This window comes from Musca domestica, unplaced genomic scaffold, assembly GCF_030504385.1.
Source record: "Musca domestica strain aabys unplaced genomic scaffold, Musca_domestica.polishedcontigs.V.1.1 227, whole genome shotgun sequence".
NCBI lineage: Eukaryota > Metazoa > Arthropoda > Insecta > Diptera > Muscidae > Musca > Musca domestica.
Window position 1 is genome coordinate 1,006 of NW_026712267.1, and position 144,179 is coordinate 145,184.

The window sequence follows — 144,179 nt, forward strand, 5'->3', positions numbered from 1 at the left end:
CAACAGACAGACGGACAGACACACAGACAGACAGACGGACATGGCTAAATCGTCTTAGAATTTTACGCTGATCAAGAATATATATACTTTGTTGGGTCTGACATGAGTATTTCGAGGAGTTACAAACGGAATGACAAAATTAATATACCCTCCATAGTATGGTGGAGGGTATAAAAATAACAATTTAACAATTATTAAAAGCTACCCGATTCTGAATATATTGATATTTGAAAAAATATTCTTCAATACTCCACGATCGATTTAAAAAACGTCATAATCCTCAAATATATATTCTGAAGAACATCACGATTCCTACTTTTAGTCCTCGTTTCTGATGTTCGTCCTTGAAAAAATAGGTTTAGAAAATCCCCGTTTGTGATGCTATTCTTTCGAAAAATAGTCTTCAAGAATCCACGTGCAAAAATTGGGTTTAAAAAATTTACGTTTCTGAAGTTAATCTTTCAAAAATTAGTCATTATGTCTTTGTGCATTTGTTTGTAACATGGAGAAGGAAGCGGGTTGGGCCCATAGTTACTTTTGAGGATCTCCATAGAATCACTTTCTGAGTTGATTTATGCATGTCAGTCCGTCTGTCCGTCCGTCCGCCTGTCCATGTATTCTTCTGAACAAAATGCAGGCCGCTTTCATTATCCGATTGAGATGAAATTTTCCAAACAACATTTGTTTGGCCCATATTGGTTCCATAAATCTCAAAAAAATGTCTCTAAAACTCTAAGATTATGGCTCTATTAATCCTCAAATATTGAAATTGGAGATAATCGGTAAAAAATTAGATATAGCTCTCATATATATCTTCGCGGGATTTGCCTTTTATTGTGCACCAAACGTGTAATATCAGCCCGAATAGTATGGAATTTTGCACATACAACCAAATTAGACCTGAAAAAAGTATGCCAAATTCGATCGAAATCGGTTCAGATATAGTTATTGCTCCCATATATATTGTCCATCCGATTTGTTATTTTTGCCCTCCGCAGCCGTAATATGCACTCTGTAACAACAATATTTGGGGAAATATATAAAATACAGCTCAGAAATATCTTTGCTACATTTTATCGAGTTCAGTTCAGCTTTGGATATAGCTCCCATATATAACTTCGTCCGATTTACCTTTCATTGTACACCAAACGTCTAATATTTGCCCAAATTTGGCGGAATTTGCGACCGAGTTGAGTCTAGAAGCTAGTATGCCAAATTTGGTGAAGATCGGTTTAGATATAGCTATAGCTCCCATATATATTGTTCATCCGATTTGTTGGACAAATCGTGACGTGACAACGATATTCAGGGAAATATATTAAATACAGCTCAGAAATATCTTTGCCAATTTTTATCGAGATCGGTTCGGATTTGGATATAGCTCCCATATATATATCTTTATCCGATTTTAATTAACTGTGCACTAAATGGGCAATACAAGTCCGAATTTAAAAAATTGAAATGCTTCGGCATATTTAGTCCTTTGAGCTTTGAATTATGATTATAATCATAGCGTGTATCCCATAAAATCTTTTAATTGTTATGTGGAGCTCTACTAAATTAGCAAAGTGGTGTAGGGTATCATAAAGTCGGCCCCACCCGACTTTTGGTCTTTCTTTACTGGTCAAAAATCTACGTTAAAAAATTAGGTTTAAAAAATCTACGTTTCTAAAGTTAATCTTCAAAAATTCACGTTGAAAAAATTGTTTTAAAAAATCTACGCTTCTAATGTTGATCCTTCAAAGATTAGGCTTAAAAATCCTCGTTCCTGATGCCGATCCTTGAAAAAATTAGGTTTAAAAAGTTAAAATTATGTATAAAAAATATACGTTTTTGATATTCATCCTTGAAAAATTGGATTTAAAAAATTCTAGTTTCTAATGTTATCCTTCAAAAAATCCACGTTTCTGATGTTGATCCTTAAAAAATTAGGATTAAACAAGTAAAAAAGCAGCTAAGCTCGGCCAGGACGAATTTTTAATACCCTCCACCCTTTGGAAAGAACTTAAAAATTTTCAAAAAATTCCGAAAAATATCGCTTAAATGAAAACCGTTATGTGGGGGTTATACGAAGATGTAGACTTGCATAAGTCATTTTTTGTCATAGGCTATAGTGCCTATTAAGATCTTCAAATACGAAATTTGAATTTCGGTGCATAAAGTCGCTAAAATCATCAAAATACCGAATAAAGGGAGGTAACGTTATTTGGGGACGAAAACGTGGACCGACATGACCTATTTTCGAAATTAACTTGCCTTTTGAAAAAAACACATGTATGAAAATTTCCTTCCATCTCAATTCGTTCAAAGGATAGTAAGACAGCAGACAGACATCGCTAAATCGACATTGAATTTTGCGCTGATCAAGAATATTTACACTTTGTTGGGTCTGTCATGAGTATTTTTAGTGTTTATTATACCTTTCATAGTATGGTGGAGGGATAAAACATCTAAAATTATTTTACAAAAATCCACGATTCGGACTCCGATCTCTCTGATCCAGAAAAATATATTTATAGAAAATACTCTCGATTGGGAAAATACATTCCTTAAAAAATTATGGTCCTTTGGTCTTCAAAAAAACTTAAAAATGTCAATATCCGTTCCGCTCAGGTTTGAGCTAAAATGCTTGCCAACACCATTTGGCAACTGATCCCAGATAAAGAAAATACACAGATATGAAAAAAAAGTTTAGAAATATTAAAAAACAGGAAGAGGAGTCCTTACTTGGCCTTCATTTTAGACGACCTCAAGCAGATAGCCTTCCTTAAAGGCCAGCGACCGCAGAGAGTCACCTTCTCTCCAAGAATCTGCAACAAGGAGTCGCCTTCTCTACAGGAAATGTGCAGTAGGGTGCCGCTATCTGTCTAGGAAACCAGGTACAGAAAGTCGGCTTCTCTTTGGGCCTGTTTCAGTAGAGAGCCAACGTCCCTCTTGAACTTGTTTAGACAAATTCAATTTAACAGCCTTCCTTATAGGCCAGCTTCCACAGATAGTTGCTTTCTCTCCAGGAAATCTGCAACTAGGAGTCGCCTTCTTTCCAGAAAGTTTGCAACAAGGAGTCGTCTTCTCTTCGTCCTATAGTGTCGCCTTCTCTCTAGGCGATTTGAAGTATAGAGCACAATCCTCCTATGCGAGTTGAACTATAGAGTCGTTTTACCTCTAGGCGAGCCAAAAGAAGGAAGTGTGCCTTTGTTATAGACGAGCTGAGGCACGGAGTACAGAAGAGAACTGAAAAAAGTCGGAGGCATTTGCACCCCTGTCTGAGCTATCTTAGAATAAAAGTTTTGAAGGTTTGATGGCATGCCTACTTGACCTTAACCCTTTGTCTATTGGCAGAAGAAGTAGATGATTTCAGACCTCAGAAAAACTCGCTCACTCAATTTTTCGATGACGCTCGTGAATTTTTAATGAATATTGCTTTATCGAAGATTTTGCCATTCTAGTTAGGCTTGGATGAAGCGGTACATTATATACTTTATGGCTCTACTAGTTTCAGAAAAAAAATTAAATTTATATAAAAATCTCTATCATAATTCTTCGAATTATTTCAGAAACTCAAATAATGGAATGCGTTACGACTTTGAAATAAATTTGCCACGGCTTCAGGGAGAAGGCAACTATGACATTAATGGCCAAATTTTAACATTGCCTTTGAGAGGAAATGGACCCTTTACCGGCAATTTCAGTGAGTAGTTCAAAATCTTTCCTCAAATTCATTTAATATTCTTTTTTCTCAAAAATTCAGCTAATTTCTATGCCTTTGTGAAAATCCTTTTCGACGTCAAGGAAGTCAATGGCGAAGAATATCTGCAGATCAATAATTTAGAAGTGAAAATTCGTACCGGCAAGGGACGCATACGCCTGGAAAATCTCTTCAACGGTGACAAGGCATTGGGTGATGTGGTCAACGATACGATCAATCAAAACTTCGAAGTCTTTACAAATGAGCTGATTGGACCCATTGAACGGGCCTTGGAGAAGAAATTCTTGGCTATATCACGTAAAATTATAGAAAATTTCACCTACAATGAATTGTTCCCTGTGTAAAGCAAGAAGAAAAGCAAATTTTTGAAATCAACAAAATTTGTAGAAGTATTTTTTTTTTGGAAACTATTATGAAAAAAAAATTATTGAAGGATTTTTTTTGGTCGTAAATTTGGTCATTGTGATGATAGCTTTATTATTTCCTTATGTTTATTTTGTATATTCCTTTTCAATGTGTTTGGAAATTCCACAATATGCTCCTGATTACATTCGTCTTTAAGTTAGTAAACAATAAAAAAAATACCTAATATTTTTTTTATAAAATGTAAATAAATAATGAAAACGATTATATGCAAAAAAATGTATTTTTATTTATTTGGATTGAATTTTTTTTTTCAAAAATCTATAATTAAAAAAAATATTTAAAAATCCACGATTGGAAAAAATATTATTTGAAAATTCACGGTTGAAAAAAATATTATTTGAAAATCCACGATAGAAAAGATATTATTTAAAATTAAATAAAACGAGTTATATATATTTTGACATGTTTCATTATTATTCAAAATTTTGACCCTCCATAGGAGAGCTACCGATGGAGTAGTACAATATTCTCCATTTCACTTATGACCTGCTATAATCATTGGAGGTGACAGCTTTGGATAATGTGTATATACTTTTTGAAAATGCTCTTTTTTGGGAATCCACCAGAAAGAGTGGGTCAACATACCGCATATACATGATTTTTGAAGAAAATCCGAAGGTACCAGCGGGAGTGGCCCATACATTTCATATTCAGATCAGATCTCTTGTTGGTAAAGATATTGTAATATAGAAGATTTGAAGAAAATTCAAAAATTTGACCCTTTTGTGGGTGAGGTAACAGACTGAGAGGAGTGATATATTATATATTCATACTAGATCCTGTGTAGTTTTAGGTTGGGGGAGATATCGGAAGGAAAAGTTCGTTCCATCCGTACCTTATACCTCATCTTGTTTTGGTAGACATATTGGGATGTGCGAAATTTGAAGAGAATAGGATTCTTATTTCACATTTTGTAATAGTTTTTTTATGCAAAATGTTGACCCGTTATGCGGGAGGTATCAGAAGGTGTGAGTTGGTATATTCCATATTCACACCCTATCTTGTAATGGTTAAAATATTGGGATGTGCGAAATTTAAAATTTATGGTCGTTTTAGATACTCCAAATGTTGAACCTTTGTGGGGAATGTATACAAAGGAATGGTCCGATATATCCCATCTTCACATCAGATCTTGCTTTGGAAAAAAAATTTGGGAGGTGCGAAGTTTAAAAATCGGATGCTTATTTCGCATTTTATGAGCGTTTTAGTTATTCCAAATGTAGACCCTTTGGGGGGAGGTACCAGAAGGAGTGGTCCGCTATACAGGGTGAGATGAAAAAACTGCAACCAATTTCAGATTGCTGTCATTTCTAAGCCACTCGTCCGACAGCTGTTAAAATTATTCCAGCGACAGCTCATTATATTGTTTAGAAGCGTACAAAAGCATTTTGGTAAGAATTTTCCAGAAAAAAAATTATTCGTGATGGAATTCAAGCGGGATGGTGTGATTTCTTCATATTTGGCTGGAAAACCACAAGTGGCTATCCTTAGAGCACTTCAGGATTTAAATGTGAATAAATCTTTTGTGTCTCGTACCATCGCTCATTACCGTGATACTTGTAGCGTAGCCCAACGTCAAGGAAGTGGACGGAAGAGAACAGCAACATCAGCAGAAATGCTTCGAAAAGTAAAGAAACGACTTGATCGAAACCCGCGTCGCAGTGGCCGAAAAATGGCTTGTGAGGTGAACGTATCCCAATATTCCAATCGGTAGATATTGAAGAGTGAACTTACACCGCAACAGAAAGAAAATAGACTCAAAAGCGCTAAAGAGTTGCTTTGCTTGGCCGAAAGTGGTGAACTGCCGAATTTGGTTTTCTCCGATGAGAAAACATTCGTTGTCCAGCAATTTGTAAACGAACAAAATGATCGTGTTTACTTGCCAAAGAGGTCAGCTGAAAATGTCCACCTTCGGTTGGTCACTAGAACTCAAGCACGGGCCATGATGATGGTATGGGCCGCCATAACAGCCGATGGTCGCTCTCCGCTCGTATTAATCGACCGTGGCATCAGAAAAAATGCCGAATATTATAGCGAAAATATTCTGGAAGGTGTATTAAAACCTTTTGTCCGCAGACCTTGGACATTCCAACAGGACTCAGCACTGCCATTTATGGGCGCTTTAGATATTCCAACTTTGGACCCTTTGTGGTGGAGGTACTAGAAGGGGTAGTCCGATCTTGTCTATTCTCACATTTTCTATCCTAGAAATCAAAAGTAAACTCAATATAAGATTTCGGGATTCCAGCTATATCCCTTCATCCAAACCCAATTTAGTACCAATTAGTACTTTTCGAATAATTATGGTACACATTTTCAAAACCATCTCCATTTGTTAACCACGGACACTAACAGTGACATCTATATCAAATGTCAGCTTCATTCTATCACCCAATACCAAATGTAGTCCCATTTAGTACTATTGTGCAATTATATACGCATTTCCAAACTCACCTTCTCAAACCCACCATCTCAAACTCAGACATCAACAGCGACATCTATATCATATAAAGGGATTTCAGCTCTATTCCTTCACCAAATTTAGTACTACTTAGTTCTTTTGCATATCTCAATTCCAGATACCAACAGAGACCTGAATACAAAACTTGAGAATTCCAGCCCTATCTCTTCACTCAATACTAAATTTACAACCATTTAGTAATTTTGGTAAAATTATAGTACACTTTTCCGAACCCACTTCCAAGTCTCAATTCCAGATACCAACAGAGACCACAATATCAAATTTCAGGATTCCAGCTCTTTTCCTTCACCCTATTTAGTACACATTTCACAAAACTACCTCCATATCTTATCCCCAAACACCAACAGAGACTCAATATCAAATTCGAGACTCTAGCCTTAGATTATTTTTTCTTGACCCAATGACAAATTTAGTTCCAATCAGTACTTTTCGTAAAATTATAGTACACATTTCTGAAACCTCCTCGGTATGTCCAGGCTACACACGAACAGCGACTCTTAAACCAAATTTCAGATTTCAAGCACTATATGTTAAATCAATAACAAATTTAGTTCACTTTAGTACATTTTGAACAATAATAATACGCATTTCCAAGAAATTTCAAATTTCAGGATTTTCCCTTCTTTGGTCTTTGATTTCCCCAATACCAAATTTAGTACCATTTTAGTACGCATATCCAAAATCACCTCGAGATCACACCACAAACACCAACAGTGATCATAATATCAAATTTCAGGACTCTAGCTCTATCCAATACCAAATCAGTACTAATTAGTACTTTTCGTAAGACGCATTTCCAAACCGCCGCTAAATCTCAAACACATATACCATCAGTAATCTAATTATCAAATTTCAGAATTTTATTTCTAACCCTTCACCCAATATCAGATATAGTACCACTTAGTACTTTTAGTACAACTGTTCGCAAAATACCAAATTGTACCAAATATAGTTCTGTTTAGTACTTTTATGCACTTGTAGTACATATTACCTAAGCCCCCTCATTATGACAAACCTACCACCAACAGAGAACCCAATATAAAATTTCAAATTTTCAGCTACATTCGTTAACCCCAAATCAACTTGTTCTAAATTTAGTGCCATTTGGTACAGTTTGCACACGTAGTACCTTCATATATTAAACTTACTTTTCAACTTTGATTCTCGTACCAAAATTCAAGTTTTAGCTCTAATCGTTCACATAATACCAAATGGTACCATTCAAGAGGTTTAGTACCATTTTAGAAATTTTTCGTAACCTTTTGAGTTCGAGTTTTTTAAAAACCTTTTGGTAAATATATCCTGCACTCCATCTTTGATTCTCATTCCAGATTTCTAAATTCCAGCTCATTCCGTTTGTACAATACAAAGTATTGAAGTTTTAATGCATTTTAGTAGTTTTCCTTTTCGTTCTTATTTCCAAAGTCTAAGGCTAGCACGCCTACGCATGACCTTCGCGCAATATTTCAAGATTTTTAGCTTCAACCGTTTCATATAGGCGTTGATTATCCGTCGTTTAATATTTAGATTAGATTATTAGTCTGGCAACTATGATAGTAATGAAATTCCCCAAAATTATTGCATACTTTGAGGCACTCAACAAATAACAATGAAATCAAAAAGAAAACACCAACTCTTCTCTTTTGTTCAACGAATAAAAATTTTAAATTTTATTTGATTTCCTTGCTTAAATCTATAAGTAAACTTTCCAATATTTATAATAATAATATTATATACTATAATTTATCAGCGTGATGTTAGTTTCGTTCTTTTACTTTGATTAGCTGCAAAATGTTTCTTTGGTAAATGTTACTGCTAGTTAAAAAATAGGCTTTGAGTAAAACAAACATTTTATGCATCGCAATAAAACAAAATATAATTTTTGCCTTTTTTTCATATAAACTTTTCAATATCATTGTTATCATAATTTTTTCTACATGAAATTTGTTTTGAACCAAAATCATCTATGTACATCATAAGTATAATGTAAGTTTATGTGTTAACAATTACTATAAATACTATATTCAATATATGTATATTTTAGATACACACTGTTGTCAATAAAAAAAATGCGTTTAAAATGGTTGTGTAGATTTCTTGATATAATTAGAATGGAGGTCAGAAAGGATCAGAAAGGAAACGACGTCTCAATGAGAAATCTCATTGATCTTATTGCGCAATTCTCTTTACGTTCTTCAGAATAAAAATGGGACTATCTAAATTTTGCCATTATGTTTGTAACCCGTTTTACTATTTGTCTGAGGCCCACAAAGTACATAAAATGCTAAGTTAATTTTATGGTCTCAATTTAAAATTATTTTTACAAAAATTATTTTCATTCTAAAATTTTGCAAATTTTTATGTGGAAACAACTTAGATTTAACATTGTTCTGTGTTGAATTAATATTGAATCCATTTTGAATTAATACTAAATTATTTTTTACTTAACATAATTTTTTTTTTTTTTTTTTTTTGAATCAATGTGAACATGTCATTAATTTAAGGTTTTTCATTTTATAATTTAAAAAGAAAAAAAACATTAAGTTCAGCCATGCCGAACTTTCAATACCCTCCACCTTAGGGTAAAAGAAATATTTTTATGTAAAAGTAAGACCGTTTGCATAATGCAGTTAAATTTATCAAAAACGCATAAAGTGAGTCAGGCCGTTGTATGGGACCATACCAAAACGGGAACCTCTAAAAATACCAAATTTGAAACAATTATGTGGGTAAATGTGACGAGGATTATCAAAATACCGAATATCGGAGGATATAGTTACATGTGCACTTTAGGAAAACGTGGAGCTAAATATTCAATGTTTTGCCACCGGGCTAGAACCCATTATGAACGTCGCTTACTTACCGTCAAAAATTTTTAATCCAATTAATCATAAGCAATTGCAAAATTGCTGTTATTGATAACACTATGCTTAACAACAAATAATTATAAGGAACACCAACTAGATTATAAAACTGGAGCTAACAAGTAAAAAAGCAGCTAAGTTAAGCAGAGCCGAACTTTTCATACAATCCAAAATTTTGAAGGATCTTGAAGAATTTGAAAAAAATTCTTCGAAAAATACAACTTAAATCTAAACCGTAATATGGGGGCTATACGATATCATGGACCTATATAGACAGATCCCTTCCATGGGGTAAAGTAATCAGAATTCCTCCTGGATTTTCCATTAAAAATTTTGGCTAAAATCATCAAAACACCGAATGGCATAAATCATCAAAATATCGAATATCGGGAGGTACCGTTATATGGGGACTATACCGAAACGTGGGCCTATACATGCAATGATTCGCCACACGAACTGGGACTCATTATGATCTACAAATACCTATTTTTGGACAAATCAGTGAAAAGATGTGGCAATAACCATCAAAATACCGAATATCGGGAGGTATCGTTATATTGGGGCTATACCCAATCGTGGACCCATACATGCTTTGTTTCGCCACCGGAGCCGGAACCTATTATGACCAACAAATACCAATTTTTAGACAAATCAGTGAAAAAAAATATGATAAAAATAATCAAAATACCGAATATCGGGAGGTACCGTTATATGGGGACTATACCAAAACGTGGACCGATCTATCTCATTTTCAATACCAACCATCCTAGACACAATACAAATTGCTCTGCTAAATTTTGGCGCTCTACGTCAAATTATGTGGTCTGTATCGTGATTTCAACAGACAGACAGACGGACATCGTTAAATCGACTTAGAATTTTATGCTGATTATGAATATATATACTTTATGGGGTCTACGACGAATATTTAAGGATGTTATAAACAGAATGACAAAGTTAATATACCCTTCTTTCCCTGACCGTTCAATAATTTAAATTTCTTTGTCTTTGCTTTGAAAACATTGGTATGAACAAGTGGACTCTTCATAAGAAATTCACGATTTTCTCATGGATCAGTTTACATGGATCACGATTACAGACCCGGAAATATTTAAAAAAAATATCCTCGATTGGGGACCCGGTAGTGTTAAAAAATGTAAACGATTTGACCCCTGATTTATTCTTTAAAATCCACGATTTGAAAATAGGAACTATTAATAATGCTCTAATTAAAACCCTGAAATAGTTAAAAATCTAGGATTTGAACAGGCTACATTGTTTCGAAATCTTAAGGAAGCGAAAATCGTGGAAAAAATTATCTATTTTGAAAAAATCCTCTGCCTTGCACTGGAAATTTCAGAATATTGCTTGATGAACTTAATTTATCAAATGTATCCCATTCAATAAGTAACGCTACACTTTTTGAGAACATAGAACCTTCTACCAGCCACACGCGGACTTCAGTATTAGAACGAAGAATCGTAAAGCCATAACTTTTTAACCTTTCACTTTATATTATTATACACTCCACCTTGGAAAGGTGGAAAGCCGAAAGCATGTTTCTTACATATAGGGATCACAAGATCCCAATTTACAGCAAATTCTATCCGAAAATATGGCTTAAATAACCATAACATCTTAAATCTGGCGGCAAACTTTTATGCGTTCTATATAAACCATTTTTTAAAAACAAAAGTTTTACGGACCTAAAATATATCTCTGCAAAATTTGATTAATCTACTTAATTTCGTTCGGAAGCTAGAGTGATTTCCACAGAATCTAGATGCTGATCCTTATATATAGTATGTGGGATTAAAATACTAATTTCGAGGAGTTACGAAGGGAATGTCTTAATTTCTACAAGCTCCATAGTATGGTGGAGGATTTTTATACCCTATATGTTGCGGTAACTCTTCAAATCAGTCACTGTTGCTTCGTTTAACGTGACTGGGTTCTATCATCCTAAAGGTGTCATTGAAAATTCCAATTATGTTATTTTTCAAAAAATTAATAAATAAATCAAATGTTGTATGTATTTAAATTTTATGCATTTGTTGTTTTATTTCGAATTATAAAGTTTTCTTAACAGATTTTACATCAGATGTATGATTAGAACTTTTTTTGAGAATATTACAAAACTTGCAAAATAAATTGAAGTAAGTATTTAAAAAAAAAAATAGTGACTATGAGAGTGATGATCCCCAAAGAGACAAAAATGGTATGAGTTCTTAGATTAAAACAAAGGAGACAATTTTTTGCCTAAACTAAATGAATCATACTGAATTAAGTTTTTTCTTTTGTTGGTATTGCATTTTTAAGTGAAGTTGTTAAGCCTATGTTAACACAGTGCGATAAATTAAATTAAAAACGAAAATTAAAAAAAATAGAAAATAATATTGCAGGAAAAATACAAAATGGTAAGATACGAGTGAATACAAATTGGTAAATTGACAAGATTTGAAATCAGAAGTTAAAGTTCATACTACACGCAAAAATGCACTTTATAAAAGCACTAATAAATATATACCAAAAACAGAACAATTTGACATGACAAAATGTGAAAATTTGCTACAAAAAAACTATGTAAAAAAATTTCGACGTTTGCTTAAAACATAACTAATATAATTTCATTTCATTCGCTTAAATACATAACTACATTTCGTTTACTTCATATAAAACAAATTCTCGTTTTCTTATTATTTTTCATACTTTCTAAAAAATAGTGACTTTTTTCTTTTGCAAGATTTAAAAATGGAGATTTGAGTTTTCAAAGGGAAATATTTTAACAATAAAGTTTTAAGTTATCTCAAAAATACATGTGTACGTACATTTTGTAGTTTTTTGTATTTTTGTTTAATACACATAGCTCTATTATACATGTCATGATAATGAAAATATATTTTACTTTTAGACATTAAACAACATGCCTTTGATTAAACTATGTTTGTTATAAAACAAAACAGAAAACGAAATTCGTTTAACTTTAAATAATTTTTCTTTTGCTCCCCCTTTAGATTTTTTTTTTTTCAAATTTCTAACAAAATTTTAAAAAATTACATAAAATAGCCACTACTAAATTTGTATATAAAGGTAAAATATAACATTTCATTTCAAGGGGAGAAGGCGGAGCATGGTCTCGTGGGCTTGAGGGAGCGTGGTAGCAGAAAAAGGCTGCTGCTGGTAGTTTCGCACACAGACAGCATATCCAATTGTGTTTTCAATTTATTTTGTGCTACATTTTACGTTGTTAGAGAGAGATTTTCTTTTTATGCTTTTTTTGGTTATTTGCCACATTCGCTGTATATTCATTATATAAATATTTGTGAATGAGTACGTGTGTGTGTTCTTTTTTTGGTTGTGGTGTCCTTTATACAAAAGCATTTAGCATTTAGTCTAAAGCTATGCCTTGTATCCAAGCGCTTAAATCACTACCATCAGATTCTAGGGTAATCTCATCGGGCTCCTCATTGCCAACCAGATATTGAGCTGCAGTACGTCCACTCAAATAGGCACCATGTACAGTTGAATAGAAATTGGAATGGGTGTGTTCGCCGGCAAAGAGAACAACAGGCTGAAATAAAAACAGAGAGACAATTGTTAATTCAAGAACATAAAATGTTGAGATAATTAAAAACTGGCAGAAAATATATCTGAAAATGGGTTGAGGTATTGTCGATAGATTTCTAAACTTCCTCCGGCTTTTGGGGTGGACAAAGCTGACTAATTTCGGACACGTAAGGGGAGTAGCTGATGGTGGAAGACCCAAAAGATATATTGCGTAGATGCAAATTAAATGAGCAGGCGTCTCAGCTGGTGTCTAAGTTCAAACGCCTAAATGGAGTGTATATCGGTTTTGGCGTCAAAAAACATTAGCCTTAGTTCCTTACCTTCTAGCTTCTAGGCTGAATTCCGTCAGAAATGCCAAAATGTAGGCTATTTGAGCTGATATTAGTAATTTGGTGCACACTGAACTTGAAATCGGATAAAGATATATATTGGAGCTATATCCAAATCTGAACTGATCTTGATAAAATTTTAAACACTTAATCCAGAGCTTTATTTGATATCTGGTACCAAAGATCATTGTTGTGGAGTACATATTACCCATGTGAGGGACTTAAAACCCCAAATCGGATAAAACATATGTGTGGGAGCTATAGTTTTATCTGAACCGATTTCCAGCAAAATTGATGTACTTGCTTGCCAAAATGCAAGTCATTTGGTTGGTATTAGCCATTTGGCGCACAAAAAACCTGAAATCGGATAAAGATGTATATGGGAGCTATATCCAAATATGAACCGATCTTAAAATTTGAAACACTTATTTTAGAGCTGTATCTGATATATGGTACCAAAGATCATTGTAGTGGAGTGCATATTACGCATGTGTGCGACTAAAACCCCAAATCGGATGAAACGTATATTTGGGAGCTATAGCTATATCTGAACCGATTTTCACTAAATTTGATGTATTTGCTTCTACACTGAATTTGGAAATTTTCATGTCAATCGGATAATAATGCGACCTGCATTTTGTTCAGAAATATACATGGAAGTTGTATAGAATTGCCGACTTGTTTCGCAAGTTATGACAGATATAAGTTTTGGAAGTTGTGACCCTTTGTGGTTGAAGTACCACAATGGGTTGGCAGATATCTATCATCTTCACAACAGATTTTGCGTTAGCAATATCTGAAATTTGAATTTTTCAAAATTTTGAACCCTTTGTGGGGAAATATCAGAAAGAGTGTGTGAAATTTATACAGAACCGGATGCTTATTTCGGATTTAATAATTGTTTTGGTTATTCAATACTTTGACCCATTGTGGGGGAGGTATCAGAAGGAGTGGGCCAATCTCTACCATCTTTATAGCAGATCTTTTGTTGAAGGAAATATTGGGATGCTCCAAGTCTGAATGAAGTCGGATGTTGATTTCGCGTTTTAGAAGCTTCATGGATATTTAAATATGTGACCTTTAGAAGGAGTGAACCGATATATCTCATCTTCACCGCGGATTTTGTTTTAGTTGAAATAATGGGATGTGTGAAATGTGAAGAGAACGGGATGCTTATTTCGGATTTAATACCATATTTAAAAAAGATCTTATGTTAATAGAAATATTGAGCTGTGCCAAGTATGAATGGAATCGGATTTTAATTTCGCTTTCCATGAGCTTCATGGATATTCAAAGGTTTGACCCTTTGTGAGGGGAGATACCAGAAGGAGTGGATCGGTCTCTACCATCTTCACACCAGACCTTGGGTGTATAAAAATATTGTGATGTGTGTAATTTGAAGACAATTGGACTCTTACATCACATTTTATAAGAGACAAAATTATTCGAAATGTTTACCCTTTGTAGGGGAGGTACTTAATGGAGTGGACCGACATTGTCCATATTCACACTTGACCTAGCACAGATAGAAATATTAGGATTTGCAAAGTTGGAGCAAAATCGGATTATGTTTCTCTTTCTGTACAGTAATTTTTTTTTTTTTTTTTTTTTTTTTTTTTTGAAATTTTCGACCTTTAATGGGTTGTTTACTAGGAGGAGTGGATCGATATTGCCCATCTCCGAACTCGATCTAAGTTTGACAATAATATTACGATGCACCAAGTTTGAATCAAATCGGAGACATCGCTAGATCGACTCCAAATGTCCTGTAACGAATTTGGTCCAAAGATACCTAAAAAATACCTACTTATACCTAAAACCGTTATTTCGATGAAGAACGTTTTGGCATACCCTCTCTAGCCATATGGCTGAGGGTATAATTAAAGATGAACAAAAAATTTTGGAATAATTAAGAACTTGATATCGATATCGATTAATATAGAATCTGTCAGGACGAGGAAGAAATTGAGACAGTCGAACATTTGCCACTGTCCGAATCTCATTAATGTGAGACACATGCTCGTGGGAGAATAGTTAACATACGATCTGTCTTCATTATCTTACACAAAACCGAAAAACGTAGTCTACCTCTTCAATTCTATTTTTTTTTTTTCTTTTTCCTAATCTCTTTTCACTTTTTTCATTTCTCTTGGAGTCATTTTTCTCGCTAATCCAGCCATCAACAATTCATATAAACTCAACGATTAAAAAATTGCTTCAGCGACAAATCTGAATTATTTGAAATCATTAAATGTATACAAATTCTACATTTTTTACTTTCGGTGAAACAAAACCCCCAAATAAGAAAATTAGACATGACATATGTCAAACTAAAAATAAGCCTAGCGATCTATTAAAAGCACTTCAAAACAAATACCCTACATAAATTTATCTATACCCCAATTTCTTTGAATTTCCTTCACCCCCACCCTAATTCAGAGACATTTACAAAACATGCCGCCAGACTGTCTGGCCATTTGTTTTGGAAACACATTATGTCAAATGTTCTTTTCAGATCTCTAGGGATCTTCATCTTACAACTGTGTCTATTGAAAAATTTTGTATACTGAATGGTAATAAAACAACAGAGAAATATATCAGCGCACATGAGATTTAAAATGACGAGCAAACCAATTGTGAACATAAAATTGATCAATTAAGTTTTTAAGAAATTTCTAAAATAATTTTAGCATTTTTCCAGTATTTCGTTTGCAATTAAATATTGAAAAACTTTCCTAACGTGGATCTGCATCTGTTGCATAAGACTCACATACACAAATGCTTAAGAAGCACTGTGAAAACTAACAATGTAACTGCGGACCGGACCTGGCTTATTCTTGTAAGAATAATGAAGGAGAAACACGAAACAACTACATATGTCTAATACAATTTCCATACATTTTAGAGTATTTGTATTTATATATTTGTTTAGGCAAGACTCTGAAGGACAACTGATGTGGACAAGATTAAGAAAAAATGGGGAATTTAATAGGGGACATTATACAGAAATATTCACCCTTTTTCTTATTTTAAATCTTATATATTTACACCTTTTTATTCTTACTTCATGTCGGTGATACCTTTAAAAATGTATTTCTAACATTTTGCAATACTTGTCTTACCTTAAAGGCATGAGGAGATGTGTAGAGTGGTTGGGCCAAGTTCTCTATATCCTCTTGTAATGCACCCACTGGTATTGAGGTATATGATCCCATTGTAAATGTTTGAGATTTCCAACTTGTGCTGAAATTTTAAAGAAAACATGGTATAAATACAATTAACATAAATAAAACAAGTAAGCAAAGGCTACAGTCGAGCGGGGCCGACCGTTGAATACCCTACAACACTATAATAAACGATACAGATTATAAGCGAGATACTCGAAAGAATTCCACAAGATATTGTGACAAATAATAAAAGAAAACCATCAGGTTTCGTTCTCTAATTTTCGAATAATAGCAACTTAAACTAATTTGCTCATTTCCAATTTATTGGTAGATGTTGCACGTAAATGGTCTTCCTAGATCTGGAACCAATATTTCCCAAAGACCTATAATCTCTCAAAAGTGGCAAAAGATTAACATTTATTATTGGTTTTTGACTGAAACGCATCTATGTGAGATACAGACATTTGACTAAATTCTTCGACGAAATCAGCGTTAACGAAATAGTCAGAAGTGCGTCTTTCTTGTATTTGTGAATTCTCCAAAAAGTCGCTGGAATGGACATTTTCGTATTTAGTCTACAAAAGTTGGCAAACTATTTCACACATTGAATATTTTTGGATGGCCATCCGAAACTGCTTGGCTTTTGCAATGTGCGGTAACCCCCATTCAAATGTGCGTGAGGATCGGGCGATAATTACGACCTGCTGACAATTTGGCAGTTTTTTGGTCCATTTCAACCCCTAAATATAAGGCGATCATCTCCAAAAAGAGTAGGCTTCTATTCTGACCCTCATCTTATCCCCATACAAAATTTCGTAAAGATCGGGCCATAAATGAGATCTGTATATGATATCCTGATATCCTAACTACTTAGTTTTGTTAGCTATAGAAATATTACCAAATGTTTAATTCAAAATGAAAATATGCCAAAAAAATATGACAAAATTGAAAAAAAAATATGAGAAAATTTTACAAAATCAATATTTTCATCTTTAGAGAGATACTTTTATGCGATTTTTTAGACTTTTTTTCTTTCCTGCCAAGAGGCCATTCTGAATTAATGAGAACTGTTGAAATCAGTTCAGCCGTTCTCGACATATAAGAGATTTTTCAAGCATATCTTCTTTGATAAACATATATATCGCACATATTTTCTATATATCCGTTTTGTTGGATGTTAACATCAATGTAAAGATCAGAAGTTACCTTGTCATGGCTTTGTGATTTCGCCGGGATTTAAAATATTCGCGGTTTAATGAAAAATTTTGAATTTTTTCAACAAAAAAGATATGGTCTATTTTACCCCGATGGGTAGGCTTCTTGCCAGCCCTAAACTCTAGCTACATGCGAAATTCCGCGTCGATTGGTCTATAATTGCGACCTGTAGAGCAAGTGCAAAATCAGGATTTTTTTCAGTTTTTGGTCCATTTCAACCCCTAAATATTATGCGATCATCTCCAAAAGAAATAGGTGTTATAACCCAAACCAAAATGCCTTTCCAATGACTTGGCAATATATTCATATTACAATTATCGTATTCATATTACAATTATCGTACCATCTGTCATTTAGAGAAAAAGCCACACCCTTCTTGCAAATCACACAATCGATCGTATTTCAAATCATACGATCGAATCAAAAGACCAATAAATAATCATACGATGTATCTAGAATTAAAATAAACAATTATGTATATTGCACTCATTCACAAATAAAGATTTAGTTCTATTCCAGCAGCAAACTTTAATTGACGTGTTATTTTTTAACGCGAGTTTCGCCAAAGGGAGGAAACTCACTTTAGTTTTTAAAAAATATAATACTATTAAGAATGATTATAATTGGCGCAGTCGGTAGGATTACCATGATCGTTTGGTAGTCCGTGAAACGAAATCCTACGTAAAAGGATAAGTCCTCCGGAAAGGGACAATAAACTTAGTGATTAAAGAAACATTTTAGTGAATAGTAAAAAAGAAACAAGTTAACAAAATTACGTTAAACAAGAAAACTAGGAAAAGTTAAAAGTGGACATCACATCCTAATAAGAGAGAAATAAATTTTTAAGATTAACAAATTGTTACAAATTTAAAAAAGCAAATAATTACAATATAAGAAATAATTACGAAACTTAAAAAGTGAAAGTGGTAAAACATTAAAAGACTTACAAATAGCCAAAAAATAGCAACGAAGTGAAATTTGGAACATTAATAAGATTATAAAAAAATTGAAACAAAATGAATAACGCAAATCAACCAGCCCTTAACCCAGCGCAAAACAACATACAATTACGTACGCTAGACATCAATCCCCTTACATATATTGAAAAATTAAGGGAATTTGATGGGAAGAAGGAAGACCTCACAACATTCATAACAAATGTAGATGACATAATTCCTACATTAATGTTATACAACGAACAAGCTCAAAGAATGTGTATGAACATCGTAAAATCAAAACTAACTGGAAACGCCAGAAGAGCAATGGAGGTTCATCCCCATTTGACCCTTTGGACTGACATAAAAGCGATGCTAAATACCAACTTTGGTGGCTTTGCCACTGTGGACCAATTATATCAGGAACTGAGAGCAGCGCAGTATAAAGGAGATACTATGGATTTCTACAACCACATCCAACACAAACTAGCAATTCTTAACCAAAAATGTGGTCAGGAGAATCGATTGGATGAAGTCGATAGGAATATCCAAACTGGTCTGAAGACTTTAATAACACGTCTTCCAATCCATATGAGGACTGTATTATGCGCATTAAAACCACAAAGTATGGAGGAAGCTTTGCATGAATTGAGCTCTGCGGGATTCCTGAACAACGAAAAGAAGAAGGACAAACCACAACCAAGTCCCCAACAACAACATTGGCAACCAAAAATAATGCAGCCACATTACCAACAACAGCAACATTGGCAACCAACGATAATGCAGCCACATTACCAACAACAACAACAACATTGGCAACCAAAAATAATGCAGCCACATTACCAACAACAGCAACATTGGCAACCAAGGATAATGCAGCCACATTACCAACAACAACAACATTGGCAGCCGAGAATTGTACAACCAAATTTCCAGCAACATGGATCGCAACAACCTTACTACAAGCCTCAGCAACCACAAATCAGACAACAGCCTCCAACATCATATCAACAAAGCATGAATCAATGGATGTTGATGCATCTCAACAATCAAAAAGGCAGACACACCACCAGGAGCAGAAATCATGTAAGAATTTAGAAGGTATTAACAATAAAATAGAGATAAGCGAAATGTATCAAGATGATTTGTATCAAGACAGTGTATATCAGGATAATAAAGAAGATCAATACAGTTCTGAATATGAGTATGGTACTAATGAAAATTTTGAAGCCAAAGCGGAAAATTTTCGGTTAGTTCCTTACAAGGAGCCACCGGACTTCCCTATATCATACTCAAAGGAAGATCAAGGAAAACAAGATTATTAATTGACACGGGTTCCACAGAAAATCTAATATGTAAAGATCATTGTCCTCCACAGTATATAAAAAATTCTCACACTCCAATATACATTAAAACTGCAGCAGGTGTCATTACGGTTGACCGCAATGCCCATTTTCCAAAAAATTCTATTAAGATTCCCCTTAATTCAGGTACAACATTTAGGGTGTATACCTTTCACAAATTCTTCGATGGAATATTAGGCAACCAAACATTACAAGAAAATTGTTCTGTAATTGATTATAGGAAAAAAGAAGTAAGTATTAACGGTCAAAAGTTCAGGATATATTTTGAAGGAGATTCTGAAGATGACGAATTTTCACTACAAACATTGCCAGAACTCCATCATATTAACATACTAGGAATTACTGAGCAGCTAAGGACAGACCACCTAAATACAGAAGAAAAATCAGAGCTCCAAAGATTAATAACTAAATATGAAAATGCCTTTTACCATCCGGGAGATGATCTGACCTTTACCAATGAGATAAAGCACAAGATAGAAACAGGAGATCATGGCCCTGTATATACGAAATCATATAGGTATCCAGCAATACATACTGAAGAGGTAGATCGACAAATGAATGAAATGCTAGAACAAGGTATAATAAAGCATAGTTCATCTCCATATAATTCTCCTATCTGGGTAGTACCCAAGAAGGAAGATAAAGTAGGAAACAAGGAATGGAGAATTGTTATAGACTATAGAAAATTGAATGCTATCACTGAAGATGATAGATATCCAATACCAGTAATTGACGACATACTAGATAAACTAGGTCGAGCTAACTATTTCACAACATTGGACTTAACAAAGGGATTTTATCAGATTGAGGTAGATCCAAAAGATAGGGAAAAAACAGCATTCTCTACAACAAATGGACATTATGAATTTATAAGAATGCCATTCGGTCTAAAGAATGCTCCGGCAACTTTTCAGCGAATGATGAACAACGTGCTCAGAGAGCATATAAACAGGATATGTGTGGTATACATGGATGATATTTTAGTATTTTCGACTTCATTACAGGAGCATATGGAAAACTTGGGAAAAGTTTTGAAAACATTAGAAGTTGCAAATCTAAAAGTATCCTTAAATAAATCAGACTTCTTGAAAAAAGAGACTGAATTTTTAGGACATGTAGTGACTAATAATGGGATAAAACCAAACCCGAATAAAATAAGATGTATTAAGGAGTTCCCCATACCAAAAGATGTTAAGGAAATACAAAGTTTTCTGGGATTAACGGGTTATTACAGAAAGTTTATCCCAAGTTATGCAAAAATTGCAAAACCCTTGACCATGAGACTTAAAAAAGATGCAATAATTAATACTGAAGATGCTGACTATGTACAAGCATTTAAGAAGTTACAACATATTCTGATGTCCGATATGGTACTTCAATACCCGGATTTTGAAAAGAGTTTTACTCTGCCTACCGATGCTAGTAATTATGCATTAGGAGCCGTCCTGTCACAAAGCAATGGACCAATAGCGTTTGCTTCACGCACTTTAAACCGTCATGAGATTAATTATTCCACAGTTGAAAAAGAATTACTTGCAATTGTTTGGGCAGTTAAGCAATTCAGACATTATCTTTACGGTAGGAAATTCGAACTAAGAACCGATCATAAACCCCTTATATGGCTGGCAAATCTTAAGGACCCTAATTCCAAACTAATCCGTTGGAAAATAAGGTTAAATGAATACGAATTTGACATCAAACATGTAGAAGGAAAGGATAATAAAGTAGCTGATGCTCTCTCAAGAATTAGAGAAGTTAATGCAATCACAGCTAAAAGAAAACATAAATGTGAGATATGTAATAAAATGTTTAGTAAGAAGAATCTGCTTAGGAAACATTTGGATGAACATTTAAAGAAAAGACCACCTTCACCTACTTCTACAATACACAGTGCTGACGAAGATGGCCATAATTTCTTTAAGATATCAGAGAAACCTCTTCAGCACTACAAGAACCAAATAAAAATTGACAATTCCAAGGACAATAAGACGACACATGAACGGATATTTGATAGGAATAGGAAAATATACGCTTATGAAACATTCGACGACGAATTAATATCACGAATATTGAATGAAGCCATGGAAAATAATCTTTCAGCATTGTATTGTGAGGATACGGAAATTTTATTGAAATTACAGGAAAAATATAAAACCACAAAAGATAATCCTTTAAATACAAAACAATTTGAAATCATATTAACAACTAAATTTCTGCAAGATGTTAGATACGAAGAACTCCTAGAAATCATAAATAGACACCACCGATTTGAAAACAATCATCCAGGAATAGATAAAACATATATTGAATTAAAAAGGAAATACTATTATCCGAATATGAAAAAGGAAATTGTTAAAATTATAAATAACTGCGTTATATGTAATTTCAAAATAGAAAGAAACCCCGTCAAATTACCATTCGAGAAAACGGAAACACCACATGGACCTTATGTTCATTACCACTTGGATATTTGGTATCTTAATAACCAAATATTTTATTTGACCATGATTGACAAATTTACAAAATATGCAGCAATGGAAGAATTATCTGACAAAACACCATTACAGGCTATAAAAGCTGTAAATAAATTGTTCCTCATCATGAAGAAACCCCAAAAGATTACTATGGATAATGACCCGACGTTTTCTAATCCAGTATTTACGGGACACCTTGAAGATAATGATATTCAGTATCACTTTACAACACCTCATAGACATACTGGTAATTCGGACATTGAACGTTTTCATAGCAGTTTAAATGAGAATATTAGAATATTAAAAATTAGGGAGGAAAATAATGATGTAGCACACAACTATGATTTACCTTTGCAGGCATTACAGGCATACAACAATAGTTTACATCTTTCTACGAAACAGAAACCCATTGACCTTCATTTTTATAACTCAGATATTCATATGGAAAAAGTTTATAATGAAATTGAAACAGCAAAGGAAAAGATGTTAAAATACAGAAATAAAGAAAGAAAGGATGAAGATATTAATCCTAAATTTGGAAGAACAGCAATCCCTCATAAGACCGAGACTAAAATAAAACAGTTGACTACACGGAAAATTAATGACAAAAAATATAAATTAGATAACCGAAATACAATACTTCATAAAGACCAGTTCATTAAAAGGAAATGTCTTTCCAGGTCTCTGGAAGTCCTTGCTGGCGATTTTCTTGATGATATCCCCAGTGGTAGCGCAGAAGCTCGAGGTAGTCGATTTGAATAAAGGCAACGGATATGCAATGATACAACTTAATGACAAAATGTTAATAGATGACTATATTAAAATTCTTCACATATTTAACACCACAAAATATATGGATTTTTTGAATGAATTGGGAGAGGAAGTTTCGCATATTAATGATTCATTTTTATCGCATGAAATCGAGCACATACATTTACGACTTAAAAGTATTATTCCCCATCAAGCTAGAAATAGAAGAGGTTTAATTAATCTTTTTGGTACAGGATTAAAATATCTATATGGTACAATGGATAATAATGATAGAGAAGAGATTGAAAGACAACTGCAAAATTTGGAGAAGAATGAACATAATATAATAACGCAAACTAATAATCAAATACACATAAATACACAATTTGACAATCAATTAGCTAACTTAACAAAATTATATAATGACCAAACAAAACTGTTGATTAAGAGCATGTCAAACGTTAAATCAATTAAAGATAACACAGCAAAAGCTGATAAAGTTTACCGACTTAAATACCAAATTGATCATATGGGCAAATTATTAGATAAAGTAAGAGACCTAATCTTGGCTTCCAAATTAAATATTCTCACTCGAGATATCCTGAGTGATGAAGAAATTAGAATATATAATATAACCATAGATAAAATGAAAGAAATTAAGATGAATTTAGCCCTTTACAAAAATAATATAGTATTTGTCTTAAAAGTACCCCAATATAATCCTAAAATATTCCAAGAAGTATATATTCAACCAATACCTAATAAAGAAAAAATGCAAATTAATATTGTAGAAAAATTGTATATCACAAAAGATAATAAAATTTATTATGATGTTAATGAAACACCAAATCTAAGGGAAGTTGAGGATGATTGTATATCCAATCTGTTTAATTATAAGCTCATGAAATGTCATTATATACAAAATACTAAACCAAAAGTTGTCGAAATTGGCTTAAATATTATAATTGCTATAAATACTAATCAAATTGTTAATCATACATGTAACAAATACCCATTAAAATTATCTGGAAATCACATGCTGATCATAGAAAATTGCAAAGTAAAATTGGACAAATGGTACAATAAAGTAATGTTTCAAAACATGTTAATAATTCCAAATCCCTACAGAGACATACATATGATAAATGATTCATATGATTCTTTAGAGGAAATACAGTATCATCATATTAAAAATACCGAATTCATATCAGAAATAAAATTTGAACAGAAAGTAACTAATTACACAGTAATAGTCTTGACAGCTGTAATTATACTTATTATAGCATTGTATCTGTATGTAAAATATAGATCAAGCACAGTAAAAGTAAAAGTAACTATGCCCTTCCCCTCAGCTCCTTTGGAACACGGGAAAGAGTCTTCGTCCGGGGGTGTTATAACCCAAACCAAAATGCCTTTCCAATGACTTGGCAATATATTCATATTACAATTATCGTATTCATATTACAATTATCGTACCATCTGTCATTTAGAGAAAAAGCCACACCCTTCTTGCAAATCACACAATCGATCGTATTTCAAATCATACGATCGAATCAAAAGACCAATAAATAATCATACGATGTATCTAGAATTAAAATAAACAATTATGTATATTGCACTCATTCACAAATAAAGATTTAGTTCTATTCCAGCAGCAAACTTTAATTGACGTGTTATTTTTTAACGCGAGTTTCGCCAAAGGGAGGAAACTCACTTTAGTTTTTAAAAAATATAATACTATTAAGAATGATTATAATTTAGGGTTCTATTCTGACCCTAGCCCCACCTCCATTTTAAATTTCGTGAAGATCGGACCATAATTGCGACCTGTAGAGTGATTACAAATTAACATGGACAGACGAACAGACGGACGGACGGACATACATAGCTAGATCGACTCAGCTCGGCGAGCTAGGAAGATCCATATATACTTTCCTATATGGGAAATCAATATTTCGTGGTGTTACATAATTTTTGGCCCAATCAAACTTATAATACCCCCAACACATAGTGTTGTAGGGTATAAAAACTAAAAGTAATAAAAGGAAAAAAATCGACTGCAATGTAAACAATTACGACTTAATGAATACTACCGATTTTTTGACTAAAATTTAGGCACTTATTTCTCAGCTGTATCTGATATCTTGTACCAAAGATCATTGTTGTAGAGTGCATTCTACGCATGTGAGGGACTTAAAAACCCAAATCGGGTGAAACATATATATGGGAGCTGTAGCTATACCTGAACCTATTTTCAACAAAATTGATGTACTTGCTTCTAGACTGAATTCATTCGGATGTGCAAACATTCAGGTCATTTAGACTGATATTAGCCATTTGGTGCACAATTAACCCAAAATCGACTGAAGATATACACTGGTGGCCAAAACTAAAGCAACTGAACTTACGAGGAGAATGAATACCCTGTAACTTCTTTCAAATTTAAGAAAATGCGAAAGTTTTTCTTGTTTTAAATTAGGCACTTTATTCACTTTAAAAAAATATTAAAATATAAAACCAAAATTAGTTTTTATATAAAAAATAATGTATGGTAAAGTCAATTAAACCGATTTTGGCGTGGACAAAACAAAAGCAACTCTATTGTACATTCATATGATCGCGGCAATTTCAGATGTTTTTACTGTTATATTTATAGCTTTTCGCTTCCTTCAACAATTTCGCTTGTCATAAATCATTTTTGAGAAGTTTTCTACAACAGCACGTGTTTGTTTCCGTTTTTTAAATACTGCTCAAAAATAGTTTAAAAATGGCTAGAAGCAAATACAGTACTTGAATAAAACAGCAAATTATCAGTGACTATGAAGACAAGACATGATTTCCGAGAAATATTTCATAAATATTTCTGCGATTTCTTGTATACTAAGTCAGTTTTTTTGAAACTGGATCAGTAGTAACAGTCTATAACGGATGAAGGCCGTGTAAAACTTCAGCACGTATTGATCAACAAATTGTGAGAGAAATAAAAAACAACAATTTAAGAGTTCAACTGGATTGGTGAGAGAGAGATCATTGGATTTGAGCTCATGATCCGTGCGTAGACGAGTGGTGGCAGCTGGTCTGTATGTCCGTAAGCCATCAAAAAAAGCCATTTATATCTGAAAAAATCGGAAAGCCAGGATGGCTTTCGGAAACGATAATATTAATCGGAATCCAGCACAATGGAAAAACATTTTATTCTGGGATGAGTCTACGTTTAATATTAAAGGCTCAGACATGAATAATTTTACGAGCCGCAGTGTGGCAAGGGTACAGTAAAATGAGGGAGGGACAAAAATTGTGTGGAATTTTTTTTCTTTCTGTGAACTTGGGCCTGTCCATGAAATAAAGGAAGTTATGGATCGGTTTGTTTACAAAGATGTGTTAAAAATCACGATGTTCCCTTCCGCTGAGGAAAGTAGTTGGCTTTTTTGGGCGTTTCAGCATGACAACGATCCCAAACATGCATCAAAACTTGCCAAAGATTGCTTGCGGTGGTCAAAAATCGGTGTTTTGTCATGGCCGGCACAATCATCTGACCTAAACCCCATAGAAAACCTTTGGAGTACCGTAGCAAGGAAGATCAAGCGAGATTCGGAAAGAAATAAACACAACATTTTGTAAAGAATTCAGGGTGCTTGGAAAAGCATACCCAAGGATCAAATTGAGCGTGTTATAGATTCAATGCCTGGTAGGGGTGCAGCTGCTATCAAAAATAATGGATGCTATCGACTACTAGCCAAAATTTAATTATTTCAAAATAAAAAATCAAGAAGTTCCTTTAGTTTTGACCAAGCAAAAATTGGGTAATTTTAGTTTTCCATATATTATTTTTCATTCAAAACTATTTTTGTGTTTTTATTTTTAGTCTTTTAAAAGTGAATTAAGTACCTCTTTTAAAACTGGAAAAATAATTACGATTTGTTCATTTTTGTAGAAGTTACAGGGCATTTATTGTCTTTGCTATTTTAGTTGCTTTAGTTTTGGCCACCAGTGTATATGGAACCGATTCTCACCAATTTTAATAGGGTTCGTCCATAAAAAAATATTGTTTGAAAAATTGCATCTCAATCGGAGAATAAATGCGACCTGCGTTTTGTTCACAAAAATACATGGACAGACGGACGGACGGACAGACGGACTGACATGCATAAATCGACTCAGAAAGTGATCCTATGAAGATCCTCAAAAGTAACAATGGATCTCGCTTCCTTCTCCTTGTTACAAACAAATGCACAAAAACATAACACCCTTACCACTATGTGGTGTAGGCAATAAATATACGCAGCAGAGGTATTTTGGAGTTGGATAGTTTGCATAAATTTTGGAACACGATACTTAGTTCGTATGCAAAGAAAGTGCCTTTTGGAAGTCAACTTAACGGGACCCTGTTTAATGAACCGAAACCTTAACAGGAAAATTCTAATCGACAAATTTTGAAATAGATGCTTTCTATATGTTCCACATTTTCCCAATAAATAAAGCTCTATTTTTGGAACTCTCAACCAGAATAACAATTAAAAAAACGCAATATTTGCTTAGATTTGGGAATAGCGCAATTTATTAACTGGTAGGTCTCTTCGCAAAAAGTGGTAACGAACGATTATAAGAATTTTAAGTTTTTTTGCACATTTTCAAAGCTAAAAGGTTGAAAATTGATATTTTTAAACCAAAATGGAAAAGCACGTTGGTAGTTCGAGATCTTAACCGGACAAACATCTATCATTGCGACCATCAAATTCATTTTCAAAACAAATTGTTCTTAATCCAATTACTTTTCCCATTGTTACTTGACTTCCATAATTTACTTACCACACACATCTCTTCGGTTTCGGCACATATGGATCCTGCAGGAAATTTCTCAATATCTCTGTACATTTTTCCGCCACAACATCCGATGACAGGGTTTCCATAAATTCAGCCTCTAAACCCGATACCCATGCCAAAAGCAGGGTATCGGAAATTTTCGCAAATGAATAGATTTTCTTATACCAATGTTTACTTAAATATTCGTGAGTAGCACGTTCTTCATCGGAGGCATGTTCTTCGTATTTATCATCATCCCAGAGTAACATAATTTCCGATATATCGGCACTTAAAAACGGTCGATCATATTCCAAATAGATTTTATCTACCGTACCGAACATCAAATGTTCAATGGACTCCTGTTTGTAGTGTGGTAATTCGGGATCGAATAGATTTTTATGGCATGACTTAAGGACGCCCAACGGTATGGTACATATCACATGTTCAGCATAAAAGACACGACCATCCTCACACGTTACACGCACGGGAAAGTCACTGTTCACGCCAGTATCTGATTCAACAGATCCACAACGTGAATTTTTATCACCAGTTGAGGGAGTATTTTCTCTACTGCCGGCGGCAGAGGAGGCACCAGACGTCGTCGCCGGTGCACCGCCAGCTGGGGGAAATTCTGTTACTGTTTTTTCGGAATCATCCGAATCATTTTCCTCATTCTCATCGACTGTGTCCAGGCCGGTAAGGGTCTTTTTTCGTTTCCAGTGGATTTTCTTGACGGGGCATTTGGTTATGATAGCCTCTTTGGGTATTTGTGCGGTAAGGGGTCTTAAAATTGAACTATAGCCGGCAGGCAATACTATGTTGCCACCTTGTAATTCTGTATAACTACCTGTAAGTATAAAGAACAAGTATTTTAATATATCCCAACGTAAATTTGACATCATTTCAAACTCACCTAATTCTAAGAGATCTACTTCGTTCATATCAGTGCAGCCGGTTATACAAGTTTCACGCTTTAGCAAACAATTGAAAATCAATTGTTTTAAGCGCTTCTCTTTGGGATCTTCGACAGAACTCAAATAGATTTGTATCTCGAAATTGATGTGTTCTCCGACACTGTTTATGTCCGGCGGTGGACTATACTGACAGAGGAAATACTCATCGCAGCGGCGTAAAAAACATACATACGCCTCGTAGATTTCCTGCAGTATATTGAAAGGAACCTGCTGACCATCTTCGGTGGTGGCCACCACCTTGTGCGGTTTGGGTATATTAACCACACTGACTAGACCATGTTGTACCGCTATTTCGAATATGGGATTGCCCAAGACGCCGTGTATCCAATTGGCGCCAAGCTCAACCTGTAAGAAAAACAAAAAAAAAAGACGCAAGTGAGTGATGTGAGCATAAATTTGCAATGAGACAGAGGAAGAGAGAGAGACAAAGGTAAAGAGAATGAATTGCTGTTTTTGCTCAGATTTGACATTGACAAGGCCTACGCATAATGTTTTCGAGAGTGTCAACATTTCCGTAAACAATTGCTTATTTATAGTTGTGTTAATTTACAACAACGATCAAATAGATAACCAGGTTATTAAACTACAACAATTACTTAAGAAATTTATATCGGTTTATTTACAATAACTTGTATATTTTCAGACTTAAGTGGCTCTAACACGCCGTGGTACTGGGAGTTATGTGTTCGTGAACTAATTTTTAATGTGCAATATGGGACAAGGCATATTCCAGTTTGTTTTTGTAGCGACGTGACGTATGTTGTTAACCAGGATCTGTTTCCTACTTCAAGTTTAAAAATACAACTACTTCAAATAGAATTTGATACAGAGGAACAATTCCGAGGAACGCTAATATGCCGAGATAGCTGCCGTTTTCAAATACGAAACTCGTAGTGCTTTGATTTATGGCATCGTTGGATGCCTTAGATCTGTCTGATAAATTTTTAATGTGGGTTCCTCACTATCTTCCTGCATTGCCTGGGTGGTGGAGTGGTACACAATATATAATGGTTTTTATGATAACACCCTGGAAAAGGAAGATGGCCCACTGCTGTCATGAGGAGTCATTCAATTTAGGTTAGTCTACACTATGTAGCATTCGTATTTGCTCTCACCATTTCTACCGCATATATGTATAATCAGAAACCGACATGCTACATATAGCGGTGACTTGAAATTATGTACTTTCGAATGCAGCCCCTAAAGTTGGGGGTAAATTGTGGTCGGAATTTTCTCCACCTTTTGGTTTAATTTATTTTGCAGATTTTCATCACACTCTCCAATGGAATAGGCTGACATTTTATACCCTCCATCATAGAATGGAGGGTATATTAAGTTTGTCATTCCGTTTGTAACACCTTGAAATATACATTTTAGACCCTAACAAGTGTACATATATTCCAAACGAAGTAAAGTTGATTGATAAAATTTTACTCAGATCTGTGTTAGGACATTTGGCATTGAAATGGTCTATATAGGCCCACGTTTTAGTATAGCTCCCATATAATTGTACCGACAAATTTAAGACTCTTTGGGTATTTAAGCCACAATTTTTAACCCGAATTTGCAGTAAATTGCTAGCATGCGTTCCCATTACGTAAGAAACATCCTTGCATAGAATTGTCAATATAGCTCTATGTTTCGGTATAGTCCCCACATAACAGTACCACCAGGTATTCGGTATTTTGATGATTTGTGTCACACTTTTCACTGGAAATGTTCCAAATTTGGAATTTGAAGCTTCTAATGGTTACTACATCCTGTGACGGAAAATTGTTCATACACGTCTTGGTACAGCCCCCATATAAAGGTACCTCCCGATATTTGGTATTTTCATGATTTTAACGACATTATTCACAAGTTCCTAATGGGTACTGGAGCCTATGACAGAAAACGCAAGTCCAGAACATCGTATAACCCCCATATAACGGTACACCGCTATATTCGATATTTTTATGATTTTAGCGACATTATCCACCGGAATTGTTCCAAATGTTGTATCATAAGTCGTAATGGGTACTACAGTCTGTGAGAGAAAAAGATCGATGCAGGTAAACGCCTTCGTATAGCCCAACTATAACGGTACTTATCAGCGGGTTTTACGGTATTTAAATGGTTTTAGCGAAAAGTTTTACCTAAATTGTTTCAAAATTTCGTATTTGCAGTTCGCAGATCCACACGTCTGTAACTCCCGGTATATTTATACCCTCCACCTTAAAAAAGGAGACTTTATTAACATTGTCTTTCCGTTTGTGACATCCCTGAATATTCGTCGTAGACCCCATAAAGTATATATATTCATGATCAGGATAAAAATCTAATTCGATTTAACGATGTGCGTTGTCTGTCTGTTGAAATCACGATACAGCCCATATTATTTAACGCAGAGCTTCAAAAGTTGGCAGAACGATTTGTATTGTGTCATACCATGGTTGGTATGGAAATGGATGGAAAATGAGATATGTCGGTCCACGTTCTGGTATAGCCGCTATATAATGGTATCTCCCTATATTCGGTATTTTGATGGTTTTCGCAAATTTTTTTTCACGGGTTTTGTCTAAAAATTTGCATTTAAAGGTCATAATGGGTTCTAGATCCGGTGACGAAACATTGTATGTATAGGTACACGTTTTTGTGTACCTATACATACAATGTTTTCGGTACCTCCCGATATTCGGTATTTTGATGATTTTTGCCACATTTTTCCACGAATTTGTCTGAAAATTGGTATTTGTAATTCATAATGGGTTCTAGCTCCGGTGGCGGTAAATAGTAAGTATATGTCCCCATTTTCGTATAGCCCCCACATAATGGTACCTCCCGATATGGTACCTCCCTATATTGAGTATTTTGATGATTTTCGCCACATTTTTCCACGAATTTGTCAAAAATTGGTATTTGTAGTTCATAATGGGTTCTAGCTTCGGTGGCAAAACATTTACTATTTAGGTCCACGTTTTCCTATAGCACGCATATAATAATAGCCACCGATATTCGGCATTTTAAAAATCCTAGTCACATTTACCCACGAAATTTTTTCAATGATATTTAAGAAGATTTGGTAGATGACAATCCTTAAAGTATAAAATTGCCTACAGAGGTTGCCGTTTTGGTATGGCCCCCATATAACGGCCTCGCCTATTTTATGTTTTTTTTTTTTTTTTTTTTTAAAGTTTAATAGCATTATCCAAACGGGTCTTACTGGTATTTTGTAGTTTAAAGGGGAACACGTTTGAATTCAGATACTTTTCTATAAAAATGTTTTCTTTACCCAATGGTGGAGAGTATTAAAAGTTCGGAACGGCCGAATTTTATGTTTCTTTATTAGTTATGATTTTAGTAGTTTCAACGAGTTTTTTTTTTGAAAATTTGCAAATGTTTTTCCAAATTTTGGAGGGTATTCAAAGTTCGGCCCGGCCAGAGTTACGTCTTTTTTAATTGTTTTTGTTGTAATTTCCTTGAAACCTAGATACTGCATTGTTTTTTTTAGAATCCGAAGTTGTCGTTTCATTAGAAAACTCGGGTTTGGTCCGACGGATCCTTCCGAAAACAAGTTTCACAAGTAAAGAAGATTTATCTGTCATTGCATATTTGAGATTTGTTGGTGTAAAAGTTCTCTGTAATTCTTTTTACAGGTCATGCTAGAGTCTTATATTGGACTACTGGCTAGTTGGCTTGCGATTTCGTGTGGTGACATAACAGTCTTCCCTGTGGTGACAAATGGTTTAAGCTTAGTGCCTTAAAAAATTACAGGGTGAGATAAAATAAAAATGCAACAAAGTCAAACGCCATAATTTTTTCTTTTTTTTTAATGTTATTATCGGCGTGCCTTCCGTGTTATTAATTTGTATAGTTATTGTTGACTTTTGATCAATATATTTTCTTCTGGTTTTTCGTTTGGCTCAAGGTCAGAATTTAAAAAAAAACAGACGAATTTGTTTTTTTATATATTAATTTATTTGTCCGATATTTCGACTATCTTCGATAGTCATCATCAGGGATTTGAATTGGATTTTAACTCTTCTGTTTTTAAGTTCTCTGATGCAGCTTTTCCATCCTTTCCTTTTTACTTGAATTTTTTTTTTTAATTTTATTGAATGAAAGAAAAAAATGTCGGAAATAGCATCAAACTTTATAATAAGTTTAGATTTGTTCGAATTGGTCACCTTTGGCACGAATTATGGCCTTCAAACGGCCAATGAAACTATCACACGCTGACCGAATGTGGATCTGCTGTATTTTGGCCCATTCCCGGCGATGTGCTTGCTTGTGGTGATCGACACTTTGGTATTTTTTAGTGCCAACCTTGCTTTCCAAAATTCTCCAGACACAATAGTCCAACGGATTGGTATCCGGAGATTTTGGTGGCCATTGAGCGCTGGAAATGGAGCGAGTAATCTCATTTTGTAACCATTGTTGGGTGGTGCGTGCTGAGTCCTGTTGCAATGTCCAAGGTCTGAGGCCAAAATTTTTGTGTGTCTTCCAGAATATTTTCGCGATAATATTCGGCATTTATTCTGATGCCACGGTCGATTAATTCGAGCGGAGAGCGACCATCGGCTGTTATGGCGGTCCACACCATCACCATGGCCGGTGCTTGAGTTCTGGTGGCCAACCGAATGTGCACATCTTCAACTGACCTATTTGGCAAGTAAACTTGATTATTTTGTTTGTTTACAAACGAATGATTTTTCATCGGAGAAAACCAAATTGGGCAGTTCACCAAGCGAAGCAACTCTTTAGCTCTTTTGAGTGTATTTTCTTTCTGTTGCGGTTTAAGTTCTTGCACTTTTTTCAATTTCAATGGCTTTACCCCGAGCCCATTTTTCAATATTTGCCGAACGGAATATTACGATATGTTCAGCTCACGCGGGTTTCGATCGCTTATTTACTTTACTTTTCGAACCATTTCTACCGATGTTGCTGTTTTCTTCCGTCCACTTCCTTGACGTCGGGCTACACTACCAGGATCGGGCTAACGAGCGATGGTACGAGACACAAAAAATTTATTCACATTTAAATGCTGGAGTGCTCTAACGATAGTTATTTGTGGTTTTCCAGCGAAATATAAAGAACTCTATCACGCTTGAATTCGAATAACTTTTTTTCTGGAAATCTCTCAACAAAATGTTTTTGTACGCTTGTAACCAATATAATGAGCTATCACTGAAATAATTTTAACAGCTGTCGGACGAGTGGCTTAGAAATGACAGCAGTCTGAAGATGGTTGCAGTTTTTTCATCTCACCCTGTAAAATGTAGACTCTTTAATCACTCCCACGATGGACTCTCTAAAGCCAGCCAATAAAATCTAAGAAGAACTAGTTTTGATCTATAAACGCGGATTCGGATTTTATATTTATTTTATTTATGAATTTTCTCGAACACTCTTAGAAATTGCATTTCTATATCAAAAGTAAATTTCTATGCCAAGTTTCATAAACAATCACGATCTTAAAAACCGCTCTTCCGTAGATGTCTGCCTCGCTCTGCGATCTTGAAAACATGTCGTTTGCATTAAGGAATTTGTTTGCATTTACATAAAACTTGATGGATAAATAATCACTGTCATGATCACATTTCGGAACAAGGGAATGAAATTTTAGATGACGTTAGACATCAGTGATGGCAGAAAAAACACAGCCATCGACAACGACACCACCTCCCACATGCAGTGGAGCGTACATTGCATGAGTGGGCATAATGAAGTCACCTTTAATGGAGACAGCGCGATGCACCACATTACATTGAATTCGGAATCGCTCCAGTGATTCTAAACGAGTCAAGTTTTATTTTTTTTTAATTTTGTTGCTATTGCTGCGCCCCACATTACAACACCAGGTTGGCTATGAAATAAGCAGCTACTGCTGGTTTGGTGTTCCATTACAGAGTATGCGAAGCGCTGGGTGGAATGCATGCAGTTTTCATTCTTTGTTTATATGTTAATAATGCAGCGCACAATGTAGGTTGGCGAATTTCAATTTTTTTTTGCTTTGCTGTCCTCTTTTTGCAAGAATAGTTAGTTTTTCAACTTGTCCGTGTTGTCTGCTGATCGATAAACAAAACAAAAAAATAACTGCTTATTTGTTGTTCTATAAAATTGAAATTATATAGAAAAAAACTTGTGCGATCTATATTTGGTGTCAGCAGTCGGTTGGTTGGTTGGCTACTTGTTCTCGTTTATCTTTGCTGATTTGAAAATTGCGTGATGTTGTATTAAGCTTTGTTTATTATTTTGTTAGTCGCAGCAATTAATTTGCATTCAGTTATTGTTTTTTGTTTGCTTTTTTAATTCTTACCGCGACTGCATAATTAATTGCAAAATAATCGCAGAATATTATTGCCACTTAGGTAATACCACCAACCCTGATTATTTTGAGATTGTTTGGAGAAAATATTGAGACTTTTTGAAATGTGACATTGTTTAGCTTTCTAGATAAAAAAAATTGTCAGCTGCATGAGCCCATTCAAAATTGAGGAAAAAACTTTACCTTTTGTATTACCTGTAGGCTGAAAATAATGAATTATTCCTCAAAGCAAAAGACTATGTTTTTTTCATTTCGTCGGACTGTGAACCGAAGGTTGTGACTTCAAGACTCGGCATTGGCAAATGAAAAAATACGATGAATTATTGATGCAGGTGTAAGAGTTGAAAAAAGCCTTGGGCTTGGCGCCCAAGCAAAAAATTTCATTAACTAATAATGGGTTTATTAACTACATCAGTAATTGCTTACACAACAGCATCCAAATCCCCCACTTTCAAATGAACATGTAATTGGAAGTATGTACTTTCCAAACTGCCACCGAGAGCCAAGTTTAGCTGGGGATCTTCTGATTTGTAGTCGGACACGCAACATTAATTGTTGTTCAAAGGCGTTCCATTAAAGAGTACGCGTCAGAAAACTCTTAGTATTTTCTCATTTTGTTTTCTGACGCGAAGATTCGAACCAGCAAACTTAGGTTTTGTAGTCAAACGTGCTCTACTTATTCCGCCGTTAATCAATGCTTATCTTCTTTTGCCATGTAAATTTTATAGGTATAACGCACACATTTTTTAGCTTACTGGTAATGCAGAGGATATCGTGTTATGTGTGTGGTCGGAAGAATGTAAGAGCATTACCAGCAAATGAAAAAACAATGATTCCGCTAAAATTAAATATTGATCCTGACCAGAGTTCGATTTTACTTGAGAGTGAATAATGCTCACGAGTGGTAGTATTCCGAGAGTACGAATTTTAAAAGAAGAGAAAATTCACTTTTTTTGCAAATAAAACAAGTGAAAAAGCAGGAAGTTCAGCCGGGCCAAGCATTGAATAACCTACACCATTTGGAACAAATTTGCAAATTTTCAAAAAAAAAAAAAAATAACGATGAAAAATACTGCGATAATCGTAACAAGTAAAAAAGCAGCTAAGCTAAAAAAATTATAACCCCAAAAATTTAAAAAAAAAATGTCGAAAAATACCGCTGAAATTAAACCTCATAAGTGGTCCTGCACAAGTTATTCTTTGTGGTAGGCCGATACCGAGGTTTAAATACGAAATTTGAAACAATTCCATCGAATTTGAAATGAATTTCGGTGAATAATGTAGCTAAAATCATCAAAATACCGAATAAAGGCAGACACTGTTATATGAGGCCTATACCAAGACGTGGACTTGCATAGAGAATTTTCCGTCATAGGTTGTAGTACCCATTACAAACTTCAAATACAAAAATTTAAAACAATTCCTATTAATAAAGTCGCTAAAATCCTCAAAATACCGAATGTAGGCAGGTACCATTAAAAGGTGCTATACCAAGGCGTGGACCTGCATAGACAATGTTCTGCCATGGGTTGTCGTTAAAATAATCAAAATACCGAATATAGATAGGTACCGTTATATGGGGGCTATACGAACACATGGACCTGTATAGACAATCTTCTGTTGTAGGCTGTAGTACCCATTACGAAGTTCAAATAAGAAATTTGAAGCATTTTAGGTGAATAATGTGGTTATCGTTATATGGGAGCTATACGAAGACGTGGACCTGTATCGATAATTTTCTATAATATGCTGCAGTACCCATTACGTACTTTAAATACTAAATTTGGATCACACTACCGAATAACTGAAAGTACCGTTATATGGGGGCTATACGAAGACGTGGGCCTGAATAGACAATTTTCTGTCATAGGCTGTAGTACGAACTTCAAATAAGAAATTTGAAGCACTTTCGGTGAATGATGTGGTTCAAATTATGAAAATACCGAAAGTCCTGCAGACCAAACACACACCTAAGTAAAATTTTATTAACCTACTTCAATTCGTTCGGAAGCTGCAGTGATTTCCACATACGAACGGACATCGCTTATCGGATTTCACGCTGATCAGGAATTTACAGGGTGAAATGAAAAAACTGCAACCAACTTCAGACTGCTGTCATTTCTAAGCCACTCATCCGACAGCTGTTAAAATTATTCCAGTGACAGCTCATCAAATTGTTTATAAGCGTACAAAAGTATTTTGGTGAGAATTTTACAGAAAAAAACTTATTCGTGATGGAATTTAAGCGTGATAGTGTGATTTCTTTATATTTGGCTGGAAAACCACAAGTGGCTATTGTTAGAGCACTCAAGCATTTAAATGTGAATAAATATCTTGTGTCTCGTACCATTGCTCGTTACCGTGATACTGGTAGCGTAGCCCGACGACAAGGAAGTGGACGGAAGAAAACAGCAACATCAGCAGAAATGGTTCGAAAAGTAAAGAAGCGACTTGATCGAACCCCGCGTCGCAGTGGCCGATTAATGGCTCGTGAGCTGAACATATCGCAATATTCCATTCGGCAAATATTGAAAAATGAGCTCGGGTTAAAACCATTGAAATTCCAAAAATTGCAAGAACTTACACCGCGACAGCAGAGAAAGAAAATAGACTCAAAAGAGCTAAAGAGTTGCTATGCTTGGCCGAAAGTGGTGAACTCCCGAATTTGGTTTTCTCCGATGAGAAAACATTCGTTGTCCAGCTGTTTGTAAACAAACAAAATGATCGAGTATACTTGCCAAAGAGGTCAGCTGAAAATGTGCAGCTTCGGTTGGCCACCAGAACTCAAGCGCCGGCCATGGTGATGGTGTGGGCCGCCATAACAGATAGGGACCATTGGCTCCGCTCGTATTAATCGATAGAATTAATGTCGAATATTATCGCGAAAATATTCTGGATATATTTTAAAGCCTTGGACACGCAAACATTTTGGCCGCAGACCTTGGACATTCCAACAGGACTCAACACCATGGCACTCAGCACGCGCCACACAATAATGGTTACCAAATGAGGTTCCTTGCTTCATTTCCAGCTCTCACTGGCCACCAAAATCTCCGGATACCAATCCGTTGGACTATTGTGTCTGGAGTATTTTGGAAAGCAAGGTTGACACGAAAAAACACCAAAATGTCGATCACCTCAAGCAAGCGCTTCGCCGGGAATGGGCCAAAATACCGCAGAGCAACATTCGGGCAACGTGTGACGTTTGAAGGCCATAATTCGTGCCAAAGGTGCCAATTCTAAAATTTGATGCTATTTCCGACATTTTTTGCATTCATTCAATAAAATTAAAAAACAAAAAGATAAAAAGCAGTTAAAATGCCCTCCACCATTTGGAACAAATTTAAAAATTTTCAAAAAATAAAATCCTTAAACAATTCGGTTAAAATTTTAAAAATACCGAATATAGCCGTTATATTGGGATCTATACGACGTGAACCTACATAGGCATTGTTTGTCATAAGGCATTACTATATTCAAATTCGAAACTTAAAAAAAAAACGGTGAATAATGTAGCTAAAATCATCAAAATATCGCATATAGGGAGGTACCGTTATATCGGAGCTGTGCGAAGACCTGGACCAGCATAGACAATTTTCTGTCACAGGCTGTAGTATCCATTGCGAACTTCAAATACATCTCAAACAATTTCGGTGGGTTTTGTACCTAAAATAGTCAAAATACCGAATATAGGGAGGTAATGATATATGAGGCCTATACGAAGACCTGGACCTGCATAGACAATTTTCTGTCACAGACTGTACTTCCCATTACGAACTTCAAATACCGAATTTAAAACAATTCCGGTGAATAATGTCGCTAAAATCATCAAAATACCGAAAATAAGGAGGTACCGTTATATGGGGGCTATATGAAGACGTGGACCTGCACAGAAAATTTTCTGTCTTAAGTTATAGTATCCATTTCGAACTTCAAATACCAAATTTGAAACAATTCCGGTGAATAATGTCGCTAACATCATCAAAATACTGAATATCGGGAGGTACTGTTATATGGGGGCTATATGAAAACGTGGACCTACATGGCCCATTTACGAACTTAACCTACCTACTGAAAAAAATAAACATGTGTGCAAAATTTTAGCCTTCTATCTCAATTCGTTCGAAAGATAGCGTGATTACAACAGACAGACAGACGGACATCGACGGACATAAATCGACTTAGAATTGTACGCTGATCAAGAATATATACTTCGTGGGGTTTAAAATTATTATTTCGAGGTGTTACATGCGGAATGGCAAACTTAATATACTCTCCATACCATGGTAGAGGGTATAAAACATTCACTTTAAAAATCAATTAATTATTGTAATTTTAAGTTTTTTTTTTCATCCAAAGTAAAAGTGGTAATAAGGGGAATAAGCTCTTTTCAATATTTGAGTCACTCTTGATGTGGGTCCACGAAAATGTAAGCTCTGATGTTTTTAATTGCAACTTTTTTGTAACACGAAGGGGAACCCTTTTATATAATAATGTAAAATAATTTCATTGAAATAACACATTAAAGATTCTCCATCCCTACCTAACATGCTATCTCTGTGTAATTACTACTTTTTCTCTAAAAAGATCTCAGTTTTTAGGCCAACGATAAGAGGTGATTTTTTAGATAATCTCTAACTTTTGGGCCAGCCACAATTCTGCACGAAATAAAAATATGTTACATTTTCTTCCTTTGTAATTATTGTGTTTTTGTTTCAAGATCATGATAAGGGGGTTTCCCATACAAGCCGACAGGTAATCTTTTTGCCATCTTTCTTTCTCTCTCTCTCTCTCTTGGGTAAAATTTTTCACAAAACAAATTTGAAATAATTACAGCGATGTTTGCTGGCTGGTTAGGTTAGGCCAACCTGGATTACACATCCATCTTCTGTCTGTCTGTCCCTCTATTCTCTGGCAGATGTCAGGGAATAATGAACGACGACATCGTCAAGAAAATGTAAAAAAAAACGAAAACCGTTTCTTTGACATAGAAATGAAATGAATTAAAAAAGAGCAGAGGAACTACATTAGCAACAACAATAACGAGCATTCTAATGACTTTAATTATTTGTTAATTTTCGAAATGGGTAAAGAGGTGGAGTGCGGGTGCGACGATGGTAGTAACGTTTTATTGTCTGCTGGAGCCAATTAGCAAAATAAATGGGTGAAATCAGTTCTAAAAACAACAAAAACTACATTATATTATTATTGTTGTTATTTACAATTTTGTTTTAAATAAAAAATTGCAATTTGCCTCATTTATTTATTTATTTTTTTTTTTTTTTTAATTTTTCTATCACAGACAAATGTCTTGAAGAGATATCTGACATAAACGAGTGGTAAATGACATTTAAAAAGAAATACTAACAAATAAACAAGTAAAAAAGCTGTAAGTTCGGCCGAGCCGAACTTTGAATACCATTAATCACTTGGAACGAATTTGACAATTTTCAAAAAAATAAAATCCTTTCAAAATTCTGTTAAAATCTTAAAAATATCAAATGTAGCCGTTATATTAGGATCTAATCGACGACGTGGATCTGCATAGGCAATTTTTGTCATAAGCCATTAAAATATTCAAATGCGAAACTTGAAAAAAAAATCGGTGAATAATGTAGCTAAAATCATCAATATAGGGAGGTACTTTTATATGGGGGCTATAACAAAATGTGGAGCTGCACAGACAATTTTCTGCCTTAGGCTACAGTATCCATTTCGAACTTCAAATACCAAATTTCAAACATTTCCGATGAATAATGTCCCTAAAATCATCAAAATACCGAATATAGTAAGGTACCGTTATATGGGGCTATAGGAAGACGTGGATCTGCATACACAATTTTCTGTCATAGGCTGTAGTATTCATTACCGTACTATATGGGGCTATAGGAAGACGTGGATCTGCATAGTATCCATCTGCTGTAGTATCCATTACGAACGTCAACTACCAAATTTGAAACAATTTCGGTAATTAATGTCGCTAAAATCATCAAAATACCGAATATCGGGAGGTACCGTTGTATTGTGGACCTACACACACAATTTTCTGTTTTAGGCTGCAGTATACATTACGAACTTCAAATACAAAATTTAAAATAATTCCGGTGAATAATGTCGCTAAATCCATCAAAATACCGAATATCGGAAGATACCGTTATATGGGGGGCTATACGAAGACGTGGACCTGCACAGACAATCTCCTGTCATAGGCTGTAGTATCCATTACGATCGTCAACTACCAAATTTGAAACAATTCCCGTGAATAATATCGCTAATATTACCAAAATACCGAATATCGGGAGGTACCGTTATATGGGGGCTATACGAAGACGTGGACCTGCACAGACAATCTCCTGTCATAGGCTGTAGTATCCATTACGAACGTCAACTACCAAATTTGAAACAATTCCGGTGAATAATGTCGCTAAAACCATCAAAATACAGAATATCGGAAGGTACCGTTATATGGGGGCTATATGAAAACGTGAACCTACACACACAATTTTCTGTCTTAGGCTGTAGTATCCATTTCGAACTTCAAATACCAAATTTGAAACAATTGCGATTAATAATGTCGCTAAAATCATCAAAATAACGAAAATATGGAGGTACCGTTATATGGGTCGTATAGCCCCCATGGACCTACATGAACCATTTTTAATACCAAAAGTCCATGGACCTACATGAACCATTTTTAATACCAAAAGTCCTGCAGTCATAGTATATATTTGAGTAAAATTTAATCAATCTACTTAATTTCGTTTGGAAGCTAGAGTGATTTCCAGAGACGGACGGGCATCAATCGACATAGAATTTTATGTTGATCAAGAATATATATACTTTGTGGGGTCTAAAATGTATATTTTGAGGTGTTACAGGCGGAATGACAAACTTACGGGCCGAACTTTTAATACCCTCCAACATTGGGTAAAGAAAACATTTGTAAGTAAAAATATCTGAATTCAAACGTGTTCTACTTTAAATTACAAATACCAATAAGACAACTTTTCAAAAAAAAAAAAAAAAAAAAAACATAAAGTAGGTGAGGCCGTTATATGGGTGCCATACTAAAACAGGAACCTCTATAGACAATTTTATACTTCAAGGATTGTCATCTACCAAATCCTTTTAAATATCAAACAATGTGAGTAGGATTATCACAATACCGAGTATCGGTGGGATCATTATATGTGCACCATAAGAAAGGTGGTCCTAGGTCCTATACATACAACGTTTCGCAACCGGAGCTAGAATCCATTATGACCAGCAAATATCAATTTTTGGACACATCCGTAGAAAAATATGGCAAAAATCATCAAAATACACATTACGAAGGACTATATGGCGCTATACAAAAACGTGGACCTATGTACACAATGTTTCGCCACCGTAGCTAGAACCCATTATGACCCATAAATACCAATTTTTAGATAAATCCGCGAAAAAATGTAGCAAAAATCATCAAAATACCGAATATCGGGAGGTACCGTTATATGGGGGCTATACCAAAACGTTGACCAAAACGTTTCGCCACTCGAGCTAGAACCCATTTTGACCTAGAAATACCAATTTTTAGACAAATTCGTAAAAAAACGTGACCTAAATCATCAAAATACCGAGTACCGGCAGGTACCGTAATATGGCGGCTATACCACAACGTGGACCGATATATCTCGTTTTCAATACCAACCATCCTAGACAAAATACAAATTCTTGTGCCAATTTTTGAAGCTCTGATGATTTCATGATTTCAACAGACAAACAGACGAACATTCTTAAATCGACTTAGAATTTTATGCTGATCGTGAATATATATGAAATAACAAACGGAATAACAAAGTTAATATACCCTCCTTTTCAATGTGGAGAGTATAAACAGCCAATATAAGCGAAATAAGCATCTGATTCCATTAAAAAATGCATACATCTAAATATTTTTCATAACAAAAGATCTGGTGTAAAGATAGGATGTATCGCATGTATCCCCCACAAAGGGAATTTAAATTTTGAATAAGGAAAGTGCTCATAAAATGCGAAATAAACTTCTGATTCCTTCTTAACTTCGCATATTCCAATTATTTATACTAACACAAGATCATCCTCGGAACTTCCCCCATAAAGGGTCATCAACTTAAATAATTATAACGCAAGGCTGAAGATATACATCTGTCAGCAAAAACCGACTGATACTTTTTAAATTATTTTTGCAGCATGTTTATCCAATTTTTTTTTAAAAAATTGCCAAAGCGGATCCACATTTCAGTATTGTCCCCATAGATCAGAAACTCCAGATATTTGTTACTTGGATGTTTTTAAAGCGTTACCTTCCAAATGCTGGAGGGTATTCAATGTTCGGCTCGGTCAAATTTAACTGCTTTTTACTTCTTCTTTTTTCGGATTTTATGCCCAAATTTAGGGTTATATTTTTTCTCGTGATGAAAAAACTTCACCTTTACTTGTTACTTCTACAATTGGTTAAGATTTTATCAGAAAAAAATATTCATGGTAATTTTTTGGTTCTTTGCTTTAGCAAGTTTTTCCTTTAAGTTGCCTTTATTTACTAACTTTTATTTGTTTTTATTTTGTCTGCTTTATTTCTCTCAACGATGTATTACTCATCCAAACACGTTGGTGTTTTCCAACTTTTTTGATTGTCTGCTATGGACTATGATGGGTGAAGGAAAAGCCATAACAATACTAACAATTTTTGATTTGGCCTTGAAATGAGCCGTACAAAATGAAACTTCATTGCCAATCCTTACGAGCTTTATTACTTGACCTTTGGTAATAAATGCCAGATAATAATGTCTGATTACTTGTTGTTTTGTTTTTCCCAAAAAGAAAAATGGATAAAAGATTTTTATTTGCCAAAAAGAATGGAAAAAAGGGTGGACCTATATCCCATCTTCACAGCAGATCTTGTGTTAATAAAAAAAAACGAAAAAAACAACGATGTGTGAAATATGAAGTGAATCGAATGCTTTTTCAGATTTTTTAATCATTTTGGTAATTCAAAACTTTGGCTCTTTGTGGGCGAGGTACCAGAAGGAATGGTCTGTTCTCTTACATCTTTATAACAGACCTTGTGTTGATGGAAATATTGAGATGTACCAAGTCTGAATCGAATCGGATTTTAATTTGGAGTTTTATGAGCTACGCGATATTCAAAATTTTGACCGTTTGTCGGGGAGGTACTAGAAGGTACCATCTTCATACCAGACCTTGGGTTAATAAAAGTACTGTGATGTGTGTAATTCGAAGACTATCGGACTCTTAAATCACATTTTAGAAGAGTTATAATCATTCAAAATTTTGACCATTTGTGGGGGAGGTACTTGATGGAGTGGACGACCGATATTGTACATTTTCACACCTGACCTAGCACTGATGGAAATATTACGATTTGCAAAGTTGGAGCAAAATTTTTTGAAAATTTCGACATTTTGTGGGGGCGTTGCCACAAGGAGTGGATCGTTATTGCCCATCTCCGAACTCTATCTAAGTTTGATAATAATATTACGATGAACCAAGTGTGCATCAAATCGGGTACTCCCCTCGAGAGTTATCGTGCGCATCAGCCAACCAGGCTGACAGACGGACGGACATCGCTGGATCGACTCCAAATGTCCTGAAATGGATTTGGTCCAAAGGGACATAGGGTCTAAAGCCGTTATTTCGATGAGGTACGTTTTGGCCGTATAAAATGATATATACCCTCTATAGCTATATGGCTGAGGAGATAAAAACCACGTTAACTTTGATAGAAGATAAAGGTCCTTTTCAAAAATGCCATTAAATGCAGGGTGAGATCAAAAAACTGCAACCACTTTCAGGCTGCTGTCATTTCTAAGCCACTCGTCCGACAGCTGCAAATTTATTCCAGGGACAGTCCATTATATTGTTTGCAAGCGTACAAAAGCATTTTGGTGAGAATTTTCCAGAAAAAAATTATTCGTGATGGAATTTAATCGAGATAGTGTGATTTCTTTATATTTGGCTGGAAATCCACAAGTGGCTATCGTTAGAGCACTCCAGCATTTAAATGTGAATAAATCTCTTGTGTCTCCTACCATCGCTCGTTACCGTGATACTGGTAGTGTAGCCCGACGTCAAGGAAGTGGACGGAAGAAAACAGAAACATCAGCAAAAATGGTGCGAAAAGTAAAGAAGCGACTTGATCGAAACCCGCGTCGCAGTTGCCGAAAAATGGCTCGTGAGCTGAACATATCGCAATATTCCATTCGGCAAATATTGAAAAATGAGCTTGGGGTAAAGCCATTGAAATTCCAAAAAGTGCAAGAACTTACAACGCAACAGAAAGAAAATAAACTCAAAAGAGCTAAAGAATTGCTTCGCTTGACCGAAAGTGGTGAACTGCCGAATTTGGCTTTATCCAATGAGAAAACATTCGTTGTCCAGCAGTTTGTAAACAAACAAAATGATCGCGATTACTTGTCAAAGAGGTCAGCTGAAAATGTGCATTTTCGGTTGGCCACCAGAACTCAAGCGCCGGACAGGGTGATGGTGTGGGCCGCCATAACAGCCGATGGTCGCTCACCGCTCGTATTAATCGAACCTGGCATCAGAATGAATGCCGAATATTATCGCGAAAATATGCTGGAGGGTGTATTAAAGCCTTGGGCACCCAAACATTTTGGCCGCAGACCTTGGACATTCCAACAGGAAACAGCTCTATCGCACTCAGCACGCGCCACCCAAAAAATGGTTACAAAATGAGGTTTCTCGCTTCATTTCCAGCATTCAATGGCCACCAAAATACCAAAATGTCGATCACCTTAAGTAAGCGCTTCGCCTGGAATGGGCCAAAATACCGCAGAGCAACATTCGGAAAGTGTGTAACTGTTTCATTGGCCGTTTGAAGGCCATAATTCGTGCCAAAGGTGACCAATTCGAACAAATCTAAACTTATTCCGCAATTTTATGCTATTTCCGACATTTTTTGCTTTCAATCAATAAAATTAAAAAAATTAAAAAATTATGGCGTTTGGCTTTGTTGCACCTTTTTTATCTCACCCTGTATACCCTCTGCAGCCATATGACTAAAGTGTCGAACACCTCAAGCAAGCGCTTCGCCGGGAATTGGCCAAAATACCGCAGAGCAACATTGGGGCATTGTGTGACTTTTGCATTGGCCGTTTAAAGATGACCAATTCGAATAAATCTAAACATATTCTAAAATTTGATGATATTTCCAATATTTTTTGCTTTCATTCAATAACATTTAAAGAAAATTTAAAAATGTATCTCACCCTGTATATCCTCTGCAGCCATATGGCTGAGGGTATAAAAATCCGGTAATCTTTGATATAATATAACGATCCTTTTCAAAAACGTCATTAAATATATGACTTGTTTAATTTTCCAAAATAGGGCATGCTTCTGAAGTCATTTAAAGAAAAAAGCAACACCATTTACAAATTGTACCGGAATCCCATTAAAGAGAAACTGAGAAACTTTGTCTGACCACCACAAACCGGATAGGTTAACATTCAATTTTCCCAGTCTTTTCTTTATTATTTCACATTTATTTTTTAGAAGTTTAAATCTTTTTTCAAAAATTTTGGAGGTCATTTTCCAGTTGATTAAATATCTTCTTCGAAATATTGCTACACATTTGTAATTTTCGTTCAATTTAATTTTCATTATTTTTCTAACCTACATTAAGCTTGTTTTCAAAATCACATTCAATTTATGACACCCAAACGAGAAAAAAAAATGAAAAATAAGAAAAAAACCTGTCTATTGTTTATTACCCGTACACATTTCAAACACGATACATCATTACTCGAAACTCCCAACAATTGTTTGGTGTTTTTTCGAAACCAAATGCAAGTAAATCCCAACAGATTTCAAAATGAACGAACTTTTTGAAAAAAAAAACTTTGTTTTTTTTCTCTGCCATTTCGTTATCAACGGAAAGCCACATTCCGCGTGCGGTTGGGCACATTCATTTCTTCATTAACCACAAATTAAAATGCACTTAGCCTCAGACCAAAAAGCCAAGAAACTAAAAAAAGAGCACACCAAAGACAACATAAATTAAACACGGCGGCCTATGCCAGTTTCTCCTCCACCTCTAAATGTGACACAACAAATTTTTTTAAACTTATTTTTTATTGCTGTTATTTTCTATTAAAAAGTCCATATTTTTTGAAGCATTGAGACGACGACGACGGTGACAGAAAAGAAGAAAAACAAAAGCGTTAATGAGAAAAGCAAATGTTTTCGTTTCGTTTGCAATGACATTACAAGTTAAATGTCTTAAAAGGTGTTATATTTGGATGGGTAAAGCCTTTTTTACATCGCCGTGGTGTGGTCAAAAAAAGAAAACAAACATTACATAGAAATCATAATCGAACCATATCATAGCAACAGCAACTAATTGATTATGGTTGGCTATAACTTGTCAAGCATGAAAATGTAAACATTAACATCGGTGTTGAACAAAAGCGTTTATAGCCAACTTATGGAAAAATTTCGATATTTAAAATGCTTCAAATCGATTTGAACAATTGTTATTGGAAAAGTATTCTAGCCATCCAGTGTCATTAATGAACAAGAACTTCAATATGGGTTAAACAATTACAAAAGTCACAATAATATGTAGGTCAATCTTGGCATTTAAGTTTTATAGGGCTCGAATACAGGGAATCCAGTAGCCCACTTAACATTCCCTTGAAGCAAAAAATATTGAAATAGGGATTAGGATTAATTAACAATTAAGAAGTAAACAAGTAAAAAAAGCCGTAAGTTCAACCGAGCCGAACTTTGAATACCCTCTACCATTTGGAACGAATTTGAAAATTTTCAAAAAAAAATAAATAAATAACATCAGCTAAAAATTATGTTACAAGCTCAAAAATACCGATTATAGCCGTAATATTAGGGTTTATACGACGACGTGGACCTGTATCATAAAAATCATGAAAATGCCGAATATAGGGAACGTGGACCTGCACATACAATTTTCTTTCTTATGCTGTATCCATTACGTACTCCAAATACAAAATTTGAAACAATTCCGGTGAAAAATGTCGCTAAAATCGTCAAAATACCGAATATCAGGAGGTACCGTTATATGAGGCCTATACGAAGACGTGGACCAGCACAAACAATTTTCTGTCATAGGCTGTGTTATCCATTACGAACTTCAAATTCCAGGTTTCAAACAATTCCGTTTAATAAAACCGCTAAAATCATCAAAACACCGAATTTTGGGAGGTGCCGTTATGTGGAGGCTATACGAAGGCGTGGACCTGCACAGACAATTTTCTGTCTTAGGCTGTAGTATCCATTACGAACTTCAAAAACCAAATTTGAAACAATTCCGGTGAATAATGTTGCTAAAATCATCAAAATACCGAATATAGGGAGTTACCATTATATGGGAGCTATACTAAGGCGTGGATCTGCACGGACAATTTTCTGTAATAGGCTGCAGTATCCATTACGAACTTCAAATACCAAATTTCTAAAAATTTCGGTTAAAAATGTCGCTAATATAATTAAAATATCGAATATCGGGAGGTGCCGTTATGTGGGTGCTCTATGAAGACGTGAACCTACGCAGACAAATTTGTCTTAGGCTGTAGTATCCATTACGAACTTCAACTACCAAATTTGAAACAATTCCGGTGAATAATGTCGCCAAGATCATCAAGATACCGAATATTTGGAGGCGCCATTATATGTGGGCTATACGAAGACGTGGACCTGCACAAACAATTTTCTGTCTTAGGCTGAACTAAAAAATAAAAAATTTGAAACAATTACGGTGAATAATATCGCTAAAAGCATCAAAATACCGAATATCGGGAGGCACCGTTATATGGGGGCTATACCAAAACGTGGACCTACATTACCCATTTTCAATACCAAAAGTCCTGCAAACATAATATACATTTGAGTAAAATTTTATCAAACTACTTCATTTCGTTTCAGTTCCAGTTCCACAGGACAGACGGATAGACAGACTGACATAGAATTTTTTGCTGATAAAGAATATATACTTTGTGCTGTCTAAAATGTATATTTCGAAGTGTTACAAACGAAATAACAAACCTAATATACCCTTCATACTATGGTGGAGGGTGAAAAAATATTAAGTTAGGCTAGACCGAAATTTCAATACCCTCCGCCATTTACTAAAAATACCACTTTTAAATAAAAGTATCGAGTCTCACACACCAAATTTGAAACAATTCCGAAAAAATGTTGCTAGGATCATCAAAACACCGAATATCGGTTTTACCTGGTGTAGGGTCCATTACCAACTCTAAATAGCAAATTCAAAACAATTACTTGATAAAGTTTGGCCTAAATCATCAAAATATTGAATAGTGAAAGATACCCGAAATTTTATTTTCAATAATTAAATTGTTAGTCAATTTTTTAGTGGACCGATATCTGTCATCTTTACACCAGATCTTTCTTCAGTACCACTGGAATATGTGAAATTTAAAGAGAATCGGATGCTTAATTCGCACTTTATGATCGTCTTGTTATACAAAACGTTGTCCACATTGTGGGGAAAGTACCAGGAGGAGAGGGCCGTAATATTAGGAGAATTGGATGCTTATTTCACATTTTATAAGCGTTTGACCCAAAGTGGGGGAGATACCAGAAGGAGTGGTCAGATATATTCCATCTTCACATCAGATCTTGTGTTGATAGAATTTTGTAATGTGCCAAGTTTGAAAGGAATCATTTCACGTTTTATGGGCTTCGTGGTAATTAACAATTTTGCCCCGCTGTGAAGGTGGTACCAGAAAGAGTGGTCCGATAAATTCCATCTTCGTACCAGATCTTCTGTTTATAGAAATATTGGGATGCGCCAAATTTGAGGGCAATTGGATTGTTATATAACATCTTATGAAAGTTTTAATTATTCAAAATTTTGACCTTTTGTGGGGGAGATAATTGATAGAGTTGACCAATATTGTCAATCTTCGAACTCGATATAAGTTTAATATTGATATTACGATCTACCAAGTTTGGATCAAATCGAATACTCCCTTCGAAGTTATCGTGCGCACCTGCCAGACAGACGGACACCCCTAGCCCCAAATGTCCTGAAACGGATTTGCTCCAAAAAAAACCTAGGGTCTAAAAAGACATTTATATCTTATTATTTATATAATTATTCTTAAATAATTTGAAAACTTTCTGCAACTATTGGATGTGTTACAAATGGAAGGGTGTAATAATGGATCAGTAGGTGGATTTGTAAGTACTTTATTTATTTTTTTATACTGACATTATTTTTTAGGAAACCTATTATTTGGTAATGTAAGTTTTTGCTAGACATCTTCCGGGCTTCCAAATGTAAGATTGGCGCCCCTCAAGTCAGGAATTTCGAGAACTTATCTCAGTTATTAAAACCATAACGTCGATTATATTTTTCCAGAGAATGATTTTTTTTTATTCTACCTATTCCCTCTTTTCTTTTCTTTCTACCTATTTTGAGAACTTATCTCACTTATTAAAACCATAACGTCGATTATCTTTTCCCAGATAATGAATTTTTTTATTCTACCTATTCCCTCTTTTCAGAGGTCCTGGAAATCAATGACACGTGTTAGGATTCTCTAAAAATTATTTGAATTCCCAATATCTCTTTTACTCGTCTGCTGCAAAATCTCTATAGACTTGTGTCATTAAATAACAAGCTTAAAAATTTTTAAAGCAATTAAAAAAACAATAAAAATTTTTAGCTTTTTTTAACTTGAGTAAATTAAATTTTCTCTTCGACGACGACAATACAAACATGGGACATATAACAGACAAAACCAGTCTAATCCATCAAGCAAAGTAGGGTGTTAACATCATCATCATCAGCAGCAGCAGCTGACAAAATACGCAACAAATTTGCAAATACCATTTCATTCGAGAAAGAAAGGTGGCCGCCACAACAAAGTAAAATAAATAACCTACCACAAGGACGTTTACAAAATTAAAAACAAAAAAAAAAAAAATAAATCGCACAAACACATGATTCTCCGCTTCTCATTGCAAAGCATAAAGACGCTCGTATAGTCATGGGCAATGTTCGGTGTAGAATACATGCGAAAAATAATATACGCATTGACGACGACCATATGATGGTCAGATGCAAGGAAGGAAATCAAGCCCCCAATAACATGGCAACAGAAAAGAAAATGAGAAAACATGCATTTCGATTGAGAACATGGGCGTCGGAGGTGATTCTTGTTCAGCGATTGTGGGCAAGTTATTTTTCTTGGTAAAGGGGTCCAACTCAAATGATTTCGAATTCCTGAGAAACCCCTTTCTTGGGGAAAACCCAAACACGCCCCTGATCTAGAATGAAAAAAGGGAAACGATAACAAAACAGCAACAAAAGAAATTAGCAAGCGGATTAACTCACCATACGGAAGCTAAAGATTACAAGGTAAACGTTTATGCTGCTGGCAACCAAGAAACACGTCATACAGCTGGTTGGCTGTCTGGCTGGCTACACTGACTCAATGCAACACATGATTCTTGATGAACGTAGAAGCTCTCCGCCTGTTGCTGCAGCTTATCATTGCTTTTTGTTATTGCTGTTGACGTTTTTTTTTTTCATTTGGTCGCAGTGGTCAGTTGTTGTGTAAAGCAAAACAAAACAAAAAACCCTCAAAAAGACATGGCTTTTGCATGATTATGAATTTTTGTGGTTCGTTAGGGAACGGCTGCTGTCCCCAATATTGGTCTGGTTCGGTTTTTGGTGAAAGTGATGACTCTGTGTGTCTTCTATACGACAGCCGTATAAAAATAGCCATTCGGGATGGCTAATGCACACCAACATGCAGGGAATGTTTCAGGGAATGTTTCAAAAAAGGCATTGGCCAGAAAGAGGATATCGTGGCTATATGAGGAAATGACAAATTGTGATGGCCGGTCGATCTGTTGGACGACTTGGTTGTAATTTTGCATTTTTATTAATAGAAAATGTGGAGCACAGAAGAAGTATTTGAGGTATTCAAGTATTTGAGCAACATGAAATAATTCCATAATTGAGAGATTCATCCACTTGAAGTTAATTTCGATAAAACATTTCTCTTTTCAATTTTTTGCACTGAACGAGAAAAAAAAAACAAGTAAAAAAGCTGTAAATTCGGTCGGGCCGAACTTTGAATACCCTCCACTATTTGGAACGAATTTTGCAATTCTCGAAAACAATAAAATCCATTAAAAATTTGTTAAAATCTTAAAAATATCGAATGTAGCTGTAATTTTAGGTTCTATACGATGACATGGACCTGCATAAGTAAATTTTGTGATAAGCCATTACAATATTCAAATGAGAAACTTAAAAAAAAATCGGTGAATAATATAGCTAAAATCGTCAAAATACCGAATGCAGGGAGGTAACGTTATATGGGAGCTATACGAAGACGTGGACCTGCACAGACAATTTTCTGTTATAGGCTGTAGTATTCAATACGAACTTTAAATACCAAATTTGAAACAATTCCGGTGAATAATGTCGCTAAAATCAACAAAGTATCTAATATCGGGAGGTACCGTTATATGGGGGCTATATGAAGACGTGAACATGCACAGACAATCTCCTGTCATAGGCTGTAGTATCCATTTCAAAATTCAAATACCAATTTTGAAACAATTCCGATGAATATTGTCGCTCAAATCATCAAAATACCAAATATCGGGATGTACCGCTATGTGGGGGCTATACGAAGACGCGCACCCACAAAGACAATTTTCTGTCTTAGGCTGTAGTATCCATTTCGAATTTCAAATACCAAATTTGAAACAATTCCGATGAATATTGTCGCTCAAATCATCAAAATACCGAATTTTGGGAGGTACCGTTGTATGGGGGGCTATACGAAGACGTGGACCTGCACAGACAATTTTCTGTCTTAGGATGTAGTATTCATTGCGAACTTCAAATGCTAAATATGAAACAATTCCGGTAATTAATGTCACTCAAATCATAAAAAAACCGAATATCGGGAGGTACCGTCATATTGGGGCTATACGAAGACGTGGACCTGTACAGACAATTTTCTGTGTTAGGCTGTAGTATCCATTTCGAAATTCAAATACCAATTTTGAAAAAAATCCGAAAAAATACTGTCGCTAAGATAATCAAAATACCGAATATCGGAGGTACCGTTATATGGGGGCTATACGAAGACGTGGACCTACATGGCCCATTTTCAATACCAAAAGTGCTGCAGACATAATGTACATATGAGTAAAATTTTATCAACGTACTTCATTTCGTTCGGAAGCTAGAGTGATTTCCACAGACGGACATCGCTAAATCGACATAGCATTTAATGCTGATCAAGAATATATATACGTTGTGGGGTCTAAAATGTATATTTCGAGGTGCTACAAACGGAATGACAAATTTAATATACCCTCCATACTATGCTGGAGGGTATAAACAAACTGCAATAAATATTTTCCATTTCAGCATCTACAAGCGTATCACAACCAACGTTACCATTTAGAGGTGTTGTTAACAAGAGTGTGATTAATCTAATCTAATTAAATTACCAACTATGTAAAACATGATTGATCGTGTTTCACTTTTACCCCGTTTTTTTCTGTTTTTCGTATCGATGAATTCGATATCTCTCGCGCATAATAGCATCTACCCATAATTATTACAATTATGAAACATTTACTGGCATTTGGTGTTGCTGATACTCAAGAAACTTGGCAGAAAGAAATTTAATATATCAGAATGAGAAGAAAAAGAAACAAAAAAGAAAGAAATAATTGAAATGAAAAGCCCTCAACACACAGGGAGAAGAATGCATGGATGGAAATATACTTTGTGATATGCAAGTGGGTAACATTTGTAATCTTTTGGCAAAAAGTGAATAGAAGCAGTAACAAATTAAAAGTTATTTATATCGAGCTGAGATATATATGTAATACAATGGGAAACATTGACTTTTTCATGGTTTATAACAAAGACTGCAATCTGTCCTGTGCTCTATATTATGAATGCCCTGTTTGGTGAAAGGTGCTTGATAATAAATATAGAAATTTGAAACAAATACAGCCCAGGCGGATTTCAATGCGATATTAATTCAATGTTGGGCCTCTTGAGTTGTAGCTAGGCTAATTGGGAGCAGTGGGTCATTCCAGTTGTACCGATTCAAACGCTAACGACTATATCCGACAGTTGTACAGAATAGATGAAACCTACCGATATCTTCGCCACAATATGGCCTTTTAAGTTTATTTTAGCGATATGGTAGGCGTGGAAATACAAATCGTTGTACGCTTAAAGCACTTTTTTCCTACTCTAATGTATCTGATAGCTACCGGACCTATTTCTTCAATTTCAGGCCTCTATAAGTGTAACAAGACATCCTGAGAGTAGTGAGTCACCGAGTACCGAGTCAAAAGCTAGCTGGTATTGCACAGGTCCTCAATCTTTACGCAACCAAGATTTATCTTTCAGAGAGAATTAAATAGACCTCCGGTCAACACTTTTTCTTCAGATAACTCGAAAATGGATAAGGGTGACAGATCCAACAGTAGTACAAAGTGGATGAAAACTACTGAGACCTTCGCTACAATTAATTAAACTTTATATCAGCGGTATGTTCGGCGTGGAAATACAAATCGTTGTACGTTTAAATCCCAAATTTTCTGCTCTAAAAGATCTTCTAGCTACAGGACTTGTAAGGCTTAATGAAGGTAGTTAGCCATACCGGTTATTTCAAGTCAAAAGTAGCGACTATATTGCACAAGGTCTTAACCTTAACTAAAGTTAAATTTATCTTTCAGAGTAAATTAAATAGACCTCCGGTCAACACTTTCCGTTCAGATGACTCGATAATAGGTAAAGGTAACGGATCCAACAGTTGTAAAAGTATATAAGACTCACGGAGATTTTCTCTATAATTAGGCCTTTAAGGTAAATTTCGGCGGTGGGGTAGGCGTGGAACTACATATTCTGATGTGATAAATTCACATAAATTCTGATCTGATATCGCCAAAAGGCCCACTTGGAAGCATACATAACTTAAGTGCATTCTGCTGGGTGCCTGTGCATTACAATAGCTGATACGCGGTTCTGTGTACCCGACGTTGTGGCATTTCATTTGAAAACTCGTCAATGTTGTCAAGTCGGATCTGATAAACCTAGCATTAAGCAACAAAGTTTCACAAAAAAAAATAATTTGCAATTTAAAACTTTTGAGTCTTATTATTAATAAGAAATTATTATTTCTCTCAGATACGTACAGACATTGCATCTCATGTCATACAATTACACTTCAGGGTCGTCCCCCACTGACAAAAAATTAACTTTTTCATTCAAAAAACAAAAAAAATATTGGCAATTTCCCAGTGGACCTGGAAAACCTGCGTACATCCCTGATTCCTATAGAATCATTGTATTTAATTATACCCTTCTCCATTTCTCGCCTCACGCCTTATGTCTTAATTCAGGACACAAAATAATGAAACCCAGAAATAAAAGCCTCAATGTAATTGCTGGCACCTCCAGAGGCTATTAGTCGTTCCGTCTTTAATTTTTCTGTTCCAATCTGCACTCAGCAGCTCGTTATAACAAGACTTCGTCCCTACTCTCTCTCATTCTCTCTCTCTTTTGCACCAATCGTCACAACTGGGCGCTATGTATTCATGTATATTCAGTCCTGCCAGAATGCCGCCCTTAGAACCGCAACGGGGTGCCTCCTCATGACACCTGTCGATCACCTACATGAGGAGGCGAAGGTCTTACCGGTGCGACAGCATAACAAAATGCTGTCAATGCAATACCTGCTTGGTTGTTATAGACAAAGCCACCCGAATCACCATTTTGTGGATAGGCAACCTCCGCCCAGGCACGACCTTCATGATCTAGAGAGAGAGGTGCAGAGGTATAAGAGAGACCCTCTAGATCAACAGGCCTATCAAGCGGGACTGAATAGTATTCACTCTAATGCGGTCTCAGAAGCCATGGAAGGATATAGAGTGAATACTGTGCTAGGAGACCCTCCCATCCCCCTCCCGTCGCAGCTGAAGAACGAAAGCTGCCCCGACAAACCCGAGTAGTGTTGGCTCAATTACGATCCGGATGGTGCAGCCGCCTAAATTCCTACTGGGCTCGGATTAACAGCGAACATCTGTCCGGCTTGTGGCACAAGCCCATATGACACGCTGCACTTATTTCGCTGTCCAGCCAAGCCTACTCACCTAACTCCAATCTCGTTATGGACACAACCCATACAGGTTGCATCCTTTTTAACTTAGAGGAAGAACCAGATTGAATGGAGTCAGGAAATTGAAACCGAACAGATGTATGAGCTGCTACAACAGCAACAACTGGGCGCTATCGATTAAATATTGATTTTTCCAGAAGGCAGTCAAACACTTCCTACAAATCGGAGCCAATTTTTCTGCTATATGCGACTTTTCATAACTAATATAATTGCTACAGAGTGAATATTATGCCATTGGGAAAGCTATATCTATATCTGAATCGATTTAGTCCAGACTTAGTGGAGCTATATTCAAAGCTGAGACGACCTCGAAAAAATTTAGCAAAGTTGCTTCTAGGCTGTCTTTGATATCTGCTTCCGACAAGTAAGCATTTTTGGGTCGTCGTGAAGCAGTGATGTGAAGAACCCCTGTTCTTCGAAAATGCTGACATTTTGTGTGGGAGGTACCAGAAGGACAGGACCGATATTGCCCTTCTGCGAACTCGATCTAAGTTTGACGATAATATTACGATGTACTAAGTTTAGATCAAATCGGATACTCCCTTCGAAAGTTATTGTGCGCACCAAACAACCAGACAGACGGACGGACTTCGCTAGATCGACTGCAAATATCCTGAAACGGATTTGGTCCAAAGAGACCTAGGGTCTAAAACCGTTATTTTGATAAGATAAGACCTAAGTCGTCAAAATACCGAAAATCGGGAGGTATTGTTATATGTGGACTATACGTAACCATGGACCGAGACAACTCATTAACGAACTTAACCTGGCTACTAACAAAATACACATATGTGTGCAAAATGTTAGCCTTCTATCTCAATCCGTTCGATAGATAGCGTTATTACGGTCAGACCGAAATCGCTAAATCATCTTAGAATTTTATGCTGATCGAGGGGATATGTGAGAGGCAGAGCTTCAATATTGTCCATGATCGCCCCTTAACGAACTTTGACATAAATATTAAAACAGGCAAGTTTGGACTGTTTCGGGCAATCGCTTCGTTTTGTATCAGATATACTATATACTTTTGTGGAGGAGGTACAAAAAATAATGTATCGATATTGTACATGTCCCAGCTGGCTCTAAGTTTGGTAACAAATATCAAGACGCACAAACAGAAAGACATAAGTAGATCGATTCCAAATGTTTTAAAATAGATTTCGTCTAAGGAGATCTATAATTTAAAAACGCATTTTGGACGTATGATATGTGTGATATATACCATCCACAATTATTCCCACAATTGTTATCAAATTCGCAGATTTTGTTAAATCAATATTTTGCCTGTCATTATTTTCAGTGGGTGGGATATATTGGAGTCTATTTGCTTAATTTAGAGTATTTAACTATTACTTGTTCAAGTATGTGGGCATATCGATAATAAATGTTGAATAATTTGTCGCAAGGCCTTATATATTTCCTGCAAAATGCTGATAATGATGTCATGGCCTCGTGTTGTATTTAGTGCACTGGAATTTATCCCGATAGGCATTGTTTTGCAAAAAAAAAAAAAACTCAAATATTTTATGACCTATACCTATTAGTATAGATGTTAGAGATTGCTTAATAATATATCTTTGTTGTTAAAAGAAATTTGCATTTGAAATACTTTCACATTCTTAGCGGCAGACACCTGCCTGCAAATCTCTTCTGCATTCCTAAAATGTTTCAATGACCACAATGAAAAAACAAAATCTCCCTATGTCACCCATATAGATAATTGCAATGTTATCTTAACCCCACATATAAACTAATATATGTTGCTAGGTTTATAGTACGTGATAATGGTCTTGTATTGCAACCAAAAAAAAAAAATAAATAAATTTGTTATACCCCAGAGATTAGAAATTCTCCAGCTATTTATTGTTTTGATTTCTTTTCTTCCATATTTATCCAAATATTGTCTTTCTGCTTGCGTACGTTCTTTTGTCCACCCATCATCCTCCTCCAAGCAACATCCTTGCTTGTTTTTTTGGATGGAGATAACCCCCAAAAGAAGACGAAGAAAATGCAAAAAAAGGAATAAAAACAAACATTCTTTTTGTCTTACATAAGTTTGGAATATGTTATGACTTACCTTTTGTTGGGCCAATGGTATGGAAACAATGCGACCACCAATACGTCCACGGGCTTCCAAAATACAAAAACTGTCACAGCCATTTTGCAATAGATGATTGGCAGCCGACAGACCAGCCATGCCAGCTCCAATTATGATTACCTTAAAATTGGTTGGCTGGGAACTGGCAGCCGCAGCTGCTGCTTCCATGGCAGCAGCATGCTCCTCTGTTGGAGAAGGAGCTGGTGTATGGGGAGTTGTCTCACCCATGGCTGCTGGTTAATGGATGGTGGTCCTAAGGACGACTACGTCTTCAAAACCTAAGAATTCCTCCGTTTTCCTTCGCAATGAAAATGAGACACACACGCACGCACACACACACACACGAAATGTTATTAAATAATCAATAATACACTTCTTCTCCAGAAGGGGAGTATATTCCACAGATTTTCTTCTTCAACACATCTATGATTCTTTTTTGCACAATATTTTCCAAAAGAAAAACAACAACAAATTTTTTTCAACAATATTTGGCTGGCTTATTACTTTTTTTTGGTTTAATTTTCACTTTTTTAAAGCCAGTGGACTGCAGGCTGGCTGCTTGGTTTTTCTTCTTTTAATTTTTCTTCTTCTCGAGTATTCACTTCACTACCATGGGCTACGGCTGATATTTCTTCTCTACTCTGTGTGCAAATGGAAAACGAAAAGCAGATCCACAACTAATGTCAAAATATTTTTGTTGGCTGCCTTCGTGTGTTCTCTATGGCGTGTTTTTGCTGCTGGCAAGTGGCTGGCTATGGACGGACGCACAACAAACATTGGAACATGCACGTACTGCGCAATCTCCGGAGCAAAGCGTGTGTGCTCCCCTCCCTTCCCTTTTCAAGAGGTTTTTGTGATTCTTGACTGTTTTGTTTTGCTTTACTCAATCGTGTTTAAAACACAAATCACGTAACATTACTCCAGAATTCCCATGTCCATAAGAAACCAAGCCGAAAAGGAACACTCAATTGGAACCCACAACCGGCAAATTTTGGTAATTCTCCCGTTCTAATTACACAACAACAAATTGCATACTGCACTCTGTCTACTGTTCTCTTTTTTCAAACATTCATCTCTCCGTATTTTATTATTTTTAATATATATTTCGTTTATATGTTTATGTAATTAAATAATTTATTTTATATATACGCAAAATGTGTTAATTTATTGCATCAACCAGATGCCGCCGACGAACAAACCCGACCCTTTTGACAACTTGCGAAATGAATAACAAAAACACAAGTGATGGCAAGCAAATGTCAAATTCCACAATGGCATTGCCTCATCACACAAGGTATTGCCAATTGGAATTTATAAAAATGTCATTTAAGTTAGTTAGTAAAGTAAGACACGTAATGCAATGTTGATAACAATAGCTCCCTTCCGGAAAAGCCAACAATCTTTTGCTTTCAATGCTTTTTAACAATAAAACGAGTGAAAGATGTGTAACTTAATACTTAGTACAACTTTGAGAAGTCTTGGAACTGGAAACTAGTAAAAATGTAAAAAATTGATGAAAATCCTTCAATATGAAAAAAAAACTTTTACATTCTTGTAGTTCTGGAAGAGAGCAAATATTTGCAAAACTAATTTAAAGGTGAGGGTACATAAGCAGCTTGGCATCATGGCTAGGCATATTTATGTCTAATAGTAAAAGGAAAGTAATTTGGAAAAAAATGTAAACATATGATCGCATGAATTTACCTTCTTAATTCTACCATGGAACAGACCAACTGTTATTGAGATTTAATTTAAAATGTAATTGAAGTCAATTTGAGAATTTCTTTTGTAATTCGTAATATTTAAAATGTAATTCGAAATGGAAATTGTAATTATTTATGTTTTAATTGTAATGCGAATAATTGCATTTGTAATTCGAGTTGTTCCATTTGGAATTGGAAACAAAACAAAATCGCAAACATTCTTGCATTGGCTTCATAATTGCGTTTTCGAATTACAAAAATGATTCGATTTGCATGTGAAATAATTCGATTTTCGAAAGGGGTAATTCAAAGAAGAAATAGAAAAAATCGAATTATAAATGAAATTTAAGAATTACAAATTGAATTCTCTACTTTTAACTGAAATTTTACAAATTACATATGAAATTCTCGAACTACAAATGAAATGCCACGAATTCCAGTGATAATATTTCGAACTATATCTGAAAAAGGTGTAGTCCCAGTTCTTTTACCATTTCGGCTGCCATCTTGATTGTAAGAATCTCCGCCTTAAAACTCTGCAATTTTTTGAACCTTATGTGAGTGCTTAATCATTGTGTTTGGTCATGGTAAAATTAAGAAAGTATAGTCATTTCAAATAAGCACACCCATCTCTGCATTTTCTGTAACTTACCTTTTCAAATTTCACCGCATAGAAAAAAGGTTCCCATCTCTGAATTGTGTGTATACAATGGTTTTGTTAATATAAATTTTGACAATAAGATTTTGTCGAAAGAATAATTTTGAAAAAAAAATTGTAATCATATGATCGCATGACTTTACCTTAATGATTCTATCATGGTTCTGGGCATAATACCATCACTGGTACCTTCGTTCCAGCATGGAGCCGTCTGTATATATTTGTACGAGGTTACCTTCTTAATTCTACCATATTGTTTTTTTTTCAAGAACAATATTACCATGGTACAATGAAGACAAGGTAGGCTAACTTTGAAAAAATTGCAAGTATAGAGGTCTACCTGTTTGGCTTGTAATGTCAGAATTACTATCAAAACAATAAAAAAGCAAACGACTTGTTGCATTGATTTTGAATAAATAATTTCAAACCGCGAAAAATGAATGAAAGGTCAAAATTTCTGTTCAAAATCATGTTCTATATATCTCTTATGGTTTATTTCGCGACAAAAACTGTAGATTTTGTCGATGCATACGTTTCAATAAGCATTTTGAAAACACCCAAATTTGAATATTTTCTGAACAATTTTTTATTATTGAAAAAATTACGCACGCATAAACAAATGATGTTGACATATTAAGCCAGAAAAATAAAAAAATTAAAATCATATGGTAGTTCTGCCCTACCTTGAATTCATTGTACCATGAATATTACAATGTCTGAAATTCTATATGCCGACTTTTTAATATTAACAAAATGCTTTTTAATTTTTTTCGAAATCACAAAGAGAAAATCCGCTATCGTAGTAAAAAATTGTAAATAAATTTTTACAATCAAATATAAATGTTTGAAAATGTACAAAAGGTTTCCTGGCTTTTAATTGGTTGGCTCATGATAGAATTAAGAAGGTAAAGTCATGTGTGCTTTCAATTTTTTAAAATTCGTAATATGCACTCCACAAGAATGATATTTGGTATCAGATACATCCCAGAAATACCTCTGCCAAATTTTATCAACATCGGTTCAGGTTTAGATATTGCTCCCATATATATCTTCAATGGATTTCGGGTTATTTGTGCACCAAATGGCCAATATCAGTTCAAATAATATGAATTTTGGCACATACAACCGAATTCAGACTAGAATAAAGTACATCAAATTTGGTGAAAATCGGTTCACATATAGCTTTAGCTCCCATATATATGTTTCATCCGATTTGGTGTTTGAGTCCCTCACATGCGTAATATGCATTCGACAACAATGATATTTGGACCCAGATATCTTATAGATCTCGGAAATACCTTTGCAATTTTATGAAAATCGGTTCAGATTTGGATATAGCTCCCATATATATCCTTAATCCGATTTCAGGTTTATTGTGGCTAATATCAGCCCAAATGGAGTGATTTTCTTGAGGTACGTTTCCAGTATGCGGAACTCGGCTGCGATATATATATTTTTATTAAAAATCTTCAGAAAAAATCTTCTCCAAGTGATATCACGTACTCTATAGCAATGTTATTTGGTATAAAAGATAAAAATGTCTACGTCAAATTTATGAAAATCGGTTCAGAATTGGATATGCCTCCCCAATATTAGTACCGTCTGAAAACAAATTATAGCTGCTTCAAAGCCAAGTGTTAATAGGTGGTATCATGGTACAATAAGGAGGTAGAACAGCTTCGTAAAACTACAGAAATACAGCCCTGAGGATATGCACGCTCCCTGTCAAATTTGCATGCCACAAATTGTTTTAATTTTTTCAATATTTTTTCTCATTTTTAAAATCAGCTAAACAGTGGGAAGAACGAATGAAATGCCTGGATTTACTTTCAAAAATATGATCTAGACATTTCTATCTTTCAATTCAATGGCAAAACTGACGAATAGCTTTAATGCGCGTCTCGCAATTTACGCATCTTCCAATCAATGATTTTGAAAATTTTCTGTTTTTATATGTCTAAACAATAAATACATACACAAAATTTGCAGAAGTCGGGCACACTAAGAAAAAATTGTAGTCAGCTGGTAGCTCTACATTACCTTTTTATTGTACCATGGGTGGTATGATCCATGGTACAATAAGAAAGTAGCATGGTAGAAGAATATATGTAGACGCATCGACACAGCTGCTGGGACAATGAACTGTCAAACCAATTTTGGGATTGAAAATGTTGAATGAAAAATTATTTAAATTTGTAAAAATTGTTGAAAAACACGTATTATACTAACCTCCGAATGACGTCGTATAAGAAAACAAATAAAAATTTATATATATTTGAAAAGCCATTTAAAAATTTATGACATATCAATGTTCCCAAGCGTTGATGCATCTACCTGTATTTTTCTACCATGGAAAGTAGAACAGCTTCGTAAAACTGGAAAAATACAGCACTGAGGCTATGCCCGCTTCCTGTCAGAATTACTCAAAACTATGTGCAACAAATGGTTTTCATTTATTTGATATTATTTGTCGAATGAGTCGAAAGATGAATGAATGTCTGGATATTCTCTCAAAGAAATTTATTACAAAGAAATTTATTACTTTTAATTCCGACCATATATTTTGTCATTTTCACGCCATTAGAGGGTAGAAAGTCGAGTAAGAATTTAATCTAAAACATTAAACTGAAATATAAGCCTTTTAAGTCATGTATGACTTGATTACGGAATGTTGTTCAATTGTCAATGTTGATGTAGTCCAACTTAGAAATTTCGGTAACATTCTAAATAGACGTGCTTTACTTGAGTGGTGAATAACGTTGACCAAGTACATTGAATTTTAAGTAGTGCTGCAAGGTTCAATTATGCCAGACACAGGTTATTTCCATGGTACAATGAAATAAAGGTAACCACATTTCAATTTAGCATTCCCATCTCTGATTTTATGTGTATACAATGGATTTTTGAATATTGATTTTGACAATGAGATGTTGTCATGTTGAATTTAAAAAAAATTATAACCATATGATTGCAGGACTTTACCTTCTTAGTTCTACCATAGTTATGAAGATCAAAGATGAATTTAATCTAAAACAGAAAACTAAAAAGTTAACCAGGGGCTGGATTCTTGTTCTATGAAAATATGAAATGAAAAATATTTTCTTTATAAATTTTTTCATTTGACATTTCTTTCCTTTATAAAAGTTTTCATTTCACATTTTCACAGAACAAGAATTGAGGCCCAGAACATGACTTTATTGTGGAATGTTGTTCAATTGTCAATCTTGTAATTTTATACGTTCGACATATTTTGGTAGCATTCATATAAATACATGTGTTTTATTTGAGCGGTGAAAAACGTTGACCGAGTACGTTTAATTTTTGGTAATGCTGTAAGGTTTAATTAAGGCCAAACAAACGTTATTTGATTAACTCAAAGCACTGTGTTGCCATTCACAGAAGAGCAACTGATTATGTTTATTGTGAATGAACTATTATTCATTTGAAACAGCTGTTTTTCAATTTTCTTTTCTCTCGTGCTTTCGTATCGAAAACCCTTATCACACAGTTTGTTTTCCAATCTTCGTAAGTCGGCCTTTTTGTTTTGATTCTACATCTTTATCGCCATCTGCCCCGACTCCTATTTTTCTTTGAGAGATGCCAACCATATCTCTCAGAGAGATGCCAACCATAGAAAACAAACCACAGAGTAAATAAATAAAATTAGATTTTCGGAAAATTGCTGTAAAAATTCTTCAAATTTACACAAATTTGCGAATTTATAAAAAAATATTGCAAATGCTACGTAGAATATTCTTAATTTCAATGTGAAATCTATTCGAAATGGCATCAAAAAAGCTTAGATTTCGTGGCGATGCAACTACAAATCGCATAGATGACATCGGTGGAGATGTTGATGATGATGAACGGAAACTACTGAAGGATGTGGATGCGGCGGTGGCGGCAGAAGTGGTAGATGGTATTCATAAACGTTCTAGTGGGAGTACTAGCAAAGAAAACAGTGATATTAAATCAACCAAAGAGAAAAAGGCAGTAGCCGAAGAGGAGGAAGAGGGTATGTTGACAAAGAAACCTGTTAGAGTTTTCTTTTCTTGGCAGTTGGGTTGGCTGTGGTGGTGTCTGTCTGCCGGCTGCCTGGCTGCTGTGTATTTGGCATAGATTTTTCATTAGAAAAAGAGTAAAGCAAAGGCGTTTTGTTTTTTCTCTCCCCAATCAGAATATCCTTCATTCATGGATTTCTTCAAATTGGAATATATTTTTTGTTGGCTGCCTTTTTGTTGGCTGCCTTCGTGTGTTCTCTATGGCGTGTTTTTGCTGCTGGCAAGTGGCTGACTATGGACGGACGCACAACAAACATTGGAACATGCACGTACTGCGCAATCTCCGGAGCAAAGCGTGTGTGCTCCCCTCCCTTCCCTTTTCAAGAGGTTTTTGTGATTCTTGACTGTTTTGTTTTGCTTTACTCAATCGTGTTTAAAACACAAATCACGTAACATTACTCCAGAATTCCCATGTCCATAAGAAACCAAGCCGAAAAGGAACACTCAATTGGAACCCACAACCGGCAAATTTTGGTAATTCTCCCGTTCTAATTACACAACAACAAATTGCATACTGCACTCTGTCTACTGTTCTCTTTTTTCAAACATTCATCTCTCCGTATTTTATTATTTTTAATATATATTTCGTTTATATGTTTATGTAATTAAATAATTTATTTTATATATACGCAAAATGTGTTAATTTATTGCATCAACCAGATGCCGCCGACGAACAAACCCGACCCTTTTGACAACTTGCGAAATGAATAACAAAAACACAAGTGATGGCAAGCAAATGTCAAATTCCACAATGGCATTGCCTCATCACACAAGGTATTGCCAATTGGAATTTATAAAAATGTCATTTAAGTTAGTTAGTAAAGTAAGACACGTAATGCAATGTTGATAACAATAGCTCCCTTCCGGAAAAGCCAACAATCTTTTGCTTTCAATGCTTTTTAACAATAAAACGAGTGAAAGATGTGTAACTTAATACTTAGTACAACTTTGAGAAGTCTTGGAACTGGAAACTAGTAAAAATGTAAAAAATTGATGAAAATCCTTCAATATGAAAAAAAAACTTTTACATTCTTGTAGTTCTGGAAGAGAGCAAATATTTGCAAAACTAATTTAAAGGTGAGGGTACATAAGCAGCTTGGCATCATGGCTAGGCATATTTATGTCTAATAGTAAAAGGAAAGTAATTTGGAAAAAAATGTAAACATATGATCGCATGAATTTACCTTCTTAATTCTACCATGGAACAGACCAACTGTTATTGAGATTTAATTTAAAATGTAATTGAAGTCAATTTGAGAATTTCTTTTGTAATTCGTAATATTTAAAATGTAATTCGAAATGGAAATTGTAATTATTTATGTTTTAATTGTAATGCGAATAATTGCATTTGTAATTCGAGTTGTTCCATTTGGAATTGGAAACAAAACAAAATCGCAAACATTCTTGCATTGGCTTCATAATTGCGTTTTCGAATTACAAAAATGATTCGATTTGCATGTGAAATAATTCGATTTTCGAAAGGGGTAATTCAAAGAAGAAATAGAAAAAATCGAATTATAAATGAAATTTAAGAATTACAAATTGAATTCTCTACTTTTAACTGAAATTTTACAAATTACATATGAAATTCTCGAACTACAAATGAAATGCCACGAATTCCAGTGATAATATTTCGAACTATATCTGAAAAAGGTGTAGTCCCAGTTCTTTTACCATTTCGGCTGCCATCTTGATTGTAAGAATCTCCGCCTTAAAACTCTGCAATTTTTTGAACCTTATGTGAGTGCTTAATCATTGTGTTTGGTCATGGTAAAATTAAGAAAGTATAGTCATTTCAAATAAGCACACCCATCTCTGCATTTTCTGTAACTTACCTTTTCAAATTTCACCGCATAGAAAAAAGGTTCCCATCTCTGAATTGTGTGTATACAATGGTTTTGTTAATATAAATTTTGACAATAAGATTTTGTCGAAAGAATAATTTTGAAAAAAAAATTGTAATCATATGATCGCATGACTTTACCTTAATGATTCTATCATGGTTCTGGGCATAATACCATCACTGGTACCTTCGTTCCAGCATGGAGCCGTCTGTATATATTTGTACGAGGTTACCTTCTTAATTCTACCATATTGTTTTTTTTTCAAGAACAATATTACCATGGTACAATGAAGACAAGGTAGGCTAACTTTGAAAAAATTGCAAGTATAGAGGTCTACCTGTTTGGCTTGTAATGTCAGAATTACTATCAAAACAATAAAAAAGCAAACGACTTGTTGCATTGATTTTGAATAAATAATTTCAAACCGCGAAAAATGAATGAAAGGTCAAAATTTCTGTTCAAAATCATGTTCTATATATCTCTTATGGTTTATTTCGCGACAAAAACTGTAGATTTTGTCGATGCATACGTTTCAATAAGCATTTTGAAAACACCCAAATTTGAATATTTTCTGAACAATTTTTTATTATTGAAAAAATTACGCACGCATAAACAAATGATGTTGACATATTAAGCCAGAAAAATAAAAAAATTAAAATCATATGGTAGTTCTGCCCTACCTTGAATTCATTGTACCATGAATATTACAATGTCTGAAATTCTATATGCCGACTTTTTAATATTAACAAAATGCTTTTTAATTTTTTTCGAAATCACAAAGAGAAAATCCGCTATCGTAGTAAAAAATTGTAAATAAATTTTTACAATCAAATATAAATGTTTGAAAATGTACAAAAGGTTTCCTGGCTTTTAATTGGTTGGCTCATGATAGAATTAAGAAGGTAAAGTCATGTGTGCTTTCAATTTTTTAAAATTCGTAATATGCACTCCACAAGAATGATATTTGGTATCAGATACATCCCAGAAATACCTCTGCCAAATTTTATCAACATCGGTTCAGGTTTAGATATTGCTCCCATATATATCTTCAATGGATTTCGGGTTATTTGTGCACCAAATGGCCAATATCAGTTCAAATAATATGAATTTTGGCACATACAACCGAATTCAGACTAGAATAAAGTACATCAAATTTGGTGAAAATCGGTTCACATATAGCTTTAGCTCCCATATATATGTTTCATCCGATTTGGTGTTTGAGTCCCTCACATGCGTAATATGCATTCGACAACAATGATATTTGGACCCAGATATCTTATAGATCTCGGAAATACCTTTGCAATTTTATGAAAATCGGTTCAGATTTGGATATAGCTCCCATATATATCCTTAATCCGATTTCAGGTTTATTGTGGCTAATATCAGCCCAAATGGAGTGATTTTCTTGAGGTACGTTTCCAGTATGCGGAACTCGGCTGCGATATATATATTTTTATTAAAAATCTTCAGAAAAAATCTTCTCCAAGTGATATCACGTACTCTATAGCAATGTTATTTGGTATAAAAGATAAAAATGTCTACGTCAAATTTATGAAAATCGGTTCAGAATTGGATATGCCTCCCCAATATTAGTACCGTCTGAAAACAAATTATAGCTGCTTCAAAGCCAAGTGTTAATAGGTGGTATCATGGTACAATAAGGAGGTAGAACAGCTTCGTAAAACTACAGAAATACAGCCCTGAGGATATGCACGCTCCCTGTCAAATTTGCATGCCACAAATTGTTTTAATTTTTTCAATATTTTTTCTCATTTTTAAAATCAGCTAAACAGTGGGAAGAACGAATGAAATGCCTGGATTTACTTTCAAAAATATGATCTAGACATTTCTATCTTTCAATTCAATGGCAAAACTGACGAATAGCTTTAATGCGCGTCTCGCAATTTACGCATCTTCCAATCAATGATTTTGAAAATTTTCTGTTTTTATATGTCTAAACAATAAATACATACACAAAATTTGCAGAAGTCGGGCACACTAAGAAAAAATTGTAGTCAGCTGGTAGCTCTACCTTACCTTTTTATTGTACCATGGGTGGTATGATCCATGGTACAATAAGAAAGTAGCATGGTAGAAGAATATATGTAGACGCATCGACACAGCTGCTGGGACAATGAACTGTCAAACCAATTTTGGGATTGAAAATGTTGAATGAAAAATTATTTAAATTTGTAAAAATTGTTGAAAAACACGTATTATACTAACCTCCGAATGACGTCGTATAAGAAAACAAATAAAAATTTATATATATTTGAAAAGCCATTTAAAAATTTATGACATATCAATGTTCCCAAGCGTTGATGCATCTACCTGTATTTTTCTACCATGGAAAGTAGAACAGCTTCGTAAAACTGGAAAAATACAGCACTGAGGCTATGCCCGCTTCCTGTCAGAATTACTCAAAACTATGTGCAACAAATGGTTTTCATTTATTTGATATTATTTGTCGAATGAGTCGAAAGATGAATGAATGTCTGGATATTCTCTCAAAGAAATTTATTACAAAGAAATTTATTACTTTTAATTCCGACCATATATTTTGTCATTTTCACGCCATTAGAGGGTAGAAAGTCGAGTAAGAATTTAATCTAAAACATTAAACTGAAATATAAGCCTTTTAAGTCATGTATGACTTGATTACGGAATGTTGTTCAATTGTCAATGTTGATGTAGTCCAACTTAGAAATTTCGGTAACATTCTAAATAGACGTGCTTTACTTGAGTGGTGAATAACGTTGACCAAGTACATTGAATTTTAAGTAGTGCTGCAAGGTTCAATTATGCCAGACACAGGTTATTTCCATGGTACAATGAAATAAAGGTAACCACATTTCAATTTAGCATTCCCATCTCTGATTTTATGTGTATACAATGGATTTTTGAATATTGATTTTGACAATGAGATGTTGTCATGTTGAATTTAAAAAAAATTATAACCATATGATTGCAGGACTTTACCTTCTTAGTTCTACCATAGTTATGAAGATCAAAGATGAATTTAATCTAAAACAGAAAACTAAAAAGTTAACCAGGGGCTGGATTCTTGTTCTATGAAAATATGAAATGAAAAATATTTTCTTTATAAATTTTTTCATTTGACATTTCTTTCCTTTATAAAAGTTTTCATTTCACATTTTCACAGAACAAGAATTGAGGCCCAGAACATGACTTTATTGTGGAATGTTGTTCAATTGTCAATCTTGTAATTTTATACGTTCGACATATTTTGGTAGCATTCATATAAATACATGTGTTTTATTTGAGCGGTGAAAAACGTTGACCGAGTACGTTTAATTTTTGGTAATGCTGTAAGGTTTAATTAAGGCCAAACAAACGTTATTTGATTAACTCAAAGCACTGTGTTGCCATTCACAGAAGAGCAACTGATTATGTTTATTGTGAATGAACTATTATTCATTTGAAACAGCTGTTTTTCAATTTTCTTTTCTCTCGTGCTTTCGTATCGAAAACCCTTATCACACAGTTTGTTTTCCAATCTTCGTAAGTCGGCCTTTTTGTTTTGATTCTACATCTTTATCGCCATCTGCCCCGACTCCTATTTTTCTTTGAGAGATGCCAACCATATCTCTCAGAGAGATGCCAACCATAGAAAACAAACCACAGAGTAAATAAATAAAATTAGATTTTCGGAAAATTGCTGTAAAAATTCTTCAAATTTACACAAATTTGCGAATTTATAAAAAAATATTGCAAATGCTACGTAGAATATTCTTAATTTCAATGTGAAATCTATTCGAAATGGCATCAAAAAAGCTTAGATTTCGTGGCGATGCAACTACAAATCGCATAGATGACATCGGTGGAGATGTTGATGATGATGAACGGAAACTACTGAAGGATGTGGATGCGGCGGTGGCGGCAGAAGTGGTAGATGGTATTCATAAACGTTCTAGTGGGAGTACTAGCAAAGAAAACAGTGATATTAAATCAACCAAAGAGAAAAAGGCAGTAGCCGAAGAGGAGGAAGAGGGTATGTTGACAAAGAAACCTGTTAGAGTTTTCTTTTCTTGGCAGTTGGGTTGGCTGTGGTGGTGTCTGTCTGCCGGCTGCCTGGCTGCTGTGTATTTGGCATAGATTTTTCATTAGAAAAAGAGTAAAGCAAAGGCGTTTTGTTTTTTCTCTCCCCAATCAGAATATCCTTCATTCATGGATTTCTTCAAATTGGAAATGACCCGTGGTTATTTGCTGGAGCATGATGAAGAAAGGTATACGGCGAGGCGTAAGAAAATCTATTCCTTTATGCGTATACCCCGAGATTTGGAACGTTTCATGGTATACGGCATAATGCAATGTGCCGATTCATTTCTGTATATTCACACCTTCCTGCCGGTAAGATTTACATTGGCCGTATGGGGTATGTTGACACGGCCGATTGCCAGCTGTTTGGGTTTGCGAAGGAGAAAACAACGTCTGCTGACACCCGCTGAAATATGTGATCTACTAAAGGGGTCGATATGGATTGCCGTGACACTGTTAATGTTATCTGTCGATACAAATCGAGTGTATCACATCATAAAAAGCCAATCGATAATTAAATTGTATTTATTTTATAATATGTTGGAGGTGGGCGATCGTCTGCTGTCGGCATTTGGTCAGGATACCATAGACGCCCTGTTTTGGACAGCAACCGAACCGAAGAATTCCAAACGTGAACATTTTGGCCTTATCACTCATATATTGTTTGCCCTGATCTATGTTGTGCTGCATAGCTTCTTGATTATGTTTCAGGTGAGTGGTGAAAATTAAATTTTGATTCTAATTTTCTCTCTTTTTTTATTTTCCACCCTGAAAGAATAAATTGAGGTTGTTATTCCGTCTCCTTGAAGTAATCATTACAGACCCACCAAGGTCTCTTCACGTCTTCTATGAGAAGACCTTCACGTCTTCTATGATTAGACCTTCACGTCTTCTATGAGAAGACCTTCACGTCTTCTAGGCGAAGACCTTCACGTCTTCTAGGCGAAGACCTTTACGTCTTCTAGGCGAAGACCTTTACGTCTTCTAGGCGAAGACCTTTACGTCTTCTAGGCGAAGACCTTTACGTCTTCTAGGCGAAGAACTTCACGTCTTCTAGGCGAAGACCTTCACGTCTTCTAGGCGAAGACCTTCACGTCTTCTAGGCGAAGACCTTCACGTCTTCTAGGCGAAGACCTTCACGTCTTCTAGGCGAAGACCTTCACGTCTTCTAGGCGAAGACCTTCACGTCTTCTAGGCGAAGACCTTCACGTCTTCTAGGCGAAGACCTTCACGTCTTCTATGCGAAGGCCTTCACGTCTTCTATGAGAAGGCCTTCACGTCTTCTATGAGAAGACCTACACGTCTTCTATGAGAAGACCTACACGTCTTCTATGAGAAGACCTACACGTCTTCTATGAGAAGACCTACACGTCTTCTATGAGAAGACCTTCACGTCTTCTATGCGAAGACCATTTACGTCTTCTAAGCGAAGGCCTTCACGTCTTCTATGAGAAGACCTTCACGTCTTCTATGAGAAGACCTTCACGTCTTCTATGAGAAGACCTTCACATCTTCTATGAGAAGACCTTCACGTCTTCTATGAGAAGACCTTCACGTCTTCTATGAGAAGACCTTCACGTCTTCTATGAGAAGACCTTCACGTCTTCTATGAGAAGACCTTCACGTCTTCTATGAGAAGACCTTCACGTCTTCTATGAGAAGACCTTCACGTCTTCTATGAGAAGACCTTCACGTCTTCTATGAGAAGACCTTCACGTCTTCTATGAGAAGACCTTCACGTCTTCTATGAGAAGACCTTCACGTCTTCTATGAGAAGACCTTCACGTCTTCTATGAGAAGACCTTCGCGTCTTCTAAGAGAAGACCTTCGCGTCTTCTAAGAGAAGACCTTCACGTCTTCTAAGAGAAGACCTTCACGTCTTTTATGAGAAGACCTCCAAGTCTTCTGTGAGAGGACCTTTACGTCTTCTGTGAGAAGACCTTCACGTCTTCTGTCAGAAGTCCTTCACATCTTCTGTGAGAACACCTTCACGTCTTCTGTGAAAAGACCTTCACGTCTTCTATGAGAAGACCTTCACGTCTTCTATGAGAAGACCTTCACGTCTTCTATGAGAAGACCTTCACGTCTTCTATGAGAAGACCTTCGCGTCTTCTAAGAGAAGACCTTCGCGTCTTCTAAGAGAAGACCTTCACGTCTTCTAAGAGAAGACCTTCACGTCTTTTATGAGAAGACCTCCAAGTCTTCTGTGAGAGGACCTTTACGTCTTCTGTGAGAAGACCTTCACGTCTTCTGTCAGAAGTCCTTCACATCTTCTGTGAGAACACCTTCACGTCTTCTGTGAAAAGACCTTCACGTCGTCTGTGAAAAGAACTTTACGTCATATGTGAAAAGACCTTCACGTCTGTGGAGGATATATCTGTACATCCTCGGGGTCTCATTGGACAGTATGTTCAAATAGTCCACACATGCCACAGCTATCTGCGATAAATTGAAAAGTAGGAAAAAGATCCCAAGGTGCTAGCCTTCAGGACTTGGGACCTGTTGACCTCATATAACACGATATATCGAACTGTGTGGAGATGCCTAGTGGTGTAGGGTATCATATAGTCGGCCCCGCCCGACTTTTGACTTTTCCTTATTCGTCCTATTTTTTGAATTCCATATTTAATGCAAAGCTCTCTCCTCCTTTTCAGGCCACCACACTAAATGTAGCTGTCAATTCGAACAACAAGGGCCTCCTGACCATTATGATATCCAACAATTTCGTAGAGCTGAAAGGTTCCGTATTCAAGAAATTCGATAAGAACAACCTCTTCCAGTTGACATGCAGTGATGTGCGCGAACGTTTCCATCTCTCCGTCCTGCTGTTCATTGTTATGATACAAACAATGAAAGAATTCGATTGGAGTATAACACAATTCTGTGTAATGTTACCCGATTGTTTTTCAGTTTTAATTACCGAAATTCTTATCGATTGGATCAAGCATGCTTTCATTACGAGATTTAATGAGTTACCAGAATGCATTTATCGCGAGTATACCACTAGCTTGGCATATGATATGACACAGACAAGGCAGAAGCATGCATTTTCCGATCACTCAGATTTGGTGGCACGGCGTATGGGTTTTATACCATTCCCGCTGGCAGTGGTATTGATTAAGGCCATCTATTCGGCGGTGTCATTTAATAATTTGGCGGCATGGATATTATTTTCGTTGGCTTATCTATTTGCCTTGGGTATGAGAATTGCTTTGACAATTTGTGCCTTGGGTAAGGCATGTAAATTGATGAAAGAACATCAGGATGAGAAATGTAATACATCGACACCGAGTTCCATGACAAATGTGCCACCAGTGGGCGCCACAACGAAGCCGGGGTCGGCAAGTTTGGTGGGCTCATCGGTTTTGGCATCATCTTCACCAATTCTAAATCGTCATCGTACAGATGTGGCCACATCCCCCACACATCCTTCTTCACATAGTAGTGTTGCGGGTTCGGGCGGTGGAGGAAGTGTTAGTGCCGGAGTAGCTGGAAGTGGAAATAATTCTGGAAGTAGCTTTAATTTCCCCTTACAAAGATCCATTACGACTGATTTATCATCCACGATGTCTTCAACAACGTCCACGCCAAAACAGAGTCACAATAAAAACAATAATTCCAATAACAATACAACGGCCTGTAACAGTGCTCCAAGTGTCTTAAACAAAGCAACCGCCATCACCACATCACCCACCTCCAAGGGTGCAATAATTAACATTACCCACAATGATATTGAGTTAGATGTGAAAAGTTCATTGGAATTGGGTGCAACAGCTTTATTTTCCAACAGTGATGTGGATTTAGATGATGTTTGCTTGAATGAACATGTCCTGGACACAAATACATCAACTACAACTGGTTTTGTAGAAGAGGCTTTGGCACGCAGTGAACCTGATCTGCAGATCAGTCAATCGTCAAGTGTTAATACTACACCCACGTCGAGTATTACCACAACAAAGGTGACAGCAACCCAACAAATTCGAAGGCGTACCCATAAACGTTCGGAATCCGAGCCAAGTATGCAGAGCATAGTTGGTTCCTCAGATTCCAGTGAATCATCGTCGACACATCAGGCGTAGTTGTGATGATGATAATCACGATGATGAGGTTCTATGTGTGAAAAAAGACAAGTATTGCATGAATGTTGGAAAAAAGACAAACTACCTTTGTACAAGCGGTAGCCTTTGCTCATCTTGGGACTTAGTGTTAAATTATATAAAACTGTGTTTTTTTATTCAATACAATGTTTCTTATCGTATATTTTTGTTTACAAAATATAAGTTATATTTTTTGTTGAAATTCTTTGATTTTAAAATTGATCTACGAAGAAATGTGCCTTTTTTATTTGGTTCACCAATTTTAAGCTTTGTGGGAAGAGAATTGGTCACACGAATTTACACCTTATATAAGTAACAACTGTGCGAACTTGTAAAGTTTGCTTTTCTTATTTCTCTTACAAAATCTTTTGTTCCTTCGTTATGTTATTATCTTTGTTGTTTAGCTTTATATAAACAAATTAAGCTCAAATTTATCATAATAATTGCCTGGCCTTACAAAAAATACCTTGATTGCAATTAAATAGAAATAAATAATTAACGTAAAATATAATAAAAAATAATAAAACGTAAAATAAAAAATATATATTATAAAAACTTATTCCGTTAATGGTATAGCATGTTGGCAGAACATTTTCGGAAGGATCGTCGAAACTACAATCTTGTAATTTCTAAAGAACACATAGAGCCACAATAGGCATTTTTTTAAGCATATCTTCTGAAGGACTAATAGGTAATAATCTTAGATTTTTAGTAAATACATATCAATATTTATAATTGTTTTCATACTTTCAGAAGGACCTGGATGTCTGTACACAATCGTGGATTACTGAATAACCGGGGAATTTATTTTTTTTTTTTAATTTTTGTTAGGTACCAGAAGAAATGGTCTGATTTCTACAATCTTTATAAGAGACCTTGTGTTGATGGAAATATTGAGATGTGCCAAGTCTGAATGGAATCGGATGTTAATTTCGCGTTTTATGAGCTCCATGGATATTCAAAATTTTGACCCTTTGTGGGGGAGGTACCAGAAGGAGAAGACCGATATATCCCATCTTCACAACAGATCTTGTGTTAGTAGAAATAATGGAATGTGTGAAATATAACGAGAACTTGACGCTTATTTCGGATTTTATAAACGTTTTGGTTATTCAAAACTTTGACCCTTTGTGGGGGAGGTACCAGAAGGAATCTTCCGATCTCTTCCGCTTTTATAACAGATCCTGTGTTGATAGAAATATTCAGATGTCTTCAAATTTCACACATCCCAATAATTTTATTAACCCAAGGTCTAGTGTGAAGATGGAATATATCGGTCCACTTCTTCTGGTAACTCTCCCACAAAGTGTCAAAGTTTAGAATATTCATTAGGCTCATAAAACACTAAAGTAACATCCGATTCCATTCAAACTTGGTACATCTCAATATTTCCATTGACACAATATCTGTTATAAAGATGGTACAGATCGGGCCATTTCTTCTGGTACCTCCCCCGCTTAGGGTCCAAGATTAAAAAAAACAAAACGCTCATGAAACTCGAAATAAGCATCCAACTCTCTTCAAATTTCAAACATCCAAATATTTTTGCTAACGCAAAATCTGTTGTGGAGATGATTGATATCTTCCAACCCCTTCAGGTACCTCACACACAAAGGGTCACAATTTTCAATATTTTTTTGAGGTCATATCTTACGAAACAAGTTAGCGATTCCTCAAAACTTGCTATTTCTAAATATTTCTCTCAACCAAACCAGCATTTATGATTTCGCATCAACGAGTCTTGCAAAAAATATTTTTTAAAAATCTACGATTGGGGGTCTTGATTTTTTTAAATCCACGATTGAGGTCCTTAAAAATCGAATCTGATGGCTCTTTAAAAAATATTTCTTAAAATCCGCAATTGGAGCTCTGATGACTCTCTCCACGATTATTGAGAATCTTGAAACGATTTTGGTCTGTTGGTCCTTTAAAATATTCTATGAACATTACACGATTATAGATCTGTTAATCCTTGAAAAACATTCTTTAAAAATCCACTATTATTGACCTTGAAAAATTGTTGGTTCTCAAAATAAAAAAAAATAATAAAATCACGAAGTTTTTTTTGTTTGTCCTTGAAAAAAAAAATCTTAAAAAATCTATTGGCCCTTCAAATAAAAAAAAATAATTAAAAAGGAGCGCAATTTTTGGTCTCTTGTTCCTTCAAAAATATTCTTTAAAAAAATCATGATTATTGGTGTGTTAGTCCTTGAAGGAACATTTTTAAACAATTAACGGCTATTGGTCTGGTTGTCCTTGAAAAAAAATCTTAAAAAATCAATGATTACTTTTCTGTTGGTCCTTATTTTTTTAAATGACCTCGAAAATATATTTTTGAAAAATTCACGATTGTTCCTTAAAAAATATCCTTTAAAATCCACGATGTTTGGTCTGTCGATCGTTAAAATTCATGATTATATCCATGATTTTAGTCTTGTGGTCCTTCAGAAAATATTCTTTAAAAAACCACGATCAAAGCTCTGCTGATTCTTCAAAAGATATTCTTTAATGATCGACAACTACTGTCCTGATGGTCCTTCAGAAAAACTTTCCCGATTATAGTCCTGTTAGTACTTTAAAAAATGTTTTTAAAAATCCACGATTATAGTTCTTCATAAAATATTATTTACAAATACATCGCCCACCATCGTCATCGTCTTTAAAAAATTAGCCCTTTAGAAAATATTCCTAAAAAGGTCCACAATTATAGTTCTGCTAATCCTTTGGCCTGTTTGTCCCTTGAAGAATATTTTTTAAAAATCCACGAAGGTCCATGAATATAGGTCTGTTGATCCTTCAGAAAATATTCTTTAAAGTCCATGATTATACCTACGATTTTAATCTATTTGGTCCAGAAGAGATTCTTTAAAATTTCACGATTATAGCTTTGAAGGTCCTTCAGAATATATTATTTAAAAATCCACGATTATAGCTCTGCTGATCCTTCAAAATACTTTCTTTAAAAATCCACAATTACAGATCTGAATGTACATCAGAAAAAACTTCCCGATTATAGTCCTGTTAGTCCTTTAGAAAATATTTTTAAAAATCCACGATTTTAGACTTGTCAGACCTTTCTAAAATATTATTTAAAAATACACTGTTTGCAATCGTCATCGTCTTAAAAAAGTTTGTCGTTTAGAAAATATTCTTAAAAAAGTCCACAATTTTAGTCCTGTTGATCCTTTGGCCTGTTTGGCCCTTGAGGAATATTTTTTAAAATTCCACGATGTTTGGTCTGCCGTTTCATAAAAAGATAGTCCTTAAAAATTCCATGAATATATGTCTGTTGATCCTTCAGAAAATATTCTTTAAAGTTCATGATTATACCTACGATTTTAGTCATTTGGTCCTTCAGAAGATATTATTTTAAAATTCACGATTATAGCTTTGAAGGTCCTTCAGAATATAGTCTTTAAAAATCCAGAATTACAGATTTGAATGTTCTTTAGAAAAAAATTGCGAATTATAGTCCTGTTAGTCCTTTGAAAAATATTTTTAAAAGTCCACGATTATAGCCTTGTTAGTCCTTCATAAAATGTTACTGAAAAGGCCACAGTGAGTCCATCGGCATTGCCTCAAAAATCTTCGATTATGGTCCCCTTAGTCTTTTAGAAAATATTATTACAAAAACCCACAATTGTAGTCCTGTTAGTCCTTCAGAAAATATAAAAAACTTAGTCTTTCAGAACAGATTCCTACAAAATCAACGATTATAGTCCTGTCAGTCCTTGAAAAAAGTATTCAAAAAAAATATATATTTTTCTGGTGTGGCTCCCCTTTAGATTTTTATTTTGAAAATAAAAAAGAAACAAAATTTGAAATTATTTCATTTCATTCACGCCTCCTCCTCCGTGTGGGATTCGACACGATACTTCAGTACTTCCTCTTCGTTGTGCAGTACCGTAGCAACGACACGATAGAAACCAGGACGTAAATAATTTTGAAATTTCGATGAATCCAATGGATAATCTTTGACTTCGTATTTCTCCTTGGTCACGGGGCATACATCCGGATCGGGAGCATTACAATGTTCCTTGAGACTTTCGTAAAAGAATTTCTTATAATGTGTTTGCATTACTTCGCATATACCCTTTTGTGGGGTGCTCAACACTGTCTTGTATTCACCATCCTGTTCGTCTGAATGGGAGATATCAAAGGTTATCTAAAAATGGAGTGGCAATAAAATATGTCGTTTATTGAGATAGTACTGTGGACTCAAGGATCTTTCGTGTTCTGGAAGTGAATACGAAAGCAACCCACCATTCCATTAATTTGGAATGACATTTTTTTTTACGGATTCACTTTTTTCTCCTCATATTGCTTCTTAGTAAGGAGTTTAATATTTTCGAAAAAATTATATGGATTTTTCCATTGCTGTGTCTCGTTCGGACTCTGTAGATATTTATCTATTGCCTTGCCCATTCCACTCACCTTATAATTATCATCGAAATCCACCAGCTGGTCAACAACACCATTAATTTTCACCTCATCATCTCCCTCGGCCTTTTCAAATTTCAACTCGGTTTTTACCAAATGCTCAGCATCGATTTCCTTTTCCAATTTATCCAAAACTATTTTCAATTTCTTTTTCTCACCATCGGCCTGTATCGGTGCCACAAAGACCTGCAGTAACCAGATACCCAAGAAAAGATGAAATTTGGATACCATTTTATGTCAAACAAAGGCTTACTACCAACGAGTAACGAGAGAAATTGAATTCAATAGCGTTTTTATAGTTTAGATGAGGTTGTTAGAAAGCTGTTCAGCTTATCTGATTGCATTCTAACAACAAACGGAAATGTTTTCAAGTAGCGACATTGTTTTCGATTTTTCATAAATAATATTGTTGTAAATTATTTAAACGTGGGTTGGATGAAACCAAATGTAAAGCCCCAGATCGCTTAAAGCCTTGATAAGGTGTCGTAATTGGAGCGTTGTTTTTGATAATGTTTAGGCAGATTATGACTTTCATAGCTAAAAATAGAAGACACTTGTATTGGCGTTTTTGAAACTATACATCGCAAAGTAATCTAAAAAGCGGAGCAAGTTTCCTCCTTCACACTTCTGGAAAATTTCGTATTAAGATTCCTTTTCTTGGTATGGTTGCTGTATCTGTTTTTTGAAAAAAATACTAAGTTTGCTTTTTCTATAAACTCTTCACTTATGATTTTCAATCCACCATATTAGCCCGGTTAGGCTTTCAGAATTATTCATAAGAATACACTTTTATATTGTTTTCGACACTTGAAAAAATATTCTTAATTTATATTTTATATTTATTTATTTTTTTATATATATATAAAGCTGGCTCTCCACGACAGTCTTTTACACAACATTGTGGGTTTTCAAGAAGAGAATCTGAAAAACTCAACAGGATATAGATAACTTCATGTGTTGCCTCCACAAGATTTTTAAAAAAAATTCAACGATTCTGAAAAAGACTAACACTTCAGAAAATATTCTTAAAAATGTTGTCAATAGCAAAAAAATTGAATATCGCTATATGAGGCTTACTCCAAAATGAGAAACGATATAACAAAGGTTAATAAGCCAATTTTTTAACTATGAGAACCCAAGTTTAAAAAATATTTTTCAAAGGATAACAGACCTGTAATCAAGGATCAACCGGATTATAGTAGTGATATTTTATTTTAAATAATATTATTTTAACGATCAGCAGACTAAGGGTTTGTTAAGAGGATTTTAAGGAACAATAAACAAATAATCAAGGGTTTTTAAAAAAATATATTTTTTAAGGATCAACATACCAATAATTCGAAGGACCATTCGAAGAACCAATAAACAGATAAATGCATAACAGGACTATAATCAGAAATTTTTAAAGAATATTTTCTGAAGGACGATCAGGAAAATAATATTAATGGTGTTTTCAGAATATTTTCTGAAGGACAAGCATTACTGAAATCGTGGTTTTCTTAGAATATTTTTTCAAGGACCAATGGATAATCGAGGATATTTAAAGAATATTATCAGGATTTCTAAAGAATATTTTCTGAAGGCACGACAGACGAATAACTGTGAATTTTTAAAAAATATTTTTTCAAGGACCAATGGACCGATAATAAAGGATATTTAAAGAATATTTTCAGAAGGACCCAGATATCCATAATCGTTGATTTTTAAGGAATATTTTCTGAAGGCACGACAGACGAATAACCGTGGATTTTTAAAGAGTATTTTTTCTAGAACCAACAGGCTAATAATCATGGATTTTTAAAGAATACTTTTAAGTGTTAGCGGACCAATAATCCTGGATTTTTAAAGAATATTTTGTAAAGGACCAATGCATTGATAATCGTGGATATTTAAAGAATATTTTCTGAAAGATCAATAGACCCATGATCGGGGATTTTTTAAAGAATATTTTTTTAAGGACCAACGGACAAAAATTCCTGAATTTTTTAAAAATATATTCTGAAGGACTAACATGATTTCAATCGGGAATTTTTAAGAATATTTTTGAAGGATCAACAGAGCAAAAAATCGTTGATTTTTAACGAAGGACCAAGAGATATGTTATCGTGGATTTTTTAAAAAATATTTTCTCAAAGTCCGACGGAACAATAATTGTAAACTTTTTAAAGAATATTTTTCAAGAATCAACAGACTGATAATCGTGGATTTGTAAAGTGTACATTTTAAGGACCAACAGACAAATAATCGTGGCCGTTATACTTAAATGTACTATATACTTCAAATGCACGGATTCTGAGGAATCTTAATATGAAAATTTCCAAAAGTGTGGTTTATTTTCGATGCAAACTTTCAAAACGCCCATACCCGTGTCTTTTTTTTATACACTACACGGCATAGTGGTAAGGGTATTATGTCTTTGTGCATTTGTTTGTAACATGAAGAAGGAAGCGAGATAGACCCATAATTACTTTTGAGAATCTTCAAAGAATCACTTTCTGAGTCGATTTATGCACGCCAGACCGTCTGTCCATGTATTTTTGTGAGTAAAATGCAGGCCGATACTTCAGAAAATATTCATAGTGAATTAACTTTTATACCTTCATGGGTCCTTCACGATTAAAACTCCCCTGGCTCTCCACGATATTATTTTACAAAATATTGTTGGTCTTCTCGAAGACATTCTGAAAAACTAAACAGTTATAGATAATGTCCTGTGTTTGCCCTTAAAAAATATAAGAAATATTAACGATTCTGAAAAAATCGGTAGTGGCACTTCAGAAAATATTCTTCAGAAAATATTCTTAAAAATGTTAACCATAGCAAAACTATTGTGAGAACACCTTCACGTCTTCTGTGAAAAGACCTTCACGTCTTCTATGAGAAGACCTTCACGTCTTCTATGAGAAGACCTTCACGTCTTCTATGAGAAGACCTTCACGTCTTCTATGAGAAGACCTTCGCGTCTTCTAAGAGAAGACCTTCGCGTCTTCTAAGAGAAGACCTTCACGTCTTCTAAGAGAAGACCTTCACGTCTTTTATGAGAAGACCTCCAAGTCTTCTGTGAGAGGACCTTTACGTCTTCTGTGAGAAGACCTTCACGTCTTCTGTCAGAAGTCCTTCACATCTTCTGTGAGAACACCTTCACGTCTTCTGTGAAAAGACCTTCACGTCGTCTGTGAAAAGAACTTTACGTCATATGTGAAAAGACCTTCACGTCTGTGGAGGATATATCTGTACATCCTCGGGGTCTCATTGGACAGTATGTTCAAATAGTCCACACATGCCACAGCTATCTGCGATAAATTGAAAAGTAGGAAAAAGATCCCAAGGTGCTAGCCTTCAGGACTTGGGACCTGTTGACCTCATATAACACGATATATCGAACTGTGTGGAGATGCCTAGTGGTGTAGGGTATCATATAGTCGGCCCCGCCCGACTTTTGACTTTTCCTTATTCGTCCTATTTTTTGAATTCCATATTTAATGCAAAGCTCTCTCCTCCTTTTCAGGCCACCACACTAAATGTAGCTGTCAATTCGAACAACAAGGGCCTCCTGACCATTATGATATCCAACAATTTCGTAGAGCTGAAAGGTTCCGTATTCAAGAAATTCGATAAGAACAACCTCTTCCAGTTGACATGCAGTGATGTGCGCGAACGTTTCCATCTCTCCGTCCTGCTGTTCATTGTTATGATACAAACAATGAAAGAATTCGATTGGAGTATAACACAATTCTGTGTAATGTTACCCGATTGTTTTTCAGTTTTAATTACCGAAATTCTTATCGATTGGATCAAGCATGCTTTCATTACGAGATTTAATGAGTTACCAGAATGCATTTATCGCGAGTATACCACTAGCTTGGCATATGATATGACACAGACAAGGCAGAAGCATGCATTTTCCGATCACTCAGATTTGGTGGCACGGCGTATGGGTTTTATACCATTCCCGCTGGCAGTGGTATTGATTAAGGCCATCTATTCGGCGGTGTCATTTAATAATTTGGCGGCATGGATATTATTTTCGTTGGCTTATCTATTTGCCTTGGGTATGAGAATTGCTTTGACAATTTGTGCCTTGGGTAAGGCATGTAAATTGATGAAAGAACATCAGGATGAGAAATGTAATACATCGACACCGAGTTCCATGACAAATGTGCCACCAGTGGGCGCCACAACGAAGCCGGGGTCGGCAAGTTTGGTGGGCTCATCGGTTTTGGCATCATCTTCACCAATTCTAAATCGTCATCGTACAGATGTGGCCACATCCCCCACACATCCTTCTTCACATAGTAGTGTTGCGGGTTCGGGCGGTGGAGGAAGTGTTAGTGCCGGAGTAGCTGGAAGTGGAAATAATTCTGGAAGTAGCTTTAATTTCCCCTTACAAAGATCCATTACGACTGATTTATCATCCACGATGTCTTCAACAACGTCCACGCCAAAACAGAGTCACAATAAAAACAATAATTCCAATAACAATACAACGGCCTGTAACAGTGCTCCAAGTGTCTTAAACAAAGCAACCGCCATCACCACATCACCCACCTCCAAGGGTGCAATAATTAACATTACCCACAATGATATTGAGTTAGATGTGAAAAGTTCATTGGAATTGGGTGCAACAGCTTTATTTTCCAACAGTGATGTGGATTTAGATGATGTTTGCTTGAATGAACATGTCCTGGACACAAATACATCAACTACAACTGGTTTTGTAGAAGAGGCTTTGGCACGCAGTGAACCTGATCTGCAGATCAGTCAATCGTCAAGTGTTAATACTACACCCACGTCGAGTATTACCACAACAAAGGTGACAGCAACCCAACAAATTCGAAGGCGTACCCATAAACGTTCGGAATCCGAGCCAAGTATGCAGAGCATAGTTGGTTCCTCAGATTCCAGTGAATCATCGTCGACACATCAGGCGTAGTTGTGATGATGATAATCACGATGATGAGGTTCTATGTGTGAAAAAAGACAAGTATTGCATGAATGTTGGAAAAAAGACAAACTACCTTTGTACAAGCGGTAGCCTTTGCTCATCTTGGGACTTAGTGTTAAATTATATAAAACTGTGTTTTTTTATTCAATACAATGTTTCTTATCGTATATTTTTGTTTACAAAATATAAGTTATATTTTTTGTTGAAATTCTTTGATTTTAAAATTGATCTACGAAGAAATGTGCCTTTTTTATTTGGTTCACCAATTTTAAGCTTTGTGGGAAGAGAATTGGTCACACGAATTTACACCTTATATAAGTAACAACTGTGCGAACTTGTAAAGTTTGCTTTTCTTATTTCTCTTACAAAATCTTTTGTTCCTTCGTTATGTTATTATCTTTGTTGTTTAGCTTTATATAAACAAATTAAGCTCAAATTTATCATAATAATTGCCTGGCCTTACAAAAAATACCTTGATTGCAATTAAATAGAAATAAATAATTAACGTAAAATATAATAAAAAATAATAAAACGTAAAATAAAAAATATATATTATAAAAACTTATTCCGTTAATGGTATAGCATGTTGGCAGAACATTTTCGGAAGGATCGTCGAAACTACAATCTTGTAATTTCTAAAGAACACATAGAGCCACAATAGGCATTTTTTTAAGCATATCTTCTGAAGGACTAATAGGTAATAATCTTAGATTTTTAGTAAATACATATCAATATTTATAATTGTTTTCATACTTTCAGAAGGACCTGGATGTCTGTACACAATCGTGGATTACTGAATAACCGGGGAATTTATTTTTTTTTTTTAATTTTTGTTAGGTACCAGAAGAAATGGTCTGATTTCTACAATCTTTATAAGAGACCTTGTGTTGATGGAAATATTGAGATGTGCCAAGTCTGAATGGAATCGGATGTTAATTTCGCGTTTTATGAGCTCCATGGATATTCAAAATTTTGACCCTTTGTGGGGGAGGTACCAGAAGGAGAAGACCGATATATCCCATCTTCACAACAGATCTTGTGTTAGTAGAAATAATGGAATGTGTGAAATATAACGAGAACTTGACGCTTATTTCGGATTTTATAAACGTTTTGGTTATTCAAAACTTTGACCCTTTGTGGGGGAGGTACCAGAAGGAATCTTCCGATCTCTTCCGCTTTTATAACAGATCCTGTGTTGATAGAAATATTCAGATGTCTTCAAATTTCACACATCCCAATAATTTTATTAACCCAAGGTCTAGTGTGAAGATGGAATATATCGGTCCACTTCTTCTGGTAACTCTCCCACAAAGTGTCAAAGTTTAGAATATTCATTAGGCTCATAAAACACTAAAGTAACATCCGATTCCATTCAAACTTGGTACATCTCAATATTTCCATTGACACAATATCTGTTATAAAGATGGTACAGATCGGGCCATTTCTTCTGGTACCTCCCCCGCTTAGGGTCCAAGATTAAAAAAAACAAAACGCTCATGAAACTCGAAATAAGCATCCAACTCTCTTCAAATTTCAAACATCCAAATATTTTTGCTAACGCAAAATCTGTTGTGGAGATGATTGATATCTTCCAACCCCTTCAGGTACCTCACACACAAAGGGTCACAATTTTCAATATTTTTTTGAGGTCATATCTTACGAAACAAGTTAGCGATTCCTCAAAACTTGCTATTTCTAAATATTTCTCTCAACCAAACCAGCATTTATGATTTCGCATCAACGAGTCTTGCAAAAAATATTTTTTAAAAATCTACGATTGGGGGTCTTGATTTTTTTAAATCCACGATTGAGGTCCTTAAAAATCGAATCTGATGGCTCTTTAAAAAATATTTCTTAAAATCCGCAATTGGAGCTCTGATGACTCTCTCCACGATTATTGAGAATCTTGAAACGATTTTGGTCTGTTGGTCCTTTAAAATATTCTATGAACATTACACGATTATAGATCTGTTAATCCTTGAAAAACATTCTTTAAAAATCCACTATTATTGACCTTGAAAAATTGTTGGTTCTCAAAATAAAAAAAAATAATAAAATCACGAAGTTTTTTTTGTTTGTCCTTGAAAAAAAAAATCTTAAAAAATCTATTGGCCCTTCAAATAAAAAAAATAATTAAAAAGGAGCGCAATTTTTGGTCTCTTGTTCCTTCAAAAATATTCTTTAAAAAAATCATGATTATTGGTGTGTTAGTCCTTGAAGGAACATTTTTAAACAATTAACGGCTATTGGTCTGGTTGTCCTTGAAAAAAAATCTTAAAAAATCAATGATTACTTTTCTGTTGGTCCTTATTTTTTTTAAATGACCTCGAAAATATATTTTTGAAAAATTCACGATTGTTCCTTAAAAAATATCCTTTAAAATCCACGATGTTTGGTCTGTCGATCGTTAAAATTCATGATTATATCCATGATTTTAGTCTTGTGGTCCTTCAGAAAATATTCTTTAAAAAACCACGATCAAAGCTCTGCTGATTCTTCAAAAGATATTCTTTAATGATCGACAACTACTGTCCTGATGGTCCTTCAGAAAAACTTTCCCGATTATAGTCCTGTTAGTACTTTAAAAAATGTTTTTAAAAATCCACGATTATAGTTCTTCATAAAATATTATTTACAAATACATCGCCCACCATCGTCATCGTCTTTAAAAAATTAGCCCTTTAGAAAATATTCCTAAAAAGGTCCACAATTATAGTTCTGCTAATCCTTTGGCCTGTTTGTCCCTTGAAGAATATTTTTTAAAAATCCACGAAGGTCCATGAATATAGGTCTGTTGATCCTTCAGAAAATATTCTTTAAAGTCCATGATTATACCTACGATTTTAATCTATTTGGTCCAGAAGAGATTCTTTAAAATTTCACGATTATAGCTTTGAAGGTCCTTCAGAATATATTATTTAAAAATCCACGATTATAGCTCTGCTGATCCTTCAAAATACTTTCTTTAAAAATCCACAATTACAGATCTGAATGTACATCAGAAAAAACTTCCCGATTATAGTCCTGTTAGTCCTTTAGAAAATATTTTTAAAAATCCACGATTTTAGACTTGTCAGACCTTTCTAAAATATTATTTAAAAATACACTGTTTGCAATCGTCATCGTCTTAAAAAAGTTTGTCGTTTAGAAAATATTCTTAAAAAAGTCCACAATTTTAGTCCTGTTGATCCTTTGGCCTGTTTGGCCCTTGAGGAATATTTTTTAAAATTCCACGATGTTTGGTCTGCCGTTTCATAAAAAGATAGTCCTTAAAAATTCCATGAATATATGTCTGTTGATCCTTCAGAAAATATTCTTTAAAGTTCATGATTATACCTACGATTTTAGTCATTTGGTCCTTCAGAAGATATTATTTTAAAATTCACGATTATAGCTTTGAAGGTCCTTCAGAATATAGTCTTTAAAAATCCAGAATTACAGATTTGAATGTTCTTTAGAAAAAAATTGCGAATTATAGTCCTGTTAGTCCTTTGAAAAATATTTTTAAAAGTCCACGATTATAGCCTTGTTAGTCCTTCATAAAATGTTACTGAAAAGGCCACAGTGAGTCCATCGGCATTGCCTCAAAAATCTTCGATTATGGTCCCCTTAGTCTTTTAGAAAATATTATTACAAAAACCCACAATTGTAGTCCTGTTAGTCCTTCAGAAAATATAAAAAACTTAGTCTTTCAGAACAGATTCCTACAAAATCAACGATTATAGTCCTGTCAGTCCTTGAAAAAAGTATTCAAAAAAAATATATATTTTTCTGGTGTGGCTCCCCTTTAGATTTTTATTTTGAAAATAAAAAAAGAAACAAAATTTGAAATTATTTCATTTCATTCACGCCTCCTCCTCCGTGTGGGATTCGACACGATACTTCAGTACTTCCTCTTCGTTGTGCAGTACCGTAGCAACGACACGATAGAAACCAGGACGTAAATAATTTTGAAATTTCGATGAATCCAATGGATAATCTTTGACTTCGTATTTCTCCTTGGTCACGGGGCATACATCCGGATCGGGAGCATTACAATGTTCCTTGAGACTTTCGTAAAAGAATTTCTTATAATGTGTTTGCATTACTTCGCATATACCCTTTTGTGGGGTGCTCAACACTGTCTTGTATTCACCATCCTGTTCGTCTGAATGGGAGATATCAAAGGTTATCTAAAAATGGAGTGGCAATAAAATATGTCGTTTATTGAGATAGTACTGTGGACTCAAGGATCTTTCGTGTTCTGGAAGTGAATACGAAAGCAACCCACCATTCCATTAATTTGGAATGACATTTTTTTTTACGGATTCACTTTTTTCTCCTCATATTGCTTCTTAGTAAGGAGTTTAATATTTTCGAAAAAATTATATGGATTTTTCCATTGCTGTGTCTCGTTCGGACTCTGTAGATATTTATCTATTGCCTTGCCCATTCCACTCACCTTATAATTATCATCGAAATCCACCAGCTGGTCAACAACACCATTAATTTTCACCTCATCATCTCCCTCGGCCTTTTCAAATTTCAACTCGGTTTTTACCAAATGCTCAGCATCGATTTCCTTTTCCAATTTATCCAAAACTATTTTCAATTTCTTTTTCTCACCATCGGCCTGTATCGGTGCCACAAAGACCTGCAGTAACCAGATACCCAAGAAAAGATGAAATTTGGATACCATTTTATGTCAAACAAAGGCTTACTACCAACGAGTAACGAGAGAAATTGAATTCAATAGCGTTTTTATAGTTTAGATGAGGTTGTTAGAAAGCTGTTCAGCTTATCTGATTGCATTCTAACAACAAACGGAAATGTTTTCAAGTAGCGACATTGTTTTCGATTTTTCATAAATAATATTGTTGTAAATTATTTAAACGTGGGTTGGATGAAACCAAATGTAAAGCCCCAGATCGCTTAAAGCCTTGATAAGGTGTCGTAATTGGAGCGTTGTTTTTGATAATGTTTAGGCAGATTATGACTTTCATAGCTAAAAATAGAAGACACTTGTATTGGCGTTTTTGAAACTATACATCGCAAAGTAATCTAAAAAGCGGAGCAAGTTTCCTCCTTCACACTTCTGGAAAATTTCGTATTAAGATTCCTTTTCTTGGTATGGTTGCTGTATCTGTTTTTTGAAAAAAATACTAAGTTTGCTTTTTCTATAAACTCTTCACTTATGATTTTCAATCCACCATATTAGCCCGGTTAGGCTTTCAGAATTATTCATAAGAATACACTTTTATATTGTTTTCGACACTTGAAAAAATATTCTTAATTTATATTTTATATTTATTTATTTTTTTATATATATATAAAGCTGGCTCTCCACGACAGTCTTTTACACAACATTGTGGGTTTTCAAGAAGAGAATCTGAAAAACTCAACAGGATATAGATAACTTCATGTGTTGCCTCCACAAGATTTTTAAAAAAAATTCAACGATTCTGAAAAAGACTAACACTTCAGAAAATATTCTTAAAAATGTTGTCAATAGCAAAAAAATTGAATATCGCTATATGAGGCTTACTCCAAAATGAGAAACGATATAACAAAGGTTAATAAGCCAATTTTTTAACTATGAGAACCCAAGTTTAAAAAATATTTTTCAAAGGATAACAGACCTGTAATCAAGGATCAACCGGATTATAGTAGTGATATTTTATTTTAAATAATATTATTTTAACGATCAGCAGACTAAGGGTTTGTTAAGAGGATTTTAAGGAACAATAAACAAATAATCAAGGGTTTTTAAAAAAATATATTTTTTAAGGATCAACATACCAATAATTCGAAGGACCATTCGAAGAACCAATAAACAGATAAATGCATAACAGGACTATAATCAGAAATTTTTAAAGAATATTTTCTGAAGGACGATCAGGAAAATAATATTAATGGTGTTTTCAGAATATTTTCTGAAGGACAAGCATTACTGAAATCGTGGTTTTCTTAGAATATTTTTTCAAGGACCAATGGATAATCGAGGATATTTAAAGAATATTATCAGGATTTCTAAAGAATATTTTCTGAAGGCACGACAGACGAATAACTGTGAATTTTTAAAAAATATTTTTTCAAGGACCAATGGACCGATAATAAAGGATATTTAAAGAATATTTTCAGAAGGACCCAGATATCCATAATCGTTGATTTTTAAGGAATATTTTCTGAAGGCACGACAGACGAATAACCGTGGATTTTTAAAGAGTATTTTTTCTAGAACCAACAGGCTAATAATCATGGATTTTTAAAGAATACTTTTAAGTGTTAGCGGACCAATAATCCTGGATTTTTAAAGAATATTTTGTAAAGGACCAATGCATTGATAATCGTGGATATTTAAAGAATATTTTCTGAAAGATCAATAGACCCATGATCGGGGATTTTTTAAAGAATATTTTTTTAAGGACCAACGGACAAAAATTCCTGAATTTTTTAAAAATATATTCTGAAGGACTAACATGATTTCAATCGGGAATTTTTAAGAATATTTTTGAAGGATCAACAGAGCAAAAAATCGTTGATTTTTAACGAAGGACCAAGAGATATGTTATCGTGGATTTTTTAAAAAATATTTTCTCAAAGTCCGACGGAACAATAATTGTAAACTTTTTAAAGAATATTTTTCAAGAATCAACAGACTGATAATCGTGGATTTGTAAAGTGTACATTTTAAGGACCAACAGACAAATAATCGTGGCCGTTATACTTAAATGTACTATATACTTCAAATGCACGGATTCTGAGGAATCTTAATATGAAAATTTCCAAAAGTGTGGTTTATTTTCGATGCAAACTTTCAAAACGCCCATACCCGTGTCTTTTTTTTATACACTACACGGCATAGTGGTAAGGGTATTATGTCTTTGTGCATTTGTTTGTAACATGAAGAAGGAAGCGAGATAGACCCATAATTACTTTTGAGAATCTTCAAAGAATCACTTTCTGAGTCGATTTATGCACGCCAGACCGTCTGTCCATGTATTTTTGTGAGTAAAATGCAGGCCGATACTTCAGAAAATATTCATAGTGAATTAACTTTTATACCTTCATGGGTCCTTCACGATTAAAACTCCCCTGGCTCTCCACGATATTATTTTACAAAATATTGTTGGTCTTCTCGAAGACATTCTGAAAAACTAAACAGTTATAGATAATGTCCTGTGTTTGCCCTTAAAAAATATAAGAAATATTAACGATTCTGAAAAAATCGGTAGTGGCACTTCAGAAAATATTCTTCAGAAAATATTCTTAAAAATGTTAACCATAGCAAAACTATTGTTCTCCAGTTCTCCAAATATAAGAAATATTAACGATTCTGAAAAAATCGGTAGTGACACTTCAGAAAATATTCTTCAGGAAATATTCTTAAAAATGTTGACAATAGCAAAACTATTGAATATCAATCATCATCAATTCTATTAAGAGCCCGAATGTAAATATATATTTTTCGAAGGACCAAGAGACCCGTAATCAAAGACCAATAATTGTGATTTTTTTTAAAGAATATTTTTTAAGGACCAACCGACCACAAATCGTGGATTTTTTAAAAGGACCAACAATCCTGGATTTTCAAAGAATATTTTTTGAAGGACCAATGAAACGATAACCAATAAATGCTACCAGGACTATAATCGGACATTTTTAAGAATAACAGGGCTAAACGTGGATTTTTAAAGATTATTTTCTGAAGGACTAACAGGACTACAATCGTGATTTTTTAAAGAATATTCTTCTAAAGACCAACGGAACAGTATTGGTCGGTTTTATAAATAATATTTTTTAAGGACCAACAGACCAAGAAAGTCTTAAAGTCGGGCGGTGCTGACTTTGCAGATTAAGTAAGGCTCCACATAACAAATAAAAGTTTTAATGGAGAATTTGTGAAAATTAAATCATACCAACTATGATTATAATTATAATTTTAAGTCCAAAGGAACTAATATATTAATAACCTTCTCTAGATCGATTTCAACTAAATTTGCCGAGGCATTTGTGCCTTTTCAATTCGGGCTTGCATTACCCATTTGGTGCAAAATTAACTTGAGATCGGATAAAGATATATATGTGAGCTATATCCAAATCTGAACGGATCTCGATCAAATTTGGCAAATGGGCCAATAATCGGGGATATTTAAAGAATATTTTCTCAAGGACCAAAGAAGCCATAATCGTGGAATTTTAAAAAATATTTTCTGAAGGACCAATTGACACATAATCGTGGATTTTTAATTAATATTTTCTGAAGGATTTATACAAATATTTTTGAGAGATCAACAGAGCAAAATTCGTTGAATTTTAAAAAGTATTTTCTAAAGGACCAACAGAGCTACAATTGTGGATGTTAAAATAATATTTTTTGAATGACCAACAGACATGTAGCCCTGGAATTTTTAGGATATTTTCTTAAGGACCTACTGGCAAATAACCATAGATTCTTAAAGAATTTTTAACAATTTTTTTTAAAGGATCAACTGACCAATAATACTGGATTTTTGAAGGATATGTTTTTTAAGGACCAATAGACCAATAATCGAGAATTTTTTAAGGATATTTTTTGAATAAAAGAGCTATAATCGTGAAATTTTAAAGAGTATTTTCTGAAGAATATTTTCGTAAGATCCAATAGAGCTATAATCGTGAATTTTTCCAGATAATTTAATTGTGGATATTTTGAAAATATTTTTTAAAAGAGCCAACAATGCATTTTTTAAGAATACTTTCTAAGGGACCAACAGAACTAGTATCTTTGGGTTTTAAACGAATATTTTTTCAAGGACCAACAGAGCGAAAATCATAGATTTTTAATGAATAGTTTCTGAAAGGCTTGCAGGAGTATAAACGTGAATTTGTTTGAGAATACTTGTGAAGGGCCATCAGAGCTGTAAGCGATGATTTTTTCGAGTATTTTTTATTGGACTATAATCGTGCATTTTTAAGAATATTTTCGAAAGAGTCATCAGATATTTTATGGTATATTTTTAAGAATATTTTTCAAAGGATAAAGAGGATCAATCAATACTATGCTCGTGCATTTTTGAAAAAATTATTTACTCCTTCAGAAAATATTATTAAAAGTCATGATATTTGTTCTTTTAGACCTTGGAAAAATATTATAAAATGTCCGGTATTACGGATTCGGAAATAATTTTAAAACACCGCCATTTTCTTTAGAAAATACTTCCAACATTTCGTCGATTTTCAAAGAATAGTTTCTGAGGGCTAACGAAAAAAAAAAAAACTGCAACGAAGTCAAACGCCATAATTTCTACATTTTTCTTAAATTTTATTGAATGAAAGCAAAAAATGTCGGAAATAGCATCAACATTTAGAATAAGTTTCGGAATTGGTTAACTTTGACATGAATTGTGGCCTTCAAACGGCCAATGAAACCGTCACACGATGTCCGAATGTTGCTCTGCGGTATTTTGGCCCATTCTCTGCGACGCGCTTGCTTGAGGTGATCGACACTTTGGTATTTTTTAGTGCCAAGCTTGCTTTTTAAAATACTCCAGACCGGAGATTTTGGTGGCCATTGTGCGCTGAAAATGAAGAGAGGAATCTCATTTTGTAACCATTCTTGGGTGGTGCATGCTGAGTATAATGGTGCTGAGTCCAGTTGGAATATCCAAGCTCTGCGGCCAAAATGTTTGCGTAGCTTTAATACACCCTCCAGAATATTTTCGCGATAATATTCGGCTTTTATTCTGATGCCACGGTCGATTAATACGAGCGGAGAGCGACCATCGGCTGTTATGGCGGCCCACACCATTGCCATGGCCTGCGCGTGAGTTCTGGTGGCCAACCGAAGGTGCACATTTTCAGCTGACCTCTTTGGCAAGTAAACACGATAATTTTGTTTGTTTACAAACTGCTGGACAACGAATGTTGTCTCATCGGAAAAAAACCAAATTCGGCAGTTCACCACTTTCGGCCAAGCGAAGTAACTCTTTAGCTCTTTTGAGTCTATTTTCTCTGTGTTGCGGTGTAAGTTTTTGCACTTTTCAATGGATTTATCCCGGGGTCATTTTTCAATATTTGCCGAATGGAATATTGCGATATGTTCAGCTCACGAGCCATTTGTCGGCCACTGCGACGTGGGTTTCGATCAAGTCGTTTCTTTACTTTTCGAACCATTTCTGCTGATATCGCTGTTTTCTTCCGTCCACTTCCTTGACGTCTAACGACGATAGCCACTTGTGGTTTTCCAGCCAAATATAAAGAAATCACACTATCACGCTTGAATTCCATCACGAAAACTTTTCTGGAAATTCTCACCAAAATGCTTTTGTACGCTTGTAAACAATATAATGAGCTGTCACTGGAATAATTTTAACAACTGTCGGACGAGTGGCTTAGAAATGACAGCAGTCTGAAGTTGGTTGCAGTTTTTTCATCTCAACCTGTATTTCTCGCAACCAGAAACCTCAGATGAATATAGAATTTTTGATTTCGTATAAAACTGGACATAAATGTTCGACTTTCTTGTAATTTTGTCCACACCAATATTATTATCTGTATTAAATGAAGTATGAAAATGAAATACTTTGGTCGACTATATCTGGTACCTTAGGCTCATTTTAGCATTTTCTAAAAATCATAACATATCTCGTATAAAGTGAAGGAAGTAGTCGATATAGCTCAAACCTGGTACGTCGCAATATTTATATCATATTTATATAGGTCCGATACGAAATGGTCAATATTGGTCCATTCCTTCGGAACCTACTCCATAGAGGATCAACAATATGAATAATCATAATAGAAGTCAAAATATATTTAAATAATCGAACATTGGCTGAGAGTATACATCTGTCGGCGAAACCGACTGATACTTTTTAATTTGTTGAATATAAATTTCAATTATAAATTATGTATTTCGCCCTCCATATTTTCAAATGTATGTGTATGCTCTATGACATAAACTCAGTACGTAAATGGACCATTAGTTTTTTTTTTTTGTTTCATTCATTTTTGCCCTTCCTCATTTGTATGCGCGATAGTGTTTACACTGTCGACCCACACACAAGCGCCGAACAAAATTCATTCATTCATTCAAAATTGTATCTCTCGCGCCAAACGAGAGATACACGCCTTCTTTCATTGATGCTGCTGCTACTGCTACTGCATTGTGCGTAGTCGTATGCAAGTTGCACTTCTGATTGTATGCAAGTGTGTTTGTGTGTGTGTGCGTATCGAGTCAGTTTTACTAGTTTTGCCAATTTTTGAGAAATAAATTACGATAAATGTCACACACGGGTGGATGGCTACGTGAAAGTTAAAACAAGAGCCATTGGCAAGTGTCAGGTAGGACTTCCATTTGGGTAAATGACGAATAAGATGAAGAGCTATACGAGAATAATATAAGATAAATATTTCCGTTGGCGTATAATTGATGCCATTAATCATACGTCAGATGGTTCGATGTCAGCTAAAGTTACGCTGGAAGAAATGGTGGACTAAGGAATATTTTATGGGTCAGGATATTAAAGTAGCTTTTATACGAGATACAAACAGAGGGGTATAGCTATAATCGTGGATATTAAAGAATATTTTCCATTTTCCAATCCAACAGATCTATCCTCACGCATTTTTTTTTTAAAGATAAGATTTTATTTTGAGGGATACACAGAGCCATAATCATGGAATTTTTAGGAATACTCTGAAGGACCAACGGATTTTTAAAGAATATTGTTTGAAGTATCAACGGATTTGAGAATATTTTTGAAAGGTTAACTCCAATTTGACTCATTTGAAGGCGAGATGATGGAAATTTTCACATGCTTGATTAGGTTACCCTTTGCAGATACGCAGAAGAGAGTCGCGCATAGGACCAATTTATTAAGCCCTTTCAATGAAGTTTGAAGTTCTTCTCCTTGAAGTATTTTCTTATGCACACAAAACTGTAGCAACATACATGGCGCCCAATGCGAGTACTTTTCAGCAGAACAATAAAAGTTTCCAGCAAATTACTTTACATTGAAAAGTTATTGCAGCATATAACAATATAAATGGCGAAAATAAATATTGTTCTACTTCGAGGAAACGGCAATGATTGTGATATCCAGTAGCATATACCATCCTCCATCCGTGTTGGAAGTGCCAGTTAATTTATGCATTCAAACATCAGTGTGCGTGTGTGTGGGCAGCAACAATGCAACAATTGTGGGCAGAAGTTGACTGAGTGTGAATTCGACATAAAGGCCTTTTGAAGTTGTTGGAGGATTAAAAGATCTATAATTGTTGGATTATTAGGAGATTCTCAGATTTTTGAACAATATTTTCGGAAGGACCAATAGAGCCATAATCATGGATTTTTAACGAATATTTTCTGAGGGACCAAAGAATATTTTCTGAAGGACTGGTGGAGCTTTACTCCTGTATTTTTAAGATCATTTTCAGAAGGACAAATAGAGCTATAGTCTTGAAATTTTAAAGAATATTATCTGAAAGATCAACAGAGCCATTATCATAGATTTTTAAAGAATATTTTCCAAAGAATCAAGACAGCTACAATAGAGGATTTTTAAAGAATGATTTCTAAAGAAGCAACAGAGGTATAGTCGTCCATTTTTAAAGGATATTTTCTGAAGGACGAAGATAGTTATAAAAGAAGATTTTTAAAGAAAGTTTTCTGTAAGACCAACAGAGCTATTAACGTGGAATTTTATATACAATATTATCAGATAGAAGGACCATCAGAGCTATAATCATGGATTTTGGTCATAATCGTTGATTTTTAAAGAATGTTTTTTGAGGGGCTAACAGAGCTGTAACTTGAATTTTTAAATAATATTTTCTGAAGAACCAACAAGACTACAATGATGTATTTTTATCGAACAAATTCTGACGGATCAACAGAGCAATAATCGTAGAGTTTTTTTCAATTTTTTTTTTTCTGAGAGACCAACAGAGTCAAAATATTGAATTAACGAAAAAAATTTAAGAAGCCCAGGCCTTTAAGGACAGGCCATTTGGAGCCTACATAGATATTTCGTCCAAATTTGAATATTTTAATATTTTTATCAAACATAGATCGGAATCGAAGATGCAAAATATCAGACTCACTCCTTCTTCTTTTAGCTCTCCACAACAGTGCTCGACATAGTGCAAAAAAACTGCAACCAACTTCAGACTGCTGTCATTTCTAAACCACTCGTCCGACAGATGTTAAAATTATTCCAGTGACAGCTCATTATATTGTTTACAAGCGAACAAAAGCATTTTGGTGAGAATTTTCCCGAAAAAAAGTTATTCTTGATGGAATTCAAGCGTGTAAGTGTGATTTTTTTTATATTTCGCTGGAAAACCACAAGTGGCTATCGTTAGACCACTCCAACATTTAAATGTGAATAAATCGTTTGTGTCTTGTACCATCGCTCGTTACCGCGATACTGGTAGCGTAGCCCGACGTCAAGGAAGTGGACGGAAGAAAACAGCAACATCAGTAGAAATGGTTCGAAAAGTAAAGAAGCGACTTGATCGAAACCCGCGTCGCAGTGGCCGAAAAATGGCTTGTGAGCTGAACATATCGCAATATTCCATTCGCCAAATATTGAAAAACGAGCTCGGGGTAAAGTCATTGAAATTCCAAAAAGTGCAAGAACTTACACCGCAACGGAAAGAAAATAGACTCAAAAGAGTTGAGAGCTAAAGAGTTGCTTCGCTTGGCCGAAAGTGGTGAACTGCCGAATTTGGTTTCGTTGTACAGCAGTCTGTAAACAAACAAAATGATCGTGTTTACTTGTCCAAGAGGTCAGCTGAAAATGTGCACCTTCGGTTGGCCACCAGAACTCAAGCGCTATGGTGATGGTGTGGGCCGCCATAACAGCCGATGGTCGCTCTCCGCTTGTATTAATCGACCGTGGCATCAGAATTATCGTGAAAATATTTTGGAGAGCGTATTAAAGTCTTGGGCATGCAAACATTTTGGCCGCAGACCTTGGATATTCCAAGAGGACTCAGCTCGCGCCACCCGGGAATAGTTACAAAACGAGCTTCCTCGCTTCATTTCCAGCACACAATGTCCACCAAAATCTCTGGATACCAATCCGTTGGACCATTGTGTTTGGAGTATTTTGGAAAGCAAGGTTGGCACTAAAAAATACCAAAGCAAAGACCTAAAATGTTAAAGAGTAGACAAACTGTATTTTGAGCAAATTGTTTGTGTCTATACTAACAGATAACAGCATTTGACAGGACCACGTTAATGTAAAAAACCCATTTATAGAAAAAAACAAGTAAGCAAAGACTATAGTCGTGCGGGGCCGACCATGTGATACCCTACAACAGTACAATATGCTGGAAGCCCCCTTATGTCCAAATTCATTTTTGAAGATTTTGATATTGAAATAATGTCATAGAGGCCTGTCCAGATGTTACCCTTATTTACGCATTCCGCTGTGTTATGTATTCGAAAAAAAATTCACAAAAGCCATGGTCAATTTTACAGCTAAGTATAATCCAATGGTCATCCAATATGCTCGACTTTTTTCCTCTTTCAGGAAAATGTTTTTTTTTTTTTGGTCCATTTGGACCTTTGAATTTAATCTCCATAACAGTAGGCTTTAATTCTCACCCTAATGCTACCCCATGAAAAATTTCGTGAGGATCGGACGATAATTGCGACCTGTATATACCTTCAACACATAGTGTTGGGGGGTGTACAAAAACTTTAAAAATTTTCAATTCAAAATTGTAAGTCAAATTGAAAAAATTGCATGCGATAAAAAAATATGACAAAAATTGAAAAAATGTAACAAAAAATATTCACTTTTTTATTGGCAGATTTTTACGCAATTTTCTTTGATTTTATCCTTTTCCGGCAAGAGCCCATACCGAATTGATGAGAATTGTGAAAATCAGTCCAGCGGTTCTTGACTTATCAGCGATCTAACTAACATTCCCTTCTTTGATATATGAGATTGTATATATTTTGCTATATATGCGAGATTTTGGATATGAGCATCAATGTAACTGTCAGAAGTGACATTTTCGTGTATTTGTGATTTCCCCAGAATTAAAAATATTCGCGTTTTAATGGAAAATTTCGTATTTTTTACAAAAAAAAGTTATGGTCTATTTTACCCGATAAATGTGGTCCGATGACCATCCAAATTTGTACGCTTTTATTCAGTCCTTAACTCTAACTCCATGCGAAATTCCGCGCCGATTATAATTGTGGCCTGTAGAGCAACTGCAAAATCAAGTATTTTTTCTGGGTTTGGTCCATTTCAGCCCCTAAATATTTTGCGATCATCTCCAAAAACAATAGGGTTCTATTCTGATCATAACCCAACCTCTATTTTCAATTTCGTGAGGATCGGACTATAATTGCGACCTGTAGAGTGATTACAAATTAACATGGACAGACGGACGGACGGACATACATAGCTAGATCGACTCAGCTTGGCGAGATAGGAAGATCCATATATACTTTCCTATGTGGGAAACCAATATTTCGAGGTGTTACATACTTTTTGGCCCAATTAAACTTATAATACCCCCAACACATAGTGTTGTAGGGTATAAAGACGAACAAAAGTTTGAAAAATCCAAAAATTGGGTTTCAAAATTCTACTACGTAGACTTTCCCAGTTGTTTGCATATTGTCTAAGCGGTTTAAATCGCTTAACATTGCTAACTATGTTATTACGATATCATAACAACAGAGGTATTTCCACAGGGTTGCCATATTTTGACTCTGTCTTGTCCCATCTTTATACTTCTATGTTTTTGACCAAAGTGTCGATCACCTCAAGCAAGTGCTTCGCCGGGAATGGGCCAAAATACCGCAGAGCAACATTCGGGCAGCGTGTGACGATTTCATTTGATGGTATTTCCGAGGTTTTTGCTTTCATTCAAAAAAAAAAAAAAAAAAAAAAAATAAATAAATAAAAAAAAAATGTAAACATTTTTGCGTTTGACTTTGTTGCAGTTTTTTTATCTCACCCGTAGTACGTATTTTCAAAACAATCTTCATATCTCAATGTCAGATATCAACAGTGACCTTGATATTAAATTTCGGGATTTTAGCTCTGCAATTTCCCTCATTGCCAAATTTGGAACTTTTCGTACAATTTTAGTACACATTTCAATCCCAGATACCAACAACAGAGACCTTAATATTATATTTCAGGGTTTCAGCTCTGTGATTTCCCCCTTCAGAATTCCAGCTCTATCCCATCAACCAATACCAAATTTACTACCATTTAGAACTTTTCGCACAAATTTAGGACGCATTTCCATACCACCGCCAATTCTCAAACACAGATACCATCAGTAATCTAAAAATCATTCAGTACTCTTCATGCAATTATTGTACACATTTCCGAAACCACCTCTATATGCCCAAGCTACACATGAACTGCGGCCCTAATATGAAATATTCAGATTTTAGGTACTATCTGTTCACCCAATACTTGATTGTACCAAATATAGTACTATTTAGTACTTTTCGTGCACTTGTAGTACCCATTTTCAAAACCACCGCTTTATCAAAATCCAATCACTTACAGAGACCCCAATACAAAATTTCAGAATTCCAGCTTCATCCGTTGAACCTTAATCAAACTAATTTAGTACCGTTTAGTACAGTCCCCACACTTAGTACACATTTCCAAAACCATCTTCATATATCAAATTTACTTTCCCACCTTGGTTCTTATACCAAATTTCTAGTTTTGGCTCTATTCGTTCACATTATACCATATTATACTATATGGTACAAATATCCTTTTGTACATCTATCTACTGCACTCGCATTCAAATTCTAGCTCATTTCGTTTGTACAGAACAAGGTATTCAAATTTTAGAACATTTTAGTACTTTTCGTATCCTTTTAGTATGAATTTCCAAAGACCCGCCATAATAGTCTAAAACATATTTCAAATATTTAATTGAATAGCAGTCAGAATTGTTTAAAATACATTTCAGAACATCCCATGGCTAGACATTGTTGATTGAGTTCCAGTTGCACTGATTGATTGGGTGCCATTTAATAGGAAACATTTAACTTTATAAATTAGAAAAAGGCCTCCCATTTCCTGGGCCTTGTTAAATTAGACTCTTCACGTCCTGCATATATTGTAGGTGTATGCAAATTAATTAATGTCATATTAATTGTCCATTGTTGTGGTTGTTGCTGCATGTGTCGCTAGTTGACCAGCGATATTGTCGCACAGTTTGCTGCTAATCCATGCAAAAGCAATGTTTTTTTAATTGATTTATAATTGGTCGTTGATGGTGTCCCCTCACGGCGATTATAATTTTGGAATTAAGGGATTTATTTTTTTGCGAACAATTTTCGTGTAGGTGTTTGTTTGCGAGGCACGTTTGTTAAGGGTAAATTGATGGAGAAATAAATAAATTGTTTTAATTTTATTTTAATTAATATGAGACACTTTAATTTGTAATATGAGGACTATTTTTTCGAATAAGAAGCAAGGGATAATTATGAATTTGATTTTTATCTGAAGAATAGTTGTGATGAGGTTACTAAACTCATGAGTCAATAGCCAGTTTATTATTAGCCATCAAATAAAATAAAATTAGAAATTGATTTTTAGTTTTGTTTAAACAAGCAAAAAATTAACCGGAAGGATTCCGGGCAGACAAGTTGTCAAACAAGGCAGCTACGCGTGTATTAACTTAACCTTTGAACATTGGTAGTCTGCCGAGACAGTAGCTACCCCTTAAATCACAACCATACATTTTATTGGAGACCACCCAATCATTTGTTTATTCTACTTAGCTGCCGGGCTTCCCGCTATCACTAAAACACCACCATAATAATCTAAAACATATTTAAAATATTTAATTGACTTGGCGTCAGAATTTTTCAAAAATTCACTTCAGGACATTCCATGGCTAGACATCGTGGTTTGAGTTCCTGTTGCACTGATTGATTGGGCGCCATTTGGTAAGTTGGGTTGTCTTATCGTAGAAATTTTAATTGACCGGCCTAATTAAATAGGCGCCAGCAGATTTACACCTTTTGTAATTAATATCAAATATTTAAAAGTGTCCTTTATTTGTCCAAACAATCTTTTTAGGCCACTTTTTACTTTGTTTAATTAGAACAAATAAATTAACTATAAAGTAATAATGTTAATAGCACCCAGTTGGTCCTTTAGGAAATAGTTATTGAAGGAGAAAGTATTTTTTAAAAAACTTACGATTATAGTGGTCTTATTCCTTTAAAAAATATTTTTATAAAAACCCTGAAATATGTGTTTTAAAATTTTTACTTTAAAAGTCCACGGTTATAGCTCTATCGGTTCTTTAGAAAATATTCTTGAAAAATCCACGATCGATAATTTAAATATCCAATGTATGATTTTTTAAATATATTTGGAGCTGGTTCCGAAAAATGAGCCAATATTGTCCATTTCCTATGGGACCTAAATAAATATGATATAAATATTGTGACGTGCCATGTTTGGACTATATTGGTTACTTTCTTCACTTACATGAGATATGTGAAAATTTCAGAAAATGTTAAAATGTGCGTGAGCTACCAGATATAGTCACCCAAAGTATTCCATTTTTAGACTTCATCCAACAAAGATAACAATATTGGTATGGGCGAAATTACAAGGAAATCGAACATTTATATCAAATTTTATGCGAAATTATACATTCCATATTCATCTTAGGTTTCTGGTTGAGAGAAATATTTAGATATAGCAAGTTGTAAAGAATCGCTGGCTTGCTTCGTATGTTATGACAGATTAAAGTATTAAAAATTGTGTCCCTTTGTATGTGTTAGCAAAAATGTTTGCATATTTGAAATTTGAAGAAATTTGGATGAACATGCCACTTTCTTTCAGGGTTTTGTTTTTTAAAATTGAGATATTCCAATGGTATGAATGGAATCGGATGTTAATTTCGTGTTTGGACATTCAAAATATTGACCATTTATGGGTAAGGTACCAAAAAGTGTGTACCGATATATATTGGATATTCAAAATTTGGACCCGTTGTGGGCGCGGTACAGAAGGAGTGGACCGATATATCCCATCTTCACAACAGATCTAGTGTTAGTAGAAATAATAGGTTGTGTGATATATGATGCCTATATCGGATTTCATGATCGTTTCGGTTTTTAAAATTTTAAACCCTATGTTGGGGGAGGTACCGGAAGGAATGGTCTGATCTCTGACATCTTTATAAAAAATCTTATGTTGATCGAAATATCGAGATGTGCCAAGTCTGAATGGAATCGGATGTTAATTTCGCGTTTTATGAGCTTCGTGGATATTCAAAACTTTGTAAGTTCTTCGGAAATTATTTCTTGAATATTCACGATTACATGTCTACTGGTCCTTTAGGAATATTGTTTAAAAATCCAAGATTATATTGCCGTCGGTCCTTTAAAAAATATTCTTTAAAAATCCGGGATGACGGTTCTGTGTGAACCTTGGAAAATATCCTTAAAAAATGCACCATTATAGACCAGTTGGTCCTTTAAAAAATATTCTTTCAAAATCCACTACTATGGCCCAGTTGGTCCTTCAGGACACAATCTTTAAAAATCAACAATTATAACTCTGTTGGTCCTTCAGAAAATATTGTTTAAAAAATACCTGACTACAGCTTTGTTGGTTCTTTAGAAAATATTCTTTAATAATCCACGATTATAGCTCTGTTGGTTCTTTAGAAAATATAATTCTAAAATCCTCGATTATAGCGCTGTGGGTCCTTTAGAAATTATTTTTTAAAAATCCACGATAATAGATCTCGGTCTTTCAGAAAATATTCTTTAAAAATCTACGATTATGGCTCTGTTGGTTCTGTAGAAAATATTCTTTAAAAATCCAGGATTAGGGGTCATTTGGTCCTTCAGAAAATATTTTTAAAAATTCCACAATTATAGCTTGAAAGTTCCTTTTGAAAATATTCTTCAAAAATATTCTTCTATGATGATCTGTCCTTCAGATATCCTTTAAATATCCTCGATTTTGGTGCTCCTTCAGAAAATATTCTTTAAAAATCTACGATTATAACTAATTGGTCCTTCAGAAAACATTCTTTAAAATTCCACGAATGTTGCTCTCTTGGTTCTTCAGAAAATATTCTTTTAAAATCCAGGATAATAGTTCTATTGGTCCTTCAGAAAATATTCTTTAAATATCATCGATTATGGCTCTGTTAGTCCTTTAGAAAAAATTCTTTAAAAATCCACGATTATAGGTCTATTGGTCCCTCAGAAAATATTCTTTAAAAATCCATGATTCTGGTCTCTGTCCTTTAGAAAGTTTTTTTTTTTATCCAGGACTATGGATCTGTTTGTACTTCAGAGAACTTGCATTAAAAATCCATGATTATAACTCTGTTAGTCCTTCAGAAAATATTCTTTAAAAATCCACGATTTTTGCTCTGTCGGTCCTTCAGAAAATATTCTTCAAAAAGCCACGAGTAAAGCTCTATTGGTCCTTCTAAAAATTTTCTATAAAAATCCATGATTTTAGCTCTGACGGCCCTTCAGAAAATATTCTTCAAAAATCCACGATCATAGCTCGGTCGGTCTTTCAGAAAATATTCTATAAAAGTCCAGGATTATAGCTCTGTTGATACTTTGTAAAAAGTCCTTCGAAAACCCCCGTTGGACTTTCAGAAAATATTCTTTGAAAATCCAGGGTTATAGCTCTTTTTGTCCTTTTGAAAATATTATTTAAAAATCCACGATTTTAGCTCTGTTGGTTCTTCAGATAATATTCTTCAAAAAGTCACGATTAAAGCTCTATTGGTCCTTCAGAAAATATTCTATAAAAATCCACGATTTTAGCTCTGTTGGCCCTTCAGAAAATATTCTTAAAAAATCTACGATTATAGCTCGGTCGGTCTTTCAGAAAATATTCTATAAAAGTTCAGGATTATAGCTCGGTTGATCCTTTGTAAAAAATCCTTCGAAAACCCCCGTTGGACTTTCAGAAAATATTCTTTGAAGATCCAGGGTTAAAGCAATGTTGGTCCTTGGGAAGATTTTCTTTGTAAATCCACGATTGTAGTCCTTTTATCCACGATATTCTCCAAAACAATCCTCTTATAAAACCCACGTTTACTTTCTCTGATGTTCTTTTAAAAATATTCTCCTATATTTTTATTCTTATTCTTTTGTCACTTTGTCAGTATGCCGAATAAAAGAAAACCATTTCATAATTAATTCTCAAATCCTCATCTGTTTCAAAACCTCGTAATATCTCATTGTTATGCGATTTCAATTCTTGATGATTAACAAGATACCTGCCAAATGTAAAACCTTTGCCTTTTGTGCTCATAAAATTTCTCAACTCATTTGTAACTGTTTATCCTTTTTCCAAGAATTTTCCTTTGGCAAGTTATCACACATGAGTGTGTGTGTGCTTTTTCGTTTTTTTTTCGGTGTTGGTGATGTCGGCAAAATTCCTAGAATTGAAAATGAGACTAATTGAAAAAAAATACTCTACACTAGACTAAATGGATTTCTTTGAATCCACTCCCTGTGACATTTGAACACAATGCAAAAGCGAGTTAGAGAACAAAAAGGGAGGAGGCGCGCAGATAGAGTTCGCATTTAAAATGCCAAATCTGGAGGAAAAAATTCATTCACAAAAAGACCCAGGCCACATGTTCGCAACAATCCCAGATACTTGATGACCTTGACATTTTGTTGCCAAACACCGACCAAGATGAAGGCAAAAGGTGAATGCGAATGTCTGTGGAATTTCCCATCCAGCCAAAGTCCTCCTCTATATTAGATAGCCAAAGTGCATAAGTGTGGGTGCATCATTCAGAAAAAGAACTATTTGGCGCCAGGCGTAATAAATGCAAAAGTTTTGCCAAGAAGTAAATGTTCGGAGGAAGGTAGGTCGGTAGGTAGACATGCATAAACTGAAGTAGATTACACTTGGTTGGGGTAAACGGGAAATTACTTCAACAAAAAGTGCAACAGCTATAACTGCATTACAAACAGGAAAAAAAGAAGAACAGTGTGGCCATATCTTATTTTATTTAAGTGAGGTATTTTTGAAAACCAAACCAACAAGGAAAGGTCAAAAGTCGGGTGGGGCCGACTATATGGTACCCTACACCACTATGTATATTTAGTAGAGTTCTCGTAACAAAATAATTGGCTTTAGAGCAGTTATAGTTTGGTTTCAGATGGAACTAATATATGGGAGGCATATCCAATTCTGAATCGATTTTTATTAAATTTGACGGAGATATATTTTAATCTTTTATACCAAATAGCATTGCTATAGAGGGAATAAGAAGGATTATATTTAAAAATATATTTCGAAGCCGAGTTTCACAAAATAGAAACGTAAATCTCGAAAGTCACTCCATTTGGGCTCATATTAGCCATTATTTGCACAATAAACCTGAAATCGGATTAAGGATGTTTAAGTGCTGTATCCAAATCTTAGCCGATCTCTATAAAATTTGGCGAAGGTGTTTCCGAGCTATATAAGATATCTGGTACCAAATACGAGTATCATTCTTGTGGGGTTCATATTAGGAATGTGAGTAACTTAAATACCAAATGGGATGAAACATATTTGCTCCGACCCTAGGTATCTGGACCAAATCCCAAATAATTTTTACATTTTCTTTTTTAAATTTTATTGAATGAAAGCAAAATATGTCGGAAATAGCATCAAATTTTAGAATAAGTTTAGATTTGTTCGTATTGGTCACCTTTGACACAAATTATGGCCTTCAAACGGCCAATGAAACCGTCACACGCTGCCCGAATGTTGCTCTGCGGTATTTTGGGCCATTCCCGGCGAAGCATTTGCTTGAGGTGATCGAAACTTTGCTATTTTTTAGTGCCAACCTTGCTTTCCAAAATACTCCAGACACAATTGTCCAATGGATTGGTAGCCGGAGCTTTTAGTGGCCATTATGCGCTGAAAATGAAGCGAGGAACCTTATTTTGTAACCATTCTTGGGAGGCGCGTGCTGAGTGCGATTATGCTGAGTCCTGTTGGAATGTTCAAGGTCCGCGGCCAAAATGTTTGCGTGCCCAAGGCTTTAATATACCCTCCAGAATATTTTAGCGATGATATTTGGCATTTATTCTGATGCCACGTTCGATTAAAACGAGCGAAGAGCGACCATCGGTTTTTATGGCGGTCCACATCATCACCACGGCCGACGCTTGAGTTCTGGTGGTCAACCGAAGGTGCACATACATTTTCAGCTGACCTCTTTAGCAAGTAAACACGCTCATTTTGTTTGTTCACAAACTTCTGGAGAACGAATGTTTTCTCATCGGAGAAAACCAAATTCGGCAGTTCACCACTTTCGGCCAAGCGAAGCAACTCTTTAGCTCTTTTGAGTCTATTTCCTTTCTCTGCTGTTGCGGTGTAAGTTCTTGCACTTTTTGGAATTTCAATGGCTTATTTTCGAGCTCATTTTTTCAATATTTGCCGAATGGAATATTGCGATATGTTCAGCTCATCAGCCATTTTTCGGCCACTGCGACGCGGTTTCGATCAAATCGCTTTTTTACTTTTCGAACCATTTCTGCTGATGTTGCTGTTTTCTTCTGTCCACTTCCTTGACGTCGGGCTACGCTACAAGTATCACGGTAACGAGCGATGGTATGAGACACAAAAGATTTATTCACATTGAAATACTGGAGTGCTCTAACGATAGCCACTTGTAGTTTTCCAGCCAAATATAAAGAAATCACACTATCACGCTTGAATTCCATCACGCATAAATTTTTTTTCTGGAAAAATCTCACCAAAATACTTTTGTACGCTTGTAAACAATATAATGAGCTGTCACTGGAATAATTTTAACAGTTGTCGGACGAGTGGCTTAGGATTGACAGCAGTTTGAAGTAGGCTGCAGTTTTTTCATTTACTCTGTATTAGTCCACTCATTCAGTAATTATGTTTATCGTAACTTGTGAAACAAGTCAGATATTCTTGAAGTATCTAAATATTTATTTCAACCAGAGATCTGATGTGAATTACTTCTGGTTCCTTATTCACAACAGGTTAAAATTTTGATTAACACCTATTCGCATAAAATTGGAATTGAATGTTAGCTATCCATTACATTTTGCACCCAATATTTTTGTTAATATACAGTGGAGTACATCGTTCCACTACATCTGGTACGAAATGCACTTTTCAATATTTTCCGAAATTATCACATATCTTCTGTACCATCCGGGATCGACATTTAAATAATAATAACGTAAATTTATTTTTATAAACGGAGGTTAGTGGAGGGTAGGCAAAACCTAACTTGTTTTCATTGTATTTTTATTATTTTGATGTGGCATTGTGAAAGTACCATCGAAACGGACATCAAACGCTTTCCGAACATATTTTTCGAAAATATTAGACTTTTTAGAATAATTATCCAAATTTCGAAAAATAGTAAATTTTTCCTATTTTCAGATAAAACTATAAAAAATATTCATATCTTTTCTAAATTTCGAGTCAAACACCCGAAACCTTTTCGAATTTCGTATAAAACGTCCTATATATCTCCGATTTTCAAAAGATTTTCGGATAAAACTTTATTTAATAAATTCATGTTTTTCCGAATTTCGGATTAAACATCCGAAAATTGTCGCGAAACTCTAATGTCCTTTCCAATTTTTTTTCTGAAAAAAACTTTTCCAATTTTGATTCGTATTCGTTCCGAATTCGACATCAGAATCGGAAACTCGTGCAGTGTTATTTTCCGAATTCGGAAAAAGTTCGAAAAAAATATTACATGGGATGCTATTGGTCGAAATATATGAATTCGGCAACATTGTGGGAATAATATTCAATATTTACTCCTACTGTCATGATATCTGGCTGCTTGGTATTCTTGTCTAGCTAAATTGTTACGTATACGCGCACCTTATTCATACCTCACCAGTCTACAAAGTACAAATATCTGTATGTATGTGTGTGAGTAAAGTCTAGCGACGAACTTTTAATTTCATTCAGCGTACAAAATGACATAAAAGTGAATTTGGTGCGCCATTTGTTTCGTTTCATGAATGAAAATTCTTCTCCAGCATTTTTTTCGGCGGTTTAATGGAATTTGAGCAAAGAGAGAAAAGTGAGAGAGATTGCAGGTATATATACATACATGCACGAGTTACATTCGTAGGTCCATAACCCCTGCTCTTGACATCCAGCTAACAGGGCAAGGATATCAAATGAATTTTTGCGATTTTATGAATGAAAATTTCAGTTATGGCCTTGGAGTATTTCTTGTGAGTATAATACGTTCTCTCATCGAAAATAGGGGAGGGAGAGAGAGAAAGAGAGAGAGCTGGAAATTTACGTAAATAGGGGTAAATTCGATATTCGAATCTATGCGAAAAACGGTGCGGCGCATGTCATCGCATAATCCATTGGGGATTTTTATGAATGAAAATGTTGACACCCTTCCCTTGCTCAACATGGAACTACTATGGACGTTTGTATCAATCAACCGAGCGTATCCATCAGTGTATCCCTTCCAACTACCATTACCACCATCAATAAACAACATCTGCATCATGGCTAGGCTTCGTCGTTTCAAGGTCATTGTAAAAACGATGTTGGTCGGTCGCCTGATGTTTGTTTTCCCTGTCTCACTCACAGTCAGTGTACTTGTTGTCTGCTAAGTCTGTATCCGTAGCGCTGATGGATTTGTTTTTTTTTTTTTTTGGGGGGTTGCAGTGCAAAATGTCCGCATGCCTATACTCATTCATATCCTTATGACCGAGACCAGGCATTTTGGGTGTGTAATGGAATTTAAGATTTTGTGTCCATACTCTCAAAAACGGAATGTTAGAAAATACAATCAACATATACGTTTGTATACCCTCCACCATAGTATGGAGGGTATATTAAGTTTGTCACACGATTTAGAGATGTCCGTCCGCCTATCCGTCTGTGGACATCACTCTAGCTTCGGAACGAAATAAAGTAGAGTGATAAAATTTTACTCAAATGTATATTATGTGTGCAGGACTTTTGGCATTGGAAATAGGCCATGTAGGTCCAAGTTTTGGTATAGCCCCCATATAACGGTACCTCCCGATATTCGGTACTTTGTTAATTTTAGCGACATTATTCATCGGAATTGTTTAAAATTTGCTACTTGATGTTCGTAATGGATGCTACAGCCTATGACAGAAAATTGTCTGTGCAGGTCCACGTCTTCGTATAGCCCCCATATAACGGTACCTCCCGATATTCGGTACTTTGTTCATTTTAGCGACATTATTCATCGGAATTGTTTAAAATTTGCTACTTGATGTTCGTAATGGATGCTACAGCCTATGACAGAAAATTGTCTGTGCACGTCCACGTCTTCGTATAGCCCCCATATAACGGTACCTCCCGATATTCGGTATTTTGATGATATTAGCGACATAAGTCAACGGAATTGTTTCAAATTTGGTACTTGATGTTCGTAATGGATGCTACAGCCTATCACAGAAAATTGTCTGTGCAGGTCCACGTCTTCGAATAGCCCCCATATAACACAACCTCCCGATATTCGGTATTTTGATGATATTAGCGACATTAGTCACCGGAATTATTTAAAATTTGGCATTTAATGCTTCTAATGGGTACTAAAGCCTAAGACAGAAAATTGTCTGTGCAGGTCCACGTCTTCTTATAACCCTCATATAATATAACGGTACCTGCAGATATTCGGTATTTTGATGATTTTTGCTACATTATTCACCGATTTTTTTTTAAAGATTCGCATTTGAATATTGTAATGGCTTATGCCAAAAGTTACCTATGCAGGTCCATGTCGTCGCGTAGACCCTAATATAATAGCTACTTTCGGTATTCTTAAGATTTTAACAGAATTTTTAACGGATACTATTGTTTTTGAGAATTGCCAAATTCGTTCCAAATGGTCGAGGGTATTCAAAGTGCGCCCCGGCCGAACTTACAGCTTTTTTACTTGTTCTCATTAATTCTGCTAAAGAATCTTATCAGATTTATTATCTACAAAAAATCTTAAAATATCTGAAATATTATCTTATTTTCTCCACAGTCATCCCCAACCGTTGGTATTCGGTTGATACCAAAAAATTCCTCTTGCTGGAGGGCATTCATTATTCGGCCCGACAGACTACAGTTTTTTTACTTATCCGCTATCATTGTTGCCTACATAGTATACAATTTGTTGCATATTTTAAGGCGCCATATTAGTTTTATATTTTCACAGAAACTTTGGTGTGTTTACACCCTCTCCGCTTAAAATTTGTTTGTTTAGTTCTGTAGTGGAAATTGTTTATTTCAAGTCTGCAAGTTTTCTGTTTTTGTTTTGTGGTTGTCTGAAAAAAATTAGCTTTATCTGCCGTGGTACCCAGATGTGCGCGTGGGTGGGAAAAATAGTTGGTTTTTAATTGACTTGAATTGTTTTATAATACACACATACACATATACATATGTGCACAAAAACCGCATGCTGTATATTGAGTATGAGTGAGGGTTTAATCGTTATTTAAATGATATTAAAGTTAAGGACCATAAAATGATTATATTTAAATACGATTATAGGAAGACTATGGAGTAATATTTTTCAAGAACTTTGGTTATTAGTTATTCTATGAAATAAATGACAATATCGCCCCATATTCCAGTGAACAAACATTTTTATGTAGGTTAACCACCACAATGGAAACCAAGATAATGGGAACAATTAAAAAAAAAACAGTAAGCTCGGCCGACTGAACTTTGAATACCCTCCACCAATTGGAAATTAAAAAAAAATAAAATTCGTTAAAATTCTTTTACGTTCTTAACCAATAAAGAAAGTCTTAAAGTCGGACGGGCCCGACTTTATGATACCCTACACCACTTTGCTAATTTAGTAGAGCTCCGCATACACGCTATGCTTATAATTATAATTAAAAGTTCAAAGGACTAAATATGCCGAAGCATTTGTATCTTTTAAATTCGCACTTGTATTGCCCATTTGGTGCACAATTAATATGAAATCGGATAAAAATATATATGGGAGCTATATCCAAATCGGAACAGATCTCGATAAAATTTGGCAAAGATATTTCTGAACTGTATTTGATATATTTCCCTGAATATCGTTGTTACGGAGTGCATATTACGGCTGTGGGTAACAAATATGACAAATCGGATGAACATTATATATGGGAGCTATAGGTATATCTGAACCGAACTTCACCAAATTTGGCATACTAGCTTCTAGACTCAATTAGGTCGCATGTGCCAAATTCCATCCCATTTGGGCAGATATTAGACATTTGGTACACAATAAAAAGTAAATCGGACGAAGTTATATATGGGAGCTATATCCAAATCTGAACCGATCTCGATAAAATTTAGCAAAGGTATTTCTGAGCTGCATTTGATATATTTCCTCAAATACTGTTGTTACAGAGTGCATATTACGCCTGCGGAAGACAAAAATAACAAATCGGATGAACAATATATATGGGAGCTATAGCAATATCTGAACCGATTTCGATCAAATTTGGCATATCTATTTTCAGGCCTAATTTGGTTGTATGTGCAAAATTCCATACAATTCGGGCTGATTTTACACGTTTGGTGCACAATAAAAAGCAAATCGGACGAAGATATGTATGGAAGCTATATTTAATTTTTTACCGATTATCCAATTTCAATAGGGTTCGTCCTTAGGCCAAACAAATGATTTGTACAAAATTTCATCTGGATAGGGCAATAAATGCGAACTGTACTTTGTTTACAAAAATACATGGACAGACGGACGGACAGACGGACGGACGGACATGCATAAATCGACTCAGAATGTGATTCTATGCAGATCATCAAAAGGAACTATGGGTCTATCTCGTTTCCTTTTGCCTGTTACAAACAAATACACAAAGACATAAAACCCTGACCACCTTGTGGTGTAGGGTATAATGACCACCTTGTGGTGTAGGGTATAATGACCACCTTGTGGTGTAGGGTATAATTAGAGAACACAGTCCGATTGTCTCCAAATTTCACACATTCCAATCTATTCATTGACACAAGATTTAGTGTGAAGATGGAATATGTCGGACCACTCCTTCTGATACCTCCACCACAACGCGTCATAATTTTGAATAATTATATCTCTTATAAAATGCAAAATAAGCATCGGTTTTATTCTAAACTTCACACTTACCAATTGTTTTACCAGCACAATATCTATTGTCAAGATGGTAGATATCGGTCCTCTCCTTCTGGTATCTCCCCACAAAGGGTCACAATTTCATTTTTATTCTGGGTTTTCTATTTTTAACTTATTCGGGCTTTGAATTTACCTCTTTAAATATTGTTGGGGAAACACCCATACATGATTATATTCATAACATCCTAAAAGTATGCTACACATTTGTCAGACACTTCATTAGGTTTAACATTTAGTGGCCTTTTCAACATGCCTCATGCATATTTCCCATTTTTCCATATAACGTCCTTCTCAAAATAACTTATCTTCCTTTTGTAAACGTTAAAGAGATAGTGTATGTGTGTGAGTGTGGTGTTTAATGTCCTTTCGTTTATTCGTGTCGTTGTTCGCATTAACTTACACTTATTTGGCGTTTAAAATTTCCATCAATTACCAAGCCATGTGTGGATAGTTGGACACAATTTCATATGGCTATGTGTGAGTGTATCCTCCAGATATTTGGTTCGCGGAGACTGCAACAGATTGTGTTTCATTAATGCCTGTTGTTGTGTTGATTTATTTTTAGAACAAAGAAAACAAAAACCAAACGTCGCAATAACGTTTTTACACACTTTCCATGGAATCTAATTACCGTTGTGGGGCAGAGGAGTTGGGGAAAAGCTTTTGGATGCTACAACTCTCCAGACCAGAATGATAGAACAATAAGAGATTATTCAAATAAAATTTAGTGGCGGGTTAGGGGTTTGGAAAACATTGTAGAATGAATGGATTTGATGAAGAGTCTGGAAAATATTCAAATTTTCTTCTAAAGGGAAAAGGTTTTATAGAGAGAAAACACCGTGTAAGGGCATTTAAGACATTTAAGAGGTCTGTATTTGTAGAAATCCTAAAGTCTACTATTTTCTTCCGTGGTATTCCTGGATCAAACAAGTTAAAAAGTATCGGTTTTGCGGACCGTCAATGTTCGATTATTTAAATATATTTAGACTTCTGTTATAATTATTCAAATTGTTGACCCTCTATGGAGTAGGATCCGAAGAAATGGACCAATATTGTTCATTTCGTATCGGATCTAAATGAATATAGCATAAATATTGCGACGTGCCAGGTTTGGACTATGTTGGTTACTTATGAGATAGGTGATCATTTTTAGAAACTGTTAAAATGTGCGTGAGGTACCAAGTATTCCATTTTTATACCCTCCACCTTGGAAAGGAGGGTATGTTAACTTTGTCATTCCGTTTGTAACATCCTTAAATATTTGTCGTAGACCCCATAAAGTATATATATTCATAATCAGCATAAAATTCTAAGTCGATTTAACGATGTCCGTCGGTGTGTCCGTCAGTCTGTCTGTCCGTCTGTCTGTCCGTCTGTCTGTTGAAATCACGATACAGCCCACATTATTTGACGTAGAGCGCCAAAATTTAGCAGAGCTATTTGCATTGTGTCTAGGATGGTTGGTATTGAAAATTAGATATATCGGTCCACGTTCTGGTATAGTCCCCATATATAACGGTACCTCCCGATATTGGGTATTTTGATGATTTATGTCACATTATTCCACGGATTTGTCTGAAAATTGGTATTTGTAGGTCATAACGAGTCCCTGTGCGTGTGGCAAAACATTGCATGTATAGGTCCACTGTTTGGTATAGCCCCCATATAACGGTATCTCCTGATATTCGGTATTTTGACTATTTTTACCACATTTGTTCACGGATTTGTCTAAAAATTGGTAGTTGTAGATCATAATGGGTTCTAGCTCATTTGGCGAAACATTGCATGTGTAGGTCCACGATTTGGTATAGCCCCCATATAACGGTACCTCCCGATATTCGGCATTTTAATGGTTTTTGCCACATTTCTTCTAAAGTTTCCTTTACCCTAAGGTGGAGGGTATTAAAAGTTTGGCCCGGCCGAACTTAATGTTTTTTACTTTTCATACTTCATCTAATACAGCTAAAGATATTGGCATGGGAAAATTCCAACAAGAGCAGATCTTATAGAAGTCCTTGATGGTCAGAGAATTTTATAGTTCTTCTATGAATAAAAACCATTAAAAATCTTCGATAGAGGGGGAAGCTTTTGCGGAACTTTGATAGGGGGATAGGGCAAAGGGGTACTTTATAGAGGCCAGACTCTTTGCAGGAGAAAGAATTCCTTCTATGGAGAGAATTCCTTCTATGGAGAGAATTCCTTCTATAGTTCTTATATGAGCAAAATACGTTTTAGTGGTAGACCTGTTAGAAGTCTTTTATGGAGTGAAGATAATTTACATCACTTCGTTGGAGAGAAGTACTTTTGCTGGCCTTCGCTGTCTTCCTATGGGGAGATCAAAAGAAGGCCTTGTATAAGGTACTGTGTAGATACGATTTTTTATTGGCAGCGTATAGAGAGAGAGCCTCTTAATGGAGTTCTTTAGAGAGAAATTCTGTTATTAGATGGAAAACTACAGGGTGTATAAGCTGCTGTGTAGTTACAATTTTTATTGGCAGTGTATAGAGAGAGAGCCTCTTAATGGAGTTCTTCAGAGAGAAAATCTTTTATTGGTCCTATTAGTGGGAAACTACAGGGTAAGATAAAAAAAACTGCAACAAAGTCAAACGCCATAATTTTTAAATTTTATTGAATGCATGAAAAAAATGTCGGAAATAGCATGGAATTTTAGAATAAGTTTAGATTTTTTCGATTTTGAAACTTTAAACGAATTATGGCCTTAAAACGGCCAATGAAACCGCAGCCCAAATGTTGCTCTGTGGTATTTTGGCTCATTCCCGGCGAAGCGCTTGCTTGAGGTGATCGACACTTTGATATTTTTTAGTGCCAACCTTGCTTTCCAAAATACTCCAGATACAATAGTCCATCGGATTGGTATCCGGTGATTTTTGTGGCCATTGTACGCATAAAATGAAGCGAGAAAACTCATTTTGTAACCATTCTTGAGTGGTGCGTGCTGTGTGCGATGGTGCTGAGTCCTGTTGGAATGTCACAGGTCTGTAGCCAAAATGTTTGCGTGCCCAAGGCTTTTATACACCCTCCAGAATATTTTTGCGATATTATATTTGGCATTTATTCTGATGCCACGGTCGATTAATACGAGAGGAGAGCGACCATCTGCTGTTATAGCGGCCCACACCATCACCATGTCCGGCGCTTGAGTTCTGGTGGCCAGCCGAAGGTGCACATTTTTTGCTGACCTCTTTGAAAAGTAAACACGATCATTTTGTTTGTTTACAAACTGCTGGGCAACGAATGTTTTCTCATCGGAGAACGGAGAAAACCAAATTCTGCAGTTCACCACTTTCGGCCAAACGAAGCAGCCCTTTACCTTTTTTCAGTCTATTTTCTTTCTGATGTGGTGTAAGTCTTGCACTTTTGGAATTTGGGCTTTACCCCGAGCTCATTTTTCAATATTTGTCGAATGGAATATTTCGATATGTTCAGCTCACGAGTCATTTTTCGATCAAGTCGCTTTTTTACTTTTCGAACCCTTTCTGCTGTTGTTACTGCTTTCTTTTGTCCACTTCCTTGACGTCGCGCTACGCTACCAGTATCCCGGTAACGAGCGATGGTACGAGACACAAAAGATTTTTTCACATTTAAATGCTGGAGTGCTCCAACGATAGCCACTTGTGGTTTTCCAGCCAAATATAAAGTAATCACTCTATCACGCTTGAATTCCATCACGAATAACTTTTTTTCTGGAAAATTCTCACCAAAATGCTTTTGTACGCTTGTAAACAATAAAATGAGCTGTCACTGGAATAACAGATATCGGACGAGTGGCTTTGAAATGACAGCAGTCTGAAGATGGTTGCAGCTTTTTCATCTCATCCCATATCTCATATATGGGAGCTACAGTTATATCTCAACCGATTTTCCCCAAACTTGAAGTACTTGCTTCTGGCCTAAATTCGCTCGGATGTGTCGAAATCCATCCAATTTGGAGGAGTACTACACATAAGGGAGCTATATCTAAATCTGAATCGATATTCACCAAAATAGAGAGACATACTTCTGGCCATGTGTGCTAAAATGAATTTGACTCGGACTTATATTACGCATTTGGTGCCCAATACTTACGAAATCGGTCGACACTATATGTGTGGGAGCTATATCGAAATCTGATACCATTATCATTAATTTCAATAGAGTTCGTCCCTAGGCCAAACAAATGATTTGTGGAAAATTTCATCTCGATCAGGAGATAAATACGACCTTTGCTTTGTTTACAAAAATACACATGGACTCACGGACAGACGGACGGACATGTATAAATCGACTCAGAACATGATTCTATCAAGTTTATCAAAAGGAAGTATGGGTTTATATCGTTTACCTGCCAAATACCCTGAGACATAATATCCTGTACCGCAGTGTGGCGTAGGGAGTAAAAATACCCTTTTAGGTCTTTTTATTATGTCTTTGTGCATTTGTTTGTAACATGGAGAAGGAAGCGACATAGACCCATAGTTACTTTTGAGGATCTCTATAGAATCACTTTCTGAGTTGATTTATGCATGTCAGTCCGTCTGTCCGCCCGTCTGTCCATGTATTTTTGTGAACAAAATGCAGGTCGCATTTATTATCCGATTAAGATGAAATTTTGCACAAATAAATTTTTTTGGCCCAAGGACAAACCCTATTGAAATTGGAGATAATCGTTAAAAAATTAGATATAGCTCCCATATATATCTTCGTCCGATTTGCCTTTTATTGTGCACCAAACGTGTAATATCAGCTCGAATAGTATGAAATTTTGCACATACAACCAAATTAGGGCTGAAAATAAGTATGTCAAATTTGATCGAAATCCGTTCAGATATAGCTATAGCTCCCATATATATTATTCATCCGATTTGCTATTTTTTGTCCTCCGCAGTCGTAATATGCACTCTGTAACAACAATATTTGGGGAAATGTAGCAAATACAGCTCAGAAATACCTTTGCTAAATTTTATCGAGATCGATTCAGATTTAGATATAGCTCCCATATATAACTTCGTTCGATTTACCTTTTATTGTGCACCAAATGTCTAATATTTGTCCAAATGGGATGGAATTTGGCACTTACTACCGAATTGAGTCTAGAAGCTAGTATGCCAAATTTGGTGAAGATCGGTTCAGATATAGCTATAGCCCCCACATATATTGTTCATCCGATTTGTTGTATTTGTTATCCACAGCCGTAATATGCACTCCGTAACAACGATATTCAGGGAAATATATCAAATGCAGCTCAGAAATATATTTGCCAAATTTCATGGAGATCGGTTCAGATTTGGATATAGCTCCCATATATATCTTTATCTGATTTCAAATTAATTGTTCACCAAATGGGCAATACAAGTCCGAATTTAAAAGATACAAATGCTTCGTCATATTTAGTCCTTTGAATTTTAAATTACAGTTATAATCAGGGCGTGTATGATTAAATTCTCCCATAAAAACTTTTAATTGTTATGTGGAGCTCCACTAAATTAGCCAAGTGTTGTAGGGTATCATAAATTCGGCCTCGCCCGACTTTAAGACTTTCTTTACTGGTTAAAATCGAAGATATTTTTCAGAAGAACTATTTCTACGTACTCAAAACTTGAAATGAGCGTTTTAAGGGCCTTCTATGTTTAGAAAGCCTTAAAAGGGGCACTAGGGATTTCATTTCCGTTCCTTACAGGAATAAAATTATAAAGCCTTAATAAATCCTCCTTATATTGATTACAACGATTGATTGGGCTTTTTTGGTAATCCCTGAACCAATATTTATGAATGAACTTTCATTTCTTTCACTTGCTACGAATGGCATGACAGAAATGGGCCAAAAACACTCTAACACATGGAATGTGTTTCAGTGTGTGTGTGTGGGAGAATATGTAAAGGTGTTGATTTACTCTGCGGGTTTTCCTCATAAGAGCATATATTTACATACATACCGACATATGTGAGGGCTTGTAATTGATTTTCAAAATGTTACAAATATTTGATTTAGTTAATGGAATAATTGTAACACAGCAGCACCAGTATTGAGTTGTGGGCTTGCGGGTTACCTCAGACCTCTGGAAGGTGTAAAAAGAAGGATTACAACAATCAATCAAGTGGATTTCCTTTTATTTTTGGAGTACCACCATAAGCTTTCTTAGTCGGCACGTGTGTGTGTATGTTCCAATGTGCCATATCTGGGGTACGGAAGTCCCCGGCAGCTGTAAAGTTTACGTTAAAAATAGCCTTGAGTTAGTGGCTTCATAAGTTATGAATGAAATGTGCAAAAAAAAAAACGCGGTGAGTACAAGAATAATGAATACATACATACATTTAATTGTTACACTGTTGATATACCCTAACACACGTTTATACATGCACAAATATGTATGTAGAATGTGTGCAAAGCTTAGAGCTTTAGGGAGTAGGGATTTTTTAAAAATACTTGTTACACTGCTAAAATTTCGCTGAGAGAGGAAATTCTCTCTCTTCTCACGTTGAGGACAGTGGTTAAAAATTATAAAATTCAAAATAGACTGAAAAAGGACCTCTATTTTTGGAATGTCATTACGGGACCTTAAATGCATAAGGCAGATTTGCTCGTTTTGACTCGGTCAAGAGAAATTTGCTCTCGATCGGTTTTTTTCGAAGAGTACGAGTTTTTTACGGAGTTTATTCTGCACCCTTTTGTTTGTGAGTGTGGGAGCGTTCCCTCGTCACCCCTGCTTGAAAAAATAGAGTGAAAGCCGAATCGCTCGAAATAGAGTTAGAGTTTGTTCTAAGAGTGAAATCGATTTGTGTGTGCGTGTGTGTATAACAGTAAACCGGTTTTGATGGTGCCGTGAACTGTTGGAGAGAGGAGGTAATCGTATACAAAATCAAAGAAGAGAAATGGAACAGAAGCAAGGGCCGGTGGGCAGACTCTTTTCAGGTGTTCTATAGAGCGAAAACGTTTCATGGTTTTTATACTCTCAGCCATATGGTTAGAGAGGGTATACATGGTGAGATAAAAAAAACTGCAACCATCTTCAGACTGCTGTCATTTCTAAGCCACTCGTCCGACAGCTGTTAAAATTATTCCAGTTTACAAGCGTACAAAAGCATTTTGGTGAGAATTTTATTCGTGATGGAATTCAAGCGTGATAGTGTGATTTCTTTGTATTTGGCTGGAAAACCACAAGTGGCTATCGTTAGAGCACTCCAGCATTTAAATGTGAATAAATATTTTGTGTCTCGTACCATCGCTCGTTACCGTGATACTGGTAGTGTAGCCCGACGTCAAGGAAGTGGACGGACGCCATGGGCGACTCGTGAGCTGAACATATCGCAATATTCCATTCTGCAAATATTAAAAAATGAGCTAAAGAGTTGCTTCGCCTGGCCGAAAGTGGTGAACTGCCTAATTTGGTTTTCTCCGATGAGAAAAGCCAATAAAGCTCGGGGTAAAGCAATTGAAATTCCAAAAAGTGCAAGAACTTACACCGCAACAGAAATAAAATAGGCTCAAAAGAGGTAAAGGGTTGCTTCGCTTGGCCGAAAGTTGTCAACTGCCGAATTTGCTTTTTCTCCAGCAGATCGTGTTTACTTGCCAAAGAGGTCAGCTGAAAATGTGCACCTTGGTTGGCCACCAGAACTCAAGCGCCGGCCATGGTGATGGTGTGAGCCCCCATAACGAAAATATTCTGGAGGGTGTATTAAATCCTTGGGTACTCAAACATTTTAGACACACACCTGTGACATTCCAACAGGACTCAGCACGCGCCACCCAAGAATGGTTACAAAATGAGGTTCCTCGCTTCATTTCCAGCGCACAATGACCACCAAAATCTCCGGACACCAATCCGTTGGACTATTGTGTCTGGAGTATTTTTGAAAGCAAGGTGGACACTAAAAATACCAAGGTGTCGATCACCTTAAGCAAGCGCTTCGCCGGGAATGGGCCAAAATTCCGCAGAGCAACATTCGGGCAGTTTCATTCGGTGACGGTTTCATTGGCCGTTTGAAGGCCATAATTCGTGCCAAAGGTGACAAATTCGAACAAATCTAAACTTATTCTAAAATTTGATGCTATTTCAAATCCGTTTCAGGACATTTAGAGTCGATCTAGAGATATCCGTCCGTCCGTCTGTCTGGCGTCTGGTGCACACGATAACTCTCGAAGGGAGTATCCGATTTGGTCCAAACTTGGTACATCGTAATATTATTACCAAACATAGATCGAGTTCGGAGATTGGCAATATCGGTCCACCACTTCTGGTACCTCCCCCACAAAAGGTCGAAATTTGCCAAAAATATATTTTATTGCCCAGAAAGAGAAAGGATAATCCGATACTGCTCCATGTTTGCAAATCCTAATATTTGCATCAGTGCTAGATCAGGTGCGAAAAAGGGCAATATCGGCCCGCTCCATGAAGTATCTTCCCCACAAAGGGTAAACATTTTGAATAATTATAACATTTATAAACTGTGATGTAAGAGTCCTATTGTCTTCAAATCACACATATCGCTATGTGTTTATTAATCCAAGGTATTGTGTAAAGAAGGGATATATCGGTCCACTTCTTCTGATACCTCTCCCGCAAAGAATCCAAATTTTGAATAACTATAAAGCTCATAAAACGCGAAATTAACATCAGATTCAATTCAGACTTGGCACTTCTCAATATTTCTATAAACACAAGATGGTAGAGATCGGGCCATTCCTTCTTGTACCTTTCCCACAAAGGATCAGAATTTTGAATATCCATTGAGCTCAAAAAACGCGAAATTAACAACCGATTCCTGGCACATCTCAATATTTCTATCAACACAAGATCTGTTGTAAAGATTGTAGAGATCTAGAGATTCTTGTACCTGCCCCACAAAGTTTTGAATAACCGGTTCTCTTTATATTTCACACATTCCATTATTTCTACTAATCTAAAGTCTGCTTGAAGATGAAATAAATCGGTTCACTCCTTTTGATACCTCCCCCATAAAGTGTAAAATTTTTGAATATCCATGAATCTCGAAAAATGCGAAATTGATATCCGATTCCATTCAGACTTGGCACATCTCAATATTTCTATTAACAAAAAATGTGTTATTAGGATTGTAGAGATCGGATCATTTCTTTTGGTACCTCCCCTATAAAAGGGTCAATGTTTTGAATAACCAAAACAATTACAAAATCCGAAATTAACGCGAAATAAACACAATATTCCATTCAGACTTGACACATCTCAATATTTGTATCAATACAAGATCTGTTATAAAGATGGTAGAGGTCGAACTATTCGTTCTGGTACCTCCCTCAAACAGGGTCGAAATTTTGAATAATTTCAACTCTTATAAAAAGTGAGGTAAGCGTCCAGTTTTCTTCATATTTCGCACATCCCATTACGTATACTAACGCCATTTCGTCTTGTGGCGTGAAGACTAAATATATCGGTCAACTTCTCTTGGTACACCACCCACTAAGTTGTCGAAATTTTCAAAAAAAAAAAAAATCTTTTACTGCACAGAAGGAGAAAGGATAATCCGATTTTGCTGCAATTTTGTTAATCCTAATATTTACATCAATGCTAGATCAGGTGCGAAAATGGACAATATCGGTGCACTTCATCAAGTATCTCCCCCACAAAGGGTCACAATTTTGAATATCCATGAAGCTCACAAAATGCGCAATTGACATCCGATTCCATTCAGACTTGGCATATCTCAATATTTCTATCAATACAAGATTTGTTATTGAGATGGAAGAGATCGGATCATTTCTTCTGGTACCTCCCCCACATAGGTTTCAAAATTTTGAAAAACAAAACGCTCCAAAAGACGGCGATATAAGCATACAAACATTTTTGCTAAGATAAGAAGTGTTGTGAAGATGATATACATCTGCGAACCGCTTCTGGTAACTCACCCACAAAGGGTCACAATTTTCAATACTTTTATCTATCATAACTTGCTAAACAAGTCAACGAGTCTTTACAACTTGCTGAGATGAATATGGAATTTATGATTTCGCATAAAATTGGATATTGGATCTGTATTAGATGAAGTATGTAAATGGAATACTTCGGTCCACTATATCTAGTACCTCAGGCATATTTTACGATTTTGATATTGGCCCATTCCTTCATAACCTACTCCATAGAGGGTCAACAATTTGAATAATCATAACACAAGTCAAAATATGTTTAAATAATCGAACATTGGCTGAGGGTATAAATCTGTCGGCAAAACCGTCTGATACTTTTCAACTTGTTTTATGCGACTTGTTAGAAGTTTTGTATAGAGAGAAGATCCCTTGCATGACTTCGTTGGGGAGAAGAACTTTTGCTGGCCTTCGCTGTCGTTACATGGGGGAATATCTTTTGAGGGTATTTTTGGGGAGAAGAACAGTTTTGTCTTAGGAAAAAAATGCAAGAACGATATGGCAAAATCCAAAAGAGTGCTCGGCAAGAGTACAATCGGTACGTTTTGCTATCGCTCTACAATGAGCAAAGCATGCTCGCCCTTATTCTACAGAATTCAAAGAAGAGAGTTTTCTCATTATGCGTTCTCTGCTACCAGAAGTTCTTCAACTAGACTTCTAGGAGGGTTTCAGTCTTTACGCGAACTCGAACGAGTTTTTTGGGGGTCTTCTTACGCTGTTGAAGGTTTCTACCTCAAATTTGACCAAATCGTCTGTAATTTGTCATTTCTGATAATTAGTGCGTCAATTTCGTCTCAAGAAAAAAAATTAAATGTTTTTATTTATTATTTCTCTCCAATGTTTCTGGCATTTACTCTCTTCAAATTCCTTTGCATCCCTTTAGAGCTTTCATTGTATTTCCCGAGTGAAGTGTTGTAAGAAAAAGCTCTTTTTTCCATTTCCCTTCAACTTTCACAATGAACTTTGGAAATGTTGCAAAACCCCAACCTTGCTCTTGACGTTGAACCCTAAGTTTATTGATTGAGCTGCAGTGGCCGTGTGACGACATAGCCAAACGAACAAACACACATACATATCTACATAAACATTCATTTATCTGTAAAAGGTGCGAAATTATTTATTTCCCGGCCGGCCGGCACATGCGCCTTGACCATGAACGCAGGTCGGGAGATATCTATAATACTTTTGTGCAAATACAGACACCATCACACACACACGCAAACATATACATATAAATTCTGAATAAAAATGCAAAAGAGGGCCTGCTATAAAACAGACAATTACTAGCGTCATTGACATAAAAAAGATAATCGTCAAACGTTATCTGTTTTTCACGGCTGTTAAAGAGATGTTAACGCAGAGGTATGAAGTAGGGAGATGTCCTGGAGGGTCAGGGGGGAATTTTCTTGTAAAGAATGATCTTTTCAGCTATTATATTTTTGGCAAAACTGGCTTATGGTCTGGTGGCATCATTGGACCATACTTCTTCAAAGATACTGCGAATCGTACCGTAACTGTGAATGGTGAGTGCTACCATGAGATGATATCACCTTTTTTCCCAAAATGCAAGATCTTGGCTTACATGACAAATGTTCACAAAAAGGTACTTGATGGAGTGGACCGATACTGTCCATTTTTGCATATAACGCAAATATTAGGATTTGCAAAGTTAGAGCAAAATCGGGTAATCGTTTCTTTTCGTATATATATTTTTTGAAAATTTCGACCTTTTGTGGGGGAGTTACCAAAAGGAGTAGACTTCTTCCCTCTTAACACCAGACCTTGGGTTAATAAAAATATTGGGATATGTGAAATGTATAAGAGTTGTTCAAAATTTTGACCCTTTGTGGGGGAGGTACTTGATGGAGTGGACCGATATTGTCCATTTTCGCACGTGATCTAGAAATAAAAAAAATATTAGGATTTGCAAAGTTCGAGAAAAATCGGATTAATGCTTCTTTTTATGTGCAGAATATATATATATATTTTTTTTTTGAAAATTTCGACCTTTTGTGTGGGACGTACCCGAAGGAGTGGACCGATACATTCCATTTTCCCACCAGACCTTGGGATAATAAAATTATTGGGATGTGTGAAATTTGAAGACTATCGGACTCTTTCATCACATTTTATAAGAGTTGTAATTATTCAAAATTTTGACCCTTTGTGGTGGAGGTACTGATGAAGTGGACCGATATTGTCCATTTTCGCACCTGACCTAGCACCTAGATACAAATATTAGGATTCGCAAAGTTCGAGCAAAATAGGATTATCATTTCTCTTTCTGTGCAATAAATTATTTTCTTTGAAAATTTTGACATTTTGTGTGGGAGGTACCAGAAAGAGTGGAGCGATATTGCCCATCTCCGAACTCGATCTAAGTTTGACAAAATTTTACGATGTACCAAGTTTGGATCAAATCGGATACTCCCTTCGAGAGTTATCGTGCGCACCAGCCAGACAGACGGACGGACATCGGTAGATCGACTCCAAAGAAACCTAGGGTCTAAAACCGTTATTTCGACTAAGCACGTTTTGACCGTATCAAATGATATATACCCTCTGTAGCCATATGGCTGAGGGTATAAAAATATAAGACACGTGTATCGGCATTTTGAATGTTTACATCGCAAAGTAACCTAAATAGAGGGTTGGGGGCATGACCATTCTCTTCCACACTTTTGAAAATTTTCGGATTGAGATTCCTTGGAATCAGTGTATTTTAGGTATATAGTGTTTTCGGCACTACTGCAGCTAAAAATACGACGAATATTTTGGTAGAATATCTCAACCCTCAAGCCACTCAACAAAGTGGTCTTTTTGGTTAGAAAATTGGAAAATATGGTTAAAAATCACTTTAAACGGTATTGTAGCAAGTTAAAATATTCTACAAAATTATTTATCATAGAATTCTACTATGGGTCCTAGAAGACATCAAGAGTCTAAGTCTAACCTAAACGTCAGGGATTAATATACATTAAACCAGTAAAGAAAGTCCTAAAGTCGGGCGGGGCCGATTTTATGATACCCTACACCACTTTGCTAATTTAGTTGAGCTCCACTTAATAATTAAAAGTTTTTATGGGAGAATTCAATCATACACGCTATGATTATAATTATAATTTAAAATTCAAAGGACTAAATATGCCGAAGCATTTGTATCTTTTAAATTCGGACTTGTATTGCCCATTTGGTGCGAAATTAATTTGAAATCAGATAAAGATATATATGAGATCTATATCCAAATCTGAACCGATTTCGCTAAAATTTGGCAAAGTATTTCTGAGCTGTATTTGATATATTTCCCTGAATATCGTTGTTACGGAGTGCATATTTCGGCTGTAGGTAACAAATACAACAAATCGGATGAACAATATATATGGGAGCTATAAATATCTGAACCGATTTTCACCAAATTTTGCATACTACCTTCTAGACTAAATTCGGTCGTATGTGCCAAATTCCATCCCATTTGGACAAATATTAGACGTTTGGTGCACAATAAATGGTACATCGGAGGAAGTTATATATGTGAGCTATATCCAAATCTGAACCGATCTCGATAAAATTTAGCAAAGGTATTTCTGAGCTGCATTTGATATATTTCCCCAAATATTGTTGTTACAGAGTGCATATTACGGCTGCGGAGGACAAAAATAACAAATCGGATGAACAATATATATGGGAGCTATAGCTATATCTGAACCGATTTCGATCAAATTTGGCATACTTATTTTCAGGCCTAATTTGGTTGTATGTTCAAAATTCCATACTATTCGGGCTGATATTACACGTTTGGTGCACAATAAAAGGCAAATCGGACGAAGATATATATGGGAGCTATATCTAAATTTTTACCGATTATCTCCAATTTCAATAGGGTTCTTCCTTGGGCCAAACAAATGTTGTTTGCAAAATTTCCTCTCAATCGGATAATAAATGCGACCTGCATTTTGTTCACAAGAATACATGGACAGACGGACGGACAGACGGACTGACATGCATAAATCAACTCAGAAAGTGATTCTATGCAGATCATCAAAAGGAACTATGGGTCTATCTCGTTTCCTTTTGCCTGTTACAAACAAATGCACAAAGACATAATACCCTGACCACCTTGTGGTGTAGGGTATAAAAACACATTTTAAGGTTAAAGTCGTACGTTGTGTAAATTTGTAAAATATCTCCTATAAAGCATCATTGTAGAAGGACGATGCCATTGATGCGATAGAATAAGATTTTCGTTGGGAAAGTTTTTATGGATCCAAGATTCCCTCTATATATGTGCAGTACACCGAAACACGAGCCTGCAGATGCCAAATTAAAGCCAAATCGATTGGAATATGTGGCCAAGACCATCGAAATAGCTAAAATCACCGGGCTCCTATATATGAAGGCTGAAAGCTTTTTGATATCGAGGTTTGCACTTATATGGGAGCTATACTTAAAAGTGGACCCATATGAATCAATTTTTTTTCAACCAGTGATTCTAGGAATAATCTAATCGAACACAATTCCTCCTGAACATGGTGCCTGAAAGTAATGCGGAAGAGGTTTTCTCCACACTTTTTTACTACATATGTATATATGTATGTAAAACTGTTGCTTTTTTCATTTGATTATAAGCTAATCATTTTTCATTGCGAAAATCACCACTGCCTAAAGAGATTGTGTGTGCTTGTGAGTTTCATCTCAGCTGTCCATGCAAGTATGTATATTTCCATTAATGTACATATATGTAGACATACATACATGTTGAATATAACTTTGTTTGTGCTGTGTACATATTTATTTTTCATTTCCCTGGGAACTAAATAGCCCACTTGGACATGGAACTAATATATGAATTAGAGATTTCCGCCATAAAAAAAAAATAAATAAATAAGTAAATAAAAAACCAGTAAGGAAAGCTCAAAAGTCGGGCGGGGCCGACTATATGATACCCTACACCACTATGCATACTTAGTAGAGCTCTCGTAAAAAGGTTTATACAGGGCATTTCAGAGCTCTATGAGATATTTGGTACAAAATCAAAATCTATCTAATTCTATCGTGCATTTTACGAACTATAGCTATCTCTGAACCGGGTTTCTCCGAATTTGATGTATTAGCTTCTAGACTGAATGCGGTCTTATGTACGAAAATTCAGGTCATTTGGGCTGATATTGACCATTTAGTGCACATTTAACCCGAAATCGGATGAAGATATATATGGGAGCTATATCCAAATCTGAACCGATTTCGATAAAATTTAAAACAGCTATTCCTGTGCTCCATCTAATACCTGGTACCAAATATCACGGTTGTGGAGTGAATATTACGAATGTATGGGACTAAAACTCTAAATCGGATGAAACATATATATGGTTGCTATATCTATATCTGAACCGATTTTCACTAAATTTGATATACTTGCTTCTAGGCTGAATTTGGTCCGATGTACTAAAATTCAGTCCATTTGGACTTATATCGGCCATTTGGTGCACAATTAACCCGAAATCGGATGAAGATATATATGGGAGATATATCCAAATCTGAACCGATTTCGATAAAATCAAAAACAGCTATTTCTGGGCTGTATCTTATATCTGGTACCAAATATCATTCTTGTGGAGTGCATATTACGAATGTGAGAGGCTTAAACACCAAATCGGATAAAACATATATATGGGAGCTATAGCTTTTTCTGATCCGATTTTCTCCAAATTTGTTGTATTTGCTTTAAGGCTAATCTCGGTCACATGTGCCAAAATTTGGGCCATTTGGGCTGATATTGGCCATTTGGTGGTCAATTAACCCGAAATCGGATGAAGATATATATGGGAGTTATATCCAAATCTGAACCGATTTCGATAAAATTTAAAACACCTATTTCTGTGCTCCATCTAATACCTGGTACCAAATATCACGGTTGTGGAGTGCATAGTAGGAATGTGAGGGACTTAAAGATCAAATCGGATGAAAGATATATATGGGAGCTATAGCTATATCTGAACCGATTTTCTCCAAATTTGATATGCTTGCTTCTAGGCCGAATTCGGTTGGGTGTGCCAAAATTTAGGTAATTTGGACTGATAGTGGACATTTGGTGCACATTTAACCCGAAATCGGATGAAGATATATATGGGAGCTATATATCTAAATTTAAACAGATTCTCACCAATTTCAAAAGGGTTCGTCCTTGGGACAACCAAATATTGTTTGACAAATTTCATCTCCATCCTGTATTTTGTTCACAAGAATACATAGACAGATTTGTAGATTGTTCGAATTGGTCACCTTTGGCACGAATTATGACCTTCAAACGGCCAATGAAACCGTCACACGCTGCCCGAATGTTGCTCTGTGGTATTTTGGCCAATTCCCGGCGAAGCGCTTGCTTGAGGTGATCGACACTTTTGTATTTTTTAATGCCAACCTTGCTTTCCAAAATACTCCAGGCACAAAAGTCCAACGGATTGGTATCCGGAGATTTTGGTGGCCATTGTGTGCTGGAAATGAAGCGAGAAACCTTATTTTGTAACCATTCTTGGGTGGCGCGTGCTGAGCCCTGTTGGAATGTCCAGGGTCTGCAGCCAAAATGTTTGCGTGCCCAAGGCTTTAATACACCTCCCAGAATATTTTCGCAATAATATTCGACATTTATTCTGATGCCACGGTCGATTAATACGAGCGGAGGGCGACTATCGCGGCTCACACCATCACCATGGCCGGCGCTTGAGTTCTGGTGGCCAAACGAAGGTGCACATTTTCAGCTGACCTCTTTGGCAAGTAAACACGATCATTTTGTTTGTTTACAAACTGCTGGACAACGAATGTTTTCTGATCGGAGAAAACCAAATCCGGTAGTTTACCACTTTCCGCCAAACGAAGCAACTCTTTATCTCTTTTGAGTCTATTTTCTTTCTGTTGCGGTGTTAGTTGTAGCACTTTTTGGAATATCAATGGCTTTACCCCGAGCTCATTTTTCAATATTTGCCGAATGGAATATTTCCATATGTTCAGCACACGACCTATTTTTTCGACCACTGCGACGCGGGTTTCGATCAAGTCGCTTCTTTTCTTTACAAACCATTTCTGTTGATGTTGCTGTTTTCTTCCGTCCTCTTCCTTGACGTCGGGCTACCCTGCCAGTATCACGGTAACGAGCGATGGTACGAGACACAATAGATTTATTCACATTTAAATGCTGGAGCGCTCTAACGATACCCACTTGTGGTTTTCCAGCCAAATAAAATGAAATCACACTATCACGCTTGAATTCCATCACGAATTACTTTTTTCCTGGAAAATTCTCACCAAAATGCTTTTGTACGCATTTTAAACAATATAATGAGCTGTGACTGAAATAATTTTAACAGCTGTAGGACGAGTGGCTTAAAAATAACACCAGTCTAAAATTGGTTGAAATTTTTTCATCTCATCCTGTGAATACACATGTTGGTGTAGGGTATAATAAAGTCGGCACCGCCCGACTTTTGAACTTTCCTTAATGGTTAAATGTTGTATTTGGTAATTTATCCTCGTAGAGTGATTTGGACCGGGCTTCCCTTTCCATTATAAAACAGACGCTAGAAAAGCATAACACCTTAAATTGTTATGGTAAATTATCCAGGTAGTTAAAATTTAGTAACATGCCTCTGTGGGCACTTTCGTTAAGGATTTATTTACATTTCTTCAATTTACAAAAAATTCCATTAAGGTCCACTCTCTCTCTCTCTCTCTCTCTCTCTCTGTCTCTAATTTCTTCTCCTCTTTTTCGTTCTTCCCCTCATTGGGTACACCCTGACCATTGTTTTTAATCGCCAGAAATAAGCTTAAGGCTCGCTTAACATTTTTATATGTGTGTCAGGTTTTCTTTTTTGCTCATTTCACAGGACACTGTTGCAATAGCTGCTCGTGACGTTGTTGTTGTCGTTGCTGCTATTATTTTTACTTACATGAGGTATGAATTTTGTTGCTGACGTCACAGCAGAGTAAAAGTCTGTGTGTATTGCTTTATTTCCTTCTATTGATGGGGAATCACACTATACGTACATATATGTGTGTGCAAGAGTTTGTGTGTGTTGCTTTAGGGATTTTTCCGTTTCGGTGTGGAGATTTAAGTGTGTGTGTGTGTATGTGTGAGAGAAACACATCTGTTTGCTGGGCAAACATTTCCTTTCGCAAAAGCTACACAATGAATGAATGAATGAATCTGTTGAATATTTGTGTGTGTATACAGGGATTTTTGCTTTTGATTTTTTTATGGAAGATCATAATCCTTTCAAGGAGGATATTACATTTTCTCCCTTTGTTTTAAGTTTATTTTTGGTTAATTTTTATTCAGAAATTTTAAGCTCCAATTAAGGATTATTTCGTTGCAGACTAATGTAATGGATTATTTATAGGCCTTGAGAAAAAAACATTCTGCTAACCAGCAATAGAAAGCATGAATATAAAAATATTTGCTATTCGTCAACGATAAGTTGCACATAATAACGGCGTGGAATTTCCACACCCTTTCCAATATCATTTTGCAAGAAGACGTCACTGTTTCAATGAAATGATAAGATATGTCTCATGCATAGTTTAGTTTTGTTTTATTGCTATTATCATTTTGCAAACTGTTACACGCTGAAAATAAAAAATAAAAAAAACTGTTCTTCATAGAATATTCTTAAACCAGTAAGGAAAGGTCAAAGGTCGGGCGGGGCCGACTATATGATAACAAAAAAGTTTATATTGGGAATTTATGTGAACCTTATTTGAATGCGTATCATGGCTTCAGAGTATTCACAATTCAGGAACTATATCCAACTCTGAATTGTACTTGTAGTACCAAATATTTGAATTTGGGCTGATATTACATATATGGTGGACAATAACCATAAAATATAAAAATCTGAACCGATCTCTATAAAATTTGTAAGAGGTATTTTCCAGCTGTAGCTGAATTCCTACATCAAATATCCTTGTTGTGGAGTGCATATTACGCATACGTGGGACTTAAAACCTAAATCGGATGAAACATATATATGGGAGCTATAGGTATGTCTAAACCGATTTTCACCAAATTCGAAGTATTGGTTTCTGGCATGAATTCAACCGGGATTGCCAAAACTCAGTATATTTGATGCGATTTTAGCCATTTGGTGCACAGTAAACCTAAAATCGGATATAGATATATATGGCAGCTATATCTAAATCTGAATCTTGAAAAAAAGTCAGGTACTTATTTCTGAGCTGTACCTGGTACTTATTTCTGAGCTGTACCTGATATCTGGTACCAAAGATCATTGTTGTGGAGTGCATATTGCGGTTTTGAGGGACTTTAAACCACAAATCGGATAAAACCTATATATGGAAGCTACTACAAACAAATTATTTCGCTTTCGTTGAGCCTTTTGTTTTTCAAAATCTTGACCCCATGTGGGGGTGGTACCAGAAGAAATGGTCCGATCTTTACGTTCTTTACAACATATCTTGTGTTGATGGCAATATTGAGATGTACTAAATCTGAATGGAATCGGATATTAATTTCCCGTTTTATGAGCTTCATGGATATTCAAAATATTGACCGTTTGTGGGAGAGGTACCAGAAGGAGTGGACCGATGTATTGCATCTTCACATCAGACCTTGGGTTCATAAAAATATGGTGATGTGCGTAATTTAAAGACAATCAGACTCTTACATCACCTTTTATAAGAGTTATAGTTTTTCAAAAGGTTGATCCTTTGTGGGGGTAGAGTGGACCGATATTGTCCATTTTTTATTAGTATTTGCAAAGATGGAGCAAAATCGGATTTTTCTTTATTTTTCAGTGCAGTAAAAAATGTTTTTTTGAAAATTTCGACCTTTTGTGGGGTAGGTTTCAGAAGGAGTGGACAGATATTGTCCATCCCTGAGCTCGATCTAAGTTTGATTATAATATTATGATGTGCTTGGACCAAATCGGACACTCCCTTCGAAAGTTATGGTGCGCACTAGCCAGCCAAATAGAGGACGGGCGGACATCGCTAGCTCGCCTCCAAATGTCCCGAAATGGATTTGGCTGTATCAAATGATATATATACCCTCTAGCCATATGGCTGAATAAAATAAAACTGTTCTTAAAAATCCATGATTATAACCTTGAAGGTCCTTAAGAAAATTCCACAATTATAGCTGTTGTGGTGGTCCTACGATAATAGCACAAAAGGTCCGTTAGAAATTATTCTTTAAAAATCCACGTTTATAGCTCTGTTAGTCCTTTTGAAAACATTTTAAAAATCTATGATTATAGCTCTTTTAGTCCTTTCGAAAACATTATTCAAAAATCATGATTATAGCTCCGGTGGTCCTTCAGAAATATTTTTTAAAAATCCACTGTTATAGCTCTGTTGTTCCTTTAGAAAATATTCTTTAAAAAACCACGATTATAGCTCTGTTGGTCCTTCAGAAAGTATTATTAAAAGATCCACGATTATAGCTTTGAGGGTCCTTCAGAAAATATTCTTTATTAATCCTCAAATATAGCCCCGTTTTTCCTATGGAGATCATTCTTTAAGACTCCGCGAGTATAGCTCGGTTGATCCGTCAGAAAATAGTCTTCTAAAATCTACGATTATAGCTTTAAAGATAGTCCGAAAAATATTCTTAAAAATTCCTAATTATCTCTTTGAAAACCCTCCGAAAAATATTCTTTAATAATCCACGATTATATCTCCGGTGTTCCTTTAGAAAATATTTTTTTAAATCCACGATTACTGCTTGGAAGGGCCTTAACAACATATTCTTTGAAAATCAAAAATTATAGCTTTGCAGGTACTTCAGAAAATATTCTTTAAAAATTTACGATTTTAGGTTGGAAGGTCCTTCAGGAAATATTCCTCAAAAATTCATAATTTTAACATGGAAGGTCCTTCAGAAAACATTCTTTAAAATCCACGATTATAGCTCCAGCGCTCCTCCATCTCCAGCGCTCCAAAAAACATTTTTTAAAAACCCACGATTATAGCTTCGAAGGTCCTGTATTATGGTGGTCATTTTAAACTATTCTTTAAAAATCCACTATTATAAAATTGAAGGTTCATCAAAAAATATTCTTTAAAAATCCGATATTATATCTTTGAAGGTTCTTCAGAAAAAATTGCTCCGGTGGTCCTTCAGAAAAATATTCTTTAAAAATCCACGACTGTTGGTCGTTCAGAAAATATTCTTGAAAAATCCGCAAGTATAGCTCCGGTGGTCCTTCAGAAAACATTCTTCAAAAATCCACAAATATAGCTCTGTTGGTCGTTCAAAAAATATTTTTTTAAAATCTATTTTACTTAAAAATTCACGACTTTAGCTTGGAAGGTCCTTCATAAAAAATCCTTCAAAATCCACGAATATAGCACTGTTTGTTTTCTTATCATAAATCTTCCCAATCCACAACATTTTCAAACCCATTTATTTCTTTCACTGTCCGCGTCCCGTTTCTTACGTCATAAATGCTGCAATTTGATAACATTTGATATATAACATTTGTCTCACATTTTTACCCCAATGAGCTGTGTGTGTGTGTGTGGTGACGACGATTTGCAATAACCACAATTTGATAAATTTTGCTGGAATCGTTTTGCTTCTACATTAGCTGGTTACGTATGCGGGAGTAACTATGACGAAGGCAGTTGGATAAACAATACCCAAAGGGACTATCAATTTGCGATACAAAACAACTAAATCGAAAAACATAAAACGTCAGGACAATCAACTGGTGATGTAATGTCTTAATTTTTTTGCTATCGCTCGGTGAAAACCATAACATTACCGGATATGTGAAGACGTCACGGGCCAGGTAAATGATTTATGATTACAAATTGTAATGGGGGGGGTGAATTTATGAGAATAACTAAAGCATATAAATTATTAGTTGACCATATGAAAGTTGTGGAAATAGACATTTGGGTGGTTTATACAAATTCGCTCAAGTTGATAAGCTTCAAAAATGCAAATTTTAAACCCAAGTATTTCACGCAATTTGTCACTGTGTCATTTTGTTTCAAAAATTAATCGATGCAAAGAAAATATCTAAAGTGAGTAACTTACTGGCAGGATTCAATACCAGCTGCTGACTCTTGTACAAATTGTTAGTGACATCAGAGAAGGATATATACACATTTTGGTAAAATTCGATTTATATGTTGATGTAGCTCTCACATAAATGTGTCACACATTTTTATGTCCAACACCATTTTATGGTGGGTATATTAAGTTTGTCAATCCTTTTGTAACACCCCGAAATATGAATTTCAGACCCCACAAAGAACATATATTATTGATCAGCATCAAAATTTATGTCGATTTAACTATGTCCACACGTCTGTCTGCCCGTCTGTGGAAATATCTCTAGCTTCCGAACGAAGAGAAGTAAGTTGATAAAATTTTACTCAGATGTGTGTTATGTCCGCAGGACTTTTGGTCTTGAAAATTGGCTATATAGGTTTTGGCATTGCCCCCATATAACTGTATCTCCACATATTCGGAATTTTGATGATTTAGAATTTTTACCGGAAATCTTTAAATTATGTAATTCGAAGTCCATAAGGGGGACTACATCCTCTGATGGCTGTAAAATAAAGCAGTATTTTTCAACGCAATTTTTGTGGGGATTTATTTGCAACATGGAAAAGGAAGATAGACCTATGGTTACTTTTGAGAATCTGTAATTTCTGAGACGATTTATAGGAAGTTGATAAAATTTTACTCAGATGTGTGTTATGTCTGCAGGACTTTTGGTATTGAAAATTGGCAATTTAGGCTTTGGCATTGCCCCCATATAACTGTATCTCCACATATTCCAAATTTTGATGATTTAGGTCATACTTATCACCTGAAATCTTAAATTATGTAATTCGAAGTTAATAATGGGTACTACATCCTATGACGGCTATAAAATATAGCAGTAATTTTCAACGCAATTTTTGTGGAGGTTTGCAGCATGGGTTGTTTACAATATGGAGAAGGAAGCGAGATAGACTTTTGAGAATCTCCAATTTCTGAGTCGATTTATGTATGTCAGTCCGTCTATCCATGTATTTTTGTGTACACAATACAGGTCGCATTGAGATTAAATTTTCCAAAGAATATTTGTTTGGCCCAAGGACGAACCCCATTTGAATTAGTGAAAATCGGTTCAGATTTGAATATAGCTTCCATATAAATTTTCGACCGATTTCGGTTTAATTGAGTACCAAATGGCAAATGAAGTGAATTTTGGCATATGTGTCCGAATTCAGTCTAGAAGTAAGTACATCAAATTTGGTGAAAATCGGTTCAGATATAGCTAGCAGCAGATATATGTATGTGTCATCCGATTTGATTTCAAAGTCCCTCTCAAGCGTAATATGCCTTGCACAACAAGGATATTTAATACCGAACATGAGATACAGCTTGGAAATATAATATGTCAAATTTTATAGAGATTGCTTCAGACTTTTCTGTACCTTCGATATACATCTTCATCCGATTTTTGGGTTATTGTCCATCATATATGTAATATCAGCCCAAATTGGATAGATGTTTTCATATTCAACCGAATTTTTCCATTTGGTAATAAATACAACAGTGTTATTTGGTACTAGAGGTGCAAAAGCCTCCGTCAAATTTGTTGGAAATCAATTCAGAGATGCATATAGTTCCCAAATTGTGACTACTCTAAAGCCATGATACGCATTCAAATGAGGTTCTTGGATAAAAATGAGGCTGAGATAAAAAACTGCAACAAAGTCAAATGCCAATATCTTTATTTTTTTTAAATTTTGTTGAATCAAAGAAAAAATGTCGGAAATAGTTTCAAATTTTAGGATAAGTTTAGATTTGTTCGAATTGGTCACCTTTAGCACGAATAATAGCCTTCAAACGGCCAATGAAGCCGTCACACGCTGCCCATTTGAGCTGCCCCTGTTTGCGTGCCCTCCAAAATATTTTCGGGATAATATTCGGCATTTGTTCTGATGTCACGGTCGATTCATATGAGCGGAGAGGGACCATCGGCAGTTCACCACTTCCGGCCAAGAGAGGCAACTCTTTAGCTCCTTTGAGTCTATTTTCTTTCTGTTGCGGTGTAAGTTCTTGCGCTTTTTGGAATTTCAATGGCCGAATGGAATATTGGGATATGTTCAGCTCACGCTTCAGCCATTTTCGGGCAACTGCGACGCGGGTTTCGATCAAGTCGCTTCTTCCGCCCACTTCCTTGACGTCGGATTAAGCTACCAGTATCACGGTAACGGGCGATGGTACGAGACACAAAAGATTTATTCATATTTAAATGCTGGAGTGCTCGAACGATAGCCACTTGTGGTTTTCCAGCCAAATATAAAGAAATTATACTATCACGCCTGAATTACATCACGAATACCTTTTTTCTGAAAAATTCTCACCAAAATGCTTTTGTACGCTTGTAAACATTATAATGAGCTGTCAATGGAATAGAGAGCCTTAGAAATGACAGCAGTCTGATGTTGGTTGCAGTTTTTTCAACTCATCCTGTATTTCGGATTCCAATTAAATTTGAAATGAGCGACGGAAAAATAAATTTGTAAAATTATATTCAAATCTGTTCAGATTTGGATATAACTCCCATATATATTTTTTGGCCGATTTCACATATTTGATGCACCAAACGCGATATGTATGTCCGATTCTAATGACATTCTGACAGAGAGACAAAATTTGGTTCCCAAAAGTAAAATGTCTAATAATTCTAACGTGAACTTGGATCTAGAACAATACAAAAACACAATAAATACGGCTATATTATACCTACACCACCAACACCTGATATTGCTGAGATTGCAGAAAAATTATTATCTTAACTTTAATTAGTACCTTATTACCCCCTATTTAAAATATATCGTTCCGTATTTGCAATACATTTGAGCTGTTAAACTTTAAGCTACTGTTCAATTTGTTCCACTCCGCCAGGAATTATGTTGCTTTTGTTTTTCTTCTAGCCAGTGCCACAAGACAGACAATCATTGCAATTTGCATTCGAGCCGAATAACAACTATGATTACAATTATGATGTTCTCCAACTGCAAGTATTTGAAACTTGTGGCAATTTGTTTTAGATTTTTTTCTCTCTGTTTGCAATATTTGCCTGCAAGGGTTAGCAAACAAAAATATGGTCCATACTGTTTTGCAGCATTGCAAACATACATATGTATGTATGTGTGCAAGGTGATTGGTGGAGAAAATGCTGGAGGGCTCTCGTCGTCATTGTTTACTATTCCAAATGTAAATTATAATAATTTTATTTAAATTCCAAGTGTATCAGTCTATTGCATAAGGTTGGTTGGTTTTCATTGTGGAAATTATTTAAATAAATGCATAACGCATTTGATATATTTTTGATTGCGATATGTTTCATATTATTAATATTGGTAATTGCACCACTCCACCGATTCAATGTATTTGAGATCGATTAAGATTCTGGAAAAAAAAATTACTGTTAAACCAGTAAAGAAAGTCCTAAAGTCGGGCGGGGCCTACTTTAAGATACCCTACAACACTTTGCTAATTTAGAAGAGCTCCACATAAAAATTAAAAGTTTTTTATGGGAGAATTCAATCATACACGCTATGATTATAATTATAATTTAAAGTTCAAAGGACCAAATATGACGAAGCATTTGTATCTTTTAAATTCGGACTTGTATTGCCCATTTGGTGCAAAATTAATTTAAAATCAGATAAAGATATATATGGGAGCTATATCCAAATCTGAACCGATCTCGAAAAAATTTTGCAAATATATTTCTGAGCTGTATATGATATATTTCTGGAAATATCGTTGTTACAGAGTGCATATTACGGCTGTGGGTAACAAATACTAGAAATCGGATGAACAATATATATGGGATCTATAGCTATATCTTAACCGATCTTCACCAAATTTGACATACTAGCTTCTGGACTCAATTCGGTCGTAAGTGCCAAATTTCAATAACAATAAAAGGTAAATCGGACGAATATATATATGGGAGCTATATCCAAATCTAAACCGATCTCGATAAAATTTAGCAAAGGTATTTCTGAGCTGTATTTGATATATTTCCCCAAATATTGTTGTTACAGAGTGCATATTATGGCTGCGGAGGACAAAAATAACAAATCGGATGAACAATATATATGGGAGCTATAGCTATATCTGAACCGATTTCGACAAAATTTGTCATACTTATTTTTAGGCCTAATTTGGTTGTATGTGCAAAATTTCATACTATTCGGGCTGATATTACACGTTTGGTGCACAATAAAAGGCAAATCGGACGAAGATATATATGGGAGCTATATCTAAATTTTTACCGATTATCTCCAATTTCAATAGGGTTCGTCCTTGGGCAAAACAAATGTTGTTTGCAAAATTTCATCTCAATCGGATAATAAATGCTACCTGCATCTTCTTCACAAGAATACATGGACAGACGGACGGACGGACAGACGGACTGACATGCATAAATCAACTCAGAAAGTGATTCTATGCAGATCATCAAAAGGAACTATGGGTCTATCTCGTTTCCTTCTGCCTGTTACAAACAAATGCACAAAGACATAATACCCTTACCACTATGTGGTGTAGGGTATAAAAAGTGATCACAAATAATAGCTAAAAACGCCGAAAACTCAATATTTAAGAAGTTATGGCCATTTTAAAGTTTTCATTAATTCACTCCTAAAAAAGTGATCACAAATAATAGCTAAAACGCCGAAAACTCAATAGTTAAGGAGTTATGGCCATTTTAAAGTTTTCATTAATTCACTCCTAAAAAGTGATCACAAAAATGGCTAAAAACGCCGAAAACTCAAAATTTAAGGAGTTATGGCCATTCTAAAGTTTTCATTAATTCGTGATTAAAAAGGTGATCACAAATAATAGCTAAAAAATGCCGAAAACTCAATATTTAAGGAGTTATGGCCATTTTAAAGTTTTCACTAATTCGTTCTCAAAAAAGTGATCACAAATAATAGCTAAAAACGCCGAAAACTCAATATTTAAGGAGTTATGGCCATTTTAAAGTTTTCATTAATTCACTCCTAAAAAAGTGATCACAAATAATAGCTAAAACGCCGAAAACTCAATAGTTAAGTTGTTATGGCCATTTTAAAGTTTTCATTAATTCGTGCCTAAAAAAGTGATCACAAATAATAGCTAAGAACGCCGAAAACTCAATATTTAAGGAGTTATGGCCATTTTAAAGCTTTCATTAATTCACTCCTAAAAAAGTGATCACAAATAATAGCTAAAAACGCCGAAAACTCAATATTTAAGGAGTTATGGCCATTTTAAAGTTTTCATTAATTCGTTCTTAAAAAAGTGATCACAAATAATAGCTAAAAACGCCGACAACTCAATATTTAAGGAGTTATGGCCATTTTGAAGTTTTCATTAATTCACTCCTAAAAAAGTGATCACAAATAATAGCTAAAAACGCCGACAACTCAATATTTAAGGAGTTATGGCCATTTTAAAGTTTTCTTTAATTCACTCCTAAACCAGTAAGGAAAGCTCAAAAGTCGGGCGGGGCCGACTATATGATACCCTACACCACTATGCATATTTAGTAGAGCTCTCGTAAAAAGGTTTATATAGGGCATTTCAGAGCTCTATGAGATATTTGGTACAAAATCAAAATATATCTAATTCTATCGTGCATTTTACGAACTATAGCTATCACTGAACCGGATTTCTCCAAATTTGACGTATTAGCTTCTAGACTGAATTCGGTCTTATGTACGAAAAATCATGCCATTTGGGCTGATATCGGATGAAGATATATATGGCAGCTATAGCTATATCTGAACCGATTTTTACTAAATTTGGTGTACTTGCTTCTAAGCTGTTTTCGGTCTTATTTGCCAAAATTGATGCTATTACGGCCATTTGGTGGTCAATCACCCGAAATCGGATGAAGATATATATGGGAGCTATATCCAAATCTGAACCGATTTCGATAAAATTACAAACAGCTATTTTTGGGCTGTATCTTTTATCTGGTACCAAATATCATTCTTGTGGAGTGCATATTACGAATGTGAGAGGCTTAAACACCAAATCGGATAAAACATATATATGGGAGCTATAGCTGTTTCTGAACCGACTTTCTCCAAATTTGTTGTATTTGCTTTAAGGCTAATCTCGGTCACATGTGCCAAAATTCGGGCCATTTGGGATGATATTGGCAATTTGGTGGCCAATTAACCCGAAATCGGGTGAAGATATATATGGAAGCTATATCCAAATCTGAACCGATTTCGATAAAATTTAAAACAGCTATTTCTGTGCTCCATCTAATACCTGGTACCAAATATCACGGTTGTGGAGTGAATGTGAGGGACTTAAAGATCAAATCGGATGAAATATATATATGGGAGCTATAGCTATATCTGAACCGATTTTCTCAAAATTTGATATACTTGCTTCTAGGCCGAACTCGGTTGGGTGTGCTAAAATTCAGGTAATTTGGACTGATATTGCACATTTGGTGCACATTTAACCCGAAATCGGATGAAGATATATATGGGAGCTACATCTAAATTTGACCCGATTCTCACCAATTTCAATAGGGTTCGTCCTTGGGCCAAAAAAATATTGTTTGGAAAATTTCATCTCAATCGGATAATAAATGCGACCTGCATTTTGTTCACAAGAATACATGGACAGACGGACGGACGGACGGACAGACGGACTGACATGCATAAATCGACTCAGAAAGTGATTCTATGAAGGTTCTCAAAAGTAACTATGGGTCTATCTCGTTTCCTTCTCCATGTTACAAACAAATGCACAAAGACATAATACCCTTACCACTATGTGGTGTAGGGTATAAAAAGTGATCACAAATAATAGCTAAAAACGCCGAAAACTCAATATTTAAGAAGTTATGGCCATTTTAAAGTTTGCATTAATTCACTCCTAAAAAAGTGATCTCAGATAATAGCTAAAAACGCCGAAAACTCAATATTTAAGGAGTTATGGCAATTTTAAAGTTTTCATTATTTCGTGCCACTACAACATATAAAACAAGTAAATTTTATTTACCTCACCAAACAACAAATCACTTGCAACTCTCCCGAAATAATTCGACTTCTGTGGTAGCAGATAGTCTCAGGCATAACACCAATCAAGATTGTGACAATTTATACAGCATTCGCGTGAATGTGATACCATTACACGATTCCATGAACTGGGCAGGCATTTAATTCCACACTAACCCAGAAGAAGAAGTAGAAGTTGCTGCTGCTACAGTAGAAGATGCATCCCGAATGCTGCACTGGCAAACGTACTTGACTTTGGTGGTAGTGGTGGTGCATCAATAAAATAACAATTTATATTCAAATTGTTGAATGGCTTCAGAGCTGAGATTGCAAGTCATAGATTTTCAGGCACCGACAGACAAACCAGTAGTCATCTAGTTGGCTGACTAGCCGACTGGCTTGTTCGCTCTGGTCAAATTCACTGCAACTTCTGTTGCAAACACACCATAAGACATTCGATCTTGCCAGCTGACCGGTCGTTCTATCGATATTGGTCATTTCGGGATTTTTTGTTTTTTCCTTTGGTTTTAGTTTATCACTTGCAATTCTCACGACGATGCTGCCCCATCAGATGTACTCCGGTACTCACGACTATGGTCATCATCGGTGGTGTGATGGTGATATTCGAACCGTCCACAATCATCATATCTGTGTTAATTGAGTGACGCCATCCATACTCCATGACTGTTGGCATTTCGACAATCAAGGCGAGTAAATAAAATTGAAATGATTGTCCGACAGACGGGCAGACAGACTAGCTGGCTGGCAGGCAGAGAAGATTTTATGCTACATATTGGTTGGACAAATTTATTTTATTGTCAATGGAAGACCAAAAAAAAAAAACTGAATAAAATTTCATAAATATTTTGATTGCTATCGTTTAGCTGTACTTTCAATAGAGAGTGCATAAATTTTGGAGGATTTCATTTGAGACTGGTTGTATAAATCAACTGCATGTATAGTTCTTTTGTAATTAAAACAAGTTAAACAAGTAAAAATGCTATAAGTTCGGCCGGGACAAATTTGAATACCCTCCACCATTTGCAAAAAATGGCAATTTTCAAAAAAAAAAAAAAAAAAAAAAAAAAAAAAAAAAATCCATTAAAAATTAAATTAAAATCCTAAAAAATACAGAATGTAGGCCTCATATTAGGGTCTATACGAGGGTGTGGTCCTGCATAGACAATTTTCTGCCATAAGCCATTACAATATGCAAATGCGAAATTTAAAAAATAAATCGGAGACGTGGACCTGCATACAAACATTTTTGTCATAGGCTGTAGTACCCATTACGAGCTTTAAATATAAAATTTTAAATAATTGCGGTAAATAATGTCGCTAAAATTATGAAAATACCGAATATCGGGAGGTACAGTTATATGGGTGCTGTACGAAAACGTGGACCGACATGGCCCATTTACGAACTTAGCCTGCTCACTGGTAAACTATGCATATATGCAAAATTTTAGTCTTCTATCTTCATTCGTTCGAAAGATAGCGTAATTACAACAGACTGACGGTCATCACTAGATGTCTTAGAATTTTTCGCCGATTCAGAATATATATACTTTGTAGGTTCTATTATGAATATTTCGAGGAGTTA

At 35.3% G+C, this 144,179-nt stretch overlaps 7 protein-coding genes across 7 annotated transcripts; 4 read left to right on the forward strand and 3 right to left on the reverse strand.

The window, feature by feature from the left end:
• The first annotated feature begins 3,465 nt into the window (after positions 1-3,465).
• On the forward strand, positions 3,466-4,348 carry LOC131802712 (protein takeout-like). The gene is made up of 2 exons (XM_059123133.1): positions 3,466-3,688; positions 3,749-4,348. Exons 1-2 carry the CDS (start codon positions 3,481-3,483, stop codon positions 4,048-4,050), a joined length of 510 nt encoding a protein of 169 aa, XP_058979116.1. The 5' UTR covers positions 3,466-3,480; the 3' UTR covers positions 4,051-4,348.
• A 7,165-nt stretch (positions 4,349-11,513) lies between these two features.
• On the reverse strand, positions 11,514-59,936 carry LOC101897491 (peroxisomal N(1)-acetyl-spermine/spermidine oxidase). Its single transcript, XM_059123127.1, has 5 exons — positions 58,680-59,936; positions 28,996-29,401; positions 28,089-28,929; positions 16,497-16,617; positions 11,514-13,049 (listed from the first exon to the last, which is right to left on the reverse strand). Exons 1-5 carry the CDS (start codon positions 58,926-58,928, stop codon positions 12,867-12,869), a joined length of 1,800 nt encoding a protein of 599 aa, XP_058979110.1. The 5' UTR covers positions 58,929-59,936; the 3' UTR covers positions 11,514-12,866.
• Positions 59,937-64,646: 4,710 nt separating this feature from the next.
• On the forward strand, positions 64,647-65,750 carry LOC131802708 (uncharacterized). The gene is made up of 2 exons (XM_059123129.1): positions 64,647-65,076; positions 65,239-65,750. Exons 1-2 carry the CDS (start codon positions 64,845-64,847, stop codon positions 65,352-65,354), a joined length of 348 nt encoding a protein of 115 aa, XP_058979112.1. The 5' UTR covers positions 64,647-64,844; the 3' UTR covers positions 65,355-65,750.
• Positions 65,751-70,593: 4,843 nt separating this feature from the next.
• On the forward strand, positions 70,594-75,324 carry LOC131802709 (protein TAPT1 homolog). The gene is made up of 3 exons (XM_059123130.1): positions 70,594-70,978; positions 71,141-71,736; positions 73,680-75,324. The coding sequence occupies exons 1-3, from the start codon at positions 70,747-70,749 to the stop codon at positions 75,102-75,104; spliced, it is 2,253 nt and encodes a 750-aa protein (XP_058979113.1). The 5' UTR covers positions 70,594-70,746; the 3' UTR covers positions 75,105-75,324.
• A 3,609-nt stretch (positions 75,325-78,933) lies between these two features.
• On the reverse strand, positions 78,934-79,898 carry LOC131802711 (uncharacterized). The gene is made up of 2 exons (XM_059123132.1): positions 79,557-79,898; positions 78,934-79,287 (listed from the first exon to the last, which is right to left on the reverse strand). The coding sequence occupies exons 1-2, from the start codon at positions 79,791-79,793 to the stop codon at positions 78,961-78,963; spliced, it is 564 nt and encodes a 187-aa protein (XP_058979115.1). The 5' UTR covers positions 79,794-79,898; the 3' UTR covers positions 78,934-78,960.
• Positions 79,899-83,016: 3,118 nt separating this feature from the next.
• LOC131802707 (protein TAPT1 homolog) lies at positions 83,017-84,715 on the forward strand (the record flags this gene model as incomplete). Its single annotated transcript, XM_059123128.1, has 1 exon — positions 83,017-84,715. A coding segment is annotated over one exon (1,479 nt), but the record flags the coding sequence as incomplete, so codon positions are not given.
• Positions 84,716-88,279: 3,564 nt separating this feature from the next.
• Positions 88,280-89,288, reverse strand: LOC131802710 (uncharacterized). Its single transcript, XM_059123131.1, has 2 exons — positions 88,949-89,288; positions 88,280-88,679 (listed from the first exon to the last, which is right to left on the reverse strand). The coding sequence occupies exons 1-2, from the start codon at positions 89,183-89,185 to the stop codon at positions 88,353-88,355; spliced, it is 564 nt and encodes a 187-aa protein (XP_058979114.1). The 5' UTR covers positions 89,186-89,288; the 3' UTR covers positions 88,280-88,352.
• Positions 89,289-144,179: the final 54,891 nt, after the last annotated feature.

What these genes read in the sequence shown, in the direction of transcription:
- LOC131802712 (XM_059123133.1), top strand. Translation starts at nt 3,481, where the DNA reads ATGGCTCTACTAGTTTCAGAAAAAAAATTAAATTTATATAAAAATCTC. An exon ending in ACCCTTTACCGGCAATTTCA is followed by an intron (nt 3,689 to 3,748) that starts GTGAGTAGTTCA and finishes TCAAAAATTCAG; the next exon opens with CTAATTTCTATGCCTTTGTG.
- LOC101897491 (XM_059123127.1), bottom strand. Translation starts at nt 58,928, where the DNA reads ATGGGTGAGACAACTCCCCATACACCAGCTCCTTCTCCAACAGAGGAG. An exon ending in TACCATTGGCCCAACAAAAG is followed by an intron (nt 29,402 to 58,679) that starts GTAAGTCATAAC and finishes TTTTTCTTACAG; the next exon opens with GTTGAGCTTGGCGCCAATTG. An exon ending in CATCTCCTCATGCCTTTAAG is followed by an intron (nt 13,050 to 16,496) that starts GTAAGACAAGTA and finishes TTTTTATTTCAG; the next exon opens with CCTGTTGTTCTCTTTGCCGG.
- LOC131802708 (XM_059123129.1), top strand. Translation starts at nt 64,845, where the DNA reads ATGGCATCAAAAAAGCTTAGATTTCGTGGCGATGCAACTACAAATCGC. An exon ending in AGCCGAAGAGGAGGAAGAGG is followed by an intron (nt 65,077 to 65,238) that starts GTATGTTGACAA and finishes CTCCCCAATCAG; the next exon opens with AATATCCTTCATTCATGGAT.
- LOC131802709 (XM_059123130.1), top strand. Translation starts at nt 70,747, where the DNA reads ATGGCATCAAAAAAGCTTAGATTTCGTGGCGATGCAACTACAAATCGC. An exon ending in AGCCGAAGAGGAGGAAGAGG is followed by an intron (nt 70,979 to 71,140) that starts GTATGTTGACAA and finishes CTCCCCAATCAG; the next exon opens with AATATCCTTCATTCATGGAT. An exon ending in GCTTCTTGATTATGTTTCAG is followed by an intron (nt 71,737 to 73,679) that starts GTGAGTGGTGAA and finishes CCTCCTTTTCAG; the next exon opens with GCCACCACACTAAATGTAGC.
- LOC131802711 (XM_059123132.1), bottom strand. Translation starts at nt 79,793, where the DNA reads ATGGTATCCAAATTTCATCTTTTCTTGGGTATCTGGTTACTGCAGGTC. An exon ending in ATTTCGATGATAATTATAAG is followed by an intron (nt 79,288 to 79,556) that starts GTGAGTGGAATG and finishes CTCCATTTTTAG; the next exon opens with ATAACCTTTGATATCTCCCA.
- LOC131802710 (XM_059123131.1), bottom strand. Translation starts at nt 89,185, where the DNA reads ATGGTATCCAAATTTCATCTTTTCTTGGGTATCTGGTTACTGCAGGTC. An exon ending in ATTTCGATGATAATTATAAG is followed by an intron (nt 88,680 to 88,948) that starts GTGAGTGGAATG and finishes CTCCATTTTTAG; the next exon opens with ATAACCTTTGATATCTCCCA.